This window comes from Triplophysa dalaica, chromosome 12 (assembly GCF_015846415.1).
Source record: "Triplophysa dalaica isolate WHDGS20190420 chromosome 12, ASM1584641v1, whole genome shotgun sequence".
Lineage (NCBI taxonomy): Eukaryota > Metazoa > Chordata > Actinopteri > Cypriniformes > Nemacheilidae > Triplophysa > Triplophysa dalaica.
Window position 1 is genome coordinate 19,238,415 of NC_079553.1, and position 108,743 is coordinate 19,347,157.

The 108,743-nt window shown below is 38.4% G+C and overlaps 8 protein-coding genes across 20 annotated transcripts; 4 read left to right on the forward strand and 4 right to left on the reverse strand.

Moving 5' to 3' along the window:
- The first annotated feature begins 16,156 nt into the window (after positions 1-16,156).
- On the forward strand, positions 16,157-20,750 carry upk1a (uroplakin 1a). 2 transcript variants are annotated; one of them, XM_056761698.1, is made up of 8 exons: positions 16,157-16,272; positions 17,077-17,180; positions 17,273-17,473; positions 17,861-17,935; positions 18,067-18,174; positions 19,891-20,064; positions 20,149-20,232; positions 20,356-20,750. In XM_056761698.1, exons 2-8 carry the CDS (start codon positions 17,118-17,120, stop codon positions 20,401-20,403), a joined length of 753 nt encoding a protein of 250 aa, XP_056617676.1. In that variant the 5' UTR covers positions 16,157-16,272; positions 17,077-17,117; the 3' UTR covers positions 20,404-20,750. The 2 variants fall into 2 exon arrangements, with proteins under 2 accessions (XP_056617676.1, XP_056617677.1); XM_056761699.1 differs by lacking the exon at positions 16,157-16,272 and adding an exon at positions 16,288-16,350.
- An 828-nt stretch (positions 20,751-21,578) lies between these two features.
- Positions 21,579-61,757, reverse strand: arhgap33 (Rho GTPase activating protein 33). Of its 7 annotated transcripts, none has more exons than XM_056761691.1 (25): positions 61,553-61,757; positions 51,123-51,191; positions 47,769-47,803; positions 45,588-45,679; positions 44,358-44,442; positions 40,961-41,047; positions 39,399-39,536; positions 38,465-38,557; positions 38,063-38,185; positions 36,484-36,561; positions 36,325-36,406; positions 36,051-36,116; positions 35,004-35,033; positions 34,085-34,234; positions 33,903-34,005; positions 33,195-33,339; positions 32,964-33,046; positions 32,471-32,578; positions 32,184-32,329; positions 28,941-29,094; positions 28,718-28,857; positions 28,535-28,609; positions 27,646-28,394; positions 27,359-27,539; positions 21,579-27,233 (listed from the first exon to the last, which is right to left on the reverse strand). In XM_056761691.1, exons 1-25 carry the CDS (start codon positions 61,569-61,571, stop codon positions 24,592-24,594), a joined length of 5,673 nt encoding a protein of 1,890 aa, XP_056617669.1. In that variant the 5' UTR covers positions 61,572-61,757; the 3' UTR covers positions 21,579-24,591. The 7 variants fall into 7 exon arrangements, with proteins under 7 accessions (XP_056617669.1, XP_056617672.1, XP_056617670.1 ...); XM_056761694.1 differs by lacking the exon at positions 61,553-61,757 and adding an exon at positions 60,337-61,384; XM_056761692.1 differs by lacking the exon at positions 35,004-35,033.
- Positions 61,758-61,886: 129 nt separating this feature from the next.
- On the reverse strand, positions 61,887-65,652 carry rbm42 (RNA binding motif protein 42). Its single transcript, XM_056762726.1, has 11 exons — positions 65,533-65,652; positions 64,829-64,896; positions 64,612-64,729; positions 64,353-64,422; positions 64,198-64,266; positions 63,748-63,914; positions 63,475-63,636; positions 63,205-63,342; positions 62,845-62,962; positions 62,550-62,744; positions 61,887-62,430 (listed from the first exon to the last, which is right to left on the reverse strand). Exons 2-11 carry the CDS (start codon positions 64,882-64,884, stop codon positions 62,318-62,320), a joined length of 1,206 nt encoding a protein of 401 aa, XP_056618704.1. The 5' UTR covers positions 64,885-64,896; positions 65,533-65,652; the 3' UTR covers positions 61,887-62,317.
- Positions 65,653-65,689: 37 nt separating this feature from the next.
- Positions 65,690-71,273, forward strand: LOC130433120 (CD276 antigen-like). The gene is made up of 5 exons (XM_056762831.1): positions 65,690-65,774; positions 65,862-65,913; positions 68,909-69,283; positions 69,418-69,690; positions 70,395-71,273. The coding sequence occupies exons 2-5, from the start codon at positions 65,865-65,867 to the stop codon at positions 70,496-70,498; spliced, it is 801 nt and encodes a 266-aa protein (XP_056618809.1). The 5' UTR covers positions 65,690-65,774; positions 65,862-65,864; the 3' UTR covers positions 70,499-71,273.
- On the reverse strand, positions 66,635-79,499 carry LOC130433119 (uncharacterized). 3 transcript variants are annotated; one of them, XR_008908535.1, is made up of 3 exons: positions 71,960-79,499; positions 68,880-69,010; positions 66,635-68,531 (listed from the first exon to the last, which is right to left on the reverse strand). XR_008908535.1 is itself a non-coding variant. In XM_056762829.1 (2 exons), the coding sequence occupies exon 2, from the start codon at positions 78,327-78,329 to the stop codon at positions 72,435-72,437; it is 5,895 nt and encodes a 1,964-aa protein (XP_056618807.1). In that variant the 5' UTR covers positions 78,330-79,036; positions 79,208-79,499; the 3' UTR covers positions 71,709-72,434. The 3 variants fall into 3 exon arrangements, 1 of the variants encoding a protein (XP_056618807.1); XR_008908536.1 differs by lacking the exons at positions 66,635-68,531; positions 68,880-69,010 and adding an exon at positions 71,709-71,788; XM_056762829.1 differs by lacking the exons at positions 66,635-68,531; positions 68,880-69,010 and having other exon boundaries at positions 71,709-79,036; positions 79,208-79,499.
- Positions 79,500-88,767: 9,268 nt separating this feature from the next.
- LOC130432857 (CD276 antigen-like) lies at positions 88,768-90,915 on the forward strand. Of its 2 annotated transcripts, none has more exons than XM_056762420.1 (4): positions 88,768-88,914; positions 89,289-89,660; positions 89,796-90,068; positions 90,772-90,915. In XM_056762420.1, the coding sequence occupies exons 1-4, from the start codon at positions 88,884-88,886 to the stop codon at positions 90,870-90,872; spliced, it is 777 nt and encodes a 258-aa protein (XP_056618398.1). In that variant the 5' UTR covers positions 88,768-88,883; the 3' UTR covers positions 90,873-90,915. The 2 variants fall into 2 exon arrangements, with proteins under 2 accessions (XP_056618398.1, XP_056618399.1); XM_056762421.1 differs by having other exon boundaries at positions 89,907-90,068.
- Positions 90,916-91,858: 943 nt separating this feature from the next.
- Positions 91,859-97,019, forward strand: cd22 (cd22 molecule). Its single transcript, XM_056762419.1, has 8 exons — positions 91,859-92,292; positions 92,541-92,909; positions 93,346-93,612; positions 93,802-94,071; positions 94,258-94,348; positions 95,937-95,976; positions 96,053-96,174; positions 96,531-97,019. Exons 1-8 carry the CDS (start codon positions 92,253-92,255, stop codon positions 96,619-96,621), a joined length of 1,290 nt encoding a protein of 429 aa, XP_056618397.1. The 5' UTR covers positions 91,859-92,252; the 3' UTR covers positions 96,622-97,019.
- Positions 96,652-108,351, reverse strand: ncam3 (neural cell adhesion molecule 3). Of its 3 annotated transcripts, none has more exons than XM_056762416.1 (16): positions 108,160-108,350; positions 107,138-107,209; positions 106,626-106,823; positions 105,871-106,053; positions 105,000-105,143; positions 104,798-104,915; positions 104,507-104,661; positions 103,333-103,466; positions 102,746-102,863; positions 101,759-101,926; positions 101,532-101,651; positions 99,426-99,553; positions 98,751-98,916; positions 98,478-98,667; positions 97,907-98,032; positions 96,652-97,480 (listed from the first exon to the last, which is right to left on the reverse strand). In XM_056762416.1, the coding sequence occupies exons 1-16, from the start codon at positions 108,209-108,211 to the stop codon at positions 97,441-97,443; spliced, it is 2,112 nt and encodes a 703-aa protein (XP_056618394.1). In that variant the 5' UTR covers positions 108,212-108,350; the 3' UTR covers positions 96,652-97,440. The 3 variants fall into 3 exon arrangements, with proteins under 3 accessions (XP_056618394.1, XP_056618395.1, XP_056618396.1); XM_056762417.1 differs by having other exon boundaries at positions 105,916-106,053; positions 108,160-108,346; XM_056762418.1 differs by lacking the exon at positions 97,907-98,032 and having other exon boundaries at positions 108,160-108,351.
- Between the last annotated feature and the right edge of the window lie 392 nt (positions 108,352-108,743).

Below are 108,743 nucleotides of genomic sequence, written 5' to 3' on the forward strand. Positions count from 1 at the left end.
AACTAGTTCGCGAAAGTAGGTTTTTGACATCATCAGCGATAACTCACGAACCGTTTGATCGACAGAAGAGTGTCCAGAGGCAAAGTTGTTCAGAATGAGAAGAGCAATCTTATGATACCAATAGTTTCTTTATATGTCAAATGTCAAGTGATACAGAATTGTTTATGCACTCCAAAAGCGCTATTTCGCCCCCCGGTGGCCAAATGACTTCACATTTCTTACAGGCCTTCAGTACTATGAGACGAATAAGCCCAGCAAGTGTCGTTTTGATCGGCCTCCTGCTAACATGAAGTTAGCCTGCTCCCGAGCAGGTTTAAGCTAGCGGACCCGTTAATATGACATCAAGTCCCGGATAAGCGCAGAAGAGCCTAACGATCCAAGATCGTGCGAAATCGTCAATGATCAAATCCAGCTAACTGAGTTAGCGAGTTACAAAGAATGGGCCCTTCATGCATCCCCATGAATTTGGATGCATGTGATTTAGAATTGATGAGATGAAAGAGTTGTTTGTTTTGGTTGTGTCTGATTGAGAAACGATGAGCAGGTGATATTGAGAATGTGTATAACTTTAAAGCGAATAAAAAAACTTGTACGACAGAAAATTTAATTAAATATAAGAATTCTGATAATATAAAACACATTAGAAAATTAGAAAAAAATGTATAATTTAATTGCGTCTTAGCACTGTGAACACAGATCTGCAGCGCATTTTACGTACATGCCACTGTTAGAGCAGTTTTTGTTCTTGAGTCAAGAATCGGTAGTAACAATTTTTGGATCAGCAATACAGTGAATCAGGATTTTGGTCATGTTTGATTTGTGATCCTATAAACTTATGAGATTCAGCATGCGTGATTACCTTGAAACTGCTGAACAGTATGGATGTTACACGCATGTGAACTGAGGACTTAAATAAGTGGAGCAAGTTTATTTAATTATGAATAAATAGTATGGATTATGCATGGATAACACAATTTCTGTAAAATGTCATGGGCGAAGAATAGCACCTGCCAATTAATATCACATCAAACCACAAGTCAAACGAAACAACCCCAGTGTCTCTACGATGTTCAATTGCAGAGATATAGGTCTAGCCTAATGGTCACTAAGTTAACTTGTTTAGTTGCTATGGGTGTGGCATGGCACCTGTCAATTGATAACACACTAAGCCACAAGTGAAACGAACCAAGCCCTGTGTCTCTATGATATTCTACTGCAGAGATGTAGGACTGGCCAGACGATTGCTAAAATAATCTGTTTGGTTGCTATGGGCGTGGCTTGGCAGCTGTCTATTGATAAAAAAACAAAGCCATTTGTAAAACAAAGCATATGCTGTGTCTTTAACACATTCTATTGCAGATATATGGGTCTTTTTTGTTAATCCAATGCACATTCTTCAAAATAGCTTATTTTTCTCCAGTTTGATGCTGGGTTTGAACTTAAGCAAGTGGTTCACTTTTTTATGCCATGTGACTGGCTGATTAGCAATTTGATTAGAAAATTATGTATTTTTTGAAGACATGTTTAACAAGTCATTTAAATTAATGATATTTCACCTTTTTGACTGCTGTGAAGGCATGCCTCTTCCAATGAGAATCACATTTTGCATGCTTGTTATATGTCATAATATGTATAATAGTACTTAATGGCAAGTCATTTGGATTAATTATTAAGGAGTAGCGACCTTCAACATACTCGTTTCAAGCTAATATCATAAAGCACCCTGTTATGGTCACAAAACTAAAAAAACTCAACATTTTTTTGATGATTATTGACCTAGAGAGTCCAAAGAAATGTACTGTGGTGGAATTTGTTTAATTGCTTGAAAGTCCTAAAACTAGTTTGCAAAAGTTGGTTTTATACATCATCACCAATAACTCACAAACCATTTGATAGACATCAATGGTTCAAGAGGCAAAGTTGTTATGAATGAGGAGATCTATCGTTTGATATCAATAGTTTGTGTATTAGTCAAATGTCACGTGACACAAAATTGTTTAGGCCACCAAAAGACATGTACATTTTGCCATTTTTAAGCTTTTAGCGCCACCTAGTGTCCAAACTCCACCTTCTTTTGTACGTGACCTTGGAGTGATGGTCTACACATATCATCCGAGCCCCATGATGATATGTTAAGCCGTTCTGGATTTAGGGCCATTTTAATGTGATAGGCTCAGCCCATTTTAAGTTTTGGCGTCCGTAAGCAGCGGTGAAAGAAAATTTCAACTTTTTTTCAATGATTATTTACATTCACGCTCCACAGAAGTCATCTGCATTGGTTTGGTTCCGATCGGTTGAAAAACCAAGGACTAGTTCGCGAAAGTAGGTTTTTGAAATCATCAGCGATAACGCACAAACCGTTTGATCGACAGAAGAGTGTCCAGAGGCAAAGTTGTTCAGAATGAGAAGAGCAATCTTATGATACCAATAGTTTCTGTATATGTCAAATGTCACGTGATACACAATTGTTTAAGCACTCCTAAAACGTTATTTCGCCCCCCGGTGGCCGAATGAGTTCACATTTCTTACAGACCTTAAAGACCATGAGACGAATAAGCCCAGCGAGCGTCGTTTTGATCGGCCTCCGTTTACCCGGTCTAATGAGTGCTCAAACTTCATTGGCCGATGGCAGACTTGTTTTTTGAGATACGCCAAAGTCCTTTTATACAGTCAAGGTTCATGACACAAAGACACACCACGCCAAATAATATGTCGATCGGGCAAACGGTTGCGTAGTTATAGCCCTTTTCGAGTTTGTTACTATTATAGCGCCATCTAGAGGCCAAACACCGAGTTTTTTTTATTGTGACCCCGGACTGAGGGTCTACACATATGGTCTAAGCCCCGTGAAGATATCTCAAACCGTTCTCTAGGTATAGCCATTTTAATGAAATAGGCTACTTCCGGGTTTGACGTTTTGATGCCCCCTAGCGACCCTGAATCGAAATTTCTACTTTTTTTCAATGAATATTTACATTCACACTCTACAGAATTCATCAGCGTTGGTTTGGTTCCGATCGGGCAAAAATCCAGGGACTAGTTCATTTTTTATTTTTTTCATAAAATGCAAATTAGCGGAAAAATTTGCATACCGGAAATGAAATCGGAGATATACGTTTTTTAAGTTTTGAGCCAATGATTACACTGATATAAGACACTTGGGTGTGCGACAAACGGTTTAGGAGTAACGAGCCCAAACGCGTTCAGCATTGCTGTAGCGCCACCTATGGGCCGATATTGCTGGGTCACTGTATCTGAGTAGCCTGCACAGATACAACCAACTGACCAAGCCTCAAGTTCCTACGACTTACGGTTTGGGCTGGGCGACCGGTTTTAAGGCGGAAAAATAATAATAATTAAAGCTGCAAGCAGCATTTAGCGGGTTCGAGCAGTCTAAGGCCTCTATTGGCCTTGCCATTGTCAACTAGGCTCAGGAATGGCACCGTAACAAATCCACAACGAATGACACTCTTCCACACCAAGAAATATGACAGAAACGGTTGGTAACTTTTAATACAGACCATGCATGCGTACACTCGTATGCAAAAACGGGCGTAAACCGATAATACCTAAGGGACGAGTGCAATAAACCATTTCTCATGTCTCTATGATGATTTGTTGCAGAGATAGAGATCTTGCTAAACGGTTGCTAAGCTAACCTGTTCGGTTGCCATGGGTGTCAATTAATACCTGTCAATTAATAACACATCAAACCACAAGTCAAACTAACCAAGCCCCGTGTCTTTATAATATTCTACTGCAGAGATGTAGGTCTGGCTAGACGATTGCAAAAAATAATCTGTTTGGTTGCTAAGGGCGTGGCTTGGCAGCTGTCAATTGATAAAGAATGAAGCCATTAGCAAAACAAAGCAACTCCTGTGTCTCTAAAACATTCTATTGCACATATATAGGTCTTTTTTTTAATACAATGCACATTCTTCAAAATAGCTTATTTTGTGTTCTGAAGAATTGATAAAAAAAAATAAGACCAATTTAAATAGATAATTGATTCACATTCATGGTCTGCAACAATATTCCAGAAGACCTTGCCATTTAAGTGATGCTTATTTGGTTGAGTCTGGTGACTCTGAAGGCCATTGGAGTACAGTGAGCTCATTGTCATGTTCAAGAAACCAGTTTGAGATCATTTGAGCTTTCTGACATGGTCGATTTTTTTTACTGCTGGAAGTAGCCATCAAAACATGGACATGGTTGGCAACAATCCTCAGGTGGTATGTGTTATCTAATATATCCCATACCATATATCCAATTGTTTCTCCATTTTGATGCTCGGTTTGAACTTCAGCAAGTGTGTTTACCACGTCTAGAAGCCAAAATGGATTGAGTTCATGCTATGTGACTGGCTGATTAGCAATTTGACTAGCAAATGATGTATTTATTAAAGACAAGTTTAAAATAGTAATTTTAAATGTAAGATGTTTCACCTTTTTGACTGTTGTGAAGGCATGCCTCTTCCGATAAGAATCACATGTTGCATGCTTGTTTTGTGTCATAATATGTATAATAGTACTTAATGGCAAGTCAGTTGGATTAATTATTAAGGAGTGGTGACCTTCACCACACTCGTTTCACGCTAATATAATAAAGGACCCTGTTATGGTCACAAAAAAAAAAAACTCAACATGTTTTTGATGATTATTGACCTAGAGAGTCCAGAGAAATGTACTGTGGTGGAAATTTTGTAATTGCTTGAAAATCCTAGAACAAGTTTGCAAAAGTAGGTTTTATACATCATCACCAATAACTCACAAACCATTTGATAGACATCAATGGTTCAAGAGGCAAAGTTGTTATGAATGAGGAGATCTATCGTTTGATATCAATAGTTTGTGTATTAGTCAAATGTCACATGACACAAAGTTGTCCAGGCCACCAAAATACATGTACATTTTGCCTTTTTTAATGTTTTAGCGCCACCTAGTATCCAAACGCCACCTTCCTTTGTATGTGACCTTGGAGTGATGGTCTACACATATCATCTGAGCCCCATGATGATATGTTAAGCCGTTCTGGATTTATCGCCATTTTAATGTGATAGGCTCAGACCATTTTAAGTTTTGGCGTCCCTAAGCAGCGGTGAAAGAAAAATTTCAACTTTTTTTCAATGATTATTTACATTCACACTCCACAGAAGTCATCTGCATTGGTTTGGTTCCGATCGGTTGAAAAACCAGGAACTAGTTCGCGAAAGTAGGTTTTTGACATCATCAGCGATAACTCACGAACCGTTTGATCGATAGAAGTTGTTCCAGAGGCAAAGTTGCTCAGAATGAAGAGTACTATCATATTATAACCATAGTTTGGGTAAATGTCAAATATCACGTGATACACAGTTGTGCATGCACTCCAAAAGCGCTATTACGCCCCCCGGTGGCCGAATAAGTTCATGTTTCTTACACACCGTCAGGACCATGAGACAAATAAGCCCAGTGAGTGGCGTTTTGATCGGCCTCCGTTAACCCGGCGTAATGAGTGCTCAAACTTCATCGACCAATGGCGGCCATGTTTTTTTGATATACGCCAATGTCCATTTAGATATTTATGTAGAATGAGACAAAGACACACCATACCAAATAATAAGTCAATCGGGCAAACTGTTGCGTAGTTATAGCCATTTTCTAGCTCATTCAAATTATAGCGCCATCTAGTGGCCAAACGCCACTGTTTTTTTATTGTGACCCCGGACTGAGGGTCTACACATGTGTTCCAAGCCCCATGAAGATATCTCAAACAGTTCAGGAGTTATGGCCATTTTAGCTAAATATGTTACTTCCGGTTTGGATGTTTTAGCGCCACCTAGCGACCGTGAATTGAAAATTGAACTTTTTTTTAATAATTATTCATATTCACACTCCACAGAACGCATCAGCGTTGGTTTGGTTCCAATAGGGCAAAAATCCAGGGACTAGTTCATTTTTTTTTTTTTTCATAAAATGCTAATTAGCGAAAAATCTATAATGGCGGAAATGAAATCGGAGATATACGTTTTTTAAGTTTTGAGCCAGTGATTACACTGATATAAGACACTTGGGTGTGCGACAAACGGTTTCGGAGAAACAAGTGCAAACGCGTTTGGTATTGCTATAGCGCCACCTATGGGTCGATATGGCTGGCTCCGTGTATCTGAGTAGCGACAAGGACTACTACCATCTGACCAAGTCTCAGCTCTGTCGGCCTTACGGTTTGGGCTGCAGTATCAGTTTTATGGCAGAATAATAATAAGAAGAAGAATTAAAGCTGCAAGCAGCATTTAGCGGGTTCGAGCAGTCTAAGGCCTCTATTGGCCTTGCCATTGTCAACTAGGCTCAGGAATGGCACCGTAACAAATCCATAACGAATGACACTCTTCCACACCAAGAAATATGACAGAAACGGTTGGTAACTTTTAATACAGACCATGCATGCGTACACTCGTATGCAAAAACGGGCGTAAACCGATTATACCTAAGGGACGAGTGCAATAAACCATTTCTCATGTCTCTATGATGATTTGTTGCAGAGATAGAGATCTTGCTAAACGGTTGCTAAGCTAACCTGTTCGGTTGCCATGGGTGTCAATTAATACCTGTCAATTAATAACACATCAAACCACAAGCCAAACGAACCAAGCCCCGTGTCTTTATAATATTCTACTGCAGAGATGTAGGTCTGGCTAGACGATTGCAAAAAATAATCTGTTTGGTTGCTAAGGGCGTGGCTTGGCAGCTGTCAATTGATAAAGAATGAAGCCATTAGCAAAACAAAGCAACTCCTGTGTCTCTAAAACATTCTATTGCACATATATAGGTCTTTTTTTTAATACAATGCACATTCTTCAAAATAGCTTATTTTGTGTTCTGAAGAATTGATAAAAAAAATACGACCAGTTTAAATAGATAATTGATTCACATTCATGGTCTGCAACAATATTCCAGAAGACCTTGCCATTTAAGTGATGCTTATTTGGTTGAGTCTGGTGACTCTGAAGGCCATTGGAGTACAGTGAGCTCATTATCATGTTTAAGAAACCAGTTTGAGATCATTTGAGCTTTCTGACATGGTCCATTTTTTACTGCTGGAAGTAGCCATCAAAACATGGACATGGTTGGCAACAATCCTCAGGTGGTATGTGTTATCTAATATATCCCATACCATATATCCAATTGTTTCTCCATTTTGATGCTCGGTTTGAACTTCAGCAAGTGTGTTTACCACGTCTAGAAGCCAAAATGGATTGAGTTTATGCTATGTGACTGGCTGATTAGCAATTTGATTAGCAAATGATGTACTTATTAAAGACAAGTTTAAAACAGTAATTTTAAATGTATGATATTTCACCTTTTTGACTGTTGTGAAGGCATGCCTCTTCCGATAAGGATCACATGTTGCATGCTTGTTTTGTGTCATAATATGTATAATAGTACTTAATGGCAAGTCAGTTGGATTAATTATTAAGGAGTAGCGACCTTCACCGTACTCGTTTCACGCTAATATAATAAAGGACCCTGTTATGGTCACAAAACAAAAAAAACTCAACATGTTTTTGATGATTATTGACCTAGAGAGTCCAGAGAAATGTACTGTGGTGGAAATTTTGAAATTGCTTGAAAATCCTTGAACAAGTTTGCAAAAGTAGGTTTTTTACATCATCACCAATAACTCACAAACCATTTGATAGACATCAATGGTTCAAGAGGCAAAGTTGTTATGAATGAGGAGATCTATCGTTTGATATCAATAGTTTGTGTATTAGTCAAATGTCACGTGACACACCGTTGTCTAGGCCACCAAAAGACATGTACATTTAGCCATTTTTACTATTATAGCGCCACCTAGTGTCCAAACGCCACGTTATTTTGTATGTGACCTCGGAGTGATGGTCTACATATATTTCCCGAGGCATATGATGATATGTTTAGCTGTTCTGGATTTATGGCCATTTAAATGTGATAGGCTCCACCCATTTTTTTATTTTGGCGCCCCTAAGCGACCGTGAAAGGAAATTTTAACTTTTTTTCAATAATTATTTACAAACACTTCCCAAAGAAGTCATCTGCATTGTTTTGGTTCCGATCGGTCGAAAATCCAACGACTAGTTCGCAAAAGTAGGTTTTTGACATCATCAGCAATAACTCACGAACCGTTCGATCGATAGAAGTTGTTCCAGAGGCAAAGTTGCTCAGAATGAAGAGTACTATCATATGATACCAATAGTTTCTGTATATGTCAAATGTCACGTGATACACAATTGTTTAAGCACTCCTAAAGCGTTATTTCCCCCCCCGGTGGCCGAATGAGTTCACATTTCTTACAGACCTTAAAGACCATGAGACGAATAAGCCCAGCGAGCGTCGTTTTGTTCGGCCTCCGTTAACCCGGTCTAATAAGTGCTCAAACTTCATTGGCCAATGGCGGCCATGTTTTTTAAGATACGCCAATGTCCTTTTAGATATTCATGTAGAATGAGACAAAGACACACCATACCAAATAATAAGTCAATCGGGCAAACTGTTGCGTAGTTATGGCCATTTTCTAGCTCATTAAAATTATAGCGCCACCTAGTGGCCAAACGCAACATTTTTTTTACCTTGACCCCGGATTGAGGGTCTACACATATGTTCCAAGCCCCATGAAGATATCTCAAACAGTTCAGGAGTTATGGCCATTTTAGTTCAATATGTTACTTCCGTTTTGGACATTTTTGCGCCCTCTAGCGATGGGGGATGAAAATTTCAACTTTTTTTTAATAATTATTCATTTTCACACTCCACAGAACTCATCAGCGTTGGTTTGGTTCCAATAGGGCAAAAATCCAGGGACTAGTTCATTTTTTATTTTTTTCATAAAATGCTAATTAGCGAAAAATCTATAATGGCGGAAATGAAATCGGAGATATACGTTTTTTAAGTTTTGAGCCAGTGATTACTCTGATATAAAACATTTGGGTGTGCGACAAACGGTTTAGGAGTAACAAGCGTAAACGCGTTTTTTATCGCTGTAGCGCCACCTATGGGTCGATTTGGCTGGCTCCGTGTATCTGAGTAGCGACAAGGACTACTACCATCTGACCGAGTCTCAGCTCTGTCGGCCTTACGGTTTGGGCTGCAGTATCAGTTCTAGGGAAGAAGTATAATAATAATAATAAAACCAACAAATACAATAGGTTTCTAGCCCTTCGGGCTCGAACCCTAATAATAAAACCAACAAATACAATAGGTTTCTAGCCCTTCGGGCTCGAACCCTAATAAAAATCCTTACAGAAACAATAGGTTTTCAGCACTTCGTGCTCGAAACCCTAATAAAAGCTGCAAGCAGCCTTTAAGCGGGTTTCGAGTATTTATGCCAGTCAATGGAGCAGTGCATCCACGAACAGTGTAAGGGGTCAGACCCCAACGAACCCACGACGGATCAAACTCCCACCAACACAGAAAAATTATAGAAATTATCAGTATCAGCTCAAAGAAGCGTTGCATGCTTACACACTCATGACTAGCTGTTTTCTCTCAATCAAACAACAAAATAAACTAATTCAAAGTTGGTTGGTGTCAGGTAATGGTATCATAAAATACTGCCTGCAGGCATAGCCTTTATCCCCTAGCAGGATTCCATCATAGTCACCTATATAATAGAAAAATGCAGTTCTGTTAGGCCCAAAATTAGTAATCCAGTTAGTTTGTAAAGTCTATTTGACTTGCCACGTCCAAATAATGTGCATAACTCTCCGATACTTGAGTCGTGAACAGAGCCTGGCCATTTCACCACCAGATTTATAATGTGGAACATAGTCACACACCATCTAAGAGATGTGTTGTATAAATGAATACATTCCCTTGAATAATTATCAAACTAAATGTTATGAATGTTTACTGGCATGGTCATTTCATAATCTTTATGATCAATTATAATGTACCTGCAATAGAGAATTTAGAAATTGCTTAAAAAAATCAAAGAACTAGTTAGCAAAAGTCCGTTTTAAACACCATCACCGATAACTCGTGAACCGTTTGTGTGACATCAATGGATCAAGAGGCAAAGTTGTTCAGAATGAAGAGGAGGACTATTAAATTATATCATTAGTTTGTGTAAGTGTCAAATGTCATGTGATACACAATTGTTTAAGATATGAGATACACGTCAATTTTGCCATTTTTACTGTTTTAGCGCCACCTAGTGTCCAAACGCTACCTTCTTTTGTACGTGACCTCGGAGTGATGGTCTACACATATCAACTGAGCCCCATGATGATATGTTAAGCCCTTCTGGATTTATGGCCATTTTAATGTGATAGGATCTGCCCATTTTAAGTTTTGGCGTCCCTAAGCAACGGTGAAAAGAAATTTCAACTTTTTTTCAATGATTATTTACATTCACACTCCACAGAAGTCATCTGCATTGGTTTGGTTCCGATCGGTTGAAAAACCAGGAACTAGTTCGCGAAAGTAGGTTTTTGACATCATCAGCGATAACTCACGAACCGTTTGATCGACAGAAGCATGTCCAGAGGCAAAGTTGTTCAGAATGAGAAGAGCAATCTTATGATACCAATAGTTTCTGTATATGTCAAATGTCACGTGATACAGAATTGTTTATGCACTCCAAAAGCGCTATTTCGCCCCCCGGTGGCCAAATGAGTTCACATTTCTTACAGACCTTAAAGACCGTGAGACGAATAAGCCCAGCGAGTGTCGTTTTGATCGGCCTCCGTTTACCCGGTATAATGAGTGCTCACATTTAATTGACCGATGGCAGACTTGTTTTTTGAGATACGCCAAAGTCCTTTTATACAGTCAAGGTTCATGACACAAAGACACACCATACCAAATAATTAGTCGATCGGGCAAACGGTTGCTTAGTTATAGCCCTTTTCGAGTTCTTTGCTATTATAGCGCCACCTAGTGGCCAAACACCGAGTTTTTTTTATTGTGACCCCAGACTGAGGGTCTACACATATGGTCTAAGCCCCGTGAAGATATCTCAAACCGTTCTCTAGGTATAGCCATTTTAATGAAATAGGCTACTTCCGGGTTTGACGTTTTGATGCCCCCTAGCGACCCTGAATGGAAATTTCAACTTTTTTTCAATGAATATTTACATTCACACTCCACAGAATTTATCAGCGTTGGTTTGGTTCCGATCGGGCAAAAATCCAGGGACTAGTTCATTTTTTTTTTTTTTCCTAAAATGCAAATTAGCGGGAAAATTTCCATACCGGAAATGAAATCGGGGATATACGTTTTTTAGGTTTTGAGCCAATGATTACAATGATATAAAACACTTGGGTGTGCGACAAACGGTTTAGGAGTAACGAGCGTTAACGTGCGCAAACACGCTTTTCATCGCTGTAGCGCCACCTATGGGCCGATTTGGCTGGGTCACTGTATCTGAGTAGCCTGCACAGATACAACCAAATGACCAAGTGTCGAGTTTCTACGACTTACGGTTTGGGCTGGGCGACCGGTTTTATGGCGGAAAAATAATAATAATTAAAGCTGCAAGCAGCATTTAGCGGGTTCGAGCAGTCTAAGGCCTCTATTGGCCTTGCCATTGTCAACTAGGCTCAGGAATGGCACCGTAACAAATCCACAACGAATGACACTCTTCCACACCAAGAAATATGACAGAAACGGTCGGTAACTTTTAATACAGACCATGCATGCGTACACTCGTATGCAAAAACGGGCGTAAACCGATAATACCTAAGGGACGAGTGCAATAAACCAATTCTCATGTCTCTATGATGATTTGTTGCAGAGATAGAGATCTTGCTAAACGGTTGCTAAGCTAACCTGTTCGGTTGCCATGGGTGTCATTTAATACCTGTCAATTCATAACACATTAAACCACAGGTCAAACGAACCAAGCCCCGTGTCTTTATAATATTCTACTGCAGAGATGTAGGTCTGGCTAGACGATTGCAAAAAATAATCTGTTTGGTTGCTAAGGGCGTGGCTTGGCAGCTGTCAATTGATAAAGAATGAAGCCATTAGCAAAACAAAGCAACTCCTGTGTCTCTAAAACATTCTATTGCACATATATAGGTCTTTTTTTTAATACAATGCACATTCTTCAAAATAGCTTATTTTGTGTTCTGAAGAATTGATAAAAAAAATACGACCAATTTAAATTGATAATTGATTCACATTCATGGTCTGCAACAATATTCCAGAAGACCTTGCCATTTAACTGATGCTTATTTGGTTGAGTCTGGTGACTCTGAAGGCCACTGGAGTACAGTGAGCTTATTGTCATGTTCAAGAAACCAGTTTGAGATCATTTGAGCTTTCTGATATGGTCCATTTTTTACTGCTGGAAGTAGCCATCAAAACATGGACTTGGTTGGCAACAATCCTCAGGTGGTATGTGTTATCTAATATATCCCATACCATATATCCAATTGTTTCTCCATTTTGATGCTCGGTTTGAACTTCAGCAAGTGTGTTTACCACGTCTGGATGCCAAAATGGATTGAGTTTATGCTATGTGACTGGCTGATTAGCAATTTGATTAGCATATGATGTATTTATTAAAGACAAGTTTAAAATAGTAATTTTAAATGTATGATATTTCACCTTTTTGACTGTTGTGAAGGCATGCCTCTTCCGATAAGAATCACATGTTGCATGCTTGTTTTGTGTCATAATATGTATAATAGTACTTAATGGCAAGTCAGTTGGATTAATTATTAAGGAGTAGCGACCTTCACCGTACTCGTTTCACGCTAATAAAAGGACCCTTTTATGGTCACAAAACAAAAAAAACTCAACATGTTTTTGATGATTATTGACCTAGAGAGTCCAGAGAAATGCACTGTGGTGGAAATTTTGAAATTGCTTGAAAATCCTTGAACAAGTTTGCAAAAGTAGGTTTTTTACATCATCACCAATAAATCACAAACCATTTGATAGAAATTAATGGTTCAAGAGGCAAAGTTGTTATGAATGAGGAGATCTATCGTTTGATATCAATAGTTTGTTTATTAGTCAAATGTCACGTGACACACCGTTGTCTAGGCCCTCAAAAGACATGTACATTTAGCCATTTTTACAATTATAGCGCCACCTAGTATCCAAACGCCACCTTCCTTTGTATGTGACCTTGGAGTGATGGTCTACACATATCATCTGAGCCCCATGATGATATGTTAAGCCGTTCTGGATTTATGGCCATTTTAATGTGATAGGCTCAGACCATTTTAAGTTTTGGCGTCCCTAAGCAGCGGTGAAAGAAAAATTTCAACTTTTTTTCAATGATTATTTACATTCACACTCCACAGAAGTCATCTGCATTGGTTTGGTTCCGATCGGTTGAAAAACCAGGAACTAGTTCGCGAAAGTAGGTTTTTGACATCATCAGCGATAACTCACGAACCGTTTGATCGATAGAAGTTGTTCCAGAGGCAAAGTTGCTCAGAATGAAGAGTACTATCATATTATAACCATAGTTTGGGTAAATGTCAAATATCACGTGATACACAGTTGTGCATGCACTCCAAAAGCGCTATTACGCCCCCCGGTGGCCGAATAAGTTCATGTTTCTTACACACCGTCAGGACCATGAGACAAATAAGCCCAGTGAGTGGCGTTTTGATCGGCCTCCGTTAACCCGGCGTAATGAGTGCTCAAACTTCATCGAACAATGGCGGCCATGTTTTTTTGATATACGCCAATGTCCATTTAGATATTTATGTAGAATGAGACAAAGACACACCATACCAAATAATAAGTCAATCGGGCAAACTGTTGCGTAGTTATAGCCATTTTCTAGCTCATTCAAATTATAGCGCCATCTAGTGGCCAAACGCCACTGTTTTTTTATTGTGACCCCGGACTGAGGGTCTACACATGTGTTCCAAGCCCCATGAAGATATCTCAAACAGTTCAGGAGTTATGGCCATTTTAGCTAAATATGTTACTTCCGGTTTGGATGTTTTAGCGCCACCTAGCGACCGTGAATTGAAAATTGAACTTTTTTTTAATAATTATTCATATTCACACTCCACAGAACGCATCAGCGTTGGTTTGGTTCCAATAGGGCAAAAATCCAGGGACTAGTTCATTTTTTTTTTTTTTCATAAAATGCTAATTAGCGAAAAATCTATAATGGCGGAAATGAAATCGGAGATATACGTTTTTTAAGTTTTGAGCCAGTGATTACACTGATATAAGACACTTGGGTGTGCGACAAACGGTTTCGGAGAAACAAGCGCAAACGCGTTTGGTATTGCTATAGCGCCACCTATGGGTCGATATGGCTGGCTCCGTGTTTCTGAGTAGCGACAAGGACTACTACCATCTGACCAAGTCTCAGCTCTGTCGGCCTTACGGTTTGGGCTGCAGTATCAGTTTTATGGCAGAATAATAATAAGAAGAAGAATAATAAAACCAACAAATACAATAGGTTTCTAGCCCTTCGGGCTCGAACCCTAATAATAAAAATCCTTACAAAAACAATAGGTTTTCAGCACTTCGTGCTCGAAACCCTAATAATAAGAATAAAAATCCTTACAAAAACAATAGGTTTTCAGCACTTCGTGCTCGAAACCCTAAATATGTTAGTAAATAAAGTTTGTCTAGAGCAAGATTGTTTTTCCATCAAGCAGGGGCGTAGCAGCAGCGGGGGACTTTTTATAAACAGGTGATTCTGTCCCCCGCACCTATTTTGGACCAATCGCCAATAGTTCCGCCCTTGTTCTCTGGTTTGTTACTCGGATTTGAGTGAACTAACATTCATTCAATAACAAGCCCTCTGTCGTCTCTGTCATGAGATTCGAATCTTTCTTTTCTGTCATTCCTTCATTCTGTCATTCATTCGTTAGGAAGCAGAATGCCCCCCCCCCACTTTTACAATGGCTGTAGAATAACGAAGAATAACGTTTACTACGAATCAATGCAAAAAAATGGTAAAGACCAACAACACGAGTATGAAGTGTCTTTGCAAAACTGCTGCAGGAATCTGTCCAATTTAAAATGCAGTGGGAGGAGACTGGATCGGCATCCAACCTCGCCCCCTGGATCTCACGCTCTGCAGTGAGGAGCCACAGAAATATTTCCATATGCTTCATTTCAACTCATAAAGGGATAGTTCACATAAAACACAAATACTTCCATCCTTTATTCCCCCTTATTCTTTATTCCAAACCTGTATGACTTTCTTCTGCAGAACACAAAAGAAAATATTTTGAAGAACGTTGACTTCCATTGAATGAGCACCAAACCACATTTCTCAAAATATCTTCTTTTGTGTTACACTGCAGAAAGAGTCATACAGGTTTTAAATAACACGAGGCCGAATAAATGATGACATTTTAAACTCCCTTTAAGAGTTCTTTACCATAAATGACTTTATTCAAATCGACAATGTATTCTTTATTATCAATGTGTGCCATTCCACAACATTTGTGCTGCTTTAATGCAATACTCCACCAACTGAGATGCAGGAAAACTGTCTATGAATATATAACAATAGTCTTGTATTTTAGGAAAAAAAGAGAAAACATCTTTGCCTGTGTAAGCCTGTAAATTGGTGTCACAGTTCTAGATTTTTCAGGTGATACAAGGCCACTGCTATGCTGTTGTCAGTGTGTTATGGGAGGATACTTACTGGCTCAAGTCGAAAAAGCCAACACCTAAATGTTTTTGTTCTAGTCACGACTTGGTCTAATGTCTCTTCTTAAAAATAATCCATGATTTGCTTCCTCCTGTTCACTAATCAAAAATCAAGTCTGGCTGCATAGAAAGGTGACAACACATCTCTTCTTAATAAGCTGAACACCACAAATTATATATGATAAGTCACATGACATGTTGATAAATACTTGGGGTTTAGAAGAAATACTAATACTATACTATACTAATAAAATATATTGACTGAACGTACTATAAATACAAATGCTTAAATGTAAACTCTAAATATAAGCAATGGTGATGTACATCCAATAGAGAAGAAAACTGAAAAAAGGGGCACATTATTTTCTGAAATGGCATCACATAATTGTATATCCAGCAGAGGTCAGCCTTTCTCACTGGGCTAACAATTCAAATGTTTGTTTGGCAAACACAGTTTAAGGGACACTCCTAGATTCAGATATTTTAAAAAAATGTTCAAATTGAAAGCTTGCGGAGAGGGAAACAAGAGTGTTGCCCGTCCCTGTTCATTAAATCCTGAGAACTAAACAATGGATGACTCACAGGTTTGACGTCACGAAAGTGTCCACAAAATGAAGCGAGTCGTAGTAAGTAGAATGAAAACAGGTGCACTCTGAGACTGGAACAGGTGGGTCTCGCAGCATTAATCTCTTTGCTTATTGTCATATCTTTTTCTTTATATGCAAATTTAATTTTCTGTCAGAAGGTATTTGAATAATGTGTTTATACGTAATCTTTGAATTTGAACTTGTTTTCTTACAAAATAGTGTTTAATAGTGTAGCATGCAATAGCCTAGTATTTACTTCATTAAATTGTAGCATACTGTAGTATATTACAATAATTACCACTTTGGGTTTATATATAATAAATTATTCTGTAGTAGCCTATTAACTATAGTGAATTGATGAAGTGTGGTATACAATGCAGTGAACTTTAATATTTACTGTGTCAAGGCTCAAAATATTATTTACTGTAAATACTGTAACGTATAGAAAGTTGACCTCAGCTTACTACGGTAAAAGGTACTGTAAACTGCAGTATTTTTACTGGGTCTGTCTAAAAAACAACTTGCTTTTTATGAACTATTTTATACTATCATTTTAAAACCAAACATTATTTGAAGAGTTTGGTCCCAAAATTAGAAAAATCGTGTTTTTATTAGGTTATCAAGTTTTTATTGTGTTTTATCGTGTTAGTTAGCTGTATTTTTTGTTATTATGGCTTAAAATCAAAACAGACCAGCTGCAGTTTGATTGATATTAATTGGAATGCACGATGAAAAACATGACTTTTGAAAACAATTTTTTTTAGTTATTTCATTTTGGAACCAAACTCTTAATTTATTAGAGACAACATTATAAGATTAATTTTGATTCTGGGGTATTGTTGAATGTTGAATGTCTTTTCTCACCATTATTTGATGTTTTTTAGGAGAGTTTTTCAAGAGCAAGACACAGAAACACGCAACAGCCATGGCTTTGGGAGGCCTCGCAATTTTTATGTTTATAATTGTTGCCTTAAATATACTAGCTGCAGTAAGTCTGACAAAAAAACCAATATATTTTTTATTGTTCAAAAATATTGACAGATTTTTTATTTTTTGATGTGGTTACCTCATTCTTTGTAGGCAGCAAGCCTGGCATTATTTGCTGTTGCCATTTGGGTGGCAGTGGATGGATACAAACTCTACGCCATATCTGCGGTGTCAGGTAAAGATGATATCTTTGCGGCTGCCTGGATTGCCATCTTTACAGGCTTCGCCTTCTTCCTCACATGCATGTTTGGCATCTATGCTGCCTTGAAAAGAAGCCGTAATCTCATGCTGGTGGTGAGTTTCCATCCTGGAGCACAATGATAAAGATCTGCCATACATGTAATTGCGTAAAATAATAAAATGTCAAATAAGTGGCATCTCATAACATGTAATTCTTGAGTTTGCATTAACTAGTGGGTAAAGTTAGTTTCTCATCAGGATCACATGCATGATAAACCAAATGTACTTTATTAGGATACATTAACTAAAAAGATTTTTTCTTTAAAAAGCAACCTGATCTGATATTGTAATATCCAATGGATTGACAAAGTGTCATTTGAGTGTCCAAATGCTTTTTAGGGCTACTGTTATTCATTGATGACTCAATCAAATGATATTTTAAGGAATCAGATTATAGATTTTACCAGTTTAATGTACTCTTCCAATTGTCATCTTCCACAGTACCTTATCATAATGTTCATCATCTTTATATTTGAATGTGCATCGGCCATCACAGCAGCAACCAACCGAGATTATGTAAGTACACACCCGCCTATCTGTGTTAAAATGGAACACTTGGTTAATTTATCATTTTCATACAAAATGAAATGATATAATAGTCTGAACAAGAGTCGATCTCTATGCCATTTCTCTTTCCTCTTTCTCAGCTGGTTGGAAACAGTAACCTGGTGAAGAAACAGATGCTGAAGTACTACACCGAGGACAGTAGCAATGGGAATCGGATAACAGACACATGGAACAGAGTTATGCAAGAGGTAAGTGGAAAACTCCCATGAACTCTAGCAGAACGATCTTCAACTTGTTCAGATGAACACAAGAAGGCACATTCCAAACCACATGGGTGTATGTTTGACTAAAGCTTTACTGTTCGAAAAAATTACAAAACCTGTCACTCGGGTGGTGCTGTTTCAAAAAATACACCTTTGCACCTATAGAGTTCTATTAGTTGCGTAATATGGATACCAAATGTAGCCTGTCCTGAAACTTAAAATGTTTAAATTCGAATTTTTTCAGGAAATGGAAGAAACACTTCCTGTGACTAATTAAATGCTGTGTTGTCAAAGTTGAAGTATTTTTTAATACGTTTTATTGGTTACAAATTAGCAAAACCCAGTGACAAACATAAAGGGTGACAATTGATAATGATTCATGGCAAAAAAAAAGGTGGAGAAACGAGGTTTCAATAGGAAAGTAGCGACATATTTTCACCTGAATGCATGGACGCATTATGACTTCAAAGGGCCCCGGGGCCAGTTACCTCTAAGGGCCCCCCTCCCACAATTTCTCAGTTCTCTCCCTTAGCGGCGGATTCACAGTTATAGAACGTGAAATGAATATTAAAACCGCTCTCCCTCTGCGTCGAATGCATGCACTACGCTTAAACTAATATGTACAGGGTTTAAAGAAGTCAAATATTAGCTCTCAGCGAAAAAACAACAATGGACCGTATGAATGCGTATGAAACACGTCTTTAATTAACTGTCAAATATACACATATTTGATGCATCACATAAATAAAAACATATTTATCAACATAAAATGCACCTGTGAAGGGGTGTCGCAAGTTGGGGGAAAAGGGTGACATAGGCCTTGGCATTTGAGGGACCATGAAGTTCCTGAAATGATGATTATTATATATTTTACAATTGTGCGCCTATACTTCCCGTCTGTGCAACTTTTCTTTTCTCCGATAATCTTGAGAACCTGTGTAAGCAGGGTGCCCAAAATACTGCCACTGCAATATAGCTATACATTTTCGACACAAATACTAAAAACAAACTACCCAAACACAACTTCTCTCCCAACAGATGTAAGATAGATAGTCAATTACTTCCTGTAATGACTAATAGTCATAAACGCAGCAATATTTCATGAAAACATAGGCATTGTAATGAAATACAAAGATAAACATTTGTTTTCATTGTTGTTGGGATCGCTGTACCAAAGTGCATGGCGCAACCTTGAAGCCCAGTGCTCCCTCAGGCTCATTGAAGTCATGGGCCCCTGGGCACATGGTATGTATGAGGTGCTTTTTAAAGGGTTCCATCCTAAGAGACTGCTTTTGTCAATTTTTCCTGACAGTGTAGACTAATACAGAGACAGAAACCGACAACAAAATTAATATTTGGATAATCTTCATAAGTGTCACAGCATGTCTTTCTGAAAAGCAGGTTTATCTTTTCATAAATATGAGAGAATATTCTCTTCACAAAACATGTAATAAACAAAAACAGGTAATGCGTTGTTGATGTTTCATTGATTTATTTTGTAACTTTTATTAAGTGCGGAGGCTGAAATCCTACACAAAACTATAAAAGGCAACAACAAATATTGATCTGCTTCTTTGTGCAGATAAATATGAATTTTTATTTGAATGCATGATTGAATACTACATTAAAAACAAACTATTTATCATCAATATTAGGAATTGAGAATTTTTCCATTGAATTGTCTGTTTCTTCCATCGTTAGGGTAAGTGCTGTGGCGCAGATGGTCCAACAGACTGGATACTATTTGAATCTACCTACAAAACAAATTTTCCAAATTCATTCATCTGGCCTGAAAACTGCTGCGAGAAGTTGAGCAACTCTGAGGTGAAAGATCCACAGAGTTGTAAAGTTGGTGGCCAAGCTTTGTTCAAAAAGGTAATATTAAAAAAATCAAATGTTTGTTTGCAAAGACACATCTATGGTATGATTCTTCAATACTGTTCTCATGTCTCTTTTTAGGGTTGCTTCCAGCACATTGAACGGGTTTTAAGTCACTACACATGGGCTGTGAGCTGGTATGGATTTGCCGTTCTCATGTTTGTGGTAAGTCACATCATCTGCTGCTTTCTAGATTGAACATTAGCACAACATTTACACAACTTATTTTAAATATACAAACACAACCAGTGTTGGATCCTGACTCTTATATGCACATTTGTGTTACAGTTTTTTATGCTACTGCTCGCCATGGTCTACTACGTACAGTTGGATTAATGGTACGGACTCAAACCAGCAGCCGCACCTGCTTCAGAGGCGCTTACACTCTGTTTTCACTCCTAGCAAAAGTAACGCACCGTGTTTTCAAATTGCACAATGGTAACAACATGACACGTGCAGTTCTTTGTGTTCAAGTTTGGGATTAGTATAAAGCATTGAGAAAGTTCTTGCGCAATTATTATTCATACAGTTTTATGATGTCATATTAATTTAAAGATTAACGTGATTTCAATAGTAATGGAGTTTTATCGACTGCATTTATGTCAATGTTGATTTCAAAAGAAAATAATTTTCAATGCTACAACCTTTTAAAAAAAACTAATAAAGATGGTTGGTTTATTGTATCAACGTTAAATTAGTTATTCTCAACTTGATTTAACGTTAATCTGATTATTAGGGTACAACGAAAAAACAAATAGTTGGATTTATTTATGCATTAAGGTGTAAATTTGCGCATGTTTTTGCACACAGTTTTTTTGAATAAATGAAAAAAATGAAGGAAAATATAATTTATAAAAAATTGTGTAAAAATGTAAGTAAATCCTACTAGGTTTTTTATCAGTGTAGAACCCAAAAATGCAAAAGTTACAGTTTGAATATGACTTTACACAAATCGAAATGTTTAGGTAGTGTGGTAATCGACATTGAAAATTGTGACTTGTTAAAAATTCAATAGTTAAAATGCATCAGAAATACAGTATATCGTCGCTGTCTTTACAAAACCTCAGATGTCCAGATTGGATGTTTTCCAGAAGAAAAAAAATATATAGTTTTAATAAATACTATGTTGTCAAAGCTGACACGCACTTTTTGATACTTTTTATTGGTTAGATATACAAAACCCAGGGACAAACATGAATGGTAAATATTTATGATATATAATATATATAATAATATATAAAAAATATTGAGATATGAGGTTTAAGAAGGACAGCAGCCATATACTGAAATATATACTGAATTTACTGAGTGTTATGGATTACAAGTTGTTATTAAAACAGAAATGTTAATTAAATCTTTTAAAATCGAATTAGTTTTTCTCCATTTTTACCGCACAACTGATGCGTGACTGTGTTCAGTGCTACAGACTCGTATGGTGTATTGACTGGAATCTAAAAATACAAAATCACACCTCACACAGTGTCATGCAAGAACAGGAATGTCATTAAAAAAAAGATTGATCGATTTATTTCCAAAGGTGAAAGGGAGACAAAAGGCTGGCATCTCCGCACACAGCAATTAACATTAAAAAGCATGTTAGTCTATGCATATGTCTGCTTGAATTTAGACTCAACTGGGAGTGTCGCCTGTCACTGTGAATCAGACTGGTTTTGCAGGATGTCATACAGGAAAGACCTCTCTCATGTTACTTGCAGCAAAGAAAGGTTGCCGCCTCAGTGGGTGGAGACTGTGTGTCAATCCGGCCAGCACTGTCATTCAAAACCTGATGACTTACTTTCTTCTGCAGAACAAAAAACAAGATAATTTAAAGAATGTTGGTAACCGAACAGTCGCGGTACTTATTGATTTGCAGTGGTTTTGTGTCCTTAATAGTGGATTTGTACCAGTTGTTATCAACATTTTTTTAAATATGACAAGAGGGAGAGTAAATGATGACAGAATTTATATTTCGGGTGAACTATCCGTTTAACACAAGCTTCCACTTCAAGGTCACGTTTGAACTATTTAAGAATGTTATTTATGTAAATGAAGGTTATCATAATTTTATCCCATGTTCATTAGTACAGGATTATGCCAAATTGTCATTAAAATTACATTTAATTTGTGCACATTAAGCAGCTTTTCTTTCATTTGCAAGTACTAAAGGGAAAGTGTGTCATTATCCAAATGAGCAAAAAAGGTTCTGCTATCCACACCAGCATATTGCACAAGTAAAAGATTTTAAAACACCGTCACATAAACTCTACATAAGTCAAGACACATTTTACTTGTGAACATCATTAAAGTATTAGTTCACTCAAAAATGAAAATAATCATTTCAAACCTGTATGACAATGGCAGTACCTATTCACTTCTATTGTATGGACACATAACCAACGCAAGTGAATGGGTACCACTATTGTTTGGTCAACAACATTCTTCAAATATCTTGTTTTTGTTCAGCAGAAGAAAGGAAGTCATACAGGTTTTGAATGAAATAAAGGTGAATAAATGATGACAGGTTTTATATTTTTGGGTGAACAATCCCCAAAATAGGACCTACACCTCTTATTTTACCGCTGTACAAAAAAATGGTCCAAAAATAAATCAACAAACTACAGTTTCGTCACTGACGGTTTAATTCACATACTGGAAAATATTACAAAATAAGATGAAGTGCCTTTAGTGCTAAAGGCTGATGGGGGATCATTGGAGATTCAGTTCATGTATATACCTTCAAAGCCACATGCACGACCTCTCACCGAAACATACACGCGCACGGGACATACATAGGTAGCATTAAGATTTCATGTTTTTAGGAACATATTTCCTTGGTTATTCACTGCATAGATATGTATTAAAAATGATCAGACATGCATACGGTCTCACTCTCTTTCACTCCATCAAACGCACACACACAAACATACTCTCTTATCCAGACATTATATCTACAGGACTTGGGAACATAAAAAGTGTAAATAAGGGCAACTGGGCTAAAACACATGAAGCCCTTCAATATCTGCTTTCAAACCAAAGATAATCAATTATTAATGAAAGGCACCGATCACTAACCTTTTACACAGATCAACTCAATTTTAAAGGATTTACCACATTTTGATGCGGTTTTGTTTAAAGGAACAGTTCACTCAAAAATGAAAATTCTGTTATCATTTACTCAACTTCGAGTTGATTCAAAATCTCTATAAATGTCTTTGTTCTGATGAACATAGAGAAAGATATTTGGAACAATGCTTGTACCAAACAGTTATTGGCCACAATTGAGTACCATTGTAGGAAAAATGACTTTATGAATTTCTTTGTTCTGTTGAACACAAAAGAAGATTTTAAACAATGTAGGAAAGCAAAGAGTTCTGGGGCACTTTTGACTACCAATTCGATTTATTCTAATATAGTAGTCAATGGTGGCCAAGAACTCTTGGTTACAAACATTCGTCCAAATATCTTTTTCTATGTTCATCAGAAAAATAAAATTTACACAGATTTGGAACACCTTAAGGGTGAGTAAATGATAACGGTTTTTTTTTCCGGTGAACTGCCGGTTTAAATATGAAGTCTGGAAAATGCTGTAGAACGAATTTACGTTAAGTGGATCGTGTCAATTATTGGAGGTTGTTTGAGAGTGACAGGTTGACAAAACCCACCATAAATACTTGCTTTGGATAGGAACACCAATTTGAAATAAATCCTCTGACACATTACTTAAGAATGAACAGAATACAGTACCACATGAAAATATTCACACTCACACCCTCCGAAAACCAACACCAGTACCTTCCACGCAAGGCAACATTTCGTTCCATGTGCTTAACTTTAGATACTCTAAGCATGTTGCACTTTTACAAATTCACACAGAAATTAAAACTAAAAGTTCTAAACTTCACATTTTAAAAACAAATTTAGAAAAAGCAAAATAAAACTATTTAACAAGAACTTGTTCCAACAGAAATCCACAATAACTTAAACAAGCAATAAAAAACAAATAAATGGGAAATACAACAAAAACAGCTTCTGAGCTTCTTATAACCAACAGCATCTCTTGAGGTTCTTTTTATCGTACTTTAAAGAGGAAAACACATTAATCCTGTGTACCTGTACAACATAAAAAAATGTGTTAAAACTAAACGAACAAAACTCGAAGCAGTAAAACAAAAATGAACCACTGAGCAACCGTCCGTCAGAGGAATAGCAGCGACGCACCTCTCTGACTACATCTGCAGGACAGCACAGTGTGTTCTGGAATGTTTTCATATCTAAGCCACTTAACGGTTCACTTCTTTGATACTTTCAGCTTCGTGCCTTCATCACGTACACTTTATCACTCCAATACACACTCAAATCACGGGACAGCAGTGAGATCTTTCTGAAACAGGAACATCCCTCAAAGAGGTTAAACAAAATCTTTCACAACCTGTACAGGAAACATAAATGTCTAGTGCTTCTATCTGTCTACGCCACATTATTAAAGTCTAAAGACACAGGTGTGCTGTGTGGCAGTTGTGCTCTTTAGCAGTAACTACGGGTCTGGCCTTCAGTTCGTATGGTCCAGTTGGGTCCCGGCAGGCTCCCTTGCCGGTTCAGACCTCTCGGGTTCATCAACCCCGGAGGTCGGAGAGAAGGATCTAGGACGATGTCTCGTCGGGGTGTGTTGGGATACTGTGGAAGCACTGGCCCTGACTGGTATGGTAACTGGTTAAACTGGTTGGCCACCATGTGGGGCCCGTATCCTCTTGTTGACCCAACGGCTAAATTTGAGAAGGCCACTGTAGGTGGAGTGCACGTGTGGGGGGCGTCTGGGAGGGCCTGAGGGCCCCAGCTGGGGTATGGGGCATCCTGATAATGCTGTCTTGGGGGATAAGGGTTAGGGGTTGTGCTTTCTCCCTGTGCACTTGGAATAAAGTCTTGGCTTCGGTAAAACTTAAGGACTTGGTTGCCCGATGGCATGACGTCAAACGCTTGTCTATACTGGCCTCCAGAGGATCTACGCAAGAGGTCTTGTCGTTGGAAAGCTTCTCTTTGAGTCACCTGAACTTCAAAGCGCCCTCGAGAGGGTCCCGGGGTGTATACGTTGTATGCAGGGGGTGGTTGCTGCTGTTGGCTGGGGTAGGGATTCGGGGGATGCTCAAAATGTGGGGAAGACGAGGATGAGGAAGAAGCCGGCGCAGCCTCCTTTTCATCCTCAGCAAGCTTTTCAATGAGCAAGGAGGCGATGTCTTTACCCGTGAGGATGTGAGCGGGCTCTGTTGTGGTGCTTTGCGGATCCGAGCGGCTGTGGAAGTGCGTGGTGCCGGATGAGGCTGGATTGATGTCTTTAGAATCCAGGGACGCATCGTTCTGAGGACAGTCCAAGATAGCCATAGGACTTGCTTCTTGTGGTTGCTTTTGTTGTTTATCATCGGGTGGTGGCTCTGATGGTGGCATTAGCGTCTCCAAATCTCGATTACCATCACCGTCAAGGTCAGTGGTGGCCCAACACTTTGTAGTTACTCCTGACGGGCTTGTAAATGGGTAGTTGACATAAATGTGCTCGGGCTGATCTTTCGTAAGCTCTTGCGCAGGAGAGGACTGAGGCGGCTGGGCTTGATGTGGCTTAAATCCGGCATGCTGATGCTGATTCAGAGGCAAGTCTTCTGGTCTAGAAGCTTCAAAGTACCGATAACACACCTTTCCATTTTCAAAGTAGGGGTGAAGTTGAGAGGTATTGTGGTCTGCTGAAGGCGAGCGCTGGGAGCAAGACAGGCCACGCAGGTGCACGGATAGAGGGAGTACGCCCACTGAGGAGCCCATGGGATGCACTTCACTTCGGGTCAGCCGGACAGATGATGATGTCTGTCGCTGAGTCCGTGAGTGGGGAGGATGACCTGAGGATCCATCATGAGAGCGATGGTGAGAATGGGAAAAAGAAAAAGAGTGAGAGTGTGCTGCGGCCCAGGCTCGTGTGGCCTCCGATGACCACAACTGGGGAGCTCTACCACCACCTTGGTGGTTATACGGAGGGGGTTGACCTCTGGAAACAGGCCTTTGATTGGCCGGGTCAGTAAGATGGAGGTTGCCCTCTAGATCCAGCTTCATATTCTGATAGCTGTGTCGTGCGTAGCTGGGTGGATGCTCAGGTGCGCCAATCTCATAGTAGAAGTTCTCCATCTTGGATGGATCTTCAGAAGAGGGGACAACAGGTCTGATCGGAGTTGCCTGCTGGGGAACGTGTGCGGCTTGGCCGGCCATTCTGGTGGCGTGATACCGAGACAGTGCGTCGGAGGTACTACTGATGCGTTCGGAGAAAGCTCTGGAAAGTGGTTGGGTAACCTGAGGAGGCCCTGCAAAGCGTCGGATGCGGGTGGCATCCAAAGAACGGCGCATGTAATTATGTCGGTCCGTCTGCGAGAGCGGAGCTCTCAGGGGAGCAAGATCAGGGGGCTTGGGTGGAACTTTAGGGCGGGTGGGCTGGAAGGCTCGTACCTGGGCCAGTGGAGAGCTCTCAGATTTGGAGTGCAGGATCTGGAGGTGTGGCTGTGAGGCAGGCTTGGACTGACAGTTGAGAGTTGTGTGAGGTTTCTGCTGTTGAAGCTGTGGAGCAGAAAACTGACGTCCATACGCTGGTGGTTTCCTCTGGGAATGGGCAGTGTCATTGGAGGTTGGGCTGGATTTTGAGGGTTGTGCTGAAGAAATCGTCTCCTCGTTTTTATAGATAGGGCTTGGGGTTCGCTCAATGTCCTCCGAGGAACTTGCAGCTGACAGTTCTGAATTAGATGACCCCGAATCAGACACTGAGCTGGCAGAAGACCGAGTCCCAGGTGGAGACCTTTGCTCTGCACCATGTGATTTATCTGCATGTTGTTCAGTTCCTGTTTCATCCTCATCAGCATCACCCTCAGTCTTCCACACAGAAAGCGGGCGCACGGTGGAGTAGATCTGATTAGGGTCAGAGGATAGCAAAGCACCAGCATCAGCAGAAAGTGACCTCTGAAAGCGTAAGTCTGTCTCAGAGGCTCCCGTCTGACGGGGTCGGTATGGGGGAGATGCACCTTGCCGCAGGGCCTTGTTGGCACTTTCAGCCAGGGCCAGAGCCATAAGGCGTGCAGGGTTTTTGGGAGGAGGTGGCGGGGGCTGTTGCGAAGGAAGAGGATTGCCAGCTGGACCCAAAATACCTGAAATAAAAAGAACGGAGAGTAAAGGATTTGTAAGAAATTGGAGTGCTTCTGAACCCGTGTTTGCATTTTGCGAAGTGGTCTATATCAACGCAAGATTTTTTCTGAAATTAAAGTTTACTCACTGGGACCCTTGATCTTGACGCTGGGGCCCAATTTACTGCTGAGCTCCTGCTGACAGCTCTCTGTGAGCTGAAAGTCACATGACCTCAAGAGCATAGATATCATCTGGGGTGGCTGTGGCGGCCCACTGTTCGGGATTCCAGTTTGCAATTCACCAGCTCGCCCACCAATCATTTCCAAAACCTTAAAAGTTTAAAATAACATATTTGTTTTGCATAAGCACTTGACAAGGTCAACTTATCACAATCAACAAAAAAAGGAGTTGTAACAAATCTTTGCTGAAAATCACCTTGGCAGGTACACTGATGGCGATCGGATCAGAAATGTCAAGAGACGGTGGGGATTTTGGCGCTTTAGGTGAAAGAGCATGAACGACTTTACGAGTAAAAGAACGTCTCTCTTGCTGTGGCTGGGATGGCTGAGCCGTGGTAGTTGGCGTCTGGCCGTGGGAGGGGCTTACTTTTGACTCGCCCTGCAGGGCGGTGCTCACAGAAGGATTAGTGGCCACAGACGGCCTGTGCTGACAGAACACCTGCTGAGGCGGAGCCGCCGCAGCCAAGATCAAACTCCGTCGGGCAGCAGCTTCTGATTGGTTGAGGACAGAGTCTGGATCCTCCGTAATTGATCGCTGGCTCCCTGAGCGGGCGTGACCTTGATGGCTGAGACAGCGATATGGAGGGGGTGCAGGCGCAGGAGGGGACTCTCTGCCGCCCGGGGGAACGCAGGTGCCTCCCAATCCGATTGGCCCATCTTCCAAGAAGGTGGGGCTGAAGTCGATGACATCTTCTGCCATCCATGAGGTGGATGGTTCTTGGGAGAAATCGGGTAACATGTACACACCCTCCTCATCCTCTTCGTCTTCATCCTCTTCCTCATCCGCACCACGGGTGTCCTCGGGCAGGAGGCTATCGTAGGAGCGACTCGGATGGATTGTAGATGGGGAGTGCTGGGGAAGGAGCTGTGGGTCGACCGAAGCAGCCAGAGAGAGGCCATCGCTGCTGGAGCGAGGTCTTCGCAAGCGCTGCATCTTTCCTTGACCTGAGATGGAAAGAAGTCGTAACATCAATTTTACTCTTTTCAATGAATAAGCAGAAATGAGATATGAGAAGTTTGAAAATGACATGAGGGTAACAAATAATAGTAGATTAATAATGGTAGCATTGATGTGTCATTCGGACCTGCTCCACTGTGCTGAGACGACAGAGACTCCTCACTCTTCGCTGATCTGAGAGTCACGCTGTCTACCCTACAACCTAAATCACACAAACACAGATCTCAAAAACAAGCTTTTTTCTTTCGACATATGAAAATGGTCAAAAAAGTGAAGTTTATTCTACAGTCTATCGAGATATGTCACAAACCTGCGTGAGACGTGGTGGGCTGAAACAGAGAAGTGATCCGGGTGGGTTTGCGTCTACCTGCAGCTCCGGGTTTCCCAATGGCAAAGAACGTCTTCCAGCTCCCTCCTGCCGACTTTCGGACCTTCATGCCTCTTTTCCTTCTGAAAGAAATAAGAAAATATGTCAAACAAATCTATTACCTATTCCATTCAAAAAAAAATTCGATCGTTCCAAAGAAACCCACTTGTCGGGGAGGTCGAGCACAGCATGAAACTGGCCCTGAAAAGCATGAGGAGATCCCTGCAGGAGAAGAGGAGCTTGGGTACGAGCCTGCGCCTCCTCCAGAGACAGAAGCCTGTTGGACACAAACGACTTGGGCCTGGTGAGAGACTGCCGGGCTGCGGGAGGAAACATAACAAGAGAAAGATTCAGAGTCATATTTGACTTAAAAGGCAAAGGGCAAAAGCGAATAAATTGAGGCAGGTTTTGGCAAAGAGTTTTGGCAGGTTTCGCAGCGAACGGCAACAAACAAACAAACATAATTCAACATTGTCAGAAAAAACATGAGCTTGTTCAAAGCTCCCCAGTCCGTACAGCTCTACTGTAAGTATAAGCTTTGTAGAATTCACACACTGAGAGATCACAAGTAGACAAAAGTGAAGAACATACTCTACACAAGAATGCAAATGCAGACACAACAAGTTACCATGAAGTACTTCGTTGTTGATCAAGATGCACATTTAAAGGGATACTTCCTCCAAAAAGGAAAATTCTGTCATCATTTACTCACACTCATATAATTTCAAAGCTGCATAAATAACTTTGTTCCGATTAACACAAAGAAAGATATTTGGAAGAATGTTATTTTCTTATTTTCCCTTTAAAGACATCATTGACTACCATAGTAGGAAGAATTAAATGGTGGTCAAAGGTGCCCAAGAACTTCCTAAATTTCCACTACTATGGTAGTGGATGAAGTCCCAGAACTGATAAATTGCTAACATTCTTCCAAATATCTTTCTCTGTGTTCACTGGAACAAAGACATTAATACAGGTTTGAAACAACCTGAGGGTGAGTAAGTGATGACAGCTTTTCATCAGATGTCATCATTCACCCTCATATGGTTCAAAACCTGTATGTGACTCTTTGCGGGACACAAAAGAAGATATTTGAGAAATGTTTCAATGGTTTTGTGTGCATACATTGGAAGTCAACAGATTAAAATATCTTCTTTTGTTTTCTGCAGAGGAACGAAAATCAAACAGGTCTGGAATGACATGAAGGTGAGAAAATTATGAAAGTTTTTGTTTTCGTTGATCTGTGACTATAACATAAATTCTTGTGTCATTTCTTGAGTTTCAGGCCATGGCCAGCACATAAAATCCAGAACATCAAACAAGTAGAATCAGAAACATAGCCTGCAAAAATAGGAGTAAAGACTGTGTGACATGTAGCTGTACGCTGAAAGCAACATTTAGGGTTAATTCTTACAAAATGCCTTCGATTAAAACAAAAACGTAAGCGGACACACAAAAAAAAATGACTGAATTACACTTTACCTGATACTAGTGTCTGGTTTTGATCATTAACCTCATGTCCAACTTAATGAAATTATTATTACATGGTGGAAAATATAAATATACACACTTTTTCCAAGAACAAAATTTGATTCAGTACATGTCAACAGAGAGAGATATTTATTGCCTTATAAACACCATGCTGCAAAATAATTACATTTTTGTAAACGTGTTAACAACTTGCATACACAATTTGGAAACACTTTACAGTAAAGTTTGATAACAGTAGTTTAGCTAACATGAATTAACATCGAGCAATACTTCTATAGCATTTATTAATTGTTTCACATCATAGTTTTAGTATTTACTAATGAATTAAACCAACAGTTGTACCTGTTGATAATGCACAGTGAATTAACATGAACAATTGACTAACATACTACATAAATGTTAAAAAGTATATTGCTCATTGTTAGCTAATGCATTACTGTAAACAAGAGATGCACCGATCCTAAATTTCTCCATCTATACCGATTATTCAGAGTGATATCTGCCGAAACTTTCTGAATGTTAAAATATTAATTCATATAATGAGTATTAATATTGAACATCAAACTGGTGATGTCTATTAACTTTTTATAAATACAGAGCACAAATTCCTTGCATCTTTCTGGCCTCTCTTGATCAGCCCTGATCATCGCCTGTTTTTAAACTATCGGCCGATACCGATAATTGACCGATATATCGGTTCATCTCTACTGTAAAGTGTTACAACCAATTCAAATTAAATATCCAGCAATGGATTTAATGACATGAACAGGATGAATATGATGAAAATAAAAAGATGGTGTGAACATTGGTATCAGATGCATCCCTGCTGGAAAATAATTGTACATGGTTTCTAGCTGGTCATTTGGAGCTATTACCATGTTAAACCTGATTATTATAAGCTGGACTACCAGTTGTCAACCTAGTAGACCAACTATACTAGGTTTCAAAAATCACCCCGACTACATGAAGTTATTATGATGCATTTTTCCAGAAATGTGTCCACATGTGAGACTGAGGGTCAATCTGAGTCTCACATCACAGAGAAGCGTCGCAGATCTGGGTCTAGAGCAGAGGGGTTAGTCAAACTGGACTCCCCCCTGGCCTCCTGAAGACTAACCAGGCGTGTTCGGGGCTTGCGTGAGATCTTGTGCTCCGCCCCTCCTGTTGCTAGGAAAACACACAGTTTGTGCTCTGTAAGCTTTACTTACATACGGGCGTGTCAGGCCAATGCAAATATGTTTTGTTGTGTGCTTTACAAAGCCTGTCACACCTTTTACCCTTAAGCAATTGGCAGAGGCTTTTTTCCAAAATGACTTACAAACATAAAGCACCTTAAATAGTCTGTGTTGCCTGTGAATCGAACTCATGAATTTGCAGTTTAGACAAAAGTGTTGCGGTTTGATATACAGAATGTTTGCAATATACACTCATGGAAAATTACCATAATTGCTTTTTATTCAAATAAACACTGAAATTGTGTTCAGTGTTTGCTTTATAAAAACATTTCTATGCATTTTTGTATAATAGAATGATGATATGTAGACTATTTTGCCAAATAGTTTGTCACAATAAGGTTAAGTATTTTGTTCATTTTGTACTACACACCACATATTTAGATGGTTAAAAATAACAATCACACACCTTGTCGCAAAGCATTCTGGGACTGTCTTATTTAAAAAAAATGTACATATAGTGCTGCCTTTGAGTTTAGCCTATTAGGACCATAAGACCGTGAACAATCTTTGTGCTGATAATGTGATACCTTTAAACACTGCCTATGTGGTAGGTTTAGGAACAGAATGATACTTTCAGTATCTATTTAACAAAAGAGCAGTTTTAAGACAGGGCTTAAAGGGTGAATGTCCAAACAGAAGTAAAGGACCAGACGTGATTTTGTCCCATGTTTCATTCAACATACCTGCATTGAAACGGCCGACGGACGTGAAAGAGTCGCTGAAGAGAACTTCAACGTTGCTGAGCAAAAACTCCACGACCACCGACTGAATCCGCACTTCTTTGAACGGGTCAGCGCCGCTTAAACCGACCACCTCGATTTCTTGTGACCTAATACAAAACGACAGCAGATTCTGATTAAAATTTGTCTAAACATAGACAGCATTTGAGTCTAACCAGACTGATGCAGACAGTATAATGAACCAATAATATTTTCTCACACTAATATCGTTTACAATGTGTAGGAATTACCTGAGCAGGTTGGGGGCCCAGACGATTGCCAGATTCTTAATGTGCATGTTGGTCTCCGCACTGCACGTGCCCAAGTGTGCCAGATGTCTGAAGAGGTACTCCAATGTTCTGAGGCACAGATAAACATCTCATTGTCATTAAAATCATTAAATAATGTGCCATTTGGATAATTACACAATCTTTTCTTGCCTCTGGACTCGAGAATGCGAGAATTTGTATTAAAGTTTAATAGCTTCTGATATAAACTCCACTATCAAAACCAACCTACCGAATCTTTTTATACAAGATATCATTTCCTTTTACATTTATGCATTTGGTAGACGCTTTTATCCAAAGCGACTTACATTGCATTGTACTGTACATTTGTTTCTGACCCATGATCTTGCCGTTGCTAATGCCATGCTCCAAGAATCATTTCTAACCATATCATGTCCCAGCCCTACTTGTTATGACCCGTGTGCAGTGTGTAAGATCAGAACAAACTGAGTATTACCGGTAATGAGGAGGAGGAAGCTGCTGAATGACATCATGAACTTTGACCATTCTCTCTTCATCTGTCATCTCTCCCATACATTCCTGCACACACAGAGGCATACGGCTCAGTGTTCACTGAGAAACTAAGTAAGATGTCTTGAAGGCACAGATGATACTAAAAACGCTTTTTCAAATACTGCTGTTGTACAGTGAATGTAAGGTTAACTTCTTAAAAATAGAAATCACTTACAGCAAACTTCTCATAGAGTTGGTAGGTGAGGAGCGGATTGGGCAGCTCTCTGAAGTACAGTTTGCACAGTGAGCCAACGCAGTGGATGTCCTGCATGTACAGGTCTTTCGTCAGATCGGGAATATTCTCACTGTCAAACTCGTGCCTGATCAGAAAATGAAGAAGAATAAATTTACCATAGTAATAGATATCAAGAGATCTTAAAGGGATAGTCCACCCAAATTTCATGTACTACTCCCTCATGTCATTTCAAACCTCTTTCTTCTGCTGAATACTAAAGAAGATATTTTGAAGAATGTTTGTAACCGAATAACAGACACCCATTGACATCTATTGTACGGACATACAACCAATGCAAGTTAATGGGTCCTGCCGTTGTACGGTTATCAAAATATCTTCTTTTGTGTTCTGCAGAAGAAAGAAAGTCAATGAAAGTTAAGGATAAATAAATGATGACACAATGTTCATTTTCGGTGGAACTATCCCTTTAATAATCGCTCAGAATAAAAAATCCCTCCCGAGTGATTTCTATTCTAATGTTTTTGTGTCTTGGATTAACAGTAACAGTAAGGGTCTATATACAGTAACATGCTGTTATTTTCTTGAATAAAGCTTTAAATCAATCCCAGGATACATCATATTGTCCAAACAAAAAAATAAAGCAGATTATGACATGAGAAAGAAAATCCAACATGGTCACACACACACCTGAGTTTCTGTATGTTGGAGGAAACCCCAGAGTGTCTGTAGATCCCATCCACCACACCATGTTTCTCTATAAACTCTGAGCAGCTCTTCAGGACCTGCGGGACTGAAGTTTGACCACAAAAACTTAATTTCATCAATGTCACATTTCGGTTCAAACTTTCTGTTATTTTCTGCTTCCGTACCATCTTGGCCAGAGTTAAGGAGATGCTCGCCCAGGTCGCAGCCGAACACTCGTTCTTTCAGGATGCCCCTCTGTTTCAGTTTCTGTTTGGTGGGCCTGGACTTCATAAAGGTGCGCAGGAAACCCATCAGCTTGCCGTGTTTCTTGGAGACTGCCATAGGGGGGCGACAAAGAGCTTGTCAGGGATAGAACCCTTTGTGTTTTTAGCCACAGCTCTATGATATCTAAAGAGAAGATCCTCTAAACCAGTAAACGCTTTTGACTACATCATACATACATATCTTAGTATGCTTGATGTAGAATTTTTTTATTGACCTAAGGCACAATTCGACAAACGTACAATCAGGGTTAAAAAGCAGATTTAAAATAATAAAAATTTCAATGATCAGGTTAATAAAGGCCTGTTAAAGCCATAACGTCAAGTTCTTGTTTGTAATGTGCGTGATCATTAATGTTGTTAAAAGACCCAATCAAATCATTTTGATATCTCAGTTTCGTTTCGGTTTTAAAATATGTCATTCTTCATGGCATCAAATCTATTATTCAAGGACTTAACATCACTAATAATGATTTCATAGGGTCCTTAAAAGCTGCGATTTTCTGTTAAAGAAAAATACTGCATGACATCGTTTAATACGACACTACATACAGACATAATACTAAATCATTGCATCCCACTAACAGCTTCTGATTTATGCAACAAGCTGCTTGTAATTGAAGAGATGCTATACATTCTGATGATTTCTACAGCATTTTACTGTTCGCTCTCCATCCAACCCTCACGATCACCATCCCACACATTCTGCCTGCTGTACAAACCACCACAATCTGTGTTACAAACCCTGCGCATGTCAGAAGAGCGTTAGCAACAGAACAGATACAGAAATGTTAGTTTAGGGTTATTCCACTGAAGTTGTTACCGGTCATGTTTAGGAACCAAGGTTGAAGAACTGAGAGAAACAAAAGAGGGAACATAATCGGCAGAAACATCAAATGCATCTCTAGCCACCACATAGTGCAGCATTTAACTATATTAGTAGATCCTGAGTCGTGCTAAACGACAACCATAACTGTTATCTTAGACACAAATCAGTGAGAAATGCTAGAAGAGACTTTATTTTGGCTAAAATGCCTTTCAAGGCTATTAAAACGACGTCATAACACAGCTACAGTATCATCTGCTCCAGAACATCAAGAAACCAAAGCATATCATTGTCAGATTATAACTAAAGCTGGAGGATATACTGAATATTCACAATGAAGGAACAATTGCAGTGAATGTGATGAATCGGAATCAAATGTTTAGTTTCTCATTAGCGTAAGTGTGATTGTATGTGGAAAATAGTACACCTTCTTTAAACAACTAAATTTGACTTTTAATATTTTATACTAAAACGCTCACTTTTGTAGGTCGCTTTGGATAATGGATTCAATGTAAATGAACAACCCATTGCAATAGATTTATTTAAAAAGTATGTTTTCTCTGTTTTCTCCCACATGTCAAATAAAAGTATTGTTTCAATTTGCATTTATTTGCAGAGAATGAAAACTGGAGAAACAGGTCAAAATAACAGAAAAGATACTCTTTATTTCTTTAGTCCTCTAATACTGCAAAGAAAACCAGTTAATATTCACTTTTTAGCAATACAACAGCCTGTATTCCGTAAGGTTCAGTTAGCGATAACCTTGATTTTCTATCAGTTTTTCTGTGTCTTGTCATACTGTCAGTCTTTCTCGTTGCTTTTGGATGACTTTGTCACTCCTGAGGTTTGATTTTGTTGAAATTTAACAGACACTGGACTGGACACAATACATCTAGAAATGCTGATTAAAAAAAATTGTGGAATGGTCTAAAAAAAAATTCCGCGGCTGTATATTGAATACTGTCAAAAGGCAAACAACTTTAATATTCAATGGTGTCACTAAATCATCCAGCCCTAAATACAAACCCAGTACATATGTCATACCTGATGTCGGAGAGGAAGGTCCTGTTGTGTTAGTAACGCCGGGTTTACAGCTCAACCCATCGACCTCTGAAACACATAAAAACTAATTAGGAGAAAATCACACCGACTTATGCTACAACACCATATATTGTTACTTAAATGCTCAGATTATGGTTTGCTTGCCTTGAACGTATTATACATTACTGCTTGAAAAAAACAATTGGCTATACAGATGGCCTTTTTTGAGAAAGCACACTGAGGTGTACAGTAGATTTTGAAGAGCGTGCCGCTTTACCTTGCTTACTGACAGGAGCGCTGACGGACTGCTGTAACTTCTCATTGATTATCTCCACACATTCACTGGGAAAGAAGCCAACCTGAGCAAGAAGAGAGCAGAAAAAATGTGTTTAAAGAGCTCACTAAAAACATAAGGTCTGGAAGTTAAGAGGGGTACCTGAAAGCCTTGTTTTCCTCTCCACCACGTGGTGTCCTCTTTGGGTGGCATATCGATAACAGACAGAATATCGCCAACCTTTAGAAAGAGGAACGAGAATGTGAGATTAGCAACGGCACACATTCCCTTACAACAAGTTAAATAAATCAATGAAAAACGTTTCTTATGCACGACACAAAATGGACATTGTGGTGAAGACTTACTTTAAAAAATCCAGGGGACAGCAATATAACAAATAACACCACCATTCACTATCCAACTATATTTATCAACAGTTATCAGACTACACACATTTATTGCAATGTATTATAGTTATTTTTTGTAATTGAAAGTTGTTTGCTGTTAACAAGCCACAACACAACTCGGTGCATTATAAAATGTGGGGTCATGTATATACATGTATTTGCCAACTCCTCAAAACACTGCTATTACATGCAGAAATCATAATTCAGAAGTTGCCAACACCATAGATAGTCAAAATCAGAATCATGTTTTAGACTTGTACCATAATGTTATGTGCCAAGTACACTTTGACCCAAATGCAAAAAGAGGAAGAGAAAGAACATCAGTTCCTATATCTCACTAGAGTACAGATAGAGACTATTAAAATTAACCTTAATGAGAAAAGGACATGAAAAAAAAGCACTAAAACTTTTTTCAAGTTGTATTGCTTCGCAGACAGATAGGTTCTAGGGAGCTCTGCATGGTTATGAGGCAGTACCTGGATGGATACTCAGGTGTCCGAGAGGTTACCAGATCCCATTAGTAAAAATTTAATAAAATAAATAGAGGAAGAGGCTGATGATCATGAAGTGTGGCAGACAGATAGATAGAGAGAGACCTAAATGTGTTCTAAGTTTGGGTCGCCCCATTCTCTGGCCCAGAAAGATGTACTATATAGAGCAGTGTGCAAATGAGGGGGGACGTGAATAGAGGAGGAGAGAACAGTGTAGCGTCCCAGGACCAGGCAGGGTGTTCAAGCATGTGCAGAATGAGGACAGGTAGTTTTTGGAAGAGTTTGGAGGTTGTGTTGCAATTTTAATCACAGCAAAAAAAATCATCTTAACAAGTTTAAGTTTCTTAAAAAAAACTCTTGAAATTAGGTTTGAGTTCACACATTTGCTTTAAAGCCATTTTTAAACATTTAAGCGATTTTCAGGTGATATTAAAGTTACTTTCTCTAGAAAGTAGTCGATTCTAAATCACATAGACAGTGTACTAATAAAACTTAGTTAAGTAAGAAAAAAGATATAGCTTATAGCAGGTAAAAACAATCTGATAAAGTACAAAAACTTGAAAAATGTACTAGTGTAAAAGCGCTTAAGTTCTGTCCACCTCTGAAACAAAGCAATAACATTGGCATATTCAATCGTTTATCCAATAACAAAGCTTTTCCAGGAAAAAATCATCTCTACCTATAAACAGTACCTGCAACATCAAATCACGATTCAGGCCTGTGATGTGAAACTAAAAGTCCTGTACAAGTCTCTTAATATGGGACGCTGGGGAGGTACATATGAAAATTAAAAAGCTACCTAAGAAAGTATCAAGTCATGGGTATGCAAGAAGACAGGCGTACCTCAATGGAGATCTCATCTCTGGCCTGGGCATTGTAGCGTTTGATGACGTGAGCAGCAGCGATGGCCGGTACATTTAAAAACGCCTCTTCTTTCAGCAGGAATCTATTGCCATGGTTATCAATCTGTTGCACGTATAAAAAATCATTAGCTGTAACTTCAGAGATCCACAGTCTTGTTTATACCTGATCGCCTGTCTGTGTGCGTTTTCTTCGACAAATGTACCTGTGTTTATGCCTGGGGGTCGTTTTAAGTATAAATCTAGCAGATTTGAACTTTTTTCTTCATTGTGCATGTGCATTTTACTCAACTTTAGAAAACATCTTTGATGTCTATGTATTTTCGTTTTAGCTGACGAAGGCTTTTGTCCTCTAAGTCTAATCTTTTCTCTTGTCATATCTCACCTCCATCCAGGTGAGAACCGGTCCACAGTTCAGCTTGTTATCCACGATCATGGAGAGTCTGTTCAGATACTCGGACAACAGTGGCGCGAAAGTCTGTGTGCACACCAAAAAACTACAGGACATGAGCTCATTAGATAAAACACTATTTATGCAGTTTGCATTCGTTTTATGTGTATGATGAATTTTTTTTAAATGGAAAAAGATATACATTTATATCTCAAGTGCAATACATACACACACACATGTGTATAGACGGTTTGAAAGCAACATTAGCAAATGTTAATGCGCGTGCGCCCTTAATTTTCAGTACACGTCCGCTAACAACAGAGTCCGTGTAAATTATTTATGAAAACAAGCGAAATAAATGACAAGTAAATGACATTAGCTAGCCAGTTAAAAGTACATATAGCCAGTATTATTTTGGTGACCAGTAGAAGAATCATTAATTGGCTAAACTTAAATACAACAAAGTTACACGACCCATTCAACAAATTGTTTATTTATTTTATTAAATTAATATAAAATAAATGTCATCAACTTGTTTACTTAATACAATTATTATACAATAAAATATTAATATAGTATATAAAATTAAGTAATGTATAAATATTTTATTTATATTATACTGGCCAGTTATATTATTACCCACAAGCCAGACAAAAAACAGACACAGACGGACGTTCGATGAAACGTCTATATAGTGAGTTAAACAACTGTCTGCACCCATTTAACAGCAATTTACGGACAACATTATTTAAACATTCTCGTGATAATGACCAAAATAACTAAACCTGAAATGACAAAGACAAAGTAATATCTCCCAGCCTCATCTCTACCTGTCCATGACAACTACAATGGCCGACGACCTAATGCCGTAACAGGCAAACATGAAACTGAACAAGAAGACATTAGTAGCTGTCTCAATTTATCTCACCTCCACCCGTTCTCCGAACTCGCTGAGGGGAGGCAGAGTCAACAGCTGTGAGTAACGCCGGTCGTAAATGCACTGATGCAGGTGAGCGTCCAGCGTCCGGAATTCCTCATACGAACGTCGCACCATCCACGTCTTACCCTAGATTCCAGACACAGAGAGAGAGTTGGGGAAAGACGGGGAAAGAGAGGATAAACAAAGGTAGAGGGAGTCGTAGCCTAAATGCAGAAGTTACTCATTTAGGGTTAGCTAGTTTGTGATCAAACATTAGGTTTACTTATTGATAACCTTGTATCCAATATCATGTTTGAGATCCTTTGCCTCATAACACTTGAATGAAGGAATATTGCCAACTTTTTCAAGGACAAATTGTCTATAATGTTTGTTCAATATTTAATAATATGTAATATATAATAATACTAGTGGTGGGCATAGATTAATTTTTTTAATCTAGATTAATCTAGATTAATTCCAAAATTAATCTAGATTAATCTAGATTAAAATGGCTCATTTGAATTCTGCCGAAGGCATTCAGAATATGTGTGCTACCCAAATAATGACTAAAAGTAAGTCTTTGAGAACGGGTTTCTCAAGCCAGGTGGCGCATTAGACCAGGGGCTCATCTCCTGTTTCCAAAATGCATCACAAACTGCTTGAGAAAGCTGTTCTACTATGATAATTGGTGATGAAAATTAAATTATGTTCAATAAGATGAACTTGTGTTTACTTCCGCATTAGCTAAGGGATGATTTGCGTTTATGTGGTACTTGAGACTGGAAGAGCTCCTACAGTACATTTACATTTAGTCATTTAGCAGACGCTTTTATCCAAAGCGACTTACAAAGAATGAGGGAGTAACAAGCGACCTGTCATATAGGAGCCATAATACATTAGATCTCAATACAAAGTTACTGGTTTCAACTAAAGCTAGACCAGTACCTGTTGAGAGAAAGTGTTTTTTTTAAACCAATTCCGCATTGCACAAGGTGCAAACAACCTTAGTCTTGTCGATGTTTCCATTGGGAAGCTTCTTAAAAATTAATATTCCCTGAAGCAATCCCGGCGGCTTCATAGCTGCATCCATGTTAGCACGTCACGTTTGATGCGGTAATTTCACAGTAACGTTATGTTGTGTTCAGACCAAACGCGAATAGCGTGTCAAGCGCGAGTGATTTATATGTTAATGCAAAGAGCCAATAGACCTACTTGCTGCGCGAATCGCGCGAATGAAGCCCTGGTTATGAGATGATGAGGCGGCTTCTGCTTCCGCGAATGACGCGAATCACGCGAGTTGAAAAATCTCGTTCTCGCCCCGTACAGTGCAGTTAAGCTGCTATAGATCCGCGCTAAAATATCAAGGTGAAAGTCATCATAGCTTGCGTAGTATAGACCCAGCTCCCAACCCAATTTTGAGAATAGATTAACGGCGACATTTTTTTTATCGCGCGATAAGAGTCTCACTGCGTTAACGGCCCACAACTAAATAATACATTATTGTAAGTAAAAGTAGTGAATAATTAAAAAACGAACAGAATTTATGTCTGAGGGCCGGTGCACCCACTCACCTGGCAGGACACCTGCACAAGGAAAACCAGATCTTTGGCACTGCCCGAGGTCCAGCTGGCATCGTTCTGCTCATTGGCAAACTGAAGCTAAAGGTGTAAAGAGCAGACGTTCACTAATGAGGGATTGATTGATAAAGTTGAAATACACATCAACAAACATTTTTCGTTAAACAGTTTTGTGCGGCGTCCTAAGGCTAAACAATGAAGTCCTCTACTTCCATTCTAATCTGACTCCGATAACACACACATGGTTTTCTTTGGTCACTAAGTTTCTTTTTCTGTTTTTCCTGATGTGTCGGAAAATGGAATAACCATTAGGTATTGGGCTGTCTGTAAAGAAGTCTCCTAGCAACATAAAAGTGTGAAAGATAAGCTAGCATTTGTCATGCAGGTGGGTTATGGAGAAGATCATTTCCTGCATCATGAAACCTTGTTAAACAGGTTTCAGCCCTAATTTTTCTATCCCTTATTTGTGTGACTGGAGATACCCACAACACACCCAAATCAAACGAATAGATTTCTGCTTGCTAGAAGTTTTACTTAAGTTCTTTTCTGAGTAAGAAGATAAACATCTGATGTCCTGACTGGCTGTGATATTGCGTTTACTTGGAATAGATAAATGACTTGTCACATAACACTTGATTTGGGGTGAGATGTAACACAGTTTATATCTCAAACGCAAGTGAGAAGGTGGGATGATCCCTCACAATAATTCAGTTACCAAAATGCTTCTCCTGTAGAATCTGTGGACTTTTGATACTTTGTGTTGTAAAGAGTCATAGAAATGTATTCAAAGTGGCTGACGTTAAGCGTCAGCCTTAAGGTTGTTGTTTTCCACCGTATCTGTCAGTGCTGTAGGAGATGAGAATTTCTTATCAAAAATATTTAACCTGTATAAAAAGATGCTTGAAGTCATATACTCTATTCAGTTCATGAGGTCTTGTATCTTCTTAAACTGCTTTGAGTAACGTAAAATGAGAAAGGAGAGATCTTCAAGGTTTTATTTTTCTCTTTTCTTCAGGGGGTTTAAACACTTATGGGAGAGACTATCCAGTAAAGCTGTGTGGTTTTCTCGAGTGTGTGTGTGTTTGTGTGTGTATACAGCACTTTGCCATTATAACACTAACATGGTATACAGAGTAAGCTACACAGAGAAACAATTCCAGAGGGAAAGTGAAATGCATTTTGAGAACAGAGGTCTGTCTACGTAGCTGTAAACTCTCTTGAACTCACCACAGTTTTTTACCCAACACACTGTGTGAGAATTGTATTTTAAAGAAATGGTTCACGCAAAAACGGAAATTCTCATAACTTCCAAGATGTGTATGACTTCCTTCTCTTTTATTAAAAAAAATCATATTTTGAGGATATGTGACACAATGGAAACCCATAAAAGGACCACATTAATATCTAACACCATGTTGATTACAATAAATCGTATTGGTTCTTACAAGACAAAGCTCAGGTTTCACAGACAATGCTTAAAACTGGTGCAAGACTAAAATTAATTTTGAGCCGTCTTAACTGAAAATAACTTGCCTCTACATATCTTAAAATATCTCAGATGCACATCAGTAATGTTTTTTTCTATGGCATTTTATTAAAAGAAACTTAAATAGCCTCAATTAAAACAACACTAGAGAACCTTTGCTTATGGTTCCCCCATAAGCGCAATTGTATTTTTTTTCATCAGTGACACACATGTTATATAATCGCTGTATAAGCTTCCACGTGGGCAACGCAAATACACGTGAATTTGCTGACCAAGCAGAAACTGCCGTTACGTCATGTCACTTCATAGACTGTGCTTGTACTAAAGCACTCTTTTGGCTACCGCGCGGTATACTAGTGGACTATACTCATAGCTAAAACTAGATTCTGATGTAACAACTGGTTGTTAGCAGTTAGCGCATAGCGAGCTAGCATACATAGTTACAGAGTACATTTGCAGTCACCCCAAACCAAACGCGTGAATGTGTTAAGTAACCAATGAAAATTATTTTCGGTAGTTATATTCTCGGAAACACACTCGCGACCAGGCGTTGTGCTTTAAGTAATAGGTGCAATCACTAACTAGCACTCTACAGGCTATGGGAATAGTGCCCAGCGTAGTAATTATAGATACAGGTAACATTAGTCTGGGTGCATGAACTAAGGAATCAGAAAACTTTTGACCATAAAACAATTATTGTGGTTTGGTAGTCATCATTTACAAGCATAACACTAAATTTGTGACGGATATTGATTCGTGTACGGGCTTTCGTGTCCGATCACTCTCTCTCTTTTCTTCAGTTTTTTTGCTGGCTCTGCCATGGTGATGGTTTGGAGACTTGCGTTGAACTAGATTTTATCGTCTTATTGTAAACTGTTGGCTAACTTCACACAGGCTAGAAGTAAATGTGACGTATCACATTGTGAACCTACCCGCACACCAAAATCGCAAGTGTGACTTCAGGCGATAGAGGGGTGCTTAGGTAGCAGCCGCAGTAAAATTTGTTCAGTTAAGAGTTGTCCTACCACTAAAATAATTTTTGAGAGATTATTTTAAGGTCGAAAAACTCCCCAGTGTTGCTTTAATAAAGGCGTAGTCCTGGCTTAGGCTAAGCCTTGTCTATGAATCCATGCAAAATAGTTTTGTAAATATTTGCCATATAATATCTCATTACCACACATCGGGAGCCAATTAGAGATAAAAATCATCGACGCATCGCCATATTTGAACTATGTGCTTTTGTTTTGGTTTCAGTTTTGCTAAATCAGTTCAAGAATGAATTGTTTTCTTTCTGAAGAACTTCAAATTACATTTATAAACACATTTGGATCACTTATATAATCGATGTGTAGACAGTTTAAGCTCCAACAACATAAACAGACGTTATGTAGCCCAAACTAATCTTCCGGTAGACCTCCGCAAAATGCAAAAAAATCTATACCTGCTGAGTAGATTTAATTTAATACAATTAATATTCAATAAAATATGAATTAAATCTAGAAAAAAATGGTTATATTATAACCAAACACAGACTCAAAGTTAACTTTGGTCAGGCGCGTGTATCCAATGAATACATCTATAGATGGACATGTAGTGACACACATTTCTATAAAAAAAATTGTGTTTGTGTTTAGCTGAAAAAAGGAAGTCATATACATCTGAGATGAATTGAGAGTGAGTAAAAGGTAAGAGTTTCAGGTGAACCTGCCAGTTTCCAACATAGCTGGCTATAAATGTCGTCAACAAACAGCAGGACACATCACCAGGAATGGGAACAAAGCCAAACTATTCCGCAAATATCACATTTCATGCAAAACGATGCAACAAATATACAGAGTTAAAACACATCTCATATCATTTTTATGATAATAAAGAGAGACTCGGATAAATAAGAGAAGGTCTTACCTCTAATGAACCGAAGTCCACGTTTTCATAGTGAAAATGGGCACAGTCAACAAGCTTGGGGAAGTGACCTTTCACAACAGACAGCCTGGAACAACAACCAAATCACCAAACGAGTTAACACGCTACTTACCTGCAGTGTACACAGTGTAAACATTACACGTGTCAGTCAAGCATGCGCATAGGATATGAACAAACAAACATCAACATTACATCAGAATGAGCAGCATTCCCTAACAACACCCTAGCAACCAAGCACAGGAATAATAAAACATGGTAACCATATAAAACATGCTATAGCATCATAACAGTTTTTGCATAGAAAAGCGCAACTTACATTTCCTTAGGCACTTGCAAAAAAATATATTTTAAGGTTAAACAGTATGTAAAAACAGTCCAGGGCAGCTCTCAGTACTTTAGCAATATCACTTCACACAACACAGATACTTTGCATCCTATTATGTGGTTTTTCAGACCGAGAAGAAGGAAGTAAAACTTGGTTCTTCCTGTTTTACTGTGTGTTGAGAGCTCAATGCAAACCTGAAGTTGGACTTCATGTTCCAAAGCAAATATACCAAAAGCAACACGACTATATTAAAGGGATAGCAAACTTCACTTCAAAATGATAATGTTATTATACATTTATTCACCCTCATGTTGTTCAAAACCAGTAAATGACTAACTTCTGTGCAACATATAAGAAGATATACTGAGAAATGTCTCAGCAGTCAATGGGTCTCAGCAGTCAATGGTCACCAACATTATTCAAAATATCTTCTTTTGTGTTTTGCTAATGATAAGGAAGTCAGGTTTGACATAAGGGGAAGTAAATGTTTAAAGTATTGTTATATTTGGGTGAACTAAACCTTTAAGTGGTGCTCCTGTAGGTCAAGTGCTAAAACACTGCATTAGCATCGCAAAAGGTTGTGTGTCACATACTAATAAAAATGTACTTCAAATGCACTATACGTAGCTTTGCTCACTAAAGTCACAAACAAAACTCCAAATAATAAAGTACAGACCTAAATTTACCTTCCCACATCTATAATATCTACCCACACTTATCAGCTTCCCTTCCGCCACACTACACCCCATCAACAGCCGTTTGCTTTCACAAATCGGGTCACATTGCTTTCATACCTATTGCATCATACTGTACACTACATCAGCATCTCACTGAATTTCTCTTGCACTTTTCTAAAAATCAAACATAGACGTTGACACATTCCTCACCTTTTGCTCATCTTCCCCTTCAAGTTAGCAGTGGTGCCCACTGATCGGGTACCAGGTTCCCCAGAACTGTCCAGATTATCAGTGCTCCGAGCCTGAGGAACAGAGTAGGGAATGTAAGATGGGACAGGAGAGAGGTAAAAAATCAAAAAATGTCAGTTCATGATCATGCAACAATACAATTCACCAGCCACCCAATTCATCCATCTTATGAAGGCATGATTGACAATGCATCAACTCAAGTCAAGGACACAACATCCAGTGTGTAATCTTTTGGAAGGATCTATTGACAGAAATGCAATAAAATATACATAACTATGTCTTCAAAGACCTTACATAATGAAGTGTTATGTTTCTATTATCTTAGAATGACCTTTTTCTATCTACATAGACCGCAAGTCCGCTTACATAGAATTCGCCATGTTGTTTCTACATTAGCCCAAAACGGACAAACACCTCTACAGAGTACTTTTCAAAAATATGTTATCTTCTTCAGCAAAGAGGCGGAAACATGATGACATCTTAGTTCCGTCTCAGCCACCGTACTGGGTTAACAAATGGTTGCAATTTGCAAATTCACAGCTAGATGCCGCTAAATTTCATACAATGAGCCCTTAATTACGGTGGGCGTTCAGTGCAAAACAAAACAACAAATCGCAAAACTATAACAAATTTGAAAGCACAATTAAAAATCCAAAACCACAAATCTGAAAACGCAATATCAAATCTAAAAGAAGTTGCAAACCACAAAACACAACGACAATTGGGTAAACGAAATAACAAATCAGAAAACAAAACGACAAGTCAAAATTCAAAAAGACAAACCAGAAAACACAAATCAGTCAAAACGGAAAAGTTAGGTCTTACTTAATGGCTCGCACACACATATGGAGAAGATACACTACAAATCCCAGACGTCAAATCAGCAGTGATCTCGCAAATCTGATTCACTGACTCACTTTCAAGTAGGTCTCTTTGATTACAAATCATACTCAGAATTAACTCCCAAAGCAGAAAGCAGTTTGATATTATAGAGATAGCACTCGGCCTTATTTAAAAGAAAAGCTAGACATAGCAAGCTATTAAACAATAGAAACAAAGATGATCAGTGCAAAGTCTTTTCATTAACATCATAAACAGCAATACAGCCTAAATCAATAGCGTGAGCTTGCGACGAAATTGGTGTGTTTGTCCAACCAATGACACAGTTGCACTTTGGTGATGTTTGAAGTGAAAAAGTTAAACGCTTCATCTTTAATGTTTGATGTGTCCGTTTGTTTCAGCCATTTAATTTAAATCATCTGTTATTTCTATCCACACCAACATATGCAGCCAACACAAAACGGACAAACCTCCCTGTTTTGACTTCATGGGGTCTTTAAAGAATTCCAAAACAGCCCTCAAGGACTTAAAACAAGATCTTATCATACACCGGTTTATGATGAATGAAATCTCCAATGAATTATGTTTCAGTCATGCTTATTAGTTCTGGATACCAGCGGCCCTGTCATGATGACTGTTTGAGTTTCATCCACCTGACAGGCAGTTTCGATGGAAACGCTGCCACGGGAGCATTTGGTTGCGAGACAGCACTTCCCGGTCCCCTCAGGGGAAGAACAGATATCTGCTGTCCTCCTTTAGTTTTGCGCAGCACCAAACAATCACGGGTGATTTCAAACACAGGATTGAGGGAGCATTTACCCAATACGATTCTGATTCTTTTGAGAGATTGAAAAGCCAGCTCAGTTTAAAAGGCAATCACTTTAGAAGCAAAATGATCAGATTGATTTAAAGGCACAGTTCACCCATTATGAAAATCATTTACGCGCAATCATTCAGGTCAAAAGCTGATTTTCTTTTATAGAAAACCATGTACTGTAAAGTGCAAACAACTATTTTTATATCAGCAAAAATATTTTTTTGTTTTTAATACAGTCCATATAACTCAGGCAACAAGTCCCCGTTTACTTTCAATACACAGCTTAGAATGACCAGTACATTCATTCCTCCGCTCTACTTGATGAAGAAAATCTGTCATACAGCTTTGTACCAACATTAGGGAATAAAGGGAAGAGAAGCTGGATTAGGGGAATAAATGACAGAATCTTTCATGTTGGGAGAACTGGCCCTTTAAGGACTATGTGCGTGGCAGGACGGAAGGAAAGAGGTGCCGGCCACACTTACCATTAAAGCCAGCTGCTCTCCTCTGGGAAAGAAACCTTTAGAAACGGTCAGTAATGCATAAGTACATCTCACGTGAATGGACATTATAACAGTCAAGCAATCGGACAAATAAATAATCCCACACCTATTTTCATACAATCATAGTGATAATAATGCCCCCTGGGTCTATGCTTTAACGATATAGTGCAAAGCAAAAGCGCAGATGACCTACAACCAAATATCGTGGTTGGATTTGCAGAATGCAGTTCTCAGAGGCGAAGCTGACAACACAGACACACAAGACACAGTCATTTTCACAAAAACCCAATAAATCAGCAGGAATACACCGCTGTGCATAGCAGAGGCTGAAAATGGTAACTGGAGTGACAAAATTAGTCATTTTTATACAAAACCACATTCTGTGGCAAGAATCCTAAAGAGAAAGAAACCTTCTGTACTTTGGTGGTAGAACTTCAGGACATTATTGAATATCCTGCTCAAAGTGACAATTCACTCCTAAACCTATTTTTAACTTACAATATGAAATCAAATTTGACCCAAATTTGAATTTAATAAGATTCCTAATTCAAACTGTATGCGGGCCGGCTTATTGTGCATGATTCACCAATGCAAGGTGTTCTAAAAACTTTTTAATAAAACAAATTCAAAACTTAGTTCACACAAAAATGAAATAAACAAATTAAGATATTTTAATGAAAGTCTGTAACTAAGCCGTTTTGGGTCACCACGGACTCCCATAGCAGTCTTTTGTCCGATTATGGGAGACAATGGTGACCCAAAACTTTCATTCAAATATCTTTATTTGTGTTATTTGTGCAAAACAAAGAAATTTATACAGGTCTGTCACAATAGAGGGTCAGCAAATTAGGAAAAATAAAATTTGGGGGGCGAACTATTCCTTTAAAAAATTAAGTTATGCTTTCCTGTCTGGGGCAATATTGACCACCATAGAAGGAAATGAATTTACTACCGACAGTTTGGTTTCTCACATTCTTCAAAATATCATCTTTTAAATTCAACAGAACAAAGAGTTGTATACAGGCTTGGTAGAACTTCATAGTAAGTAAATAATAACAGAATTTTAAGTTCCAGGTCTACTATCCCTTTAAATGGATTAAACATTATTAAAGCTTTAAATATCAAGAATAGAAAAGAATATATGAGACACAACTGCAAAACAATCAGAGACAAATATCCATGACTGCAACAAGTTGTTGCATCAATAAACAAAACCCTCATACAGTCCTAGTTTAATTGTTTACCAGAACCACAGAGACACACCTAGCCAGCCATGAAAGTAAAATAAAACTGGATCTCTAAACTCCAACAATAACTACACTTTAAAGTGTTCCTCATCCACATGGGTGGGTATCACCCTGTAGCTACGGTAAATGCAGCTGGTTTCCAGGAGCAAGTTGTGCAAGGCCATGGTGATGTCATGCAAACACACCTGGCCACCTCACCTGAGAACTAACAGCAAACAATTCACAGAAGACCGAATCAACGCAGCACCTGGTGGCCGTCATACAGACGTCACAGCAGACGGGATGAACTGAGGTGAACTCAAGGTGTGAAACATGCAAAATGCTCTTTGATAAAAGTAGACATTTAAAGTGCTGACAAAAACCCAGTTCAAGTCTACGGCACCAAACCCTCTCTTAACCAGCTGGTAAAAAACCCTGGAAAACTGCTCGTCCACGCAGCCTCTCCTGTAACATCATACGCGTTCTCCATGACTGGCTTATGTTTCTCTGACAGACACTGTTGGGCACAAAAGAGGCTGCTTTTGACAGCCTGTTTTGTTTAAACCTTGAGCTTTAAAGACGTACAGTACAGTACATGCAAGCCAAGAATCCATTTCCAAGCCAGTAAGTTTAATTGAACCCGGGATGCACTTAGCAAATATTTCCGCAACAAGAATGTTCCTATTCGTACCTTGAGCACTCTCTTCCTCTTGAACATCTCTGTCTTTTATACAGATGATCTTATGAGGTCAACGAGTTGAGAACCGGCTGCAACTGTGTCCAACCATAGCTGTCATCACTTCTCAAGGTCATCTTTTCATCGAGCCCGGCGGATCAGACTAGAGTCGGATCCCTAAACATCTTCAGCTTCCGTGCTAGAGCCCTCCAAGCACACGTGTGAAACAGTGGGCTTTCCTTGAAATTTCCCATGAGCGCAAACCGGTTCTTCACTCGCATACCAGTCTAACTCTTCTTTCTTCCGTACAGTCTCAGACACGCAACGCTCACGTTCCGAGGTACCTGTTGAATATTTGATGTGCTGATCAGAACGCTGGGTTAAGGCCAGACTCCTTCAGCTGTTCATAGGAGGGGAGGGGGGCTGCTCGTATGACGAAGCTCTTCAGCTGTTCTCTCCTCAGCTTTTTGGGCATTTTGGGATTGATCTGCCATTTGTAATCTAGGGTGGCCAAGTGTTCCGGTTTACACTTGTATGTGGTTTCACTTGTGAACTCATATACTCAAATAATAAAACAACTAAATGAAAGTAAGTTAAGATAAAATAAATGAATTGTTCAAATCTAAAACAATTGTTCAACATACGTAAAGCTAAGTACATAAAGTTACATGACATTTTGTGTTTCAAATAGAAAAGGCTAAAGAGATGCAAAAGTAATGAAGCTCAAAATAATACATTATTTTACAAAAATATAATATAATTTTACAGTACTTTTTTAAAGTATATTACAATAAAATTAAATAATTCTTTATGTTAAAAAATATTGTAATATTATAATGTTACCCCAAAAAACTAAAATATTACAATAAAATAAAACTCAAACATTCCATTTATTAATATATTATATAACCTATTTTTATTTGAAGCGGACATTTAAAAAAATCTGCTGACCCCGTTCATTATCTCTTCATTCAAAACAAACACTATATTTTCCAACGAAGATAAAATCCAACCTAAGGTTCGATGTTTATTCTTTTCAAAGTAAACATCAGGATTTTGCATCCTGTCCAACATGTCGCAGTCCACACATCCAACAACTTGCTGAACAGAACTCAAGCTGTATGTGATGACTCACGAAAATTGTATCCATATTCACAAAGAAAGCTAGTCAGGTCGGAAAAAGCATAAAACAAAAAGACCAAATATGCAAAGCGACTACAACACAAAAACATGCACACAAAAAAATATATATAAAACATGAACACAAAGACACTGCATGCACAGAGACAAAGCTACAGGCAGGGATGGGTTCAATTCCTGATATTCAACAAATACATAAGTATCAGAGGATTTTGTTTATAATAGTCAATTCAAGGATTTCAGAACTGATCCCATCCCCTGCATGAGGTGAGTTTGCTGCACATCGTCACTTACCAGTCACGTCTGCCAGGCTCATGGCTCTCACAAACATGGCACATTTCCGAACCCACTGGGGTCCCGACACTTGACACAGAAAAGGAAAATAAGTGCTGTTTAATGTCAGCTTGAATCTGGGCTACAATCTCATGAAAAGAAAAGACTAAACGCGTATGAGGATTATGAAGATGCATAACTGAGATGGAAACACAAGAGGGTTTGTGAAAACTAAAATGGAGAGATGAAAGTTGTAACCTTTCTCTTTATAGTTCAATGTTTGAAACTCAATTATGACATCATGATGATAGAATTTGTTTGTTGAGAGAGAAACAATATAAATGTGCACTAAATATTTTAAGCATGTTGTATATCAAAATCCTATAAATTCTGTGATTGCCGCTGACACGATGTGAAGGTCTGTTTGTTTAAAGAGGTCAATCTTACTGCAGACAGCAGTAAACATACAGAGAAAACTGTGTGAAGAATCTATGAGATCTCCAGGCTGGAATTCTCCGGTATGAAGAGTATTCGGCAACCATAACAACATGTTGATGTAGGAATGGTGTTTGTTTTTATAGGGGCGATCTTTGTCTTGTGCGAGTTGTGGAAAAAAGTTCAGCCATCAAGCAAAGATTTTAAGCCAAATCATACTTCACTCAAGTACACAAATGTAGGTGCAGACGTTTTGTCGTTGCATACTGCAACACTGACAATGCAATGTTGCATTTAATCAAACTTGTGTATCTTAAAGCATTCACACTTGTGTGAAGTATTGGTCATTACAGTAATACCATGGTATTCAATCATTCAGAACCATGCGATACACCAAAATACCATGGTTTTACCATGGCTGTATGATGGTTGTGCATAGCAAAGGCTGTGAGTTGCCATAGCAACGTTCCTAGCGGTTGTCTCGACTACAATTTTCCGAGGTCATTTGAACATCCCGAACTGCTGATACGGAGAAGAGCGAGAGGATTAATACAGAAGTCCTGCTGTCAAAGTCTCTAACATCATGTGGGCAGCGTCTCTATAGTAACAGCCAGCCTTTGACCATGAAGAAAAGCAAAACGTGTGTGCGTGAAGGATGAAACCACGTGGAAGCTAAATAAAGAGACATGATAGATGTAGAGAGAAACATATTCAACTGAACATCAGTAGGTTGTGCTTGCGTAAGCATCACACAGGGTCTGTGGGAGTTTGTGTGGTTGTCGTATTAATGGCCACCCTACATACACACAAGCATCCAGTAAAAGCACACGCAGTGAAGTCTGCCTGTAGGTGCACTGAACAAAATGGGTCACACACAGGCGCTATATTCATCACATCCTATCTTGCTCTCTTTGGGCTTTCTGAGAGTAGCTTCACACACACGAACACACAATGCAATCTGACCTTACAAACAGACATCTTATGATATATATTATCTGATGTTACATTGTCTGATGTTATGGTTTCTTGATTTTCTATTTATTGCTTAAATATAGAACTTACTATAACAATATATAACTTTTTTTGTAATTATGTTCAATGTTCAATTAAGCTTTAAAATACAGAACAAGTACATAAATAATAAAAATAAAATCCATATTAAGGACAAGAATTTTTTACATTTTAATAAAAATAATAATAATCTTTATTAATTAATGTTCATAATAAAAACGTTGAATTTTCTTGTCATTTTCACTGTAAAGATGATGCATTTATGCATATTAACGCCCCATATGTATTCTTCTCGACATGCTTAATATTAAATGCATTAAATTCCCATGAATAAATAATATTAGATTTTATTCACCATCATGCTGTTCATAAACTTGTATATGCCACTTTCTTTTGTGGAACACAAAATGTGTCAGTGGTTTTGTGTCCATACAATGAAAGTCCAGTGGGGGCATTGTTATTTGGTTACCTAAAATGTTCTTCTGTTGTGATCTGCAGAAGAAAGAAAGTGTTCTCGCAGGCTTGGAATGATGTGAAGGTGCATACATTTTGAATGAATTTTCATTTTTTGTTTAACTATCTTTTTAAAGGACAGACGTGAAGAAAACGCGGAAAGTGTTTAGAGTCTGACAGTGGTTACAGTAGTAAGGACACAAAAACACAACCCTGCGATATCATCGACTGGAACTGGCCATTAAGTTTATTGTTTCTGTTTCACTGTTGCTCACAGCGGGTGTCTCTGGTCTGACCTCAAAACACGATAATGGACGAGCAACCATAAGGTCAGTCAAGCAAAAGAGGCTATTGTCAATCGTCTTGGAGAGTCACCTCCCCAAAACCCCACCTCTAAATCTCCAAGACTAAGCAGCTTTTTTCCAAGCTCATAGGACAGAAAACCTGCTGACCATTAGAAGGCAAGATAAGAGTGGAAGTTAAAGGATGGCGTACCAGAGTGGGCCCAGATATTCTTGCTTACAAAAAGTACTGTGGTGGTACCACAGAACAGTAATGGTATCAGATATTTATGCCATTGTAAAAAATCAAATGATCAGACATGCTGTATGTAGCTCATGAAACTACAAGGTACTTTTAAGAAGTTAAAGGGGAACTCCAGAACCAAAAATGAAAATTCTGCCATCAATGACTCCTCAAATAGTTTAACATCCCTAGGACCTTTGTTTTTACCCAGAATGCAAATGAAGGGCGCTTTGTAAGCTTTCTGACTCCTCTATAGATTGCATCGGGAACAAACACACAAGCCACATTACACTGCATCTGGTGACGGCATCGCTCGACTCATGCATTTTCTGAATGCACAGGCTCTATGTCAGAACGCGCATGCGTCAAGCAATGCTGAAACCGGATGCACTGACGTCAAAATCAGGAAGTTTTTGAATATAATCGTTAGTTTTGTTTGTTTGCGCACAAAAGAATCCTCATCACCAACGGAGTAGCATGGACAATTTCCGATGACTTTACGCACTTTCAGCGCTTTGAAGATTGGTTGCATTGCAATCTAAGCAGGAGTCATAAAGCTTCCATAACTACCTTTATTTGCGTTTTTGGGAAAAATGGAGGTCCTACTGATGATAAACTACTAGAGTATTTCATTTTCATTTTGGTGCCGGAGTTACCCTTTAACAGGCTTTTAACCACTGTGAAACAGGATATAGGTTGTTTCACACAAAGAAGGATCACCTGATGCAAAGCAAAACTCAATTTAATACGTTTTCCATAACAATAAAATGCCATCAGTTTACACACTGTTCATGTTAAGCTCGAGTAGAAAGTGAAAGACCAGAGTTAAACCAATTTTTTTTTAAATACTGCGTACATTGAAGATGTGAAAAACTACGGCCGTCACCTAAGTGTCCCTGAAATATGCATTATTTTATCCATTCCGTTCATGAAGAGACCTCGCCACCAGTTGAGAGCCACTGCACTAAAGGGCTCTGAAGTTCACACAGACCTTTCTTGTTTTTTAGTCTTGAACGGCTGTAAGTTTCCTCTCCCACGTCACCTCATGCGGTCCTGTAAATTTCTGTTTTGTTCCACTCTCCCTCACGGCCCTTCGACCTCCACCCAGAACAAAGCTGCCTTGGCCTTCCCATTCACCCACGGCATCTAAAGGACCCTGGAACCCCCTACTTCTTCCTCAAGATCCCACCCAACCCCCAGCGCTCGAAAGACCTCATTCATAGAGCTACCACTATCCATGTCCATCCCCACGGTAAATGCAGAATGCTCACCCGGCAAAGCAATTGCTTCCAAACCTCCATCTAGACTCCCTTAGGACGCTAGCATGGGGCAGAATGTGTCTGGGACGCCAGGGGACAACTGCGGACTAGGAATGAGCAAGGTCAAATGAATCGCAGACATTCCTGGAGCGGAACTTAGAAACTCTGCTCTCACAGTCCACTGTGGTGATGTCCCCCCTCCTCACGCTGGACAAATGTTCTGTCCTGCTTTCTATGGAGAGGCAGGAAGGCTGAGGGCCGCTGCTGGCATACTAAATACTTTCTCGGCCTCCCAGCTGGGGCCACGTGAGAGACGACGGAAGAAAAGAAGACAAACTGATGAGGAAATGATGGAGAGAGGTTACAGAGGAAGAGTTCGCTGCGGTTGCACAAAGCGTTTGTCTGTTTGCGTGAGAGAGTTTGTGCATACTCGACAGGGTCTATAAAAGACTGAAAACCACAGAAAGATTGCATTTGCACAAGGGATGTACATATTCTGTAATATTATTAATCGGTTGTCATTAATATGATCGAACAACTAATCTAATCATCTTTAATACAACAAAACACATTTAGATAGGTTCAAATTATCAAGTCCACATGGAAAACTCTCTTATGGTTCTCCATGGAAAGATAAATGTCTGCCCCCGGATAACATACTGGCGTCAAACTCTTTCAAACTCAAACCGTTTATTGATAAACTTTTCATGTATTTTATGCAGGCTATAATATATAAGTTACCATGTTAGCTCACACACAGTGGCTCATACTGGTGGTGGTGATGGGGGGGTGGGCACAGACCATTTGTTTTGGCATATAGGCTCCTCTGGGCACGGGTTCAAAGCAACTGCTTATGGGACCTGCGACTGCTTTACTTCATTCTTTCAAAATAAACCACGGACAAATGAAGTGCAGAGAGGAATGTGAAACTCCTCCACACAGAACACAGGAACAGAAACGAGCTGCGCTATGACGTGATGGGAAACGCGTTGCCTTGGCAATCGGAGAGATTCGAACTGAAACTTAGGAGCGTAAAGTATGTGACTGTGAGAAGACCAAAAAAGCTCCCCGTTTCCTGTGTATGTCAAACGCTCAGACCTCAAGTGCATTATGAATCATTATTTGATGACTATAGTTAAACCACAGCATAAAGCCACCAACATGTCACCACATAGAAGAGAGTCTACGTGAGCAGCAAGTGAACAAGGGTACACGACCAGGGCAATATCTAGTTCACATTTATTTAGTGGTCCTAATCATGCCATGGCCTTATAACACGCTTTAGTCATGACTATGGCACAGTTTTGCATGCCTTTTTGATTTATAGAACAAAATGACAAATGTGTACTAATTGTTACTTGAAATTGTTCAGTTTTTTGCTAAAACCACAGACAAGTGAATAAAGCGCTGCTATGCACCATACAAAACAATCTGCGCTGTTATAAAATGTTACATGGTGAAGGCAGCCGTATTTTGTCATAAATACAGCTTGACTTCCACAAATCAGCATGCAGAACACCAAATCGTCCAATTAAAAAAAATCTTTACTTGTTTTCTAGCTTGAAAATATTCAACACAAAACTCTCTTACCAGCCCTGAGCCCCCATTATCATCACCACTGATCTTTAACATGTTAATCTCTAAAATAACCAGTCACATTCAGCAGCGAAGTGGAAGGTGTTTTTTCATAATGACATACACACACAGCGATTGAATAAACATGAGAAATTTCTATGAGAAAAAAGGGCTGGCAGAGGAGGACGACTTGAGTGGCGAACTGTGACTCTTCTGTTATTTGCCTCAGGGGCATCGTTGTCAAGGGCATCAGAGTCGGGGGCATCAGAACTCGAATCTAAGTCTGGGAATGAGGTCATTGTCACAGCTGCTCAAGAACAGGTCATAAAAAGGAGCAACATAACGATTTTACATTATATGTTAGCCATTTATAGTCATGTAGCACAGAGGTTTTTCTAGGTGTGTTCATGCATTCCAGAAAATGCAAAAGATGTCCCACAGAACACGAGTATGTGAAAAACATCATCACAAACCCATCAATTCAAGCGCCAAATTTACTTTGTTCTTAAATTTTCTTTGGACCTAAATGTTTTTTTCAAAATCCATGTAAAACATACAAAATGACTATAAATTAATCAAAGATATTATTATAATCCCACTAAAATGACTGCCAGTCATATTTAGATTTAGAGATGTTCAATTTATGATTTATGGCAGTGATTTTAGTATCAAACTTTTTAGTCGTAAGGCCCCTTTTGTGTAGGGTTCATTACTTTGTGGGCGCCCAAATAAAGATTTATAATCTTAAACGTAGTTTATAATCCCCAACTACATTGAAGCGGTACTAAACTGCTGTGGAAAAGCAAACTGAGCCGAAGTGAAATGAGCTGTACCGAGCCATGTCAAAATAAACCTGACGGTACAATGCAGTGGAAAAGCGCCATTAGTATTTGAATTAATCCAAAAACATAATCAGTTTTACAATGCCTGAACATCAATTATTTTGGTTGTTGGGCTTATTTTTCGTATATGTGACTTTATAAAATTTGCGATAAATTTCTTCCAAAAATTACACAAAATCTATGCATTTTGGGGCCCCCAGTTTGAGAACCACTGATTTATGGGACTTCGAAACCAAGTTGTACGGCACCTTAAATAAACAGTTTTCCCCAGAACAAAAAATTCACTTGATGACCAATTCTGACCTTTTCTGTACAACACGAAAGTTCATGAGAAAGTTCTGCTCTTTTTCATACATTAAAAATATACAGCGATTAGGGGCTACTTAGCTCCAAAACAGTCAAAAAGTTACAAATTAAAAATATTTTCCATTCCACAGCAGAAAAAATAAGTATGTACTAGTTTGCACAAGCATGAGAGTGAGCAAATGAAAGTTATCATTTTAGGGGGAACTATCCCTTTAAGATTCCACACAACACATTGCCTCCCTCGCAATACTACCACATCATCAGCCACCACTTCAAAATCCATGAAGCACCACCTTCACATAAAACCTCACACATTCTTCTTTAAGAGATACGCCTGAGAAACACACAAACAAAACAAATGTATTAGACAGATGTCCGACCTTTTCACGAGGAGAAAAGAGGAGGGAGGGAAGTGTCTGAGAGACACACGACTCGAGCGGTAAACAGGAAACAGATGAGATACGGATGTAAATGAAGACTGGCAGGCATTATGCAGATCTACCCTTTCTCTCTCTCTTAGACGTCCAAGAGTTCTTTATGTAATTGCAGCAGCCCAAGTGCCAGTGAAAGATGGAGGCGCAGGTTGCGTAACGCGGCTCTTTCTGATGCAGGCAGCATGTTCTTTCGGGGGTTATGAACATGTGATGCTCTATTCAAGTCTTCGTGTGGGGTTCTTTATTTGTATGTTGATAGGCTTTCTAAAATTTGGTCCTTCCTTTATGGTCGCAAACACGGTCGTTTTTTAAGGCTTATTTTAAGAGTAAATATTACAATTTCCTTAAAATTACATTTCATGCAGTGCGTATGTTGCTGTGTGTGGCCAAAAGTAAACGAATAACAAAGTGATTGCCTATGGAAAAATCGAGTCGACCCTGCATCCCGTGAACGAGTCTTCTGTCGTTTTGATTTTAATTCCGGTTCGGATTTGCATCACTCCGTGTAATGCCCACCTAAGTTCCATTTGCAACACTGCAAATGGTAAACCAATCACACCAGATAAGACCATGTGACCAATCAGATCATAATAGGCTGACAGAAAGAAGGGGATTAGACAGATAAATCGCCAAACGAATCATTTGAGAGTCCGTCGAGAAGTAAGGTAATCATAACTGCCTATTATTAGAAAATGAAAGTGTTTCTACACAGTGTACGTAAACTTGTTGGACACTCCATAAACCAAAGTAGGACCTTAAATATCACAAATGATTTACTCTTTTAAGGATAAGGAACACATGTCTATCAGTTTCAAAAACATCTATCAATGAGCTAAAAGGAGCAGTTCTTCAGAAGAATCTACAAAGATGCTCTTCGGAAACATTAGGTCTTATTTATTTTCTTAGCGTGATCAGCTATTCAAGTAAATAATTCCTGGGCAATGCCCAAAAGCACTGTAAGCCTACGTTGATCGTAGCTCCATTGGTGACAACAGTTCTAAAATCAGCTTATGGTTACAATGCTTTTGGGAAACGCAGCCCTGGTCTTTAAGATAGCAAGCTGAACATATGGGCTGTGCAAAGCTCTTCATTTAACATCTAGAAGAAACTCAAGATCTCATTAGCGTCAAACTCTATTGATTTTAACAGCACTCTCTGACGAACGTTTGCAACGGAAAATCAAATCAAGGCTGTCAAAAGACCGGAAAACAGAAGCTTTCTGACTTCAAATCTCTGTCGTAAATCTCTTAGACACAAGCTTCAAGGGACAGACTGCCAAGTTCCTGCACACCCAGACTGTCGGACCGGGATGCTGTGGCTGTAATTAAACACCTTGCTGAACTACAATGATGCACTTCACCCACATTAAACCTGCCAGGGATCAGATGCAATACGTACCTTATTTTAAGAACCATGACTATGCTATAAAACGAATGTGGGAACTCCTCTAGGATTCTGGCCTTAGTTATTTCAAGACTGGATGCTTAAGGCTGGATAAGTTCGACAGCTATATATCAAGTATAAACCTTCAATTTCCCATTATTGTAACTCTGTGTGATGGTTATCTAAAAGGAAATGAAGCAACATGTCTATTTCAACGGCTAACTACTCTTAGTCAATGTTGACTCAGCACCTACACAAACCTGTGCCCTTCTAAGATACCAAGCTGAAACAAACCAAGATGTTTGTTAATATGTTTGTCTTCAGCAGATCCGGCAGATCCACTTATTTTACAAACCAGAGAGTAAACAGTAACCAGTTCTGTCTGGTCAGGTATAACAAAAAATAATTAGACGAAAACTCAAGAAAGCTACACACTCCGAAGAATCAAGGTGCTAAGAATAAGGGGTCTAAAGGTCGTCCTTAACTTTTTATTAGGTACCTTTATTTTTAAGAGTGTAGTAAGCCAAATGCAGCGTCTAGCTTACATCTTTCCTCTCGGAACACTAAAAAGAGGACAAGGAGTTTCAGGGGATGTTGTCTTTGTTTGATCAGGATGAGGGTCGCTCTCCTTGAGGCAACCAAAACAACGGATGCCTGTCAACTTAAATTGTTATAAATGACAATAGATGATAACTATTTAAAACGAAATCACACTCAATAAATGAGCTATACTCCCAATGGAATAATGCTGTTTGTGGGAAGGGTATCTGCTGACAGGGAGGGGCTCAAACTCCCCTCAAAAACACTGAACCACCAGACAGAATCAAAATAAGGGACAATAGCAGTTTGTCATGCAGTGCGTTGGTGATGCTGATGTGATGCTGTAACTAAGGCAACAACACCACACAAAAGTAACTCCGTTGGTGGGAGGATAGTGGGGCCAGTTGAAATGATTGAGATGGCAGAATTGTAGTAACATGCTCTTAAGAGTTTATTCAGAAATATAACTCACCACCATGCCTATCTCCAGCTTCGGCGTGAGTGACCTGCGGAGCTCCGTGTTTGGATCAGCTCGCGTTTCCAAAGTTCCGTCCCACATCAACACTCTTCCTTACATCCTTGTTTGATTTGCAATCAATCATACGTTCGCGATCCGGATCGTGAAAAAGCGCCACTCGAGTCCAAAAATTCAGAGAGCCGTCAGACCAGAGACCCCCCAAAAGAGCGAAACTAGGAGGCGGAGGGGAAAAGGGAGGAGGAAGATAGATCCTGCACTTCTCGAAACAACTCCAACAATCCCGCATCGATACAAACGGACATCCGGTAAACACCTCAGGCATGAGACTCAAATAAAGCCGTCTGTGAGCAATCAGACTCCCCGTAACAGCCACGGGGTCCGCGCGTGCCCGTACCGTACGCTCTCCCGTCCATCTCTTGGCGTACTGCTGTGAGAATTGTCGGGTCTCTTCGACGCTTCCAAAACAACTTATGGGGTCGCCCGAGGTTGGCCTAACCGCTATCGAAGACGCTTTTTACGACATATATCGATACACTTTTAACATTGAGGGCGCTGTTATGTGTATTGAGTCTCGATGGATGTTATATACTTTCTGTTTGTCGTATACAATCCCACGCTCGAACATTTGTACCCCTATTTCTGAATGGAGTGTTCCACTGAGGTGCCCAGTCGGACAAAAGGAAGGCTCGCGCTGCTGATCACTGGGCGGAGGCGCGAGATCATCCTCCAATCGAATTTACAAACGAGGCAGAGAAATATGTCGGTCGGTGTCTATACACTTACCACAAACTTTAAATGAGCGTTTCTGGGGAATTATGAGGCTGGGACAAAAATTGAATGGCGGACTATTTTTTGGTCCATGATGTATATCATGGTAATACCATGTTTAATGTGGTAACGAATGTACACAGTACTGGCTTTTACATCTGTAGCATCCTACATGGATACGTACAAATTTAGATTAAATCTGAATTTCTGATATCTGTATTATCACAACAGCATCCTTAAAGAACCCCATAATATTCTCAAATACCAACACAACATGAATTAATGCGACATCAAATATAGGCTATATGACAATGAATTTACTTTATAAGAAAACAAAAGGAAGGCATGGAGATACAGCCGTGGATTATCAATACTGAAATAAAAAACATTAGAGGAAGAGCTTTCTTTACATAGATTAAGAATAAATCCAAGATCAACTCACGTGTCGACCTTCGTTGCATTTTACCCTGGTGTTGTGATGCGTGTCTCAGTTGTTCAGGCAGTGAAATACATTTCTGCTTTTTACACCAGCTTTAGGAAATGAGCCTTTCAGAAGGTCATGCAATTTAAAGTAGAATTTTGAAAAAAAAAACATTTGCTTTGAATCACTACTGGCACCAGTCTCAAAATGGGTTGCCTGTCATTTTTTATTACTTTACTTGAAGGAAGCGTCAAATTGAAGTATTATTCAAAGCAGATTTAATACTCTGGGACACCACCTAGTGGTTGTTTTCAACGGCACCATGTTATTGTGAAAGAAACACCAACAATACAGGTTACGTTTTAAACTACACAACTCGTCCGTTTATTAAAAATATCAGCATTTTTTTATTTCTATTACATAAAACATCAACTCAACAAAATCAAATGGTCTTCCTGAATATTGATGTCTGCTGTTTTTGAAATGAGTTTAACAAATGAGGAAGAAAACTAAAAAAACATTTTCAACATCCAAATCAGTTTCGTTACCATACCGTATACATCTGAAAATGCTTTTTTTGGAGAAGAGAAATAATATGCATGACTTTACAGCGTGCAGTGAGGGAGAGTTCAGTGCATAATATTAACATTACATGAATGTGTCTCTCAGGCCATACGGTTGATGTTGCAACAGTGTTATTATGCAGGTCTGTGACTAACTCCAAGTCTGTTATATTTTATCCAGGTTGGTTGCACAAATGAAGTCCACAGTTTTGTTGCAGATGGATTATCTCAGGCCCAACTTCTTTTTCTCCTTTTGTTTCTTACGTACAACCTCCAGGTTACGATCCTTCCATGAGCTCTTTCTCAGTTTGATAGGTCTGCTACCCACATATTTCCCTACAATTCAAAACAATACATTTGTTTAAAGACAGCAGGATTTTCTGTACTTTCTAAGAATATTGAGCGAGCATTACTGCATTGATCTAAATTCACGTTCATTTTGTCCGCGGGCTCACCGTTTATCTCTCTCATGGCACGCACGTAATCGTTGGGATCTTTAAAACTCACAAAGCCGTAACCCTTTGTTTTCCCTGTGCGTTTGTCTCGAATCACCTTCGCCTTCAGAAAGGACGGATAGCGACTGAATGCTCTTGCCAGGATATCATCGTTCACTTCATTTCCCAGATCACCACAAAATATCCGGAAATCATCTGGAAAATCGACCAAGAGAGATAACAGGAAATAAGACAATTAACATTAAAGGCTCGTTTTTTATGCAGGAAGACCGAGTTTTGTAGGGTGCCCACACACCTGATTCCCAGTCTAAAAGGCTGGTGTCTTCCCATGAGACGCCAGCCGCAACCCGGATGCATTTCTTCATCTTCTCCTGTTTAGTTTTCTTTTTTTCTTCCGTGCTGGTATCAGCAGTCTATAAAAGTAGGAATCATGCATTATTAAAACAATCTCTATACTGACCTTTGAAGTAAATTCTTTCAAAAAAAACTAATAACAACGACCAACCATCTGCTTTTCTCTGACTGATGGCAGATGGTGGGAATGTTTGTGAAGCTTATATTAATTCTGTTTGGTTATGCCTGTGGTATAGTGCTAAGCACTTCACTACTACAAGAAGGATCACCCTGAACAGATCTAAAACAAATTGTATTAAACCTCAGTGTATACTGGCTCAGGTTCCGGCTTGCTCAGCCCCATCATGCTGTCATCTGATGCCATCTCCTTCTTTGCTTCAAGGAGTCCAGCGGCCATCACTACAGCCTGTTGCTCTGCCACCAGAGCTGACAACTCCTCCTGACAGACAAAATATAAGATTTTCCAAAGATATTTAAGATGCTAAAAAAAGTTTTGACTATTTGGGATTTATTCATTACTATTTGGATTACGTGGATTTAGTTGGAAATAATGTGTCTGTTTATACTTTACCATGCGGGCTTGTTTTAGGCTTTTTAAATCTGCTCTCTTGGGAGTAGGAGGTGCGGTGTAAACCGTAGGAGCTGCCTGTATTACGCTAGGAGTCATTTTTGGAGGTGCATGAGCCATAGGCCGCGGTGGTCCTGGTGGTGCCATGGGGTTCATGCCTTCAACCTGTCGAAGACACAAACTTAAAAATCTCAGGTTTGCTACACTGACAATGTATCGTACAGTACAAAAAGAATCTTAATTTAGACTGCCGATTACGATTTAATAAATACTCACTGGTGGCATGGGTCCTATGGGCGGTCCGATTGGAGCCATGTGATGCTGAGGTGGTCCTGACATGGGCGGCGCCATCATCATGGGTGGAGGTGGTGGGGGTCTAGGTAGAGGAGGTGCTATCATGCCCTGAGGAGGCGGACCACGCATGACAGGCATTCTCTGACCCACTAAGAGAGAACGCATTCTTGGTCACTCAATAAGTTTAAATGTAATTCAGACTATCAAATGAGTCCTCATTTCCTCATGGTTAATATTTATACCACTTAATTAAGAGGCTATATTAAATACAATATGCATATTTTCCTTACAATGTGTATATTACTTTTTGGTCAATATCACAATATTCAAAAAAATGCCTCTTGGAAAATCACATTCCAGAAAAAATTATTAAACTGAAGTAAGTCTGAAATAAAATCTCTGTGACCTAAGACTGGAGATTTAATTTAATACCTGGTCTCTGCAGGACGTGTGGGACAAATGCGGGACGCATCATAGGAGGTGCATTCACTGGCGGCATGGCTACAGAAAAATGCAAAAAGCTGCAAATTAACAAATGCGCCTTTGTTTATTAAAAGTAAACTAAATGTACATTCAAATAGCTGTACCGGGGCCAACAAATGCAGTTGGTGGAGGACCAACATAAGTAGCAGCTCTGGCGTCCAAACTCTGCTGGACCTTATAAAAAAAATAAAACACAGATTAGTCTGTAATTGATACATCACCCTGCTGAAAAAAAAACTAAAGAACCCTACCCAAAACACAATAGAACATTAAATGGATTTAATGGTTATATTAGAAATTATAATGATGTCTACTGGTATGTGATGGATTCTATGCAACAATCTCTGAGTGTGTAGAGATTACCTCTCTGTAAGTGTTTGTACCAATGATGTGCCTAACAATGGCGACTGGCAGACCTTCAACCACCGTTGGGGCACCAGCAGAGACGGCCACAGGTCCTCCCAAGACCTCCTGCTCAAAGCTATAGGCGAACCAAGAACATCAGAACAGAGACAAAATCCCTTTACCATAACACTACAAATGTGCACAAAAATGAACGAGTGATATGTGAGGAACTCACAGCGCCATCTCCGCCTCCATTTCTTTCAAACGCTCTTCTCCAGATTTTAAAGCCATCTTGAGCTTCTCCTGCAAAACAAACAAACCAGTCATTAGGTTTGTCACACTCGCAATATAGCAACACTGTCAACAACAATGATATTAATGATGACAATGATTATTATATTTTTTGTGTCAGTATCTGGTCTCTCCAACATAGTAGGTGGTGGTTTTGCACCCGGTTAACAATTTAAGATATTATGTAACGGTTCTCTCTCTCTCTCTATCAAACAGAAAACTGAAAATAAACTAAATTTAAGATAAATTTAAGCTGAAACACGTTTAAAATAAATAAATACGTGCATAGTGTGTACTACGGATACAGTGGTCTTAACAAGACAATTGTGTAGTGAAAATCTGCTAACGTTACTGTGGAAACCCTGACATAAGACACTACTGAGTCCGGCAATAAACATTATATACAGCTAGATTTTGACACAGAGCCAATCTATTTAAATAAGAAAATAATGAAGTTAAATCTAATTTTAAACAACATACACAGAGACGTCAGGACGAACATCATTAATACGTAACGTTAACGTTATATCAGTAAATGATTCAATGTTTAGATGATGCCACATGATTCTGTTTAAACGAGTAAAACGAAATAGGACAAAATCTCAAAACTACGTTGCAGTATAAGACTGATAAAAAAAAAACACTTACAGTGATCGCTGTAGAAATAAAATATTTCAGACAACCATGCAGGAAAATAAAATACAACAAAACAGATCACATAAACCGGATCTTCATCATCTGCTTCCGTCGCGATAGTTTTTGTTGCGCTTGCCGTCCAACGCTTGTGGTGCTTTATCGCCACCTGCTGAGTTGGAGTTTGAACCGAATGAAAACGAAAGAAAAGTCCATTCATCTTCCATTCATCACTACATCTTTGTCAGAGCACGTGGGTATGGCTATGATGGTTAAACCTAAATCTTATTCCGTCTCCTTATTTTTTTAACAGTGTTTAATATAATATTGTATGATCTTTACAGGCGATGTGCTTTCATACATGCTGGATGACTTGGACTGCTATATTTATTTTTGGTAGGTTTTTACATTCACAATGTGGTTACAAAACGTTACACTAAATTCGGTATTACGCGCGAGTAACTTGGTAAATCCAGAAATATTTTTTTAAATACATCGAGCACTTAATAAAGCAGTGTACTCACTTATAGTTTAAATTATATATATATATATATAAATCCATATGGTGTGCATATATTGCGGGATGGCCCCAACTGAAACCCATTCGTTTTTTCTACTTATTACAAATAATGTTTCTATTGTCCATTATAGTGACAAAATCGTTTTCCAAAACGCAACAATTTCAAAAACCATAATGTACCTACTTAGTACCTGTTCAAACCCAAAGGTACTGTATTAAAACCATGGTTTGCCTATATTAATCAATACACACAAACATGTTTAGTACACTTTTACCACAAACAAAAACTTGGTCAAATTTCGTAAGACTACAGATTATAGTCAAATTACTTAGCTGCATAAATCGTTTTATATGCAGGACAAAGGTCTGAAAGGCATTAAAATAATAAATAATTTAAAGTTATAGACGCAGACATTTTTCACAATATACTAGGGGTGGGCGATATGGACAAAAAATAATATCTAGATATTTTTGGTGATTTTAACGATAACGATAATTACACGATATCCATTAAAAATGTGATTTAAAAAGGCAATTTAAATAGATTTAAAAAAAAGAGTTAATTCATCACTGATGATAATAATGGGCACAATGTAAAATGAAAACATTGCTTATTTATTTTCTTTAACATGTAAGTATTGAAGTAAAAACAATTCAAAGACATACAAAATACTAATTGAACTAGTGTAAGAACATCAAACTCTGAGTAAACATTCAGTTGTACACCTCTGCTGTAATGTAAATTGTGCAGCATACAAGCAAGATGAAATAATAATAATAATGAACAAATAGCATCTGTAAATAAAGTACTCTGATCTGTAACATATTGCACACAACCATGTTTCCTTAGGGCCTTATTGCCTTACCACCTATGGCCTTATTGAACAAATACCTAACTTCAAGTACTGCCCAGTACAAAGATTGCACAAAAATCAAAAGGAAAATCTGCCCAAAAGGTGCACTTCCAAATCAGATTATCTTAAATAATATAATATACATTTGTTAACAAATGACATCAAAGTAAACAAGGTCCACAATTTACAGACAAATAAACTATAGTCACTATTATTAAAGCACACACTGGCATGGACAGATTCTGAAACTTTATAGAACATTATAGGCAAACTGCTCACTGTTCACATGTAGATTTAGTTCAAATTATGAGCCAAGACAAATCCGTCATGATAATACAGAATGTACTCGGGTCTTGTCTTTTAAATGAAAGAGCTTGTTGTGCAGTATTCAGTCGCCGCTTCTGATTCTCCAGAAGTCGGCTTCGCGCATAAGCTACACAAACACAAGAGCGCGAGGCAACATGACGTCATCGTGGAGTCGGCGGTCAGGTAAACAGTTAAGAAACTCCCCTTCCGCGCTCGCGTTCACGTGCCAGGCACGTTCTCGCGTGAATAATTACGAAACAGCTCTCTAGTCACAGATTTCGATGGGTCACAGATTTCGGCACAGCGCCGGTGTTCAACTTGCGGGCGGCCATTCGCTTACCATGCCTGTGAGAGAGATGACGACGTGTATGCGCAGAACAGCAATCACGTGACGCCCTGCTGCAGCCTCTGAATGTGTGGCGTTTTAATGCGTGTTTTTTCGGAGTAATTTAAATACTCGATAATGAGAATTTGCACATCGTTTACACAACAAACTCGATATTATCGCAGACGATATATATCGCCCACCTCTACAATATACAGCAATAATCATGGTGGACCCCTATACTAGGACTGTTGCCCCAGTGTCTCCACATGTACCTCCCATATGGCAGGATGTGGTCTCCGTAACACACTCTCCAAGAGGAGAGCAGTGTTTTCCCCAGTGCTACAGGCTCGGACGGCGCCTCACTTTGAAGGCGTACACCTCTGTCCGTGATGACTGTCAGTACAGGCTTCTCAGTATGTCCACTACTGTTACGTTTGAAGATTACGTCTCGCTGTACTGCTCACTTGTGACTCGCCAAGCTAGTCAGTGTTGCTCAGCTTGAGGTTGTGATACGGCTCAGCGCCGTGTCGTGTAGAGATAGGTCCCCAGTCTGTCTCTCAACACAACGTCGAGAGACCGACTGAAAGTGAACGTCTCGGTTCATGCTCAAATGCTCAAATCACGTATCTGTGGTACCTACCGTACCTTTATTATCCTTAGTCTAAAATATTCACAGTCTAAAAAGTAGAAAATATTAGTCTTACTGTCTGTGGTTTTATTGAAGTAACCCCTGTTAAACTTATGAAGTTTAACAATCTGAACAATAATACCTTTTCACATTTCACAAGCTGTTTATTACTGAAAAAACAACAATGTTACCCTGCCTGTGGCCTACTATTGTATATTAACATAAAATATACAGTAAAATGAAGATAAAACAACTTGTGCCACAAAATCTCACGAGATTACAATGTGACAAGATTTCCCGTCAAGGTGTTGTGATCTCAGCATGATATCCAGCCATTAAATGCTGAGTGCCGCTCCATTTTGCATCTGCCAGAAAAAGCTAGAAGAATCCCAAACATATACAGTGTAAGCGGTAAAAAATTTGAACAAAATTAGAAAAAAAAGAATTGTAGGGAAAATCACTGTACTGTTAACAATTTTCTGCCATTCTGTGAACAATATTTATTCATGTAATCCATAAAAAAGTAACAGTAGTCTGATTAAGAGTATTGTATAGGCAATATACTGTATATTACATTGTAAAAGACATCATTGAAGCATATATTTTATATGTTAGATTATGTTTTGGTCCCCATATTTAAATTATTCCGAGCATTGTTGGCATGCCCTGGTTAGTTACTATTTTAATTTGAAACCCGCCATGTTTTAATCTTTCAGTATATCTCACCCGTCACTGTTTTCATGTGATCTCTTCAGCACACAGCCCCTTACTGTGGTCCGGAGGGAGTTCTCAGGAGGTTCTTGTGAAGAAGGTTGTAGCTGCTCCAGGTTCAGATGCTGTGCTCAGTTGCTTGTTTCCTGTTCAACCAAATATAGATTTTGAAATGTTAGTTATAAACTGGCAGCATGGTGATACAGTGGTGCACAGCTTCTATCGAAACAGTGATCAGCTTGAAAAACAGAATGAAGTTTACAAAGGACGAACATCTCTCTTCCAAGACCAGTTACAGGCAGGAAATGCATCACTAATGTTAACTGACATTCAGCCAGAACATAATGGAGAATATAAGTGTTATGTGACATGCAACATTGGACCATTTGATGAACAGACGGTGCATTTGCTTGTAGCAGGTGAGTGAGGTAACACGTTTACAAGTAGTAAGCTGTAAAGCCTTTAGCACAATTCTTATTGTTACCGCAGACTGAAACTACACACTTTATTTTAGTTGTCAGTTAACTAATATGATCTTTTTCAACCCCTCAAGCTCCATACGATGAACCTGAAATTGCAGTTCAGTATCTCTGCGAGAATATCATCATCAGTCTTTCATCTCATGGTTTTCCTAAACCTGTTGTGACTTGGTCTGCACCCTTGGGATATGAAAATACAACACTTATACTTGACAGTAGAGGGCGCTATAGACTGCAAAGCAACATGACCTTGAACCTGAACTCCACAGAAACTGTGAGAGTAGAGATGAGCCTGGATGTGCTGTCACAAAAGTTCAGCAGATCACTTACACTACATCCTCATCCAGGTATTTCACAACAATAGATTTTTATTAGTTTTCTAAACATTTCTGTAAAAATAATACTTTGAGATTTATTTATAAACAAGCTAAAAAATGATTAGGGATAATTCTGTATTATCAATTTAACAAGTGCATTTATTTAGCAGACACTTTCATCTAAAGCGAATTGATAATGAAGAAAATGTTGTGAGTTACTAAGCCTAAAAGGATTTGAAATCCTGATATATATATATATATATATATTACTTTTTTATACTAAATTAATTAATATATTATGAATGGATACATATATAACATTTATAATTTTTTTTATTTATTTTATGCTGTAAAACAATATTGGTTAAACCAACTTGGTTATGGCACCTATCGCATTAACAAATATTAAAGCGATAGTTTACTTAAAAGTTTTTTTTATTCTTTACTCAACCTTGTGTAATCCTGAACAAAACAGCTGACACTGAAACATGTACTGACACAAAACCCCTGAGACATTTCTCCAAACAATATACCGGTCTTGTACCGGTTTTGAACGACATCAGGGTGAATAAATGATGACAGAATTTTTGTCTTTGATCAACTATTTCTATGAGAAATTAAACTCTGATGTAAACCAAATGAATTGTCCTTTATAGTTAGACATGTTTAAACTTCACACTTTGAATCAGCATAATTAAAGCTGCATCCTAATTACAAATTTGCTTATTCCATAGCATGCTGTAAAGAACAAAGTCCACGGTGCAGGATTGGGTTTGGCATCGCTCTATTGGTATTAATACCTGCTGTCTTAATGCTGCTGTTTCAGAGAAAGCAATGAACATATCGACTTACACAAAAAAATGTATATATTTTTTTTAATCTGATTATGCTTTAATATCGGCTTCATGGTGCAGAGAGAATTGAAGTCTGTTCTTACTTTTTTGTCCTCTTTGTATTCCATTTTTATGGCAGTTATATTGTTGTTTTGTGTGTATTTGTGGGTCTTTAATAGTCTGAAGGAGAGTCTGATTCAAAACGGCATCAAGCATCATCATCGATAGGTGTTTCTTGTATAACTGCATCTACTCATGTATTGCACTATAACTTCAATAACTCATGTACTGCACTGTACCTTTAATAACCGCATCAACTCATCTACTGCACTGTTACTTTAAAAGCTAATGTCTGTGACTAATACACACTCAAATCACTTGCACTATTGTATAGTCTATAATGTTATCTGTTCATAACCACCTGTACATTAATGTTCACAGTATATATCCTTCTGTATATATTGTCCTTAGTACATACCGACTGTCACATTCTCATAGTACATGCCCATTGTATAGTATTTTCCTAATATTGTATTCTGTATTTATTAACACTGTATATCCTGCACTTGCTAATTGCACTTCTGGTTAGACCTAAACTACATTTCGTTACACTGTACTTGTATATGTGTAATGACAATAAAGTTGAATCTAATCTAATCTTCTTCTCCAAACACATCATCATGGACTGGAACTATACCTCTTTCTCTATTAATATTATGGAAACTCGTCAGTGAAGTTATCGTCAGTGTTTGTTCATAATGCACTTTATACTTTCTTTACTTAAACCATTAGCTCATGCTTTAACCACAAATATAGTTAGTATCTGTCTATATATTCATTTTCTTGTCTTAAGAGTTTTATCCTCTGCTCCACAACAGGTGAATATTCCTTTATATTTGCCCTATTTGGATTCATGTCATTCTCTGCAACAGCAAGACCTGGCCAAAATAGCCACAGTGCAAGCTTGATTTAACCTTATTCCTTAAGAACAATAAAGAGTTTAAAAAAAATTGTAGTGAGACAAAAACATACTGCTTTACAAGCATGCATATTGAGTGTGTGAATGTGTGCAAATACAGATGATACGTTTATTAAAACACAAACCTAACATCTGCACAATTTGACAACAAAATGAAGAACTTTTTTTGAATCAGATGAAAGATTTCACCTTGTAACTGCACTGATCCAATAAATCACGGCCACGAATCATACAGATGTCTTTTAGACTTTTATTTTGCTCTCTCTTTCCTGTGTCGATCCGAAGATGTCACGGTCTAAGAAAGACACCGTGAAAACTACAAATAAAAGACATATACAACTTAAACACACCTCTTTTACAACAGAATCCCATAACAAATAGTCCAACTTGCCTCATTGTTACAATACAGAACACGTTACATTACACACATTAAAGCACATAAACTCAAACATAAAAATTATAACATGCAACAAATATAAAAAAATACCGTGTGCGCCTTTAGGACCATATGCAGAGATTATACATTTTGAAGGAGCCGCACGTGTTACGACCTGTTCGCATCCATTGCTCTCTGACCCACAGTTCTTCACTCCCTCTCTTAGTCATGTGACGCATTACGCATTATTAAAGTAACATTACATACAGAAAAGCTTTTCATTTTTAAACACAATATAAACAATTTATAATCAACAATTTTCTCTAAACATTGTATTTTAACCATGTTTCAAAAAACCTCAATGAACTTTACAAATCATATCAATAAGCATTACAATATGTCATCGGACATTTACACTCCCATCAAATTACTATGATTTATGATGAACTTCAATAAATGTTTGAATAAATCCAGTAATTTTCAAAATCAAACATCAGAACAAATTGTGTTTTTACTTATCCATGTTCATGTTAAATGAGTACTTCAAATTCCATGCATTATTGCATTTAGAGATTACCACACAAATTTAGTTGTTTTCTACAAGCACAACCAATTTATGAATTGGACGTTCAAGAATAGAAAAATTATTGTTTTTGCTTTTGCCCTCTTTACTCGCCTTTCTATCGCCTAATTGAATTGTGACCTTTCGCACCAATCCATCTTCATCTGTACGAACATCAAGCACTCTTCCTAGTCTCCAGCCATTGCGTGGAAGTGCGTCCTCTTGGAGAATGACAACATCTCCGATTTTTACATTTCGTTTTGCGGAATGCCAGCGCTGTCTGAGTGCTATGTTTGCCAAGTACTCCCTTTTCCATCTACCCCAGAATTGCTCTGTCAAGTACTGGACTCTACGCCACCTTTTTTTGGAATAAAGGTCTTCTGCTTCAAATTTTCCTGGTGGTGGCAGCGGTACAGAAGCTTTCATGGTGAGCAAGTGGTTTGGGGTAAGAGGCTCTAGGCTCTTTGGGTCATTAATGGTATCAGTGGTGAGTGGACGGCAATTTATGATAGACATGGCTTCATAAAGGAAGGTTCTTAAGGAAGCATCATCTAATCTGCCAGCACTTTGAGAGAGGACCCAATTTAAGACACTCCTAATTGTTCTGATCTGCCTTTCCCAAATACCCCCCATGTGGCTGGCATCAGGTACATTGAATGTAAAGTCACATTGTTTTTGGGCTAAGTATGCAGTTAGTCTCTCTTTGTCCAACTCGTTAAGTGCCTTCGTCAGTTCATTCTTTGCCCCAATGAAATTTGTGCCTTGATCTGACCGGATTTCTCTTACAGCACCACGGATTGCTATAAAACTCCGCAGAGCATTTATGAAAGCATCAGTAGTAAGGTCTTCCAGCATTTCCACATGAATTGCTCTAGAAGAGAGACAGGTGAATATGAGGCCATATCTCTTGTACTCTTTACGGCCTTGCTTGGTGTGAAATGGCCCGAAACAATCCATGCCACAGTAGGAAAACGGTGGCGAGGGATCAACACGGTTAGCAGGTAGGTCTGCCATCTTCTGTGTTTCTGTTGGCCTGCGAGCTCTTCTGCATGTAACGCACTGCTTAATGTAGTTAGCTACAACTTTACTGCCACCAACAATCCAGTAACCGTTAGCTCTCAGTTCGTTAAGGGTTTGCCCTCTGCCTTGGTGTTGAGTTTTCTCATGGCAGTGACCCAAAATTAGACGTGTCACCGAACCATTCTTTGGCAGGATTATTGGATGCTTCAAGTCCAAAGGTGAGGAAGCTTTGGTTAAACGCCCCCCTACTCTGAGAACGCCATCGTGCAGCACTGGATCAAGCTGGAAAAATTGATTGTTATTTGGAAGTTTGCCATGACTTAGTGTTTCCATTTCTTTTTCGAATGCATCCTTTTGTGCCAATTTTATAAGCGCGACACCTGCTTTCTTTAAGTCCTCGACATTTATGGGCTTTGGGAATTTGTTTCCTTTAGCTAGTTGCTGGATTCGAGCGACCACTTTCAATGCTGTATGCCATTTTGAGAACCGACTGAATCTGTCCAAAAATTGTTCTTCCTTTTCTAGCTTGGTTTGTAGTACCTGTGTCACTTTTACTTCAGGATCACCCACCAAGAGCTCTGGATCTGACTCCGACGTGACAATCTCTCTTTCCCACAAAAACTTGGGTCCAGTAAACCAATTTGAACTGATCAACTCTGACACACTGAGGCCTCTGGAGGCATGGTCTGCTGGATTACTGTCACTATCAACGTAGTACCACTGTGCGGGGTCTGATGTTTCTCTGATTCTTTGAACTCTATTGGCTACAAAAACGTGGAACCTTCTAGCTTCATTATTGATATAGCCCAAGACTACTTTTGAGTCTGTCCAAAAATATTCTTGGTCGATTTTGAGTTCTAGCTCTTCCCTTAACATACTGCTGACTGCTGAAGAAACTACTGCAGCTGATAACTCAAGCCTGGGTATTGTCACAACTTTAGTGGGTGCAACCCTTGCTTTCCCAATGACTAAAGAGCAGTGTACTTTGTCTTCACTCAGCAATCGTATGTATGAGCACTGACCATACCCTTGACTACTCGCATCGGAAAAATGATGAAGTTCAATTCTCTGGGTCGTTTCCATTTTTCCAGATGTGATGCATCTTGGAATCTGAAGACCCTGCAGATTCTTTAGATCATTTAGCCAGCTTTCCCATCGTGGCTTTAATTCTTCTGGCAGTGGTTCATCCCATTCAATGCCCTTTCGGCACATGTCCTGTAGTATTTTCTTTCCCAGGAGGAGGAAAGGAGCTAGAAAGCCCAGTGGGTCAAACACAGAAGCTATAGTTGAGAGAATTCCCCGCCTCGTTGCTGGTTTCTCATCCAAAATAACTTTAAATGAGAAGGTGTCACTATTTGCACTCCACTTCACTCCTAACACAGTTTGGACTGGAAGGTCATCATGCCTGAGATCCACGTCATGCATTTCAGTTGCTCGTTCATTGTCAGGTATTGACTCCAAAACTTCTCTGTTATTGGAGATGAATTTATGAAGATGCAGTCTTCCTTTGGCACACACAGTTTGTGCTTCTCTCACTAGGTTTATGGCAGTGTCCACATCTTCAACACTGACGAGGCCATCGTCAACATAGAAATTTTTCCTTATGAAGTTGGCTGCTGCAGGATAGTCTTTCTCATTTTGGTTTGCAAGATGCTTCATTCCATAATTTGCGCAGCCAGGTGAGGATGCCGCTCCAAATAGATGGACTTTCATACGATATTCCTTTGGCTCAGAATTCGTATCCCCGTTCTCCCACCACAAGAAACGTAAATAATCTCTGTCCTCCTGGCTTACATGGAACCTGTGGAACATCTTCTCCACATCACAGATGACTGCTATAGGGTATTTGCGAAACCTGCAGAGCACTCCAGTCAGTCCATTTGTAAGATCTGGTCCAACGAGCAGATGATCATTTAGTGCAGTGCCATCATACTTGGCTGAACAGTCGAACACTACCCTAATTTTGTTTGGCTTTTTAGGGTGGTAAACACCTTGGTGAGGGATATACCACACATTTCCTGTTTCAGATTGTTGTTCAGCTCTCTCAGCATCACCATCCTTGAAAACACCTCCCATGAATTTGACATAGTCTTCCTTGAACTTTGGATTTTTCTCAAGCTTCCCTTTTAACCGCTTCAGCCGTGCCAAAGCCAACCGCTTATTTTCTGGCAGGTGTGGGCGTGTCCTAAAGGGTAGGGGCATTTCCAAGTGACCATCCGCATTGTAGTTTGTTTTCTCATTTAATAGTTGCATGAATTGTATGTCATCTTGTGACATGCTCCTTTCTCCAGGGTTGGTATCCTTGAAGTCTGATTCAAGAGCTCTGATGATGGTGGCTGGTGTCAATGGTGGAACTTCCTTGACGTGTACGCGATGGCACAGACCTATTACTTCTGTAGACTTTGCAACCTTTGGTGAGCTACCGACAATACTCCAACCTAAATCTGTCTTAATGGCATAGGGCTCATCTTCACCTCCTGTGATGACTTGTCGTGGTGCCAGTGCTCTTGAGCAGTCGTAACCTATCAACAGTCCGACTTTGCAATCCATCAGCTTTGGCATTTCCTGCACTATACTGTTTAGATGATTCCACCTTTTTGCAGTCTGAGAGGTAGGTATGTGGGAACGTTCAAGAGGAATGAAATCTCTGGTATAGGCGGGTGGCAAGTTGACAAGACTTTGAGAGAGAAGCCCTTTAACTCGAAGCCCATTGACTCTCTCACTCTGAATAATGGAATCTTTTCCCATCATTGTGGTAAGCTTTAACTTAACTGGCTCTAGACTCGCACCTATCTCTTCACATACTTCTTTGTCTACAAAGGTGTTGCTGCTTTGGGTATCCAGTAAGGCATACACCAGGATCTGTTTTTCTGGATTTGTAGATGAAGAAATCCACACAGGAACTATCATGGATGTACTCCCACCACAACCTCTGTCAACAGAGCAAGAAAGGGAAGAAGTTGTTTCTTCTGTTTCGATAGCATGAGAGGATGTGTCTGCTGCAGCAGAAGAGCGTTCTTCATGAAGTGGGGTTGGATGACGTTTCTTACAAATGCTACAAATTGCCTTGCTTCTACACTCTCTCGAATTATGTCCTCGTCTAAGACACCCAAAGCAGAGATTGTTATCAAATATAAGCCTTTTCTTCTCTTCCACTGGCTTATTGGCAAACGTCTGACATTTGTGGATGGAGTGGCTGTCTCCACAACACAGGCATGGAACTGGCTCTGAAAATGGCGATGTGACATTTACTTTATTTGATTCCTTTGGTTGATTTTCACCGGCACTGTTCGACCTCATCACTGTACAGAACTTATCAGGTGCCTTTACATTTGTTATAAACGCGTTGGCCCTTTGGCGCTTTACGTCTCTGATGGGCCTTTCTTCTGTTGACTTCAAGGCATTAAAGGAAGTTACAGGGTTGCATGCCACTTCTGCCTCACGGGCCACAAATTCAGCAAACTCATTGAACTTAGGGTATTCCTCCGTTTCTCTTAAGTGCTTTGTGACATAACGGTTCCATTGAGAGGTTACCCAATCAGGGAGTTTTTGTACCATTCTCTGATTCTCTTCACAGTCATTTAACACCTGAAGTCCTTTGATGTGTGGTATAGCATTGTTGCAGGATATCAGGAAATCACTAAATTGTCTCAATTTAACTGACTCCCTAGAACTAATCTTGGGCCAGTTATTTAGTTTTTCTCTAAATGCCCGCTGTATTACAAAGGGATGACCATATCTAGAGTTCAATAGCTCCCATGCCTGTTCATAGGCTTTATCATCCTTTCGGAAAAAGCTTCCCTCCAGTACACATTTTGCTTCACCACTGATGTATTTCTTTAGATAGAATAACCTATCAACTGGATTTGTGCATCGTCTTTCAATCAAAGCTTTAAAACTTGAACTCCACTCTAAGAATGTAAGTGGATCGCCTGTAAAGACTGAGGGTTCGGGTGCTGGTAGTCTGGTAAGAACCATTGCGTCATGCAAGGCTTGTGCTAATGATCCATCATCGTTAGATTGATTTGGTTGCACTTTGTCAATGTTAATGAATGTCTGTTCCTTTTTCATTTCTTTAGGAGAATAAATGGGACTATTGGCCACTTCACTACCTGTGGTTCTACTTTCGTCACTAGAATCAGCTTCAGAGTATGCTTTAAGCTTTGCCGCTATTACTTGTAGATCTCTTTGGTTTTCCAGTCTCTTTAGCTCCTGTTTTTGTGCAGCTATAGCTTCTTCCATCTTAATTTCAGCCTGTTTTGCTGCGAGTTGTGCTGCACATTCTGCTCTTTTTGCTGCGATGCTTAGGTTTTCGGACGAACATTTTGAATGGCTACTTTGGACAGTGTGTTTTGATTTTGTACTTCCAAATATTGAGTTGGCGTACTCTTTATCCAGCACCATGTGAATTCTTGCATTTTCTCCTGTAGCATCAAATTCCTCTAACCCGACTTCACACATACGTACTTTCAGTAGCCTCATTAGGTCTGCTGTTACTGCTGTACAGGAATCCATCTTCCTTCTAATTTCGGTAGAAGGTGCTGTTTGAGAACGAATGGTTTCATACATTTCTTTTACTTGTGTCTCCAGTCCTTCTACGGCATCCATCATTTTACTTAAGTCTTCCTCAGAACACTCATCCTTTATTTTGACACGTGTATCTTTCGCTTGATCTTTCCAACTTTCATAAAGCTTGATCCACTTAATCTCCTTTTGAGAAATTTCTTGCTGCTTAAGCTCCAGCATTTTTTCAGTTAGTTTTCTTTCCCTTGAAGACTTTCTTGGTTCTTTTTTAGAAGGGGCAGAAGTAGAACCTTTCTCTACTTCTTGTATTGTTTCTAACTCTGTCTGACTGGTCTCCATTTGCTCACCTTGCAACAACCTTTCATTATTTGACATTGTGCCTGGCACTTTATCTTCTTCTTGTTTAATTATTTTTTAGCTCTACTTTATATACTCTTTGAGACCAAGACAGTGTTTAACTGAAAAATCCCAGTAACACTTAAAATACCATTTAAGAACTCAGATCATATAACAGAGCAAGAACATGAACAACAGTTGAATTGTACGATGTTGATAATAATAGAAAGTGTAAATGTAATGATAATCAAATAAACACAATTATATTTAAATGAAACGTTTCCCTTTTATCAAAGTCCTTTTAAATGTCCAGAAATTTTAAAGTTAACAGTCAAACCTGATGTTTGTATGGTCGCACTCTTCTTCCGGTATTGAGTAACGTCACACAGTAACGCTGGACTCTGAAGTCTTTGCCGAAGATTTGCGGCGATGTTGTCAACACAGGTAATTCACGCCCTCTCCTGGTAAGACGCGATATCTCTAAAGATGCCAGAAACCAACACTCCCGGTCATCTGTCGATCAGCAAACCGAAGCTCCGCCTACACCAGCGATATCGTCTTTTCTCTTATGGCGTCTTTCTTTACTCTGTACTCTCGTCGACTTCGGCGGTACGTTTTCACTTTAACTGCACTGATCCAATAAATCACGGCCACGAATCATACAGATGTCTTTTAGACTTTTATTTTGCTCTCTCTTTCCTGTGTCGATCCGAAGATGTCACGGTCTAAGAAAGACACCGTGAAAACTACAAATAAAAGACATATACAACTTAAACACACCTCTTTTACAACAGAATCCCATAACAAATAGTCCAACTTGCCTCATTGTTACAATACAGAACACGTTACATTACACACATTAAAGCACATAAACTCAAACATAAAAATTATAACATGCAACAAATATAAAAAAATACCGTGTGCGCCTTTAGGACCATATGCAGAGATTATACATTTTGAAGGAGCCGCACGTGTTACGACCTGTTCGCATCCATTGCTCTCTGACCCACAGTTCTTCACTCCCTCTCTTAGTCATGTGACGCATTACGCATTATTAAAGTAACATTACATACAGAAAAGCTTTTCATTTTTAAACACAATATAAACAATTTATAATCAACAATTTTCTCTAAACATTGTATTTTAACCATGTTTCAAAAAACCTCAATGAACTTTACAAATCATATCAATAAGCATTACAATATGTCATCGGACATTTACACACCTGATATCAAATATTTCTTATAACAAAAGTGTTTTTCATTGTTGGCCTTGCGGAAACATGTTTTGATATAGCTGTAACACCACAGACTGAATTTTGAATTGTTTAAACATCTTCATAGAAATTTTACTATGGGGGTTATACTGTGGGTTTTGATTGGTCCGTGTACGTTTTATTCATTTGATATCCTATATTAAATAAATTAATGGAAACTGAAAGATGACTCGTATTTTCATTTTTCGTTTAGTTCAACAAACGAAAAATTAGATTTCGCCCCGATTTTTCATTTTTCGTTTGTCGTTTAAAAAACGGATTTCGGACTCAATATGGATTCGTACATGTGGGCGGTGCTGTCACGCCCCTTTCACCCGATTGGTCAAATCGCTCACCATTCTGTACGGACTTAATTCTACCCATCAGATTAAGAGTCTGTACGAGTGCGATACTGACAAGTGTTTGCACTTTAAAATATGTTTACTTCAACCACCAGACAGCCTCGCATATCTTAGACCCGCTAGGTTAAGAGGGACGTGCTCACTGGACTTTCTCTTGTTTTCTGTGCACCTTGTCTCACAGCAGTTTAGGCATTGTTATGTTTTTTGTTATAAATCAGAAATGACAAGGATGCATTTTCCCGCAATAGAAAGTGGGTTGGATTGTTTCCCCGGTGTGGGCGTAGCCTAAATGCGCTCTCTCTTTATGCGCTAGCTCAAGTTCAAAGTCTACTCCTGATGCAAGTTGGGCCAATTTTCACTTATTTTAATGTTTATTGTTATAAAAAAGTGGATGAATAGGCTCTATATCACGAACTTTGATACAGATCATTTAGATCAAACTCCAAAAATTCCATGATGACCATAATTCTTAATGCTGTCCACAAGAGGGGGTGTCAGCCTCTTTCAATCTAATTTATCCACTCTCCATACAGATAAAGTATGAATATGTTGTAGCTGTATTTCTGAGAACAAACATCACACATAAGGAACATCATGAATCTGCACAGTTGGGAGCCGGCATGCAGATGTGTATGTTAGTTTGTAAAACACAAAATTTAATTCTGCAAAAAATTATTTTATTCTCACAACATCACATGTAACCAAACTAAATGTGACCTGAAATGTTTTAGAAATTTAAGTCAATTTATCACAAATAATTTTCTTTCAACAGCGACAATTTTATAGTACAAGTTTATGAACATTGCTGAACTTAAAACAGCATTCTGTAATGATGATTGGGAACATTCATCGATTCATGTTTAAGGAGAAATAGTTCACGCCATGAAAGTGAAAGTGACCGATTCGTCAGGTATGGTGACCCATACCCGAAATGTGACCTCTGCTTTTTACCCATCCTGTGATTAGTGAGCACACACACAGCAAGTGATGAACACACGTACACCCGAAGCAGTGGGCAGATATCACTGCAGCGCCCGGGGAGCATGTAGGGTTAGGTGCCTTGTTCAAGGGCACCGCAATCGTTACCCGCCGGGCCTGAGGATCGCACCGGCAACCTTCTGGTCACAAGTCACAAGGACATGGTGGTCTAGTGGGTTAAACCACTGAACTGGTAATCAAAAGGTTGCTGGTTCGATCCCAGCAGCCACCACCAGTGTGTCCTTGAGCAAGACACTTTACTCCATGTTGCTCCAGGGGGATTGTCCCTGTAATAAGTGCACTGTAAGTCGCTTTGGATAAAAGCGTCTGCCAAATGACTAAATGTAAGTCCAACTCTCTAACCATTAGGCCATTATGACTACTACTAACCGTAATTTCCCCATCAGTTATATTCCAAAAATAAAAAATTCAATCAATATTCTTCTCCCCAATAATTATTGTGATCCGAGTAAATTATATGTACAGTATGCATGTATGTATGTACAGTGAGGGAAATAGTTATTTGATCCCAACACTGATTTTGTAAGTTTGCCTGCTTACAAATAAATGCAGGACCTATAATGTTTAGGTTTATTTTAACTGATAGAACCTGAAAATCAACCAAAATATCAGTGGAAATAAAGGTTATAAATTGATTTGCATTTCAGTCAGTGAAATAAATATTTGATCCCCTACCAACAAGCAAGAATTCTGGCCCCAAAGATTGGTTATGTGCCTACATGGCCCACAGATTATTCCTGTCACTTTAAGACAGTACTCCTAAATCATCTTATGTATATAAGAGAGGCCTGCCAACAGAATCTGTATCTCCCATTTCAACCTCTCCACCACTATGGTCAACCAAAGAGTGGCTTAAGGAGACGCACATTAAATGTCCTAGCCAGTCTCTAGACCCTAGTCCTATAGAAAATCTGTGAAGGAGGTTAAAACTACAATTTACTGAGCGACAGCCAAGAAACCTTAAAGATATAAATCGTGGCCTAATGGTTAGAGAGTCGGACTCGTTACCAGAAGGTTGTCGGTTCGATCCTCACGGCCGGCGGGTAACGATTGTGGTGCCTTTGAACAAGGCACCTAACCCTACATGCTCCCCGGGCGCTGCAGTGATATCTGCCCACTGCTTCGGGTGTACGTGTGTTCACCACTTGCTGTGTGTGTGCTCACTAATCACTAGATGGGTTAAAAGCACAGGTCACATTTCGGGTATGGGTCACCATACCTGACGAATCGGTTGAATCTTATCTTATCTAGATTGACAGAGGAGTGGACTCAAATATATCCTGACACATGTTCAAACCTGGTGACCAACTATCAGAAATGTCTGACCTCTGTGCTGGCCAACAAGGGTTTCTCCACCAAGTACAAAGTTATGTTTTGCTTGGGGATCAAATTCTTATTTCACTGACTGAAATGAAAATCAACTTATAACCTTTATATAACATTTCCCCCTGATTTTTTGTTGTTGATATTCTGTCTCTATCAGTTTAAATAAACCTACCATGAAAATGATGGACCCTTCATTTCTTTGTAAGCAGGCAAACTTAAATCAGCAGGGGATCAAATAATTATTTCCCTCACTGTATGTATGATTAACAATAGTTTTAGCATTTGTCTTTTGTTTTAGTTTTTAGTTTAGGCATTGACTCTTTGTTTCCAGTTTAAAATAACAGCTTTATCTAATTGTGAGAATCTACATATCACTATGTTTTGCAAATGTTTGAGGGAGAAGTGTGTGTGTGTGTGTGTGTCTGCGTGTGTGTGTGTGTGTGTGTGTGTGTGTGTTTGTGTGTGTGTGTGTGTTTGGTGGTGGAATGACTATCTGTAGGTGACCAGATTTATAGATATGCTAACCGTGTTGTGCCTAAACTAGGGCTTCTGTTGTCATACAGTATTGAAGATATGCTGTGAACTGGACATCCATGTGTACTGTAGATATTATCTAAATTATCTTTGGCTTATTTGTATCAGTACCTATTGTGTGATTGCTCCTGTTTGACATGTCGCTTATTGCTCCCTGACCTCTCTGTAATACTCTTTGGATAAAAGCGTCTACTAAATGACTAAATGTTAATGTAAATATATAGTTCTATCATTTTGGTTTTGTAACAATTTCTGAACCAGCTCATGCAGACCGAATGAGAAACCCAATTATAAAGCAGAGTTATATACACTGCCCGTTCAAAAACAGTCAACAACAGCATGAATTCAACTAAGCAAATAGGTAAGAGCCTCCCATTGGATTTGAGGTCTAGGTTCAACAACGTTATGTGCCCAGAGAATGAGGTCAGTTGACTGAATGATCAAGTTATGCCATCAATGGGTTCTTTCCTTCCTGATGGCACGGGCAGATTTCAACATGACAATGGCAGGATTAATCAGGCTCAAATTGTGAAAGAGTGGTTAAGGAAACATATACATCATTTTCACTCATTGGCCACCACAGAGCCCACACCTTGACCCTATTGAGAATCTTTGGGATGTGCTGAAGAAGACTTTGCGTAGCGGGTAGACTCTCCCATCAATAAAATATTAGTTTTATCGTTTAGATTTTGTAACAATTTCTGAATAAACTCATGCAGACCGAATGAAAAACCCATTTATAAAGCAGATTAGTTTTTGTTGAGAAAAACCAGCACATCTAAATTTTCAGGTGAAAGTCGAGTCTGTAAAGTACCCTAGGTGTCGACAGAGACACTTACATACAGATGTCACGGTTTGTGAAGCAAACACTCAAGACAAGCAGATACTCCAAACTGGTATAATTTAATCCACAGAGACACACGAAAAAGCACAACACCATAAACACATTCAACAGCGGACAAATAACAAGACCAAAGGAATAAGACAGTAAACAAGGGGTAGACAAGTGATGGGAATAGTGTCCAGATGATGGGGATCAGAGTTATTCTGCTATTTTTTTTTATAATTGAGGAACATAAATTGCTGAATTGACGAAATGCATGCAGCAGGCAGTGAGTAGCTGGACTGATGCAACTCTGTCAAACACCCGCAATGCCCCGTGAAAAAGGATCTTTGTTAACGTTTTTACTTATGCTATTACACATGTATGTTTTCTATGTCTGCGTGTCAGCAGAGACCTTCTGTAGTACTTCGAAGAGGTCACATTTCTTATTCTTGACTGTCTGTGTCTTTTAAGTGTTTATTGTAATGGGTGACTTTTGTTGGAAAGATACTATATCATCATAAATCATCATAAATTACTGTATACAGAGGGATCTTCAACCCTGGACCTGGTGAACTACCGTCCTGCAAATTGCAGCTCCAACCCTGCTTCAGCACACCTTTCTGTAATTATCAAGCAACCCAGGTGTGTTTGATTGGGGTTAGAGCTGAAATCTTAAGGAGAGTAGCTCACCAGGAGCAGGGTTGGAGACCCCTGGTATTCAGCATACTGCATCTCTTAAATGTCGTACATTGCAACAGATATGTCTGCTTAAATATCACGCACTGTTAACAATAAGCAGTGGTTCGCGCCGACATACTTGCAATAACTTAAAAATGAAGGACTAGAGGTGACTCTTATTCTGCCTGGCAGAATTAAGGCCGTACAGGATGGTGAGCGATTTGACCAATTCGGTGAAAGGGGCGTTACAGCACCGCCCACATGTACGAATCCCATATTGAGTCCGAAATCCGTTTTTTAAACGACAAACGAAAAATGAAAAATCGGGGCGAAATCTAATTTTTCGTTTGTTGAACTAAACGAAAAATGAAAAAACGAGTCATCTTTCAGTTTCCATTAATTTATTTAATATAGGATATCAAATGAATAAAACGTACACGGACCTATGAACATGAACATTAAACGATTAAATATATAAATAAAAATTTTATAACAACGGCTTTATTGGGCATTCGGTTGTATTAAAATACCACAAGTTCCGAGACGCCAGTAGAACGTGATGACGTCACGAACATACTAATTACCACCTAACGCCACCTTGCACAATAGTGACGGTTAATAAGAGATTATGACGGATTTTTTACGAGCCTGTCAGTCAAAATGACGGACAATTAAAAGGTCAAGAGGAACCTCTGGTGTGTACGTTTGAAAATGCGTGTGCTGCAGTCAGACAGAGAGAGGTGAGCAGAGTGGATGTAGCCGCGGATGATGAGAGAAGATGAAAAGAACAATTGACAACTTTTTCGTGAATAATGTTAAATTAATGCCTAATCCGTCCGAAAATCATAACCAGTTAAATGTCAAATGCGTTAACTGCGATGCGGTCTAAAAATTTGGGTGCACCTAACTTTTGTGCTGTTAAGAAGTTAGGCCCACCAATGCAACCAGTTCAAAAAGTTAGTCTACAGCCCTGGATGTGATTAAATCAAACATGGTAGTGTAGAATACAGTTATGCGAACAAAACATTACTTAAAAAGATAGAGATAATACAAAATCAAGCTTTGCGCATTTGCTGTGGTGCATTTTGATTTTCTCCGGTAGCTTTATTGCAAATTGAAATGAGAGAAAAGTAAAGTGTAAAGTAAAGTGCCTGAGACCAATCAGACACGCAATAACTAGCTATATTACTTAAAAGTAATTAGGACACCCCTGACCCAACCAGCAAATTAGCCGTCAGGGGGTCTACCCCCAATCTGCAACTAACACCTAGGCGCAGATTAGATCTCTTGTGACCATAGCATCCTACACCAAACCATCAAGATAAGAGTGTTTTACAACCGAATGGAATGTAGGTAGATGAACTCTCTTTACTCACTTTGGGGGCAGACATGCAATCCTAAATACATCTATATAGAAATGTACATATAGTTTGAAATACATTTCCCTGTCCATCACACGCATCTGCTTCACAAGAGCGATTTATTCTACATCTCCACGTTTTGTGGCATGCAGTGGGCGAACATTCCATCTCCTTTTTCGTCCTTTTTTTTTAGTAGCAACAACACAAAATCTCCTACATTCCCTTGTCAAGCAGCTGCTCGCAAGACGCCATTCTGAATGATCTGACCTAATTCCGGTAAAAATCCAACCTTTCTTCTACTTTCTGCGGATTTATAGGACGATTTTGTTTGTGCCCCCCCTGTCGTTTCAAAGAATATCTCAACGGCGAACGGGTCAAGTTTAAACGTCTCGTCCGTTTGGGGAGTTGCACGCGCGGTCAGCGGAGGCTCGCGTAGCGGATACAGGCTCGTGTATAAACAGGCCTTTACAGTTTAAAAGAGACCACGAGAAGAGTCTCTTTGGTTTGTAGGTATTTTGGTTGGCAGGGGTTCGTAACCTTGCATCTCTAAAGGATGGATTAGACTTCACCTTTGACCCCTAAATTTATGCCAGGCTGCGTTCTCGTCTATCCAGATACAGATCCACTGCATAAAACTGATTCCCTCTGATCACTTCCAGCCTAGATCAACGGGAGGCTCAACAAACTGCATCAGGACACTTTATTTCTTTTGATGGGCAAGACATGCAGGTATCATATTTAATCTTATTAATTGATGCATAGAGTATCATTGATTCTATTAACAAAGATGCTTTACAAGATAAAACTGATGTTTTGTTCAGGCTATTGATCTTCTTAATATCATATACTGCCATAAATCCATGCTCTGTCCTTCTCTCTGCTTCAACTTCAACCTTCTTCCAATGCTAAACTGTATGTATGTATGTTAGATTAGTATGTGTCTAGTCTAGGTAATAAAGTCCTGTTTTATTTCACACGTGACGTTGTTTTTTGTTCATGGTCATAATCCGGAGTCCCTAAACATGCCGTTTCTTGCAACCTACTCGTAATGTTAAGTGATTTCCCCAAATCATGTATCTGACCCAGATAAGTATAATTGATCATAATAAATTAAATTCATCCCAATTTGGGTCGATATTTGTTTCTCTTACAAAGGGTGGTGGAGAATATATTACTCTGTTCGTTCGTTCGTTTTCTTCCGCTTATCCGGGGTCGGGTCGCGGGGGCAGCAGTCTAAGCAGGGATGCCCAGACTTCCCTCTCCCTAGACACTTCCTCCTGCTCTTCCGGGGGGACACCGAGGCGTTCCCAGGCCAGCCGGGAGACATAATCCCTCCAGCGTGTCCTAGGTCTTCCCCAGGGTCTCCTCCCGGTGGGACATGCCAGGAACACCTTCCCCGGAAAGGCGTCCAGGGGGCATCCGGAAAAGATGCCCAAACCACATCAGCTGGCCCCTCTCGATGTGAAGGAGCAGCAGATCTACTCTGAGCTCCTCCCGAGTGACCGAGCTTCTCACCCTATCTCTAAGGGATCGCCCAGCCACCCTGCGGAAAAAGCTCATTTCGGCCACCTGTATCCGGGATCTTGTCCTTTCGGTCATGACCCACAGCTCATGACCATAGGTGAGAGTAGGAACGTAGATTGACCGGTAAATCGAGGGCTTCGCCTTGCAGCTCAGCTCCTTCTTCACCACGACAGACCGGTACAGCGACCGTATTACTGCAGAAGCTGCACCGATCCGTCTGTCAATCTCCCGTTCCATCCTTCCCTAACTCGTGAACAAGACCCCCAGGTACTTGAACTCCTCCACTTGAGGCAGGAACTCTCCACCAACCTGAAGTGGGCATGCCACCCTTATCCGACTGAAATATTACTTATATAATTTAATATTAATATTTCTTATCTGTAATTTATATAATTGTGATCAAAGTTCCTGATAATTCTTTCATATTTGGTGAAGAATAGTGTTTAAATAATACTGTTCCTCATTGATTCCCCTACACTAGCAATTCCCCCTTGGTTGTTACCTATGCCACTAATAGATTTACAAATTCACTAAATAATGAAAGAACTAGAGATGAACATACCAACTAAATTAGTATATTGCATATAATAAGATAATATTATTCTGTATTACAGGCATTTACAGATGGGTCTAAGGAACCTGAGTCTGGAAGAATAGCAGCGGCAGTATATATTCCAAATAAATAAAAACATTGCAAAAAGATGATCAGAGTATGTGTCAGTTTTTTACTACTGAATTGTTAGCTATCATACTAGCTCTACAGTGGATTGAAGCAGTTCAACCAGAAAGAACTGTGATATGTAGTGATGCAATGGCTGTGCTCACTAGTCTACTAAGTGGTAAATTTGAAGCTACATGCAAGACTTCGTATTTGACGTTTTACAAAGTTTGTTTAGAATAAGGCAGTTAAGGACAGAGGTCAATTTCCTATGGGTCCCTGTTCATGTGGGTGTGGATGTGGATGGAAATTAAGTAGATGGCTTGCTTGCAAAGAAAGCATTAAATCATCCACAAGCAGAAATTAAGTTACCTTTAAGTAAAGATGAATTCAAGGGATTGATATCATATGAATTGTGTAAGAAATGGCAAAAGTTATGGAATAGGTCTAAAGGAAGACATCTTATCCAGATTCAGGAGTATGTTTGAAATGAGAGAAAAAGATATGGAAATAAGACGGATGTCATTATTTCAAGACAAAGAATTGGACATAAAGCATTAATCTATACTCTTTTTAAAATAGGTAATCATAAATCGGGAAAGTGTGACAAATGTGGAGGATTAGAAACAGTGAGGCATATCATTAAAGAGTAATGTAAAAGTTGATTCCAATTAATACAAGAATTAGAATGGTTGGGAGTGGATAATATCTCTCTTCAGGCTGCATCGAGGGGTATCTCTCTGCAGCGGAGACTACTTAAAAAAAACACAGGAACAATAGATAGAATATAGGAATTAAAATAAACTTGTTATATATATATATATATATATATATATATTGTGTTTTTTTCCCTCGCAAATCTAAGTACTCTTCACACTCCAGATCAGTAGGTGGCGGTTATGCGTCTTTTTTGGGTCATACTGTCATAAAACACAAGAACAAGAATTTAGCGGAAATGCATGATTTTTGTATTACGCACATGTCTGTGGGAAAACGTATAGTCGGTGTTCTCTCCTTTCGATCGATCTTTTTTATTTTTATTAGAATTATCTAAATTACATTTGCAGGCGATGACTTGGAGTGTTACTGTAGTCATATTGGGTAACGTTACGTTAATTTACCATGCGGCCAGTGTGACTCTATTCGCAGAAAACTAACGTGTGTACTTTTTGTGAATTTTTTAATGTTTTTTTTAACAATAAGCTATTTATTTATGACAATAAAGTTACAGTAAATGTGGCCACTGTTTGTATTTTAACCTAAATATACACTGATGCACAGAATACAGTACCACAAATAAATAATCTCAATAATATTGCGGATTATAATGTTTTTTGGTATTAGTCACTGCCTTTATACTGTATATTTCAAATTTTACCTTGTGGTCCACATATTTAAACTTCCGAGCATTGTTGGCTAGTAATGTGAAATATTTTACTAATATATCTATCCTGTCACTGTTTTCATCTCTGCAGCATACAGCGCCTTGCTGTGTTTCAGAGGGAGTTCTCAGGAGGTTCTTGTGAAGAAGGTTATAGCTGCACCAGGTTCAGATGCTGTGCTCAGTTGCTTGTTTCCTGTGAATCCAAATATAGATTTTGAAATGTTGGTTATAAACTGGCAGCATGGTGATACAGTGGTGCACAGCTTCTATCGACACAGGGATCAGCTTGAAAAACAGAATGAAGTTTACAAAGGCCGAACATCTCTCTTCCAAGACCAGTTACAGGCAGGAAATGCATCACTAATGTTAACTGACATTCAGCCAGAACATAATGGAGAATATAAGTGTTATGTGACATGCAACAATGGTCCAAATGAACAGATGGTTTATTTGCTTGTAGCAGGTGAGTGAGGTAACACGCTCACAAGTAGTAAGCTGTAGAGCCTTTAGCACAATTATTATTATTATCGCAATGCTGAAACTACACACTTTATTTTAGTTGTCAGTTAACTAATATGATCTTTTTCAACCCCTCAAGCTCCATACGATGAACCTGAAATTGCAGTTCAGTATCTCTGCAGGAATATCATCATCAGTCTTTCATCTCATGGTTTTCCTAAACCTCTTGTGACTTGGTCTGCACCCTTAGGATATGAAAATACAACACTTATACCTGACAGTAGAGGGCGCTATAGACTGCAAAGCAACATGACCTTGAACCTGAACTCCACAGAAACTGTTAGAGTAGAGATGAGCCTGGATGTGCTGTCACAAAAGTTCAGCAGGGAACTTACACTACATCCTCATCCAGGTATTTCAAAACAATAGATTTTTTATTAGTGTTTCAAAGTATTTTAGTAAAAGTTATATATTGAGTGCTATATATAAACTAAGCTATAAAATGATTAGGGATAATTCTGTATTATTCATTTAAGAAGTGCATTTTTTCAGCAGATGCTTTCATCTACAACAACTTAATAATGAAGGAAATGTTGTGAGTAATTAAGCTTAAAAGGATGTGAAATCTTAATATATATAATTTTTTAATTAATTAATTAATTTATATAATATTAAATTAATTATTTATAATATTAATGGATGCATATGGTGCATTTTTAAATCACAATTTGTATATATTTTTTTAATATAAAACAATGTTGGTTTATCCTACTATTAACTAATATTAAAGCGATAGTTCACTTACATTTTTTTTTATCGTTTAGTCAACCTCATGTAATTCTGAACCTCCAAAACAACATAGACTGACACATGTACAGACACAAAACCCCTGAGACATTTCTCCAAACAAATGGAGTCTTATACCGGTTTTGAACGACATCAGGGTGAATAAATGATGACAGCATTTTTGTTTTTGATCAACTATTTCTATAAGAAATTAAACTCTGTTGTAAACCAAATGAATTGTCCTTTATAGTTAGACATGTTTAAACTTCACACTTTGAATCAGCATAATTAAAGTTGCATCCTAATTACAAATTAGCTTTTTTCCACAGCATGCTGTGAAGCAGAAAGTCCACGGAGCAGGATTGGGTTTGGCATCGCCCTATTGGTGTTAATACCTGCTGTCTTAATGCTGCTGTTACAGAGAAAATGATGAACATGTTTACAATAAAAAATGTTCATACATTTAAATTAAATCTGGTGTTGTGCATGTGTATGTGGCAGAGAATTGATGTCTGTTCTTACTTTTAAGTCCTCTTTGTATTCCATTTTCATTGCAGATAGATTTATTATTTATTATGTTGTTTTGGTGGGTATTTGTGGTTCTTTTAATCTGAATGATAGTCTGATTCTGTCACTAACTGATTTAAGAACTCAAATCTCAGTCAATTGGTGTTTTTGTCCAAACACATCATCATGGACTGCAACTATAAACATCTTCCTCCATTAACAGTGTGAAAACTAAGACAGTGGGTTGTGTGGTTGTACATTTTCTTGGAGTTATCGTCAGTGTTTGTTCATAATGCACTTGATAATCATCACTTAAACCATTAGCTCATGCTTAATCCACAAATAGCTCTGTCTATATATTAATTTTCTTGTCTTAAGAGTTTTATCCTCTGCTCCACAACAGGTGAAGATTTTTGATCGGATTTGCCCTATTTGATTCATGTCATTCTCTGCAACAGCAAGACCTGGCCAAAGTGCCATAATGCAAGCTTGATTTAACCTTATTCTTTAAGAACAATAAAGAGTTTAAATAAAAAAGTAGTGAGGCAAAAACATACTGCTTTACAAGCATCCATATTGAGTGTGTGAATGTGTGCAAATACAGATGATACTTTTATTAAAACACAAACATAACAACAGCAACTTTTTTTTATCAGATGACAGATTTTACCTGATGTCAAATATTCTTTACAGCAAAACAAATGTTTCTTTGTTGGCCTTATGGAAACATGTTTTGATATACTGTAGCTGTAACACCACAGACTGCAATTTGAAGTTTAAACATCTTTCAGAAAATCTTGCGCTAGGCGTTATTCTGTGGTGTTTAATTGCTTGTGTTAATGTTGATTTGTGCGGTCGCTTGTACACTACAGAAGATGAGGTTTAATGCAGTTGTTAGGTTTTAGATCATCAAGTGACAGAATCACAAAAGAAGATATTTTGAAGAACATTGGCAAGCAAACAATATTGACCCCCATTGATTTCCATTTTATGGACACAAAACTAATGAGACCGTTCTCAAAATATGTCATAGATGTTTTGAACATGAGGGTGAATAAATGACAGAAGATCTTTTATTTTTGGGTGAACTATCCCCTTTGAAGGAAGCTGTGAACCTAAAATCAGCCTCTTATTATAAATACACAATTAAATCGTAATTAAAGGAAGTTATGCACCACATTACAGGAAATCTCTGCCTGTTGCATAAGGCCGGTTATTGTATAATACCGAAGGTTAAAAACTACTGACACATGTAAAAATTCAAGTGTATTCTTCTTAGATTCGACTTGTGAAGTGACTGCCCATGTTTCACATCAGCATATTGATGCAGCTCTCTCTGACGGGTGAGTTTGGGCTTCATTTAATTTTTCAAGTAACTCTTTATTGTTCATACATTATATAATTGTTCTGTAGTTCAGACAAAACAATCAATAATATCTTATGTTATAATCAATAATAACTGAATGCAGATTGGTCATATCAAATGCATTGGTAGCCTCGCATTGTCTGCTAGTATCATTGATTTTTACATTTCTGTTTTACATGCATTTGACATTAATAAATCATAAAAAAATGATTTTGTTTGTTTCAGCTGCCGTGGCTTCATGGTCAGTTTCATACAGCCCTAAATCCATATGTGTGTTTGAAAGCTCCTCTGTTGAATTCAGCTGCTCTTTTGACTTTCCGTATGGTAGAATTGTAACTACAAAATGGTTCAAGCCGAGGGTAAATGAAAAACAAGATGGCTCACAGGAGGGAATGTTTGTCTACCACTCAGATCCTGCAGAGATCCACAGACTTTACCAAAATAGAACAAAGTTTGCAAACCAAGGCAGAAACTGCAGCTTAACATTACATAATGTCTCTAAAAAAGACATTGGAAGATACTTCTTTCGCTTTGAAACACAATATCATTATGGACAATTCACTGGAATAAATGGCATCAATCTCAATGTAGCAGGTAAACGTATATATACTGAAGTGGATCTCAAACTGGGGGCCCCAAAAAATGATTACAGGGGGACACCTACTGTATTTAGTGGCATTTCATGAAATATAGAAATTTATAATACATTTTGTGCGATTAAATAGAAAAATATGACCACCAATGTAAATAATTGATGTTTCAGCATTGTATAACTGAATATGTTTTTGGGTTAATTAAAATTTTAAGTTTAAGATAATAAATCTTATTTACACAATAATAAAGATTTACACAAAGGGGGTCTTACAACAAAAAAGTTTGAGAACCATTGATATACTGTATCTACTCAATGACAATATAGCAATATGTCTGCAGTTTTCTTTCGCTATAAAATTACATTTTTGGAATATTTGTAATCGCCATTTATCCAGTTTAATCCATGTTAACATTTGATGAATATATCTATCAACAGTTCTACCCTTCGGAGTAACAGTGAATACACAAAAGACAAATGGAGAGGTCTATGAAGGGGACTCGGTCACATTGAGGTGCAGTACAGAAAACTGCACCCCACGACAAGGGTCATTTGTCTGGTTTAAAAACGGACTTCTGCTACCGCAGGCCACAGAGCAAGAGTTCAGATTCTCCTCCGTCTCTCACCGGGATTTTGGCAACTACTCCTGCGGTCTGAATAACGGCGTCAGAACCTCAACAACAGAAACATTGCTTGACGTAAGATGTAAGTACTCGTTTAACCATGCAACTCCTGAAAGAGCGACTGGCTCTGACCTCTATAACCACAGTGATTGAGAAATCCCAGAGTTTCAAAGGAAACTGACACAATCTTTTATGCATTCGTAGCAACTGCAATGTTCCCTTGCAATACAGATCCTGTGCATTTACAAACGATAATGTGTTCTCCCCACAGACAGTCCAAAAAATGTGCAAACAACCGTCTTCCCATCCGGAGAGATAGAGGAAGGAGACTCAGTGACTCTCAAATGTATAAGCAATGCCAACCCTGCTTTGACAAACTACACCTGGTTCAAAATCAGCGATACAAACGTCTCTTATGTTGGAAGTGATAGTAAACGCATACTAAGAACTGTGGGTCAAAAGGATGCTGGACGATACTTCTGTGTTGCCATGAACGACATGGGTTCTCATAACTCTACAGTCATAGAACTGAAAGTCAAAGGTAATACAAATACGGAATAATTCATTTGTCCATATATTGTGAATTTAAAACTAGCTTACTGAATAAAATAGTAAAATAAATGATTTCACAATAAATGTTTCAACCTGTTATACGACCTCATTTGTGAGTTAAGCATATTGCATTATGTGGTCCTATAGGTGGTAATCATATTTACTTTTTTTTTAGTGCGAGATCGTCCACATTTCTTGTTTTTCACCATGGCTGCATTATTATTTGGAATTGCCTTAACATTGATTATCCTCGGACTTATGAAAAGGTGAGTGGATGAAGATTTCAGCTCTATGTTCTATGTCATAATATACTTATGACATACTGAGAGAACACAATGTTAATTTGGTCCTGAACATTACAGAAATTTGTTCTTTCGTTTGGATGGAACAACAATTACACAAGCCCTTGAGGTCATTTACCCCATCATTCAGTCTTGCCCTGCTCATGTTGTGCTAACTTTAAACCAGAGAATGAACGATATTTCCCAATACACTGTAACATTTTATTTTGCACTATTCTTATTTCAATAACTTAACCACAGACAGGCAGATTTTTTTAAGGAATGACGTTGTGAACAGGACAACGTGGACCAAGGTTGTGTTCATTTTCCAAAAATTCCAATATGTATAATTGTATGCATTTAAACTTAAAGATGGTTTATGTAATCATTTCAACATCTGGAAATTTAGCAACATCTTGCGATGAAGCTGTAAATTGCAACCAACGGTTCACCCCACCCCTCCCTTTTGAAGCACTATGGTGGCTGACACAGGACTAAAGGGCCGTTCACTCTATAACGAGAACTGTAACTAACTAGGCCTTTTTGCATCCACACCAGCGGACGGTAATGTTATGTTTATTTTAATCCTGCGCGCTGCAGTGTTCCCAGTCACTGTTTTGAATGTAGATGACCTGCTGCTGATGCCTTCGTTTTCATTCCTGAACGACTTTTCTCTAAACTATGACAGCAAAGGCTGGATGGTCTCTGTGAAGGCTGAAGGTGCACTCGTGTCCAGGATGTAAAGCATATATTTTGCCTGCTTTTTTTAATTCATGAGCATTTAATATCCCGCCGTGAACACACCGCTTTCTGACAACTACAGTCTTTAATCCAGACATGAAACTCGCTTTGTGATCACCAATAGTCAAATGTTATCGGGCAGAGTGTTTTTTTTCATTCATCAGCTGGAAAAACATTTTTTTGAACGTGATCCTGTATCTTTATCGTGATGGTGTGAACCCCACTTTTCTCCTGAATTAAGTATGTTTTTTAAAACGTTCTTCTTTATAGTTATTGTTATAATGTGAACAGCCCTTAAGATGCCATCGTGTTTTCGACTTGATCGCCGAAGGAAATAACGTATTTATGAAACACACTCTGTAGAGCTGTATTTCCGTTAAGTGCTACTGTATAAACAATATGGTGAATTCCATGTGAGTGGACCCTTGGTGTATATAGATAGAAAGGTAATAAAAACATAATGCTTCATTGTGTACGGTCTTCATGCACCTCATAGTTACACTGTTAAACTTTAATGTAGTTTTGCAGCAGGTTTGCCAGTAACATACTGTAGATTTGATTACATACTTAATACTATTTTCCAATTAGTACTGTTTGTGAGTAGAAGAAGAGGCTGGCATTTGCCCAGCAACACTGCAAAAAATGACATTATTCTTAAGCATTTTAGTTTTATTTTATGAAAGAAAATATATAAACTAGGTAAATTTATGCTTTAAACAAAATTACAGCAGAGTTTTACAGTGTATGTAAATTATATTGCACATCTGTCAATTGGTCCGCTAGAAAATTACATACTGCACCTTAAAGCTGTAAATTGTTTTCTAATCTTCAGGAAAAAGAAGTTCATTTCAAAGAAGCAGTTCTCAGAAAAGGTGCGCAAAAAACTTGAATTCTATTGGTTTAAATAAGCAAAAATGCTTGTACTTACTGTACATTTTCTCTGAACAGACAACTACAGTCATATTCACAGAGGAGGTCTATGAAAACCTGACAAAATCACTAAAATTTGAAGAAAACGTTACCAACCTGATATATGCAGATCTAATGCTTCCTCCATCATATTCAGACAGGTAAACAGCTCAATCGATTTCCAAATCCTACAATGTACCCAAAATTAAAAATGTTTTCCTAATTCATCACACCTGATTCAGGTCATTAGATATTTAGTAGAGACTTATACCTGAATCATGTGTGTCAGAAAATGTTTTTTTTTGTTATACATGCATATCGATCAGCATATCCGAAAAGCTATCAGAAGTAGACTGTTGGAAAGTACATTATTTTACAATTAAAAACTGTTACTAACTGAACGATATCAATGGAGTCATTTGAATACAGCCTTTTATAATCTAAGTATTTAAGGACACCAGTATATTATATTCATTAGCCATTTACTGTATGATTTTTTTATTGTTGTTTCTTGTAGACCACGGCACAACACTCAAGAGGACGGTGCAGTGATCTACAGCATACCTAAGAACAAAGAAGAGTATGAGAAGATCACTGAACAAATCTAAGCATATAATAAGTTTCAGCAAGCAGGTGTATATACTGTACTGTATTTCTTTATTTTTATCCAAAATAATCACATTTCAGTAGTTGTTTCAATACATCTAGGGATGAATACGAATCTTTTAAGCAAACACTTAATATACTTACAACACAGAATAAATGAATACAGGCATTATTGTGGTATACATTACAATGAATACAAAGTATGACAAAAAAAATATATACAATTTACAGTAAAAGTCACAAATGTTTAAGTTTATATACATCATGTCCATCCGCCATCCGCCTAATTGTATTTACATCCACAGATAATATCAAGATCAAAAATGTATAAATGATGCATTTTTTAAATGAAATATAAATTGAAATATAAATTAAAAATTATATAAAAATGTAATATAAATGTTGTTTTTTCTCTATATGCAAAGTGATATACAATACTTTCTAGAAGCATATGTTAAATGCGTAAAACATTAACAGTAGCAATGCCCCGGCTCCCATTATTTCAGTAATAAAACACTTTTTTCCTAAATTTAAATTTAGAAATAGCTGCTTTCCTCATTTTCAGTATCTGCCTGAACTTGCATTAGCAGCGGTTGTCTACCCAAACTGTGTGATTATATCTAACTAAATCACATGACACAAAGTCCAAACTCGTTCTTGTGAATCAAAGTCGTCTTGCTTATGTTTGTTTGTTTGTTCTAGACTGCATCAGGAGAAATTTTTTAACATAAAAAATGACACGCTTCAACTCGAAGCCCAAAAGACGTCCTGAGATGAATGTGAAGTTTCTTCACACGGTAGATTTGGATGGTCCTCTTGGTCTACGCTTCTGTAGCTGGATCAGTGATGTCTGGTTTTTTCCTACAAAATGACAAAAGTTGTTTCTACAGGCAATATGACACTCAAACTATTCTGAAAGTAAATACAGAAAGTTCTGAAGCTGCTTTCTGTGCACGTGTGCTTTTCCGTTTCAACAGGTGGAGACCTTATGACAAACAAGATCACATATTAGGTAAAGGATAAAAAAATGGCAGTAGGGAAAATAACGATTTACAACTTGACTTCTGAAAATAATGATTTTCTCACTATTTATTTATTTTCATATTGTCATACTATTTAATCTCATATTTAATCCTTAACTCTCAAAATGAGATTATTTAATGTCAGGATTGTGTCATCGACACACTGTGTCTTCTTCAAATACACTGCAATATAAAACCCACATGCCATTTTTTGTGGATGACAGATTTTAAACTCTGTATCCACCCTTTGGAGTTTGGCACCTACTCGAATTTGGTAAGAGGCGCTTTGTCACACGTAACCTCTGAATGAAGGCCATTCACTGCCCCTTTGGGTGCCTGAAGTTTGGGGATGCTGCCTCTTGGATGTTCAAGCCCACTCAATTTCACATCTCTGTATCGAGAGACACATGTGGACTTAAATCACACAGGAAACAGATTGTTTGTCTTTAAAAACATCCCTCTTGAGAGCAATATGTTCCATTTTTAGCCATTATGATTCAATTCCAGTTGCGAGTGAGAAAAATACTTTTTATTTTTAACAAGAAAGAAAAACATTATACAATGGCTATAATACACTTAAAAAAAAGTGCACACAAAATTGAAAGTCATGTAAAAGATATTATCAATAAAAGCAGTGATGCAAATTCTGGTCACACAAAGCTATAATCTGGCTCGGTTCGAGTTTTGGGTGACCTGTTCCTTTAAATAATTCTGTGCAATCTGATGAAATCTGATTTATTCAACACAAGCGAACATCATGTGCAAAGATTCTTTGTGGAAAAACTAGGACATAATTTGTCATTGCATTGCAGTAATAAAACAGAAAGCTTTCTTACCCATTATTCGCCTCCTCATCCATGGCTTTAGACTCGGACTCTTTGTGTCCAAATAGTTTCCGAGCTATGAAATTAAGCAGGCCGCAGTGTTTGGTGTAGCAGCAGAAAGCATCTACAGACAGCATCAGCAGCAGGAAAATGAACATGACGATGCCTACTACCCCACCTTTACCCAAACTGGGCTGACTAACTGCAGGAGAAAGAGAAAACGCTCAATCATGTTTTAGGGTTTCTTTTTTTAAATGTTTTTAGGCTTGCTTTAATCAATTGTACCAGGTTGAGGGATGGTGAAGTTAACATGGGCAGAGCTGGAGGAGCCGTTGTGGTTTACAGCAAAAACCTCCATCTGATAGTCCGAGTTGTACTTGAGATTATGCAGATGGATTTGGCTCAGGTTTCCAGGAATTTGTTTCTCTGTCCAGTCCTCATTTTCCTTGTTCTGTTACAAATATATGACACATTATATTGCTAAATATTACATTTACTTTACAGGTTTTCAGAAAGAAAGTAAAAGCTAAGTTATTTTGCTTTATGTTATTCTTTGTTTAGCTGCATTTGAAGTTCATACTTAAAGATAACACAAATGCTGGATCACACAAAACTAGGGCTGTTAAACGATTAATCGCAATTAATTGCGTCCAGAATTAAGGTTTGTGTTTACATAATATATGTCTGTTTACTGTGCATATTAATTTTGAAACATACACATGCATGTATTTATTTAAGAAAAATATAAAATAAAAAAATCATGAAATGTGGGTCGTAACCTAAAGCAATCATATATACAGTAAACATTCACATGCAAATATTTTCTAAATATATGTGTTTAGAATACAAAATAAATATGCACATTACGTTTTAACACAATTTTTTGGTTTGATTGAAATGTATAAATCGTAAAAAAAATCCTAATGTATAAATAAATAAAGATATTACTTTCAGACTCACCACTTTGTAGCGTACAACGTAGTGCAGGGTGGGTGAACCTTCATCATTTATCTGTTTAATGGGGATTGAGACCGAGTTCTTCTCTGACTTCTTCTCGCTCAGAGAGAGAACAGGGGTGCTAGGTTCTCCTGAACGTGGAGAAAAGGAAACACAAGTTTTATCCATTGTTTCCCCGCCCAAACTTTCTGTCGCATTTTAAACTGCGATTTCAAAACACATGGACTCATATTTTAATATAAGAACTAACACACAATAAAATGTAGTCGAACTTAATCAGGGCATGTTGTTTAACTTTTTTACTGTAAACAATGAATTACTGAATTAATTCATTGAACAGATTTACAGAAGCCATTTGCTATTAAAGTTGAAAAGACATAAAAAAACTTTTTTTTCTTCTATTAGGCTACTTAATGTGGAAAGTCAGTTCTATAAAAATTTGTTATGTAGCAATAAAAATGGTTCTTGGCTCGTAATCTTGGTGCTTCAGAGGTTCTTTAAAGGTTATTATACAGTTCTTTGGGATGACTGAGGTGCTATATAGCAAATATAAGCTATAACCAAGATATAGCACATACATTGGTATGATTATGAGACAAGAACCACTTTTAGTGCTATATAGCACCATATTTTTAAGGGTTTAGGTTACATAGTTATAGGTTGATTTCTCTGAAAACTGTTGATAGTTTAAACATTGTTAGAAATACTAGGGCTGTTTGGGCCACTCAAGAAAATAAAACATTGTTGAATTGTATCACAATAAACAAACAATCCAGTGGATAAGCTCCAAAATCCTTTACCAAAATATAGGAGGTTTGGAAATATAATATCAATGCTAATTTTATATTAAATGAAACTATTAGCTCATTGTTTATTGTTAAAATCTCTGATAAATTTGAATTTACTAAAACTTCAGTTTCCTGAGGCAAACTCATTTCCAAGCCTCTATATCACAGTAAACAATTAGGAATGCGTTTAGCCTATCAACTGGAGATATGCATTCAAAGATTTAGTATTACCATCTACAAAGGATGTCAGAATAAGGCAATGGACCGGGCCATGGACCAGCAGCAGGAGGTAAAGCATGGAGGAGGATCATCACCAAGCAGAAATGGACATTTAGATGGTATGAGAAGCAGCGTGGGTAATGAAAGAAAATCATGAAGACATTTGATGAGCAGAGGTCATACATTTATGCATGATAGCATGCCAGTCAAGGATACATCAATCAATCATACATCAATATTTCTTATTTTTGGACTGTTACAAAGACAAGGGCTGTGTCCGAAATTCCCTCTATGCCCTAATATAGTGCACTATTGGCAGAAGATGGCGCCAGCAGCCTTTCCAGTGCACCGAGTGTCCGAATTTACTCACTTTTTTAGCTCAATCCTTAAAGTGGACTATATTAGTGAAGTAATGTAGGGTATAGTGAACGAGGGAATAGTGAACGAGGGTATAGTGGGCGATTTCGGACAGGTTTGGCCCTAACTGAATCTACACTGTAAAACTTTGCTGTAGTTTTGCAGCAGGTTTGATTTAATTACTACTTGATAATTTTCATATAAGTTCTTTCTTCCATTTGAATAAAACTTTACTTTAATTAAAATTAAAACACTTTGAATTTTGAGATTTATTACTGGCGTTAGCACAGCTACACTGCAAAAACGGTCATTCTTCTTAAGCATTTTCGGCTTTTTTTTCTAGAAAATATCTTTGAAACTTCTTAAATTATGATACATTAACATAACAAGAAAAGTGACCTAAGATATATAGTCTTATTATATGAAAGATTAGGTTAGTTTATGTTTAAAACATAATTGTAAATTAAATCAATAGAATGGATTTTGTGTGATGAAATATGTAAAATGATAAGACATTTTAAGATTTTATGTTCAAATTTATATGATAATTTATTCAGATTGTTTTGCTATTTAATGCTTTTTACGAGCACAGATTCTGTGTGGGCCTTTCAATTAAAAAAGCACAATTATATTTATAAAAGCAATTTTTATGAAGGTATATTCTTGTGATATAATAGTAAAACAGGTGTGTCGGCTGCAGGTGAAATGAGATGAACAGAGATGAGAAAACAGAGGCAATACTCACGATGTGACTGTGTGAAAATCTTTTGCTCGGTGGAGAAGTTGCCCTGATAGAAAGCGTTTTTGGCTGCAAATCGAAAGGAGTACTCTGTGTACGGATCAAGGCCCTCGATCATCAAAGGATCTGCAAGCGTAAACACTTTCATCTCACAGAATTCGAAATGACAAGAAAAGCAACAATGAAACACTGAGGGTATGCTGAAGAGTTTTGATAAACAGTGTGAAAGTTACCTGAGGACTTGACATCAACTTGAGTCCAGTCGTCTTGAGAAGGTTTTTTCCACTGAATGATGTAATGGGTGATGGGGGTGCCTCCATCCTGCACTTTAACCCTTTGAATGAGGACAGAAGATGAGGGTCCTGGAGCCACGCTGAACTCAGTGGGCATCCCAGGCCAGGCTTTGGAGGGAGAGAGAGAAATTAATAAAATTACAATATAAAGAGTGTGATTGTGACTACCCTTATTATTATTACAGTTCTTGCAAGACAGCACTTTATTCATATTTCTCGAAAATTCTGTTTAGGCCCTTACGAAAAATAAGTATACAGTACTTCAACTTCATTTTATTAAGTATATTTAAGTAAAGTTCAATTACATTTTGTAAGTGTACTTTATGTAGTTAATACTGTACTGTTCTGTAAGACCTACTGATAAATTTTTAGTTGATTATAGGTACTGTATACTTTAACTGTAATATCGTTTGTGCTGCAACTACTTCAAATGAACTTATAGATATACTGTTTACTAATTCAATACTTGTAGCACTTTTTTATTTTATGAAAGTACACTTTGAAGTATACTCTCAGTAAACTACCAGTTTAGCTGTTTTTATACTACATGTATACTTGTAAATTTCTTTGAGCGACTATCTTTAATATTATATATAATCTTAAACATATACGTTTATAAGACAGTATGTCAAACTTTGTAAAAAGTATTTATAGGCTGCTGAATCAAAAGAATAAATGCACCTCAGAATACTTCATTTAAATACATAAAAAATACAAAATACTTTGTTCAAAAGTATAAAGAGTACTCTGAAGGTATGCTTCCATATTCTAAGTTCAAATAAGTATACTAATAGCACACTTTGATAAACTGCATTTTTGTAAGCTGAAGGGTGGCGTTCTAAATCCGTTTATCAAATGTCATATTGCTTATCCCTGATGAGATTGATGCATTCTACATCATCATTCTTCAAAATTCATGGCTCTTACTTATAAGCTGGAAGTCCTCTGTGGTTGTGCCGGCTTTATTGCTGGCTATGCAGGAGTAGAAGCCACCATCAGAGGGCGTCACATTTGTAAGAATCAGCTCCGATCCCCTCACACTAGTCTGCCCGTGTGTTCATGAAAACAGCACCGGAAAAGACATAAAAGACAGGAAAAGTCATTAGGAGCCATGAAAACATGAGTACGTGGGTCAAACTTGAAGATACAGAACTTCCCCTGACCATGCAGCAGGAAATTACGAAATTACGACCCAATTACAATCCATTGGCTCAATTTACCGCAAAGCCCAGCACAGATGTGCTTGTCTGTTAATTCAGTGGATGACCAATAACCTCACTTCTCTTTTTCAAAGATTACACGCCAATCATTATCATCAAACATTAATAACATATTATACACATAATAATCGACAAATGAAATCAATAATAAATGTACATGATAATAATTATTATTCCCTAAATAAATTTGAAACCAAAAGATGCTTTGAAACCATGTGTATCATAAAAAGCACTTTAACATCAGAAATGATTTGAAAAGGCAAAAAATCAAAACTGAGCAGACGTATTTCATACCATTTTTACTTGGTTGGTCTTTTTGACCCACTGCGTGGTTGGTGTTGGATGTCCGGTGGCATTGCACAGCACAGATCCATTTTCGCCAGGAATGATGGTCAACCTGCTTGGATCCAAAAGTACAGTTGGACGCTCTGAAAATAATCAAGAGGATAAGAACAATGAACCTGTGCTGTTCAGGAATATTGTGACCCTATTTAGAACAGATTTACCGCAAGTTATCATCAACCTTTCAGCATAACTTCTGAATATTCTGAATATTGAAATTAGCAAATGTTACTTTTATTAAAAATATGTTATACAAATTTTTAATATTGTATTAAATCTTGTACAGAAATGTTTACTGTAACGTATTGTAATTCTTTATTACTTGTAATCTACATATCTGTCATACTGCCATGTTGGTCGGAACGGCACCCAAGTTTTTACCCTTCTGTTGCACTTGTGTATAGGGTTGAGTGACAATAAAGGGATTTGATTGGATTTCAAATACATTTTAATTGAACAAGCATGATAATGTCCCAAAAGCATCATAGTTTGGTTTTTGTCAATTGTGAATGAAAGCTTTCTGCTTACATGGCACCAAATTCACCATATCTGTGTTTGTGACTAAAATAAACACCAAAATTCAACAATAACAAAATGTTTACTTGGCACTCACTTTTTTGCCAAACACAGTTTCCCAAATATGTTTATAAAATAAATAAAGTAGAGATGAAAACAAACAACTGGGTCATTCACAAAAATTGTTGAACAAGAAAACATATTGAGTTGACTTGAGTTGACCGGATTGCAAAATGAAGTCAATAGTTTTTTGTCACATTTCTTTTACATATTTTTTCATATTGCTGTATGGATTTGATGATGTTATGTGGGAACTTTTCCCTCTTTGTTTTGTCTAGTGTCTGTATGTAAATGTTAACTGCAGATGTTTTTAGGAACGCAAAGAACGGACTTGTGTGTCTGGTCTTGCGAGGCAACCTTGAATGGACTTGCAGCCTTGATATCAAAAACACGTCCGGGTACTTTCATACAATCTCTGTTGTAGTGTTCTTGAGTACTGGAACCGGACTTTAATGTTTATCGATGACGTAGAGCGAGAACACATATAAACAAGACCACTGAAGAACGCATATTGAGTAATGACCATTGTGTTTATGGGTTTGCATCTCACCTGAGACGTCCAGAATAAGGGTGGCACTGTTGTCTCCAATCTTATTGGTAGCTGTGCAGATATACTCTCCAAAATCACTCCTGGTTACACCGGAGATGGTCAGCTCACTCTTATCAGAGTTATAGTTGTAACGTGACTTATCAGAGGTGGATGGGCTGAGGGGGAAATAAATATACAGCCAACTTATTTCTAACTATTAATACAACACAAATATGCTCAGAGGGGAAGGAAAAAGAAATTAGGATCACAGTGTGAAACGTGGAACATAGCATTGTCTGCTGATATACATACGTTGTCCATGCGATATTTGGAGTTGGTTGTCCTTTCACCAGGCAGATTATAGACACACTGTTGTTGGGTCCAGCAAAAACATTCATTTTTTCTTTATGAATCAGCACAGTTGGCGGTTCTACAGAATGAGATGGTTAAAGTAATGTATTTAACCTGGCCAGACTAAACCGAGGTAACATTTTTGGTTTTGCTAAATCCTCACCATTAACAACAACAGAAATTGGAAGGGTTTTGTTGATGGGACGTCCTTTGATTCTGCCTACACAAATGTAGGTCCCACGGTCCTCCTGTTGAATTCCCACAATCTGTAAGGATCTATCGGGCAAGACTTTGAGCTGACCTCTACCTGCATGACCCAAAGAGGAAGACATGAAGAGAGAGTGATCTCAAAGCGAGCCAAGACTTTGGGTTCATGAGAGGAAGCCTTTATAAGCCCACATGCACTCCAACAAAGACCAAAAAGCACCTCAGAAATAGTTTATGAAGTCTTTTTGAAGTCTATGATGCTGCAATTATTTATGTTCAAATATTGTATGCGATCATACATTTTGAATATGAAGTGTAACATTTTAGATCTTTAGGGAAGATCTAAAAGGATCTAAATGTTTGTCTTTGTGTTGCACAAAGGGATTGTATGGCTTCAGTAGACTCAAAGTCAAATGGACTATTTGATGATGACGCCCTTGTTTGAGTCATTTAGGAGTTTGTGATCTTTGTGATTGCTTAAAACAAAAATCAAAAAGTGTTGACCAACAGCTTTAAGGTAAACAACAAAAACATTCACATTATTGGATGAACTATTTCCATAAGGTTGTCAATGGTGGCGTTGACTTGAGATGGAGCAGGGTACAATGTTTTGGAGGTCTGCTTACTTAAGGCCTCACCTTCAGATGGAACAAACTGTTCACAGATGTTTCCCGACCTCTGTTGAGAAACATCTCTCGATTTGGTTTCAAATCGATGATGCAATAAATGCACTGACCCCGCTCACCCCATTTGTCCACCATCGCCATTCCTTCACTCTGCCATATAAAGGCATCACAGAGAGTTAGGAAGGTGTGGAGACCCCGTACCACATGAATGATGGGAAGAACCTGCGGAGAGGCCGTCGCTCCTACCGTCATTATTAATGATGCGATCGTTCCGATACCACTGGACTTCCACCTCAGGTTTCCCAGAAACCACGCAGGGAATTATAACGGTCTGGTTCACCAGAAATTCATGATAGGTCCTCGTGGTGCCAAAGTTTATTGCCTCTGTTTGAAAGATAGAATTTCATATGAGGGAGTTATAATGTTTGGTAAAAATATGAGTATATATGGATAATATAATGATAATATTTGTCATTTACTTTTGTCAAATTAGACTGGTTTTATTTATTTAAAAAAATGTTTACATTTATATAATGAATTAATATAGCAAAAAATAAATATATCTAACATAACTAACTTTCTTAATAAATATAAATGTCTGAGGTTGAAAATAACTATCAATCCCTTTATCTCAATCTTATCTGTTGTAAACATCTGTTGTCCCACAGACCCGTAAACCTCATGTGGACTATTCACCATCATGTCATTACAAACCTGAATGCTGCTATTTTAGAAAATAAAAATTCAACGCAAACAAAAAGTCTAAACATCCATAGCATCATGTCCACTGTCTTTGACAGACTGGGTAAACTTGATGAATGGGATTCTTTAGAAATTCTCACAGAAAGAACTAACAGCTAAGGCTACAGGTTTGGAAGATCATGAAAGTAAATATTTCCTGGATGCACACCCTTTAAATAGTGCTCATTAGAAAAGCAGGAGAATGTAAAACGTACGATACACATAGATCGTGTATTGACTACTCCGGGTGCCTTGATCAGTTTCAATTTTGCAAGTATAAACCCCGCTGTCAGTCAACTGGATGTTCGTCAGCTTCAGTTTACTTGATGATTCATCCTCTTTCTCAATTGGGTGATGATTTTCATCAAGTTCTTCATCATCCTTAAACCAGCTGATTTCTCCCTCTGCTTCAGCTGAATTTGTTCAATCACACAACAAAAAGAAGAAGAAATAAATGCCAGAAAATCCCCTTGATTATTTTAAAAAGTAACATAATATCTGATTAGTTTAAAGTATACAGTGATGGTGTTTTGAAAAAAAAATCTGAATATTCCCGGTTATCATGCACCACAATCTGATTTATTCAATTCAGACCATCTGGGTTATTTAAGTCATTGCCAAACAGCAAATAAAGAAGTCCAGTATTATTAAAGAGGCCACTTCTATCTAAGCAATGTTACAAAAAGTCGATTTAATAGTTAAATCATACAGTAAAACACACACTAACCTTTGCACAAGAGTAGAACATTACTCTCGACCACTACATCAGGGTCACTGGCAATGATGTTCACTTTAGCATCTACAATAAAATAAAACATTTAACCCATAATCATGAATTACACGTTCATCACATATGTTCATGAGGTCAACTGTGAAACCTTGACCTAAAACCTAAAATGTATATTATTGGCTGACATACAGGGAAGGAGTAAATGAATATTGGAAATGACCAGCTTCCCTTACAAAGCAATACTTCTTCCTGTATAGACCTTCAAACACAACCAGCAACAAAGACGACAACCATTTATGTTCCAAAAAAAACATCCAAGTGAAAGTGATGCTTTCTGTTCAAGAAATTGATCCTTAAATGTTGCACTTGGATTCTTCTGAACATTATGCAGCGCTCTAGCTGACTGTTGAAAGTGCCGTACTTTACATTTATGCATTTGGCAGACACTGTGATTCAAACTGACATCCAGCTTATTAAAATACATTTTATAAGCCAAGGCCAAACCGAGGAATTAGACTCATGTTACGGCATTGCTTTTTATGTTCTACAGTTGAGCGAACACATTTAAAGCCTAATGAAAATTACCCATGGGTGGTTATATTATAGTAAAAGTTTAGTTTAACATTTTTTTATTATCAATATTGCTGTAGCTCAATTGTTTGAGTATTGCATAAGGAATGCTAATATCAGGTCTGATCTCAGAAAACACTGATAAAATATATATTGAATGCTCTGCAAGTCTGCCAAATGCATATATTTAAATTGGAGATGGTATTCATTGTAAAACAAAATAAAATGTTGCATATAGTTGCACATTTAGTAGATTGTCCATAATACATTTATAGATATTAAAATACAATTTGAAATAAGCACAAAAAAATATATATAAATCTAAATCTATCAGTAAAGCAATTTTTTGTGTTTTAAAGTAAATTGCAACATCAAGGCAAAACGTTCTGGTTTTGCACAAAATGTCCCTAATTATATTAATAATAGTACTTGAGGAAATCCATTCTTACCTATAAATGTAAAGCATAAAAGGAGAAGTCCACACAGTCTTTGAATGGCCATGTCTGCGGTCACCTGTCACTGGAGTCTCTGATACACCTGCACAACTCTACTGCTGTGTGAGAGGCAGGCATGATTTTATACCCAATGAGCGACACAAGACGGAGACAGACAGGAACCTCTTAATCTTCAGCATCTCAGACCCGATTCCCACCTCCCGTCCAGCTCATTCGGATGATCCGACGTGCGCGCCGGGATGCGGAGACGCGCTCAGCCTCCCAGACGCCAGCACGGGTCCCCGACCCTCCCCTCCCGCGCACCGGATGAAACAAAACTGCAATGTCCCCTGACACTTGATGCAGGAAGATATTTTTATCTTGTGATCGTGCATTTTATTGGAGACGATAAGAGGCAGGCACACAGGCAAGAGTAGCACGTGCACATGTACAGTACATTTGATTTGCATTTATTTGCATGTTTTGATCTGTCGTTTATGTGTGAATTCGATTTTATTTTTCAACACTACCGTTCAAAAATATAGGGTCTGACTTTTTCATTATCTTTGACATGATGTGTTAATGTCTGAAATAAGTTA

Excerpts from the sequence above, each read along its gene's own strand:
- upk1a (XM_056761698.1), top strand. The coding sequence starts at position 17,118 with ATGGCTTTGGGAGGCCTCGCAATTTTTATGTTTATAATTGTTGCCTTA. Across the intron at positions 17,181-17,272 it reads CCTTAAATATACTAGCTGCA|GCAGCAAGCCTGGCATTATT; the intron begins GTAAGTCTGACA and ends CATTCTTTGTAG. Across the intron at positions 20,233-20,355 it reads TTGCCGTTCTCATGTTTGTG|TTTTTTATGCTACTGCTCGC; the intron begins GTAAGTCACATC and ends TTTGTGTTACAG.
- arhgap33 (XM_056761691.1), bottom strand. Across the intron at positions 44,443-45,587 it reads AAGGGGAAGATGAGCAAAAG|GCTGTCTGTTGTGAAAGGTC; the intron begins GTGAGGAATGTG and ends TTGTTGTTCCAG. Across the intron at positions 38,558-39,398 it reads AGTTCGGAGAACGGGTGGAG|ACTTTCGCGCCACTGTTGTC; the intron begins GTGAGATAAATT and ends GTGTGCACACAG.
- rbm42 (XM_056762726.1), bottom strand. The coding sequence starts at position 64,884 with ATGGCTTTAAAATCTGGAGAAGAGCGTTTGAAAGAAATGGAGGCGGAG. Across the intron at positions 64,423-64,611 it reads GTACAAACACTTACAGAGAG|GTCCAGCAGAGTTTGGACGC; the intron begins GTAATCTCTACA and ends TTTTTTTATAAG. Across the intron at positions 64,267-64,352 it reads AACTGCATTTGTTGGCCCCG|CCATGCCGCCAGTGAATGCA; the intron begins GTACAGCTATTT and ends ATTTTTCTGTAG.
- LOC130433120 (XM_056762831.1), top strand. The coding sequence starts at position 65,865 with ATGTGCTTTCATACATGCTGGATGACTTGGACTGCTATATTTATTTTT. Across the intron at positions 65,914-68,908 it reads GACTGCTATATTTATTTTTG|CACACAGCCCCTTACTGTGG; the intron begins GTAGGTTTTTAC and ends TGATCTCTTCAG. Across the intron at positions 69,691-70,394 it reads TACACTACATCCTCATCCAG|CATGCTGTAAAGAACAAAGT; the intron begins GTATTTCACAAC and ends CTTATTCCATAG.
- LOC130433119 (XM_056762829.1), bottom strand. The coding sequence starts at position 78,329 with ATGTCAAATAATGAAAGGTTGTTGCAAGGTGAGCAAATGGAGACCAGT.
- LOC130432857 (XM_056762420.1), top strand. The coding sequence starts at position 88,884 with ATGACTTGGAGTGTTACTGTAGTCATATTGG. Across the intron at positions 88,915-89,288 it reads TGTTACTGTAGTCATATTGG|CATACAGCGCCTTGCTGTGT; the intron begins GTAACGTTACGT and ends TCATCTCTGCAG. Across the intron at positions 90,069-90,771 it reads TACACTACATCCTCATCCAG|CATGCTGTGAAGCAGAAAGT; the intron begins GTATTTCAAAAC and ends TTTTTTCCACAG.
- cd22 (XM_056762419.1), top strand. The coding sequence starts at position 92,253 with ATGTTTCACATCAGCATATTGATGCAGCTCTCTCTGACGG. Across the intron at positions 94,349-95,936 it reads ATCCTCGGACTTATGAAAAG|GAAAAAGAAGTTCATTTCAA; the intron begins GTGAGTGGATGA and ends TCTAATCTTCAG. Across the intron at positions 96,175-96,530 it reads CCTCCATCATATTCAGACAG|ACCACGGCACAACACTCAAG; the intron begins GTAAACAGCTCA and ends TGTTTCTTGTAG.
- ncam3 (XM_056762416.1), bottom strand. The coding sequence starts at position 108,211 with ATGGCCATTCAAAGACTGTGTGGACTTCTCCTTTTATGCTTTACATTT. Across the intron at positions 99,554-101,531 it reads GATTTTCACACAGTCACATC|GAGAACCTAGCACCCCTGTT; the intron begins GTGAGTATTGCC and ends CTCCACGTTCAG. Across the intron at positions 98,668-98,750 it reads CTTCACCATCCCTCAACCTG|TTAGTCAGCCCAGTTTGGGT; the intron begins GTACAATTGATT and ends TTTCTCCTGCAG.